The sequence below is a fragment of the Chlorocebus sabaeus genome, chromosome 5, assembly GCF_047675955.1.
Source record: "Chlorocebus sabaeus isolate Y175 chromosome 5, mChlSab1.0.hap1, whole genome shotgun sequence".
NCBI lineage: Eukaryota > Metazoa > Chordata > Mammalia > Primates > Cercopithecidae > Chlorocebus > Chlorocebus sabaeus.
The window spans coordinates 34,932,517-35,073,274 of NC_132908.1; positions in this window are offsets into that span (position 1 = coordinate 34,932,517).

A 140,758-nucleotide genomic window follows, 5' to 3' on the forward strand; every position below is an offset into this window, starting at 1 on the left:
AGAAGCTTTCTGAGAAACTGCTCTGTGTTCTCTTAATTCTTCTCACAGAGTTACATCTTTCCCTTCAAGAAGCCTTTCGCTAAGGCTGTTCTTGTGGAATTGGCAAAGGGATATTTGGAAGCCCATAGAGGGCTATGGTGAAAAAGGAAATATCTTCCGTTCAAAACTGGAAAGAAGCTGAGAAACTGCTCTGTGTTCTGTTAATTCATCACAGAGAGTTACATCTTTCCCTTCAGAAAGCCTTTCGCTAAGGCTATTCTTGTGGAATTGGCAAAGGGATATTTGGAAGCCCATAGAGGGCTATGGTGAAAAAGGAAATATCTTCCTTTCAAAACTGGAAAGAAGCTTTCTGAGAAACTGCTCTGTGTTCTCTTAATTCATCTCACAGAGTTACATCTTTCCCTTCAAGAAGCCTTTCGCTAAGGCTTTTCTTGTGGAATTGGCAAAGGGATATTTGGAAGCCCTTAGAGGGCTATGGTGAAAAAGGAAATATCTTCCCTTCAAAAGTGGAAAGAAGCTGTCGGAGAAACTGCTCTGTGTTCTGTTAATTCATCTCACAGAGTTACATCTTTCCCTTCAAAAAGCCTTTCGCTAAGGCTGTTCTTGTGGAATTGGCAAAGGGATATTTGGAAGCCCATAGAGGCCTATGGTGAAAAAGGAAATATCTTCCGTTCAAAACTGGAAAGAAGCTTTCTGAGAAACTGCTCTGTGTTCTGTTCATTCATCTCACAGAGTTACATCTTTCCCTTCAAGAAGCCTTTCGCTAATACTGTTCTTGTGGAATTGGCAAAGGGATATTTGGAAGCCCATAGAGGGCTATGGTGAAAAAGGAAATATCTTCCGTTCAAAAGTGGAAAGAAGCTTTCTGAGTAACTGCTCTGTGTTCTGTTAATTCATCTCACAGAGTTACATCTTTCACTTCAAGAAGCCTGTCGCTAAGGCTGTTCTTGTGGAATTGGCAAAGGGATATTTGGAAGCCCATAGAGGGCTATGGTGAAAAGGGAAATATCTTCCGTTCAAAACTGGAAAGAAGCTTTCTGAGAAACTGCTCTGTGTTCTGTTAATTCATCTCACAGAGTTACATCTTTCCCTTCAAGAAGCCTTTCGCTAAGGCTGTTCTTGTGGAATTGGCAAAGGGATATTTGTAAGCCCTTAGAGGCCTATGGTGAAAAAGGAAATATCTTCCGTTCAAAACTGGAAAGAAGCTTTCTGAGAAACTGCTCTGTGTTCTATTCATTCATCTCACAGAGTTACATCTTCCCCTTCAAGAAGCCTTTCGCTAAGGCTGTTCTTGTGGAATTGGCAAAGGGATATTTGGAAGCCCATAGAGGGCTATGGTGAAAAAGGAAATATCTTCCGTTCAAAACTGGAAAGAAGCTTTCTGAGAAACAGCTCTGTGTTCTGTTAATTCATCTCACACAGTTACAACTTTCCCTTCAACAAGCCTTTCGCTAAGGCTGTTCTTGTGGAATTGGCAAAGGGATATTTGGAAGCCCTTAGAGGCCTATGATGAAAAAGGAAATATCTTCCGTTCAAAACTGGAAAGAAGTTTTCTGAGAAACTGCTCTGTGTTCTGTTCATTCATCTCACAGAGTTACATCTTCCCCTTCAAGAAGCCTTTCGCTAAGGCTGTTCTTGTGGAATTGGCAAAGGGATATTTGGAAGCCCATAGAGGGCTATGGTGAAAAAGGAAATATCTTCCGTTCAAAACTGGAAAGAAGCTTTCTGAGAAACTGCTCTGTGTTCTGTTAATTCATCTCACACAGTTACAACTTTCCCTTCAACAAGCCTTTCGCTAAGGCTGTTCTTGTGGAATTGGCAAAGGGATATTTGGAAGCCCTTAGAGGCCTATGGTGAAAAAGGAAATATCTTCCGTTCAAAACTGGAAAGAAGCTTTCTGAGAAACTGCTCTGTGTTCTGTTCATTCATCTCACAGAGTTACATCTTCCCCTTCAAGAAGCCTTTCGCTAAGGCTGTTCTTGTGGAATTGGCAAAGGGATATTTGGAAGCCCGTAGAGGGCTATGGTTAAAAAGGAAATATCTTCCGTTCAAAATTGGAAAGAAGCTTTCTGAGAGACTGCTCTGTGTTCTGTTCATTCATCTCACACAGTTACAACTTTCCCTTCAACAAGCCTTTCGCTAAGGCTGTTCTTTTGGAATTGGCAAAGGGATATTTGGAAGCCCTTAGAGGCCTATGGTGAAAAAGGAAATATCTTCCGTTCAAAACTGGAAAGAAGCTTTCTGAGAAACTGCTCTGTGTTCTGTTAATTCATCTCCCAGAGTTACATCTTTCCCTTCAAGAAGCCTTTCGCTAAGGCTGTTCTTGTGGAATTGGCAAAGGGATATTTTGAAGCCCTTAGAGGCCTATGGTGAATAAGGAAATATCTTCCGTTCAAAACTGGAAAGAAGCTTTCTGAGTAACTGCTCTGTGTTCTGTTCATTCATCTCACAGAGTTACATCTTCCCCTTCAAGAAGCCTTTCGCTAAGGCTGTTCTTGTGGAATTGGCAAAGGGATATTTGGAAGCCCATAGAGGGCTATGGTTAAAAAGGAAATATCTTCCGTTCAAAATTGGAAAGAAGCTTTCTGAGAAACTGCTCTGTGTTCTGTTAATTCATCTCACACAGTTACAACTTTGCATTCAACAAGTCTTTCGCTAAGGCTGTTCTTGTGGAATTGGCAAAGGGATATTTGGAAGCCCTTAGAGGCCTATGGTGAAAAAGGAAATATCTTCCGTTCAAAACTGGAAAGAAGCTTTCTGAGAAACTGCTCTGTGTTCTGTTCATTCATCTCACAGAGTTACATCTTCCCCTTCATGAAGCCTTTCGCTAAGGCTGTTCTTGTGGAATTGGCAAAGGGATATTTGGAAGCCCCTAGAGGGCTATGGTGAAAAGGGAAATATCTTCAGTTCAAAACTGGAAAGAAGCTTTCTGAGAAACTGCTCTGTGTTCTGTTAATTCATCTCCCAGAGTTACATCTTTCCCTTTAAGAAGCCTTTCGCTAAGGCTGTTCTTGTGGAATTGGCAAAGGGATATTTGGAAGCCCTTAGAGGCCTATGGTGAAAAAGGAAATATCTTCCGTTCAAAACTGGAAAGAAGCTTTCTGAGAAACTGCTCTGTGTTCTGTTCATTCATCTCACAGAATTACATCTTCCCCTTCAAGAAGCCTTTCGCTAAGGCTGTTCTTGTGGAATTGGCAAAGGGATATTTGGAAGCCCATAGAGGGCTATGGTGAAAAAGGAAATATCTTCCGTTCAAAAGTGGAAAGAAGCTTTCTGAGAAACTGCTCTGTGTTCTGTTAATTCATCTCACACAGTTACAACTTTCCCTTCAACAAGCCTTTCGCTAAGGCTGTTCTTGTGGAATTGGCAAAGGGATATTTGGAAGCCCTTAGAGGCCTATGGTGAAAAAGGAAATATCTTCCGTTCAAAACTGGAAAGAAGCTTTCTGAGAAACTGCTCTGTGTTCTGTTCATTCATCTCACAGAGTTACATCTTCCCCTTCAAGAAGCCTTTCGCTAAGGCTGTTCTTGTGGAATTTGCAAAGGGATATTTGGAAGCCCATAGAGGGCTATGGTGAAAAAGGAAATATCTTCCGTTCAAAACTGGAAAGAAGCTTTCTGAGAAACTGCTCTGTGTTCTGTTAATTCATCTCACACAGTTACAACTTTCCCTTCAACAAGCCTTTCGCTAAGGCTGTTCTTGTGGAATTGGCAAAGGGATATTTGGAAGCCCTTAGAGGCCTATGGTGAAAAAGGAAATATCTTCCGTTCAAAACTGGAAAGAAGCTTTCTGAGAAACTGCTCTGTGTTCTGTTCATTCATCTCACAGAGTTACATCTTCCCCTTCAAGAAGCCTTTCGCTAAGGCTGTTCTTGTGGAATTGGCAAAGGGATATTTGGAAGCCCATAGAGGGCTATGGTGAAAAAGGAAATATCTTCCGTTCAAAACTGGAAAGAAGCTTTCTGAGAAACTGCTCTGTGTTCTGTTAATTCATCTCACAGAGTTACATCTTTCCCTTCAAGAAGCCTTTCGCTAAGGATGTTCTTGTGGAATTGGCAAAGGGATATTTGGAAGCCCATAGAGGGCTTTGGTGAAAAAGGAAATATCTTCCGTTCAAAACTGGAAAGAAGCTTTCTGAGAAACTGCTCTGTGTTCTGTTAATTCATCTCACAGAGTTACATCTTTCTCTTCAAGAAGCCTTTCGCTAAGGCTGTTCTTGTGGAATTGGCAAAGGGATATTTGGAAGCCCATAGAGGGCTATGGTGAAAAAGGAAATATCTTCCGTTCAAAATTGGCAAGAAGCTTTCTGAGAAACTGTTCTGTGTTCCCTTAATTCTTCTCACAGAGTTACATCTTTCCCTTCAAGAAGCCTTTCGCTAAGGCTGTTCTTGTGGAATTGGCAAAGGGATATTTGGAAGCCCATAGAGGGCTATGGTGAAAAAGGAAATATCTTCCGTTCAAAACTGGAAAGAAGCTTTCTGAGAAACTGCTCTGTGTTCTGTTAATTCATCACAGAGAGTTACATCTTTCCCTTCAAAAAGCCTTTCGCTAAGGCTATTCTTGTGGAATTGGCAAAGGGATATTTGGAAGCCCATAGAGGGCTATGGTGAAAAAGGAAATATCTTCCGTTCAAAACTGGAAAGAAGCTTTCTGAGAAACTGCTCTGTGTTCTCTTAATTCATCTCACAGAGTTACATCTTTCCCTTCAAGAAGCCTTTCGCTAAGGCTTTTCTTGTGGAATTGGCAAAGGGATATTTGGAAGCCCTTAGAGGGCTATGGTGAAAAAGGAAATATCTTCCCTTCAAAAGTGGAAAGAAGCTGTCGGAGAAACTGCTCTGTGTTCTGTTAATTCATCTCACAGAGTTACATCTTTCCCTTCAAAAAGCCTTTCGCTAAGGCTGTTCTTGTGGAATTGGCAAAGGGATATTTGGAAGCCCATAGAGGCCTATGGTGAAAAAGGAAATATCTTCCGTTCAAAACTGGAAAGAAGCTTTCTGAGAAACTGCTCTGTGTTCTGTTAATTCATCTCACAGAGTTACATCTTTCCCTTCAAGAAGCCTTTCGCTAATACTGTTCTTGTGGAATTGGCAAAGGGATATTTGGAAGCCCATAGAGAGCTATGGTGAAAAAGGAAATATCTTCCGTTCAAAAGTGGAAAGAAGCTTTCTGAGTAACTGCTCTGTGTTCTGTTAATTCATCTCACAGAGTTACATCTTTCACTTCAAGAAGCCTGTCGCTAAGGCTGTTCTTGTGGAATTGGCAAAGGGATATTTGGAAGCCCATAGAGGGCTATGGTGAAAAGGGAAATATCTTCCGTTCAAAACTGGAAAGAAGCTTTCTGAGAAACTGCTCTGTGTTCTGTTAATTCATCTCACAGAGTTACATCTTTCCCTTCAAGAAGCCTTTCGCTAATACTGTTCTTGTGGAATTGGCAAAGGGATATTTGGAAGCCCATAGAGGGTAATGGTGAAAAAGGAAATAACTAACGTTGAAAACTGGAAAGAAGCTTTCTGAGAAACGGCTCTGTGTTCTGTTAATTCATCTCACAGAGTTACAACTTTCCCTTCAACAAGCCGTTCCCTAAGGTTGTTCTTGTGGAATTGGCAAAGGGATATTTGGAAGCCCTTAGAGGCCTATGGTGAAAAAGGAAATATCTTCCGTTCAAAACTGGAAAGAAGCTTTCTGAGAAACTGCTCTGTGTTCTGTTCATTCATCTCACAGAGTTACATCTTCCCCTTCAAGAAGCCTTTCGCTAAGGCTGTTCTTGTGGAATTGGCAAAGTGATATTTGGAAGCCCATAGAGGGCTTTGGTGAAAAAGGAAATATCTTCCGTTCAAAACTGGAAAGAAGCTTTCTGAGAAACTGCTCTGTGTTCTGTTAATTCATCTCACAGAGTTACATCTTTCACTTCAAGAAGCCTTTCGCTAAGGCTGTTCTTGTGGAATTGGCAAAGGGATATTTGGAAGCCCATAGAGGGCTATGGTGAAAAAGGAAATATCTTCCGTTCAAAACTGGCAAGAAGCTTTCTGAGAAACTGCTCTGTGTTCTCTTAATTCTTCTCACAGAGTTACATCTTTCCCTTCAAGAAGCCTTTCGCTAAGGCTGTTCTTGTGGAATTGGCAAAGGGATATTTGGAAGCCCATAGAGGGCTATGGTGAAAAAGGAAACATCTTCCGTTCAAAACTGGAAAGAAGCTTTCTGAGAAACTGCTCTGTGTTCTGTTAATTCATCACAGAGAGTTACATCTTTCCTTTCAAAAAGCCTTTCGCTAAGGCTATTCTTGTGGAATTGGCAAAGGGATATTTGGAAGCCCTTAGAGGGCTATGGTGAAAAAGGAAATATCTTCCGTTCAAAACTGGAAAGAAGCTTTCTGAGAAACTGCTCTGTGTTCTCTTAATTCATCTCACAGAGTTACATCTTTCCCTTCAAGAAGCCTTTCGCTAAGGCTTTTCTTGTGGAATTGGCAAAGGGATATTTGGAAGCCCATAGAGGGCTATGGTGAAAAAGGAAATATCTTCCGTTCAAAACTGGAAAGAAGCTGTCGGAGAAACTGCTCTGTGTTCTGTTAATTCATCTCACAGAGTTATATCTTTCCCTTCAAGAAGCCTTTCGCTAAGGCTGTTCTTGTGGAATTGGCAAAGGGATACTTGGAAGCCCATAGAGGGCTATGGTGAAAAAGGAAATATCTTCCGTTCAAAAGTGGAAAGAAGCTTTCTGAGTAACTGCTCTGTGTTCTGTTAATTCATCTCACAGAGTTACATCTTTCACTTCAAGAAGCCTGTCGCTAAGGCTGTTCTTGTGGAATTGGCAAAGGGATATTTGGAAGCCCATAGAGGGCTATGGTGAAAAGGGAAATATCTTCAGTTCAAAACTGGAAAGAAGCTTTCTGAGAAACTGCTCTGTGTTCTGTTAATTCATCTCCCAGAGTTACATCGTTCCCTTCAAGAAGCCTTTCGCTAAGGCTGTTCTTGTGGAATTGGCAAAGGGATATTTGGAAGCCCTTAGAGGCCTATGGTGAAAAAGGAAATAACTTCCGTTCAAAACTGGAAAGAAGCTTTCTGAGAAACTGCTCTGTGTTCTCTTAATTCATCTCACAGAGTTACATCTTTCCCTTCAAGAAGCCTTTCGCTAAGGCTTTTCTTGTGGAATTGGCAAAGGGATATTTGGAAGCCCTTAGAGGGCTATGGTGAAAAAGGAAATATCTTCCCTTCAAAAGTGGAAAGAAGCTGTCGGAGAAACTGCTCTGTGTTCTGTTAATTCATCTCACAGAGTTACATCTTTCCCTTCAAAAAGCCTTTCGCTAAGGCTGTTCTTGTGGAATTGGCAAAGGGATATTTGGAAGCCCATAGAGGCCTATGGTGAAAAAGGAAATATCTTCCGTTCAAAACTGGAAAGAAGCTTTCTGAGAAACTGCTCTGTGTTCTGTTAATTCATCTCACAGAGTTACATCTTTCCCTTCAAGAAGCCTTTCGCTAATACTGTTCTTGTGGAATTGGCAAAGGGATATTTGGAAGCCCATAGAGAGCTATGGTGAAAAAGGAAATATCTTCCGTTCAAAAGTGGAAAGAAGCTTTCTGAGTAACTGCTCTGTGTTCTGTTAATTCATCTCACAGAGTTACATCTTTCACTTCAAGAAGCCTGTCGCTAAGGCTGTTCTTGTGGAATTGGCAAAGGGATATTTGGAAGCCCATAGAGGGCTATGGTGAAAAGGGAAATATCTTCCGTTCAAAACTGGAAAGAAGCTTTCTGAGAAACTGCTCTGTGTTCTGTTAATTCATCTCACAGAGTTACATCTTTCCCTTCAAGAAGCCTTTCGCTAATACTGTTCTTGTGGAATTGGCAAAGGGATATTTGGAAGCCCATAGAGGGTAATGGTGAAAAAGGAAATAACTAACGTTGAAAACTGGAAAGAAGCTTTCTGAGAAACGGCTCTGTGTTCTGTTAATTCATCTCACAGAGTTACAACTTTCCCTTCAACAAGCCGTTCCCTAAGGTTGTTCTTGTGGAATTGGCAAAGGGATATTTGGAAGCCCTTAGAGGCCTATGGTGAAAAAGGAAATATCTTCCGTTCAAAACTGGAAAGAAGCTTTCTGAGAAACTGCTCTGTGTTCTGTTCATTCATCTCACAGAGTTACATCTTCCCCTTCAAGAAGCCTTTCGCTAAGGCTGTTCTTGTGGAATTGGCAAAGTGATATTTGGAAGCCCATAGAGGGCTTTGGTGAGAAAGGAAATATCTTCCGTTCAAAACTGGAAAGAAGCTTTCTGAGAAACTGCTCTGTGTTCTGTTAATTCATCTCACAGAGTTACATCTTTCACTTCAAGAATCCTTTCGCTAAGGCTGTTCTTGTGGAATTGGCAAAGGGATATTTGGAAGCCCATAGAGGGCTATGGTGAAAAAGGAAATATCTTCCGTTCAAAACTGGCAAGAAGCTTTCTGAGAAACTGCTCTGTGTTCTCTTAATTCTTCTCACAGAGTTACATCTTTCCCTTCAAGAAGCCTTTCGCTAAGGCTGTTCTTGTGGAATTGGCAAAGGGATATTTGGAAGCCCATAGAGGGCTATGGTGAAAATGGAAATATCTTCCGTTCAAAACTGGAAAGAAGCTTTCTGAGAAACTGCTCTGTGTTCTCTTAATTCATCACAGAGAGTTACATCTTTCCTTTCAAAAAGCCTTTCGCTAAGGCTATTCTTGTGGAATTGGCAAAGGGATATTTGGAAGCCCATAGAGGGCTATGGTGAAAAAGGAAATATCTTCCGTTCAAAACTGGAAAGAAGCTTTCTGAGAAACTGCTCTGTGTTCTCTTAATTCATCTCACAGAGTTACATCTTTCCCTTCAAGAAGCCTTTCGCTAAGGCTTTTCTTGTGGAATTGGCAAAGGGATATTTGGAAGCCCATAGAGGGCTATGGTGAAAAAGGAAATATCTTCCGTTCAAAACTGGAAAGAAGCTGTCGGAGAAACTGCTCTGTGTTCTGTTAATTCATCTCACAGAGTTATATCTTTCCCTTCAAGAAGCCTTTCGCTAAGGCTGTTCTTGTGGAATTGGCAAAGGGATACTTGGAAGCCCATAGAGGGCTATGGTGAAAAAGGAAATATCTTCCGTTCAAAAGTGGAAAGAAGCTTTCTGAGTAACTGCTCTGTGTTCTGTTAATTCATCTCACAGAGTTACATCTTTCACTTCAAGAAGCCTGTCGCTAAGGCTGTTCTTGTGGAATTGGCAAAGGGATATTTGGAAGCCCATAGAGGGCTATGGTGAAAAGGGAAATATCTTCAGTTCAAAACTGGAAAGAAGCTTTCTGAGAAACTGCTCTGTGTTCTGTTAATTCATCTCCCAGAGTTACATCGTTCCCTTCAAGAAGCCTTTCGCTAAGGCTGTTCTTGTGGAATTGGCAAAGGGATATTTGGAAGCCCTTAGAGGCCTATGGTGAAAAAGGAAATATCTTCCGTTCAAAACTGGAAAGAAGCTTTCTGAGAAACTGCTCTGTGTTCTGTTCATTCATCTCACAGAGTTACATCTTCCCCTTCATGAAGCCTTTCGCTAAGGCTGTTCTTGTGGAATTGGCAAAGGGATATTTGGAAGCCCATAGAGGGCTATGGTGAAAAAGGAAATATCTTCCGTTCAAAACTGGAAAGAAGCTTTCTGAGAAACTGCTCTGTGTTCTGTTAATTCATCTCACAGAGTTACAACTTTCCCTTCAACAAGCCTTTCGCTAAGGCTGTTCTTGTGGAATTGGCAAAGGGATATTTGGAAGCCCTCAGAGGCCTATGGTAAAAAAGGAAATATCTTCCGTTCAAAACTGGAAAGAAGCTTTCTGAGAAACTGCTCTGTGTTCTGTTCATTCATCTCACAGTGTTACATCTTCCCCTTCAAGAAGCCTTTCGCTAAGGCTGTTCTTGTGGAATTGGCAAAGGGATATTTGGAAGCCCATAGAGGGCTATGGTGAAAAAGGAAATATCTTCCGTTCAAAACTGGAAAGAAGCTTTCTGAGAAACTGCTCTGTGTTCTGTTCATTCATCTCACAGAGTTACATCTTCCCCTTCAAGAAGCCTTTCGCTAAGGCTGTTCTTGTGGAATTGGCAAAGGGATATTTGGAAGCCCATAGAGGGCTATGGTGAAAAAGGAAATATCTTCCGTTCAAAACTGGAAAGAAGCTTTCTGAGAAACTGCTCTGTGTTCTGTTAATTCATCTCACAGAGTTACATCTTTCCCTTCAAGAAGCCTTTCGCTAAGGCTGTTCTTGTGGAATTGGCTAAGGGATATTTGGAAGCCCATAGAGGGCTTTGGTGAAAAAGGAAATATCTTCCGTTCAAAACTGGAAAGAAGCTTTCTGAGAAACTGCTCTGTGTTCTGTTAATTCATCTCACAGAGTTACATCTTTCACTTCAAGAAGCCTTTCGCTAAGGCTGTTCTTGTGGAATTGGCAAAGGGATATTTGGAAGCCCATAGAGGGCTATGGTGAAAAAGGAAATATCTTCCGTTCAAAACTGGCAAGAAGCTTTCTGAGAAACTGCTCTGTGTTCTCTTAATTCGTCTCACAGAGTTACATCTTTCCCTTCAAGAAGCCTTTCGCTAAGGCTGTTCTTGTGGAATTGGCAAAGGGATATTTGGAAGCCCATAGAGGGCTATGATGAAAAAGGAAATATCTTCCGTTCAAAACTGTAAAGAAGCTTTCTGAGAAACTGCTCTGTGTTCTGTTAATTCATCACAGAGAGTTACATCTTTCCCTTCAAAAAGTCTTTCGCTAAGGCTATTCTTGTGGAATTTGCAAAGGGATATTTGGAAGCCCATAGAGGGCTATGATGAAAAAGGAAATATCTTCCGTTCAAAACTGGAAAGAAGCTTTCTGAGAAACTGCTCTGTGTTCTCTTAATTCATCTCACAGAGTTACATCTTTCCCTTCAAGAAGCCTTTCGCTAAGGCTGTTCTTGTGGAATTGGCAAAGGGATATTTGGAAGCCCTTAGAGGGCTATGGTGAAAAAGGAAATATCTTCCCTTCAAAAGTGGAAAGAAGCTGTCGGAGAAACTGCTCTGTGTTCTGTTAATTCATCTCACAGAGTTACATCTTTCCCTTCAAAAAGCCTTTCGCTAAGGCTGTTCTTGTGGAATTGGCAAAGGGATATTTGGAAGCCCATAGAGGGCTATGGTGAAAAAGGAAATATCTTCCGTTCAAAACTGGAAAGAAGCTTTCTGAGAAACTGCTCTGTGTTCTGTTAATTCATCTCACAGAGTTACATCTTTCCCTTCAAGAAGTCTTTCGCTAATACTGTTCTTGTGGAATTGGCAAAGGGATATTTGGAAGCCCATAGAGGGCTATGGTGAAAAAGGAAATATCTTCCGTTCAAAAGTGGAAAGAAGCTTTCTGAGTAACTGCTCTGTGTTCTGTTAATTCATCTCACAGAGTTACATCTTTCACTTCAAGAAGCCTGTCGCTAAGGCTGTTCTTGTGGAATTGGCAAAGGGATATTTGGAAGCCCATAGAGGGCTATGGTGAAAAGGGAAATATCTTCCGTTCAAAACTGGAAAGAAGCTTTCAGAGAAACTGCTCTGTGTTCTGTTAATTCATCTGACACAGTTACAACTTTCCCTTCAACAAGCCTTTCGCTAAGGCTGTTCTTGTGGAATTGGCAAAGGGATATTTGGAAGCCCTTAGAGGCCTATGGTGAAAAAGGAAATATCTTCCGTTCAAAACTGGAAAGAAGCTTTCTGAGAAACTGCTCTGTGTTCTGTTCATTCATCTCACAGAGTTACATCTTCCCCTTCAAGAAGCCTTTCGCTAAGGCTGTTCTTGTGGAATTGGCAAAGGGATATTTGGAAGCCCATAGAGGGCTATGGTGAAAAAGGAAATATCTTCCGTTCAAAACTGGAAAGAAGCTTTCTGAGAAACTGCTCTGTGTTCTATTAATTCATCTCACAGAGTTACATCTTTCCCTTCAAGAAGCCTTTCGCTAAGGCTGTTCTTGTGGAATTGGCAAAGGGATATTTAGAAGCCCATAGAGGGCTTTGGTGAAAAAGGAAATATCTTCCGTTCAAAACTGGAAAGAAGCTTTCTGAGAAACTGCTCTGTGTTCTGTTAATTCATCTCACAGAGTTACATCTTTCACTTCAAGAAGCCTTTCGCTAAGGCTGTTCTTGTGGAATTGGCAAAGGGATATTTGGAAGCCCATAGAGGGCTATGGTGAAAAAGGAAATATCTTCCGTTCAAAACTGGCAAGAAGCTTTCTGAGAAACTGCTCTGTGTTCTCTTAATTCTTCTCACAGAGTTACATCTTTCCCTTCAAGAAGCCTTTCGCTAAGGCTGTTCTTGTGGAATTGGCAAAGGGATATTTGGAAGCCCATAGAGGGCTATGGTGAAAAAGGAAATATCTTCCGTTCAAAACTGGAAAGAAGCTTTCTGAGAAACTGCTCTGTGTTCTGTTAATTCATCACAGAGAGTTACATCTTTCCCTTCAAAAAGCCTTTCGCTAAGGCTATTCTTGTGGAATTGGCAAAGGGATATTTGGAAGCCCATAGAGGGCTATGGTGAAAAAGGAAATATCTTCCGTTCAAAACTGGCAAGAAGCTTTCTGAGAAACTGCTCTGTGTTCTCTTAATTCATCTCACAGAGTTACATCTTTCCCTTCAAGAAGCCTTTCGCTAAGGCTTTTCTTGTGGAATTGGCAAAGGGATATTTGGAAGCCCTTAGAGGGCTATGGTGAAAAAGGAAATATCTTCCCTTCAAAAGTGGAAAGAAGCTGTCGGAGAAACTGCTCTGTGTTCTGTTAATTCATCTCACAGAGTTACATCTTTCCCTTCAAAAAGCCTTTCGCTAAGGCTGTTCTTGTGGAATTGGCAAAGGGATATTTGGAAGCCCATAGAGGCCTATGGTGAAAAAGGAAATATCTTCCGTTCAAAACTGGAAAGAAGCTTTCTGAGAAACTGCTCTGTGTTCTGTTAATTCATCTCACAGAGTTACATCTTTCCCTTCAAGAAGCCTTTCGCTAATACTGTTCTTGTGGAATTGGCAAAGGGATATTTGGAAGCCCATAGAGGGCTATGGTGAAAAAGGAAATATCTTCCGTTCAAAAGTGGAAAGAAGCTTTCTGAGTAACTGCTCTGTGTTCTGTTAATTCATCTCACAGAGTTACATCTTTCACTTCAAGAAGCCTGTCGCTAAGGCTGTTCTTGTGGAATTGGCAAAGGGATATTTGGAAGCCCATAGAGGGCTATGGTGAAAAGGGAAATATCTTCCGTTCAAAACTGGAAAGAAGCTTTCTGAGAAACGGCTCTGTGTTCTGTTAATTCATCTCACAGAGTTACATCTTTCCCTTCAAGAAGCCTTTCGCTAAGGCTGTTCTTGTGGAATTGGCAAAGGGATATTGTAAGCCCTTAGAGGCCTATGGTGAAAAAGGAAATATCTTCCGTTCAAAACTGGAAAGAAGCTTTCTGAGAAACTGCTCTGTGTTCTATTCATTCATCTCACAGAGTTACATCTTCCCCTTCAAGAAGCCTTTCGCTAAGGCTGTTCTTGTGGAATTGGCAAAGGGATATTTGGAAGCCCATAGAGGGCTATGGTGAAAAAGGAAATATCTTCCGTTCAAAACTGGAAAGAAGCTTTCTGAGAAACAGCTCTGTGTTCTGTTAATTCATCTCACACAGTTACAACTTTCCCTTCAACAAGCCTTTCGCTAAGGCTGTTCTTGTGGAATTGGCAAAGGGATATTTGGAAGCCCTTAGAGGCCTATGATGAAAAAGGAAATATCTTCCGTTCAAAACTGGAAAGAAGCTTTCTGAGAAACTGCTCTGTGTTCTGTTCATTCATCTCACAGAGTTACATCTTCCCCTTCAAGAAGCCTTTCGCTAAGGCTGTTCTTGTGGAATTGGCAAAGGGATATTTGGAAGCCCATAGAGGGCTATGGTGAAAAAGGAAATATCTTCCGTTCAAAACTGGAAAGAAGCTTTCTGAGAAACTGCTCTGTGTTCTGTTAATTCATCTCACACAGTTACAACTTTCCCTTCAACAAGCCTTTCGCTAAGGCTGTTCTTGTGGAATTGGCAAAGGGATATTTGGAAGCCCTTAGAGGCCTATGGTGAAAAAGGAAATATCTTCCGTTCAAAACTGGAAAGAAGCTTTCTTAGAAACTGCTCTGTGTTCTGTTCATTCATCTCACAGAGTTACATCTTCCCCTTCAAGAAGCCTTTCGCTAAGGCTGTTCTTGTGGAATTGGCAAAGGGATATTTGGAAGCCCATAGAGGGCTATGGTGAAAAAGGAAATATCTTCCGTTCAAAACTGGCAAGAAGCTTTCTGAGAAACTGCTCTGTGTTCTCTTAATTCTTCTCACAGAGTTACATCTTTCCCTTCAAGAAGCCTTTCGCTAAGGCTGTTCTTGTGGAATTGGCAAAGGGATATTTGGAAGCCCATAGAGGGCTATGGTGAAAAAGGAAATATCTTCCGTTCAAAACTGGAAAGAAGCTTTCTGAGAAACTGCTCTGTGTTCTGTTAATTCATCACAGAGAGTTACATCTTTCCTTTCAAAAAGCCTTTCGCTAAGGCTATTCTTGTGGAATTGGCAAAGGGATATTTGGAAGCCCATAGAGGGCTATGGTGAAAAAGGAAATATCTTCCGTTCAAAACTGGAAAGAAGCTTTCTGAGAAACTGCTCTGTGTTCTCTTAATTCATCTCACAGAGTTACATCTTTCCCTTCAAGAAGCCTTTCGCTAAGGCTTTTCTTGTGGAATTGGCAAAGGGATATTTGGAAGCCCATAGAGTGCTATGGTGAAAAAGGAAATATCTTCCGTTCAAAAGTGGAAAGAAGCTGTCGGAGAAACTGCTCTGTGTTCTGTTAATTCATCTCACAGACTTATATCTTTCCCTTCAAGAAGCCTTTCGCTAAGGCTGTTCTTGTGGAATTGGCAAAGGGATACTTGGAAGCCCATAGAGGGCTATGGTGAAAAAGGAAATATCTTCCGTTCAAAAGTGGAAAGAAGCTTTCTGAGTAACTGCTCTGTGTTCTGTAAATTCATCTCACAGAGTTACATCTTTCACTTCAAGAAGCCTGTCGCGAAGGCTGTTCTTGTGGATTTGGCAAAGGGATATTTGGAAGCCCATAGAGGGCTATGGTGAAAAGGGAAATATCTTCAGTTCAAAACTGGAAAGAAGCTTTCTGAGAAACTGCTCTGTGTTCTGTTAATTCATCTCCCAGAGTTACATCTTTCCCTTCAAGAAGCCTTTCGCTAAGGCTGTTCTTGTGGAATTGGCAAAGGGATATTTGGAAGCCCTTAGAGGCCTATGGTGAAAAAGGAAATATCTTCCGTTCAAAACTGGAAAGAAGCTTTCTGAGAAACTGCTCTGTGTTCTGTTCATTCATCTCACAGAGTTACATCTTCCCCTTCAAGAAGCCTTTCGCTAAGGCTGTTCTTGTGGAATTGGCAAAGGGATATTTGGAAGCCCATAGAGGGCTATGGTGAAAAAGGAAATATCTTCCGTTCAAAATTGGAAAGAAGCTTTCTGAGAAACTGCTCTGTGTTCTGTTAATTCATCTCACACAGTTACAACTTTCCCTTCAACAAGCCTTTCGCTAAGGCTGTTCTTGTGGAATTGGCAAAGGGATATTTGGAAGCCCTTAGAGGCCTATGGTGAAAAAGGAAATATCTTCCGTTCAAAACTGGAAAGAAGCTTTCTGAGAAACTGCTCTGTGTTCTGTTCATTCATCTCACAGAGTTACATCTTCCCCTTCATGAAGCCTTTCGCTAAGGCTGTTCTTGTGGAATTGGCAAAGGGATATTTGGAAGCCCATAGAGGGCTATGGTGAAAAAGGAAATATCTTCCGTTCAAAACTGGAAAGAAGCTTTCTGAGAAACGGCTCTGTGTTCTGTTAATTCATCTCACAGAGTTACAACTTTCCCTTCAACAAGCCTTTCGCTAAGGCTGTTCTTGTGGAATTGGCAAAGGGATATTTGGAAGCCCTTAGAGGCCTATGGTGAAAAAGGAAATATCTTCCGTTCAAAACTGGAAAGAAGCTTTCTGAGAAACTGCTCTGTGTTCTGTTCATTCATCTCACAGAGTTACATCTTCCCCTTCAAGAAGCCTTTCGCTAAGGCTGTTCTTGTGGAATTGGCAAAGGGATATTTGGAAGCCCATAGAGGGCTATGGTGAAAAAGGAATTATCTTCCGTTCAAAACTGGCAAGAAGCTTTCTGAGAAACTGCTCTGTGTTCTCTTAATTCTTCTCACAGAGTTACATCTTTCCCTTCAAGAAGCCTTTCGCTAAGGCTGTTCTTGTGGAATTGGCAAAGGGATATTTGGAAGCCCATAGAGGGCTATGGTGAAAAAGGAAATATCTTCCGTTCAAAACTGGAAAGAAGCTTTCTGAGAAACTGCTCTGTGTTCTGTTAATTCATCACAGAGAGTTACATCTTTCCCTTCAAAAAGCCTTTCGCTAAGGCTATTCTTGTGGAATTGGCAAAGGGATATTTGGAAGCCCATAGAGGGCTATGGTGAAAAAGGAAATATCTTCCGTTCAAAACTGGAAAGAAGCTTTCTGAGAAACTGCTCTGTGTTCTCTTAATTCATCTCACAGAGTTACATCTTTCCCTTCAAGAAGCCTTTCGCTAATACTGTTCTTGTGGAATTGGTAAAGGGATATTTGGAAGCCCATAGAGGGCTATGGTGAAAAAGGAAATATCTTCCGTTCAAAAGTGGAAAGAAGCTTTCTGAGTAACTGCTCTGTGTTCTGTTAATTCATCTCACAGAGTTACATCTTTCACTTCAAGAAGCCTGTCGCTAAGGCTGTTCTTGTGGAATTGGCAAAGGGATATTTGGAAGCCCATAGAGGGCTATGGTGAAAAGGGAAATATCTTCCGTTCAAAACTGGAAAGAAGCTTTCTGAGAAACTGCTCTGTGTTCTGTTAATTCATCTCACAGAGTTACATCTTTCCCTTCAAGAAGCCTTTCGCTAAGGCTGTTCTTGTGGAATTGGCAAAGGGATATTTGTAAGCCCTTAGAGGCCTATGGTGAAAAAGGAAATATCTTCCGTTCAAAACTGGAAAGAAGCTTTCTGAGAAACTGCTGTGTGTTCTATTCATTCATCTCACAGAGTTACATCTTCCCCTTCAAGAAGCCTTTCGCTAAGGCTGTTCTTGTGGAATTGGCAAAGGGATATTTGGAAGCCCATAGAGGGCTATGGTGAAAAAGGAAATATCTTCCGTTCAAAACTGGAAAGAAGCTTTCTGAGAAACAGCTCTGTGTTCTGTTAATTCATCTCACACAGTTACAACTTTCCCTTCAAGAAGCCTTTCGCTAAGGCTGTTCTTGTGGAATTGGCAAAGGGATATTTGGAAGCCCTTAGAGGCCTATGATGAAAAAGGAAATATCTTCCGTTCAAAACTGGAAAGAAGTTTTCTGAGAAACTGCTCTGTGTTCTGTTCATTCATCTCACAGAGTTACATCTTCCCCTTCAAGAAGCCTTTCACTAAGGCTGTTCTTGTGGAATTGGCAAAGGGATATTTGGAAGCCCATAGAGGGCTATGGTGAAAAAGGAAATATCTTCCGTTCAAAACTGGAAAGAAGCTTTCTGAGAAACTGCTCTGTGTTCTGTTAATTCATCTCACACAGTTACAACTTTCCCTTCAACAAGCCTTTCGCTAAGGCTGTTCTTGTGGAATTGGCAAAGGGATATTTGGAAGCCCTTAGAGGCCTATGGTGAAAAAGGAAATATCTTCCGTTCAAAACTGGAAAGAAGCTTTCTGAGAAACTACTCTGTGTTCTGTTCATTCATCTCACAGAGTTACATCTTCCCCTTCATGAAGCCTTTCGCTAAGGCTGTTCTTGTGGAATTGGCAAAGGGATATTTGGAAGCCCATAGAGGGCTATGGTGAAAAAGGAAATATCTTCCGTTCAAAACTGGAAAGAAGGTTTCTGAGAAACTGCTCTGTGTTCTGTTAATTCCTCTCACAGAGCTACAACTTTCTCTTCAACAAGCCTTTCGCTAAGGCTGTTCTTGTGGAATTGGCAAAGGGATATTTGGAAGCTCTTAGAGGCCTATGGTGAAAAAGGAAATATCTTCCGTTCAAAACTGGAAAGAAGCTTTCTGAGAAACTGCTCTGTGTTCTGTTCATTCATCTCACAGAGTTACATCTTCCCCTTCAAGAAGCCTTTCGCTAAGGCTGTTCTTGTGGAATTGGCAAAGGGATATTTGGAAGCCCATAGAGGGCTATGGTGAAAAAGGAAATATCTTCCGTTCAAAACTGGAAAGAAGCTTTCTGAGAAACTGCTCTGTGTTCTGTTCATTCATCTCACAGAGTTACATCTTTCCCTTCAAGAAGCCTTTCGCTAAGGCTTTTCTTGTGGAATTGGCAAAGGGATATTTGGAAGCCCTTAGAGGGCTATGGTGAAAAAGGAAATATCTTCCCTTCAAAAGTGGAAAGAAGCTGTCGGAGAAACTGCTCTGTGTTCTGTTAATTCATCTCACAGAGTTACATCTTTCCCTTCAAAAAGCCTTCCGCTAAGGCTGTTCTTGTGGAATTGGCAAAGGGATATTTGGAAGCCCATAGAGGCCTATGGTGAAAAAGGAAATATCTTCCGTTCAAAACTGGAAAGAAGCTTTCTGAGAAACTGCTCTGTGTTCTGTTAATTCATCTCACAGAGTTACATCTTTCCCTTCAAGAAGCCTTTCGCTAATACTGTTCTTGTGGAATTGGCAAAGGGATATTTGGAAGCCCATAGAGGGTTATGGTGAAAAAGGAAATAACTTCCGTTGAAAACTGGAAAGAAGCTTTCTGAGAAACGGCTCTGTGTTCTGTTAATTCATCTCACAGAGTTACATCTTTCCCTTCAAGAAGCCTTTCGCTAAGGCTGTTCTTGTGGAATTGGCAAAGGGATATTTGGAAGCCCATAGAGGGCTATGGTGAAAAAGGAAATATCTTCCGTTCAAAAGTGGAAAGAAGCTTTCTGAGTAACTGCTCTGTGTTCTGTTAATTCATCTCACAGAGTTATATCTTTCCCTTCAAGAAGCCTTTCGCTAAGGCTGTTCTTGTGGAATTGGCAAAGGGATACTTGGAAGCCCATAGAGGGCTATGGTGAAAAAGGAAATATCTTCCGTTGAAAACTGGAAAGAAGCTTTCTGAGTAACTGCTCTGTGTTCTGTTAATTCATCTCTCAGAGTTACATCTTTCACTTCAAGAAGCCTGTCGCTAAGGCTGTTCTTGTGGAATTGGCAAAGGGATATTTGGAAGCCCATAGAGGGCTATGGTGAAAAGGGAAATATCTTCAGTTCAAAACTGGAAAGAAGCTTTCTGAGAAACTGCTCTGTGTTCTGTTAATTCATCTCCCAGAGTTACATCTTTCCCTTCAAGAAGCCTTTCGCTAAGGCTGTTCTTGTGGAATTGGCAAAGGGATATTTGGAAGCCCTTAGAGGCCTATGGTGAAAAAGGAAATATCTTCCGTTCAAAACTGGAAAGAAGCTTTCTGAGAAACTGCTCTGTGTTCTGTTCATTCATCTCACAGAGTTACATCTTCCCCTTCAAGAAGCCTTTCGCTAAGGCTGTTCTTGTGGAATTGGCAAAGGGATATTTGGAAGCCCATAGAGGGCTATGGTGAAAAAGGAAATATCTTCCGTTCAAAATTGGAAAACAGCTTTCTGAGAAACTGCTCTGTGTTCTGTTAATTCATCTCACACAGTTACAACTTTCCCTTCAACAAGCCTTTCGCTAAGGCTGTTCTTGTGGAATTGGCAAAGGGATATTTGGAAGCCCTTAGAGGCCTATGGTGAAAAAGGAAATATCTTCCGTTCAAAACTGGAAAGAAGCTTTCTGAGAAACTGCTCTGTGTTCTGTTCATTCATCTCACAGAGTTACATCTTCCCCTTCATGAAGCCTTTCGCTAAGGCTGTTCTTGTGGAATTGGCAAAGGGATATTTGGAAGCCCATAGAGGGCTATGGTGAAAAAGGAAATATCTTCCGTTCAAAACTGGGAAGAAGCTTTCTGAGAAACTGCTCTGTGTTCTGTTAATTCATCTCACACAGTTACAACTTTCCCTTCAACAAGCCTTTCGCTAAGGCTGTTCTTGTGGAATTGGCAAAGGGATATTTGGAAGCCCTTAGAGGCCTATGGTGAAAAAGGAAATATCTTCCGTTCAAAACTGGAAAGAAGCTTTCTGAGAAACTGCTCTGTGTTCTGTTCATTCATCTCACAGAGTTACATCTTCCCCTTCAAGAAGCCTTTCGCTAAGGCTGTTCTTGTGGAATTGGCAAAGGGATATTTGGAAGCCCATAGAGGGCTATGGTGAAAAAGGAAATAACTTCCGTTGAAAACTGGAAAGAAGCTTTCTGAGAAACGGCTCTGTGTTCTGTTAATTCATCTCACAGAGTTACATCTTTCCCTTCAAGAAGCCTTTCGCTAAGGCTGTTCTTGTGGAATTGGCAAAGGGATATTTGGAAGCCCATAGAGGGCTTTGGTGAAAAAGGAAATATCTTCCGTTCAAAACTGGCAAGAAGCTTTCTGAGAAACTGCTCTGTGTTCTGTTAATTCATCTCACAGAGTTACATCTTTCACTTCAAGAAGCCTTTCGCTAAGGCTGTTCTTGTGGAATTGGCAAAGGGATATTTGGAAGCCCATAGAGGGCTATGGTGAAAAAGGAAATATCTTCCGTTCAAAACTGGCAAGAAGCTTTCTGAGAAACTGCTCTGTGTTCTCTTAATTCATCTCACAGAGTTACATCTTTCCCTTCAAGAAGCCTTTCGCTAAGGCTTTTCTTGTGGAATTGGCAAAGGGATATTTGGAAGCCCTTAGAGGGCTATGGTGAAAAAGGAAATATCTTCCCTTCAAAAGTGGAAAGAAGCTGTCGGAGAAACTGCTCTGTGTTCTGTTAATTCATCTCACAGAGTTACATCTTTCCCTTCAAGAAGCCTTTCGCTAAGGCTTTTCTTGTGGAATTGGCAAAGGGATATTCGGAAGCCCATAGAGGGCTATGGTGAAAAAGGAAATATCTTCCGTTCAAAAGTGGAAAGAAGCTTTCGGAGAAACTGCTCTGTGTTCTGTTAATTCATCTCACAGAGTTACATCTTTCGCTTCAAAAAGCCTTTCGCTAAGGCTGTTCTTGTGGAATTGGCAAAGGGATATTTGGAAGCCCAAAGGGTCCTATGGTGAAAAAGGAAATATCTTCCGTTCAAAACTGGAAAGAAGCTTTCTGAGAAACTGCTCTGTGTTCTGTTCATTCATCTCACAGAGTTACATCTTCCCCTTCAAGAAGCCTTTCGCTAAGGCTGTTCTTGTGGAATTGGCAAAGGGATATTTGGAAGCCCTTAGAGGGCTATGGTGAAAAAGGAAATATCTTCCGTTCAAAACTGGAAAGAAGCTTTCTGAGAAACTGCTCTGTGTTCTGTTAATTCATCTCACAGAGTTACATCTTTCCCTTCAAGAAGCCTTTCGCTAAGGCTGTTCTTGTGGAATTGGCAAAGGGATATTTGGAAGCCCATAGAGGGCTTTGGTGAAAAAGGAAATATCTTCCGTTCAAAACTGGAAAGAAGCTTTCTGAGAAACTGCTCTGTGTTCTGTTCATTCATCTCACAGTGTTACATCTTTCACTTCAAGAAGCCTTTCGCTAAGGCTGTTCTTGTGGAATTGGCAAAGGGATATTTGGAAGCCCATAGAGGGATATGGTGAAAAAGGAAATATCTTCCGTTCAAAACTGGCAAGAAGCTTTCTGAGAAACTGCTCTGTGTTCTCTTAATTCTTCTCACAGAGTTACATCTTTCCCTTCAACAAGCCTTTCGCTAAGGCTGTTCTTGTGGAATTGGCAAAGGGATATTTGGAAGCCCATAGAGGGCTATGGTGAAAAAGGAAATATCTTCCGTTCAAAACTGGAAAGAAGCTTTCTGAGAAACTGCTCTGTGTTCTGTTAATTCATCACAGAGAGTTATATCTTTCCCTTCAAAAAGCCTTTCGCTAAGGCTATTCTTGTGGAATTGGCAAAGGGATATTTGGAAGCCCATAGAGGGCTATGGTGAAAAAGGAAATATCTTCCGTTCAAAACTGGAAAGAAGCTTTCTGAGAAACTGCTCTGTGTTCTCTTAATTCATCTCACAGAGTTACATCTTTCCCTTCAAGAAGCCTTTCGCTAAGGCTTTTCTTGTGGAATTGGCAAAGGGATATTTGGAAGCCCTTAGAGGGCTATGGTGAAAAAGGAAATATCTTCCCTTCAAAAGTGGAAAGAAGCTGTCGGAGAAACTGCTCTGTGTTCTGTTAATTCATCTCACAGAGTTACATCTTTCCCTTCAAAAAGCCTTTCGCTAAGGCTGTTCTTGTGGAATTGGCAAAGGGATATTTGGAAGCCCATAGAGGGCTATGGTGAAAAAGGAAATATCTTCCGTTCAAAACTGGAAAGAAGCTTTCTGAGAAACTGCTCTGTGTTCTGTTAATTCATCTCACAGAGTTACATCTTTCCCTTCAAGAAGCCTTTCGCTAATACTGTTCTTGTGGAATTGGCAAAGGGATATTTGGAAGCCCATAGAGGGTTATGGTGAAAAAGGAAATAACTTCCGTTGAAAACTGGAAAGAAGCTTTCTGAGAAACGGCTCTGTGTTCTGTTAATTCATCTCACAGAGTTACATCTTTCCCTTCAAGAAGCCTTTCGCTAAGGCTGTTCTTGTGGAATTGGCAAAGGGATATTTGGAAGCCCATAGAGGGCTATGGTGAAAAGGGAAATATCTTCCGTTCAAAACTGGAAAGAAGCTTTCTGAGAAACTGCTCTGTGTTCTGTTAATTCATCTCACAGAGTTACATCTTTCCCTTCAAGAAGCCTTTCGCTAAGGCTGTTCTTGTGGAATTGGCAAAGGGATATTTGTAAGCCCTTAGAGGCCTATGGTGAAAAAGGAAATATCTTCCGTTCAAAACTGGAAAGAAGCTTTCTGAGAAACTGCTCTGTGTTCTATTCATTCATCTCACAGAGTTACATCTTCCCCTTCAAGAAGCCTTTCGTTAAGGCTGTTCTTGTGGAATTGGCAAAGGGATATTTGGAAGCCCATAGAGGGCTATGTTGAAAAAGGAAATATCTTCCGTTCAAAACTGGCAAGAAGCTTTCTGAGAAACTGCTCCGTGTTCTGTTAATTCATCATAGAGAGTTACATCTTTCCCTTCAAAAAGCCTTTCGCTAAGGCTATTCTTGTGGAATTGGCAAAGGGATATTTGGAAGCCCATAGAGGGCTATGGTGAAAAAGGAAATATCTTCCGTTCAAAGCTGGAAAGAAGCTTTCTGAGAAACTGCTCTGTGTTCTATTCATTCATCTCACAGAGTTACATCTTCCCCTTCAAGAAGCCTTTCGCTAAGGCTGTTCTTGTGGAATTGGCAAAGGGATATTTGGAAGCCCATAGAGGGCTATGGTGAAAAAGGAAATATCTTCCGTTCAAAACTGGAAAGAAGCTTTCTGAGAAACTGCTCTGTGTTCTGTTAATTCATCTCACACAGTTACAACTTTCCCTTCAACAAGCCTTTCGCTAAGGCTGTTCTTGTGGAATTGGCAAAGGGATATTTGGAAGCACTTAGAGGCCTATGATGAAAAAGGAAATATCTTCCGTTCAAAACTGGAAAGAAGCTTTCTGAGAAACTGCTCTGTGTTCTGTTCATTCATCTCACAGAGTTACATCTTCCCCTTCAAGAAGCCTTTCGCTAAGGCTGTTCTTGTGGAATTGGCAAAGGGATATTTGGAAGCCCATAGAGGGCTATGGTGAAATAGGAAATATCTTCCGTTCCAAACTGGAAAGAAGCTTTCTGAGAAACTGCTCTGTGTTCTGTTAATTCATCTCACACAGTTACAACTTTCCCTTCCACAAGCCTTTCGCTAAGGCTGTTCTTGTGGAATTGGCAAAGGGATATTTGGAAGCCCTTGGAGGCCTATGGTGAAAAAGGAAATATCTTCCGTTCAAAACTGAGAAGAAGCTTTCTGAGAAACTGCTCTGTGTTCTGTTAATTCATCTCACAGAGTTACATCTTCCCTTTAAAAAGCCTTTCGCTAAGGCTGTTCTTGTGGAATTGGAAAAGGGATATTTGGAAGCCCATAGAGGGCTATGGTGAAAAAGGAAATATCTTCCGTTCAAAACTGGAAAGAAGCTTTCTGAGAAACTGCTCTGTGTTCTGTTAATTCATCTCAAAGAGTTACAACTTTCCCTTCAACAAGCGTTTCGCTAAGGCTGTTCTTGTGGAATTGGCAAAGGGATATTTGGAAGCCCTTAGAGGCCTATGGTGAAAAAGGAAATATCTTCCGTTCAAAACTGGAAAGAAGCTCTCTGAGAAACTGCTCTGTGTTCTCTTAATTCTTCTCACAGAGTTACATCTTTCCCTTCAAGAAGCCTTTCGCTAAGGCTGTTCTTGTGGAATTGGCAAAGGGATATTTGGAAGCCCATAGAGGGCTATGGTGAAAAAGGAAATATCTTCCGTTCAAAACTGGAAAGAAGCTTTCTGAGAAACTGCTCTGTGTTCTGTTAATTCATCTCACAGAGTTACATCTTTCCCTTCAAGAAGCCTTTCGCTAAGGCTTTTCTTGTGGAATTGGCAAAGGGATATTCGGAAGCCCATAGAGGGCTATGGTGAAAAAGGAAATATCTTCCGTTCAAAAGTGGAAAGAAGCTTTCGGAGAAACTGCTCTGTGTTCTGTTAATTCATCTCACAGAGTTACATCTTTCGCTTCAAAAAGCCTTTCGCTAAGGCTGTTCTTGTGGAATTGGCAAAGGGATATTTGGAAGCCCATAGGGTCCAATGGTGAAAAAGGAAATATCTTCCGTTCAAAACTGGAAAGAAGCTTTCTGAGAAACTGCTCTGTGTTCTGTTCATTCATCTCACAGAGTTACATCTTCCCCTTCAAGAAGCCTTTCGCTAAGGCTGTTCTTGTGGAATTGGCAAAGGGATATTTGGAAGCCCTTAGAGGGCTATGGTGAAAAAGGAAATATCTTCCGTTCAAAACTGGAAAGAAGCTTTCTGAGAAACTGCTCTGTGTTCTGTTAATTCATCTCACAGAGTTACATCTTTCCCTTCAAGAAGCCTTTCGCTAAGGCTGTTCTTGTGGAATTGGCAAAGGGATATTTGGAAGCCCATAGAGGGCTTTGGTGAAAAAGGAAATATCTTCCGTTCAAAACTGGAAAGAAGCTTTCTGAGAAACTGCTCTGTGTTCTGTTCATTCATCTCACAGTGTTACATCTTTCACTTCAAGAAGCCTTTCGCTAAGGCTGTTCTTGTGGAATTGGCAAAGGGATATTTGGAAGCCCATAGAGGGCTATGGTGAAAAAGGAAATATCTTCCGTTCAAAACTGGAAAGAAGCTTTCTGAGAAACTGCTCTGTGTTCTCTTAATTCTTCTCACAGAGTTACATCTTTCCCTTTTAGAAGCCTTTCGCTAAGGCTGTTCTTGTGGAATTGGCAAAGGGATATTTGGAAGCCCATAGAGGGCTATGGTGAAAAAGGAAATATCTTCCGTTCAAAACTGGAAAGAAGCTTTGTGAGAAACTGCTCTGTGTTCTGTTAATTCATCACAGAGAGTTATATCGTTCCCTTCAAAAAGCCTTTCGCTAAGGCTATTCTTGTGGAATTGGCAAAGGGATATTTGGAAGCCCATAGAGGGCTATGGTGAAAAAGGAAACATCTTCCGTTCAAAACTGGAAAGAAGCTTTCTGAGAAACTGCTCTGTGTTCTCTTAATTCATCTCACAGAGTTACATCTTTCCCTTCAAGAAGCCTTTCGCTAAGGCTTTTCTTGTGGAATTGGCAAAGGGATATTTGGAAGCCCTTAGAGGGCTATGGTGAAAAAGGAAATATCTTCCCTTCAAAAGTGGAAAGAAGCTGTCGGAGAAACTGCTCTGTGTTCTGTTAATTCATCTCACAGAGTTACATCTTTCCCTTCAAAAAGCCTTTCGCTAAGGCTGTTCTTGTGGAATTGGCAAAGGGATATTTGGAAGCCCATAGACGCCTATGGTGAAAAAGGAAATATCTTCCGTTCAAAACTGGAAAGAAGCTTTCTGAGAAACTGCTCTGTGTTCTCTTAATTCATCTCACAGAGTTACATCTTTCCCTTCAAGAAGCCTTTCGCTAATACTGTTCTTGTGGAATTGGCAAAGGGATATTTGGAAGCCCATAAGGGTTATGGTGAAAAAGGAAATAACTTCCGTTGAAAACTGGAAAGAAGCTTTCTGAGAAACGGCTCTGTGTTCTGTTAATTCATCTCACAGAGTTACATCTTTCCCTTCAAGAAGCCTTTCGCTAAGGCTGTTCTTGTGGAATTGGCAAAGGGATATTTGGAAGCCCATAGAGGGCTATGGTGAAAAAGGAAATATCTTCCGTTCAAAAGTTGAAAGAAGCTTTCTGAGTAACTGCTCTGTGTTCTGTTAATTCACCTCACAGAGATACATCTTTCACTTCAAGAAGCCTGTCGCTAAGGCTGTTCTTGTGGAATTGGCAAAGGGATATTTGGAAGCCCATAGAGGGCTATGGTGAAAAGGGAAATATCTTCCGTTCAAAACTGGAAAGAAGCTTTCTGAGAAACTGCTCTGTGTTCTGTTAATTCATCTCACAGAGTTACATCTTTCCCTTCAAGAAGCCTTTCGCTAAGGCTGTTCTTGTGGAATTGGCAAAGGGATATTTGTAAGCCCTTAGAGGCCTATGGTGAAAAAGGAAATATCTTCCGTTCAAAACTGGAAAGAAGCTTTCTGAGAAACTGCTCTGTGTTCTATTCATTCATCTCACAGAGTTACATCTTCCCCTTCAAGAAGCCTTTCGCTAAGGCTGTTCTTGTGGAATTGGCAAAGGGATATTTGGAAGCCCATAGAGGGCTATGGTGAAAAAGGAAATATCTTCCGTTCAAAACTGGCAAGAAGCTTTCTGAGAAACTGCTCTGTGTTCTGTTAATTCATCACAGAGAGTTACATCTTTCCCTTCAAAAAGCCTTTCGCTAAGGCTATTCTTGTGGAATTGGCAAAGGGATATTTGGAAGCCCATAGAGGGCTATGGTGAAAAAGGAAATATCTTCCGTTCAAAGCTGGAAAGAAGCTTTCTGAGAAACTGCTCTGTGTTCTATTCATTCATCTCACAGAGTTACATCTTCCCCTTCAAGAAGCCTTTCGCTAAGGCTGTTCTTGTGGAATTGGCAAAGGGATATTTGGAAGCCCATAGAGGGCTATGGTGAAAAAGGAAATATCTTCCGTTCAAAACTGGAAAGAAGCTTTCTGAGAAACTGCTCTGTGTTCTGTTAATTCATCTCACACAGTTACAACTTTCCCTTCAACAAGCCTTTCGCTAAGGCTGTTCTTGTGGAATTGGCAAAGGGATATTTGGAAGCACTTAGAGGCCTATGATGAAAAAGGAAATATCTTCCGTTCAAAACTGGAAAGAAGCTTTCTGAGAAACTGCTCTGTGTTCTGTTCATTCTTCTCACAGAGTTACATCTTCCCCTTCAAGAAGCCTTTCGCTAAGGCTGTTCTTGTGGAATTGGCAAAGGGATATTTGGAAGCCCATAGAGGGCTATGGTGAAAAAGGAAATATCTTCCGTTCAAAACTGGAAAGAAGCTTTCTGAGAAACTGCTCTGTGTTCTGTTAATTCATCTCACACAGTTACAACTTTCCCTTCAACAAGCCTTTCGCTAAGGCTGTTCTTGTGGAATTGGCAAAGGGATATTTGGAAGCCCTTAGAGGCCTATGGTGAAAAAGGAAATATCTTCCGTTCAAAACTGAGAAGAAGCTTTCTGAGAAACTGCTCTGTGTTCTGTTCATTCATCTCACAGAGTTACATCTTCCCTTTAAAAAGCCTTTCGCTAAGGCTGTTCTTGTGGAATTGGAAAAGGGATATTTGGAAGCCCATAGAGGGCTATGGTGAAAAAGGAAATATCTTCCGTTCAAAACTGGAAAGAAGCTTTCTGAGAAACTGCTCTGTGTTCTGTTAATTCATCTCAAAGAGTTACAACTTTCCCTTCAACAAGCCTTTCGCTAAGGCTGTTCTTGTGGAATTGGCAAAGGGATATTTGGAAGCCCTTAGATGCCTATGGTGAAAAAGGAAATATCTTCCGTTCAAAACTGGAAAGAAGCTCTCTGAGAAACTGCTCTGTGTTCTCTTAATTCTTCTCACAGAGTTACATCTTTCCCTTCAAGAAGCCTTTCGCTAAGGCTGTTCTTGTGGAATTGGCAAAGGGATATTTGGAAGCCCATAGAGGGCTATGGTGAAAAAGGAAATATCTTCCGTTCAAAACTGGAAAGAAGCTTTCTGAGAAACTGCTCTGTGTTCTGTTAATTCATCTCACAGAGTTACATCTTTCCCTTCAAGAAGCCTTTCGCTAAGGCTTTTCTTGTGGAATTGGCAAAGGGATATTCGGAAGCCCATAGAGGGCTATGGTGAAAAAGGAAATATCTTCCGTTCAAAAGTGGAAAGAAGCTTTCGGAGAAACTGCTCTGTGTTCTGTTAATTCATCTCACAGAGTTACATCTTTCGCTTCAAAAAGCCTTTCGCTAAGGCTGTTCTTGTGGAATTGGCAAAGGGATATTTGGAAGCCCATAGGGTCCTATGGTGAAAAAGGAAATATCTTCCGTTCAAAACTGGAAAGAAGCTTTCTGAGAAACTGCTCTGTGTTCTGTTCATTCATCTCACAGAGTTACATCTTCCCCTTCAAGAAGCCTTTCGCTAAGGCTGTTCTTGTGGAATTGGCAAAGGGATATTTGGAAGCCCATAGAGGGCTATGGTGAAAAAGGAAATATCTTCCGTTCAAAACTGGAAAGAAGCTTTCTGAGAAACTGCTCTGTGTTCTGTTAATTCATCTCACAGAGTTACATCTTTCCCTTCAAGAAGCCTTTCGCTAAGGCTGTTCTTGTGGAATTGGCAAAGGGATATTTGGAAGCCCATAGAGGGCTTTGGTGAAAAAGGAAATATCTTCCGTTCAAAACTGGAAAGAAGCTTTCTGAGAAACTGCTCTGTGTTCTGTTCATTCATCTCACAGTGTTACATCTTTCACTTCAAGAAGCCTTTCGCTAAGGCTGTTCTTGTGGAATTGGCAAAGGGATATTTGGAAGCCCATAGAGGGCTATGGTGAAAAAGGAAATATCTTCCGTTCAAAACTGGCAAGAAGCTTTCTGAGAAACTGCTCTGTGTTCTCTTAATTCTTCTCACAGAGTTACATCTTTCCCTTCAAGAAGCCTTTCGCTAAGGCTGTTCTTGTGGAATTGGCAAAGGGATATTTGGAAGCCCATAGAGGGCTATGGTGAAAAAGGAAATATCTTCCGTTCAAAACTGGAAAGAAGCTTTCTGAGAAACTGCTCTGTGTTCTGTTAATTCATCACAGAGAGTTATATCTTTCCCTTCAAAAAGCCTTTCGCTAAGGCTATTCTTGTGGAATTGGCAAAGGGATATTTGGAAGCCCATAGAGGGCTATGGTGAAAAAGGAAATATCTTCCGTTCAAAACTGGAAAGAAGCTTTCTGAGAAACTGCTCTGTGTTCTCTTAATTCATCTCACAGAGTTACATCTTTCCCTTCAAGAAGCCTTTCGCTAAGGCTTTTCTTGTGGAATTGGCAAAGGGATATTTGGAAGCCCTTAGAGGGCTATGGTGAAAAAGGAAATATCTTCCCTTCAAAAGTGGAAAGAAGCTGTCGGAGAAACTGCTCTGTGTTCTGTTAATTCATCTCACAGAGTTACATCTTTCCCTTCAAAAAGCCTTTCGCTAAGGCTGTTCTTGTGGAATTGGCAAAGGGATATTTGGAAGCCCATAGACGCCTATGGTGAAAAAGGAAATATCTTCCGTTCAAAACTGGAAAGAAGCTTTCTGAGAAACTGCTCTGTGTTCTGTTAATTCATCTCACAGAGTTACATCTTTCCCTTCAAGAAGCCTTTCGCTAATACTGTTCTTGTGGAATTGGCAAAGGGATATTTGGAAGCCCATAGAGGGTTATGGTGAAAAAGGAAATAACTTCCGTTGAAAACTGGAAAGAAGCTTTCTGAGAAACGGCTCTGTGTTCTGTTAATTCATCTCACAGAGTTACATCTTTCCTTTCAAGAAGCCTTTCGCTAAGGCTGTTCTTGTGGAATTGGCAAAGGGATATTTGGAAGCCCATAGAGGGCTATGGTGAAAAAGGAAATATCTTCCGTTCAAAAGTTGAAAGAAGCTTTCTGAGTAACTGCTCTGTGTTCTGTTAATTCACCTCACAGAGTTACATCTTTCACTTCAAGAAGCCTGTCGCTAAGGCTGTTCTTGTGGAATTGGCAAAGGGATATTTGGAAGCCCATGGAGGGCTATGGTGAAAAGGGAAATATCTTCCGTTCAAAACTGGAAAGAAGCTTTCTGAGAAACTGCTCTGTGTTCTGTTAATTCATCTCACAGAGTTACATCTTTCCCTTCAAGAAGCCTTTCGCTAAGGCTGTTCTTGTGGAATTGGCAAAGGGATATTTGTAAGCCCTTAGAGGCCTATGGTGAAAAAGGAAATATCTTCCGTTCAAAACTGGAAAGAAGCTTTCTGAGAAACTGCTCTGTGTTCTATTCATTCATCTCACAGAGTTACATCTTCCCCTTCAAGAAGCCTTTCGCTAAGGCTGTTCTTGTGGAATTGGCAAAGGGATATTTGGAAGCCCATAGAGGGCTATGGTGAAAAAGGAAATATCTTCCGTTCAAAACTGGAAAGAAGCTTTCTGAGAAACTGCTCTGTGTTCTGTTAATTCATCTCACACAGTTACAACTTTCCCTTCAACAAGCCTTTCGCTAAGGCTGTTCTTGTGGAATTGGCAAAGGGATATTTGGAAGCACTTAGAGGCCTATGATGAAAAAGGAAATATCTTCCGTTCAAAACTGGAAAGAAGCTTTCTGAGAAACTGCTCTGTGTTCTGTTCATTCTTCTCACAGAGTTACATCTTCCCCTTCAAGAAGCCTTTCGCTAAGGCTGTTCTTGTGGAATTGGCAAAGGGATATTTGGAAGCCCATAGAGGGCTATGGTGAAAAAGGAAATATCTTCCGTTCAAAACTGGAAAGAAGCTTTCTGAGAAACTGCTCTGTGTTCTGTTAATTCATCTCACACAGTTACAACTTTCCCTTCAACAAGCCTTTCGCTAAGGCTGTTCTTGTGGAATTGGCAAAGGGATATTTGGAAGCCCTTAGAGGCCTATGGTGAAAAAGGAAATATCTTCCGTTCAAAACTGAGAAGAAGCTTTCTGAGAAACTGCTCTGTGTTCTGTTCATTCATCTCACAGAGTTACATCTTCCCTTTAAAAAGCCTTTCGCTAAGGCTGTTCTTGTGGAATTGGAAAAGGGATATTTGGAAGCCCATAGAGGGCTATGGTGAAAAAGGAAATATCTTCCGTTCAAAACTGGAAAGAAGCTTTCTGAGAAACTGCTCTGTGTTCTGTTAATTCATCTCAAAGAGTTACAACTTTCCCTTCAACAAGCCTTTCGCTAAGGCTGTTCTTGTGGAATTGGCAAAGGGATATTTGGAAGCCCTTAGATGCCTATGGTGAAAAAGGAAATATCTTCCGTTCAAAACTGGAAAGAAGCTCTCTGAGAAACTGCTCTGTGTTCTCTTAATTCTTCTCACAGAGTTACATCTTTCCCTTCAAGAAGCCTTTCGCTAAGGCTGTTCTTGTGGAATTGGCAAAGGGATATTTGGAAGCCCATAGAGGGCTATGGTGAAAAAGGAAATATCTTCCGTTCAAAACTGGAAAGAAGCTTTCTGAGAAACTGCTCTGTGTTCTGTTAATTCATCTCACAGAGTTACATCTTTCCCTTCAAGAAGCCTTTCGCTAAGGCTTTTCTTGTGGAATTGGCAAAGGGATATTCGGAAGCCCATAGAGGGCTATGGTGAAAAAGGAAATATCTTCCGTTCAAAAGTGGAAAGAAGCTTTCGGAGAAACTGCTCTGTGTTCTGTTAATTCATCTCACAGAGTTACATCTTTCGCTTCAAAAAGCCTTTCGCTAAGGCTGTTCTTGTGGAATTGACAAAGGGATATTTGGAAGCCCATAGGGTCCTATGGTGAAAAAGGAAATATCTTCCGTTCAAAACTGGAAAGAAGCTTTCTGAGAAACTGCTCTGTGTTCTGTTCATTCATCTCACAGAGTTACATCTTCCCCTTCAAGAAGCCTTTCGCTAAGGCTGTTCTTGTGGAATTGGCAAAGGGATATTTGGAAGCCCATAGAGGGCTATGGTGAAAAAGGAAATATCTTCCGTTCAAAACTGGAAAGAAGCTTTCTGAGAAACTGCTCTGTGTTCTGTTAATTCATCTCACAGAGTTACATCTTTCCCTTCAAGAAGCCTTTCGCTAAGGCTGTTCTTGTGGAATTGGCAAAGGGATATTTGGAAGCCCATAGAGGGCTTTGGTGAAAAAGGAAATATCTTCCGTTCAAAACTGGAAAGAAGCTTTCTGAGAAACTGCTCTGTGTTCTGTTCATTCATCTCACAGTGTTACATCTTTCACTTCAAGAAGCCTTTCGCTAAGGCTGTTCTTGTGGAATTGGCAAAGGGATATTTGGAAGCCCATAGAGGGCTATGGTGAAAAAGGAAATATCTTCCGTTCAAAACTGGCAAGAAGCTTTCTGAGAAACTGCTCTGTGTTCTCTTAATTCTTCTCACAGAGTTACATCTTTCCCTTCAAGAAGCCTTTCGCTAAGGCTGTTCTTGTGGAATTGGCAAAGGGATATTTGGAAGCCCATAGAGGGCTATGGTGAAAAAGGAAATATCTTCCGTTCAAAACTGGAAAGAAGCTTTCTGAGAAACTGCTCTGTGTTCTGTTAATTCATCACAGAGAGTTATATCTTTCCCTTCAAAAAGCCTTTCGCTAAGGCTATTCTTGTGGAATTGGCAAAGGGATATTTGGAAGCCCATAGAGGGCTATGGTGAAAAAGGAAATATCTTCCGTTCAAAACTGGAAAGAAGCTTTCTGAGAAACTGCTCTGTGTTCTCTTAATTCATCTCACAGAGTTACATCTTTCCCTTCAAGAAGCCTTTCGCTAAGGCTTTTCTTGTGGAATTGGCAAAGGGATATTTGGAAGCCCTTAGAGGGCTATGGTGAAAAAGGAAATATCTTCCCTTCAAAAGTGGAAAGAAGCTGTCGGAGAAACTGCTCTGTGTTCTGTTAATTCATCTCACAGAGTTACATCTTTCCCTTCAAAAAGCCTTTCGCTAAGGCTGTTCTTGTGGAATTGGCAAAGGGATATTTGGAAGCCCATAGACGCCTATGGTGAAAAAGGAAATATCTTCCGTTCAAAACTGGAAAGAAGCTTTCTGAGAAACTGCTCTGTGTTCTGTTAATTCATCTCACAGAGTTACATCTTTCCCTTCAAGAAGCCTTTCGCTAATACTGTTCTTGTGGAATTGGCAAAGGGATATTTGGAAGCCCATAGAGGGTTATGGTGAAAAAGGAAATAACTTCCGTTGAAAACTGGAAAGAAGCTTTCTGAGAAACGGCTCTGTGTTCTGTTAATTCATCTCACAGAGTTACATCTTTCCCTTCAAGAAGCCTTTCGCTAAGGCTGTTCTTGTGGAATTGGCAAAGGGATATTTGGAAGCCCATAGAGGGCTATGGTGAAAAAGGAAATATCTTCCGTTCAAAAGTTGAAAGAAGCTTTCTGAGTAACTGCTCTGTGTTCTGTTAATTCACCTCACAGAGTTACATCTTTCACTTCAAGAAGCCTGTCGCTAAGGCTGTTCTTGTGGAATTGGCAAAGGGATATTTGGAAGCCCATGGAGGGCTATGGTGAAAAGGGAAATATCTTCCGTTCAAAACTGGAAAGAAGCTTTCTGAGAAACTGCTCTGTGTTCTGTTAATTCATCTCACAGAGTTACATCTTTCCCTTCAAGAAGCCTTTCGCTAAGGCTGTTCTTGTGGAATTGGCAAAGGGATATTTGTAAGCCCTTAGAGGCCTATGGTGAAAAAGGAAATATCTTCCGTTCAAAACTGGAAAGAAGCTTTCTGAGAAACTGCTCTGTGTTCTATTCATTCATCTCACAGAGTTACATCTTCCCCTTCAAGAAGCCTTTCGCTAAGGCTGTTCTTGTGGAATTGGCAAAGGGATATTTGGAAGCCCATAGAGAGCTATGGTGAAAAAGGAAATATCTTCCGTTCAAAACTGGCAAGAAGCTTTCTGAGAAACTGCTCTGTGTTCTGTTAATTCATCACAGAGAGTTACATCTTTCCCTTCAAAAAGCCTTTCGCTAAGGCTATTCTTGTGGAATTGGCAAAGGGATATTTGGAAGCCCATAGAGGGCTATGGTGAAAAAGGAAATATCTTCCGTTCAAAGCTGGAAAGAAGCTTTCTGAGAAACTGCTCTGTGTTCTATTCATTCATCTCACAGAGTTACATCTTCCCCTTCAAGAAGCCTTTCGCTAAGGCTGTTCTTGTGGAATTGGCAAAGGGATATTTGGAAGCCCATAGAGGGCTATGGTGAAAAAGGAAATATCTTCCGTTCAAAACTGGAAAGAAGCTTTCTGAGAAACTGCTCTGTGTTCTGTTAATTCATCTCACACAGTTACAACTTTCCCTTCAACAAGCCTTTCGCTAAGGCTGTTCTTGTGGAATTGGCAAAGGGATATTTGGAAGCACTTAGAGGCCTATGATGAAAAAGGAAATATCTTCCGTTCAAAACTGGAAAGAAGCTTTCTGAGAAACTGCTCTGTGTTCTGTTCATTCATCTCACAGAGTTACATCTTCCCCTTCAAGAAGCCTTTCGCTAAGGCTGTTCTTGTGGAATTGGCAAAGGGATATTTGGAAGCCCATAGAGGGCTATGGTGAAAAAGGAAATATCTTCCGTTAAAAACTGGAAAGAAGCTTTCTGAGAAACTGCTCTGTGTTCTGTTAATTCATCTCACACAGTTACAACTTTCCCTTCAACAAGCCTTTCGCTAAGGCTGTTCTTGTGGAATTGGCAAAGGGATATTTGGAAGCCCTTAGAGGCCTATGGTGAAAAAGGAAATATCTTCCGTTCAAAACTGAGAAGAAGCTTTCTGAGAAACTGCTCTGTGTTCTGTTCATTCATCTCACAGAGTTACATCTTCCCTTTAAAAAGCCTTTCGCTAAGGCTGTTCTTGTGGAATTGGAAAAGGGATATTTGGAAGCCCATAGAGGGCTATGGTGAAAAAGGAAATATCTTCCGTTCAAAACTGGAAAGAAGCTTTCTGAGAAACTGCTCTGTGTTCTGTTAATTCATCTCAAAGAGTTACAACTTTCCCTTCAACAAGCCTTTCGCTAAGGCTGTTCTTGTGGAATTGGCAAAGGGATATTTGGAAGCCCTTAGAGGCCTATGGTGAAAAAGGAAATATCTTCCGTTCAAAACTGGAAAGAACCTCTCTGAGAAACTGCTCTGTGTTCTCTTAATTCTTCTCACAGAGTTACATCTTTCCCTTCAAGAAGCCTTTCGCTAAGGCTGTTCTTGTGGAATTGACAAAGGGATATTTGGAAGCCCATAGAGGGCTATGGTGAAAAAGGAAATATCTTCCGTTCAAAACTGGAAAGAAGCTTTCTGAGAAACTGCTCTGTGTTCTGTTAATTCATCTCACAGAGTTACATCTTTCTCTTCAAGAAGCCTTTCGCTAAGGCTTTTCTTGTGGAATTGGCAAAGGGATATTCGGAAGCCCATAGAGGGCTATGGTGAAAAAGGAAATATCTTCCGTTCAAAAGTGGAAAGAAGCTTTCGGAGAAACTGCTCTGTGTTCTGTTAATTCATCTCACAGAGTTACATCTTTCGCTTCAAAAAGCCTTTCGCTAAGGCTGTTCTTGTGGAATTGGCAAAGGGATATTTGGAAGCCCATAGGGTCCTATGGTGAAAAAGGAAATATCTTCCGTTCAAAACTGGAAAGAAGCTTTCTGAGAAACTGCTCTGTGTTCTGTTCATTCATCTCACAGAGTTACATCTTCCCCTTCAAGAAGCCTTTCGCTAAGGCTGTTCTTGTGGAATTGGCAAAGGGATATTTGGAAGCCCATAGAGGTCTATGGTGAAAAAGGAAATATCTTCCGTTCAAAACTGGAAAGAAGCTTTCTGAGAAACTGCTCTGTGTTCTGTTAATTCATCTCACAGAGTTACATCTTTCCCTTCAAGAAGCCTTTCGCTAAGGCTGTTCTTGTGGAATTGGCAAAGGGATATTTGGAAGCCCATAGAGGGCTTTGGTGAAAAAGGAAATATCTTCCGTTCAAAACTGGAAAGAAGCTTTCTGAGAAACTGCTCTGTGTTCTGTTCATTCATCTCACAGTGTTACATCTTTCACTTCAAGAAGCCTTTCGCAAAGGCTGTTATTGTGGAATTGGCAAAGGGATATTTGGAAGCCCATAGACGGCTATGGTGAAAAAGGAAATATCTTCCGTTCAAAACTGGCAAGAAGCTTTCTGAGAAACTGCTCTGTGTTCTCTTAATTCTTCTCACAGAGTTACATCTTTCCCTTCAAGAAGCCTTTCGCTAAGGCTGTTCTTGTGGAATTGGCAAAGGGATATTTGGAAGCCCATAGAGGGCTATGGTGAAAAAGGAAATATCTTCCGTTCAAAACTGGAAAGAAGCTTTCTGAGAAAGTGCTCTGTGTTCTGTTAATTCATCACAGAGAGTTATATCTTTCCCTTCAAAAAGCCTTTCGCTAAGGCTATTCTTGTGGAATTGGCAAAGGGATATTTGGAAGCCCATAGAGGGCTATGGTGAAAAAGGAAATATCTTCCGTTCAAAACTGGAAAGAAGCTTTCTGAGAAACTGCTCTGTGTTCTCTTAATTCATCTCACAGAGTTACATATTTCGCTTCAAAAAGCCTTTCGCTAAGGCTGTTCTTGTGGAATTGGCAAAGGGATATTTGGAAGCCCTTAGATTCCTATTTTGAAAAAGGAAATATCTTCCGTTCAAAACTGGAAAGAAGCTTTCTGAGAAACTGCTCTGTCTTCTGTTAATTCATCTCACAGAGTTACATCTTTCCCTTCAAGAAGCCTTTCGCTAAGGCTGTTCTTGTGGAATTGGCAAAGGGATATTTGGAAGCCCATAGAGGGCTATGGTGAAAAAGAAAATATCTTCCGTTCAAAACTGGAAAGAAGCTTTCTGAGAAACTGCTCTGTGTTCTGTTAATTCATCTCACAGAGTTACATCTTTCCCTTCAAAAAGCCTTTTGCTAAGGCTGTTCTTTTGGAATTGGCAAAGGGATATTTGGAAGCCCATAGAGGGCTTTGGTGAAAAAGGAAATATCTTCCGTTCAAAACTGGAAAGAAGCTTTCTGAGATACTGCTCTGTGTTCTCTTAAATCATGTCACAGAGTTACATCTTTCCCTTCAAGAAGCCTTTCGCTAAGGCTGTTCTTGTGGAATTGGCAAAGGGATATTTGGAAGCCCATAGAGGGCTATGGTGAAAAAGGAAATATCTTTCGTTCAAAATTGGAAAGAAGCTTTCTGAGAAACTGCTCTGTGTTCTGTTAATTCATCTCAACGAGTTACATCTTTCCCTTCAAGAAGCCTTTCGCTACGGCTGTTCTTGTGGAATTGGCAAAGGGATATTTGGAAGCCCATAGAGTGCTATGGTGAAAAAGGAAATATCTTCCGTTCAAAACTGGAAAGAAGCTTTCTGAGAAACTGCTCTGTGTTCTGTTAATTCATCTCACAGACTTACATGTTTCACTTCAAGAAGCCTTTCGCTAAGGCTGTTCTTGTGGAATTGGCAAAGGGATATTTGGAAGCCCATAGAGGGCTATGGTGAAGAAGGAAATATCTTCCGTTCAAAAGTGGAAAGAAGCTTTTTGAGAAACTGCTCTGTGTACTGTTCATTCATCTCACAGAGTTACATCTTTCCCTTCAAGAAGCCTTTCGCTGAGGCTGTTCTTGTGGAATTGGCAAAGGGATATTTGGAAGCCCATAGAGGGCTATGGTGAAAAAGGAAATATCTTCCGTTCAAAAGTGGAAAGAAGCTTTCGGAGAAACTGCTCTGTGTTCTGTTAATTCATCACAGACAGTTACATCTTTCCCTTCAAAAAGCCTTACGCTAAGGCTATTCTTGTGGAATTGGCAAAGGGATATTTGGAAGCCCATAGAGGGCTATGGTGAAAAAGGAAATATCTTCCGTTCAAAAGTGGAAAGAAGCTGTCGGAGAAACTACTCTGTGTTCTGTTAATTCATCTCACAGAGTTACATCTTTCGCTTCAAAAAGCCTTTCGCTAAGGCTGTTCCTGTGGAATTGGCAAAGGGATATTTGGAAGCCCATAGAGGCCTATGGTGAAAAAGGAAATATCTTCCGTTCAAAACTGGAAAGAAGCTTTCTGAGAAACTGCTCTGTGTTCTGTTAATTCATCTCACAGAGTTACATCTTTCCCTTCAAGAAGCCTTTCGCTAAGGCTGTTCTTGTGGAATTGGCAAAGGGATATTTGGAAGCCCATAGAGGGCTTTGGTGAAAAATTAAATATCTTCCGTTCAAACTGGAAAGAAGCTTTCTGAGAAACTGCTCTGTGTTCTGTTAATTCATCTCACAGAGTTACATCTTTCACTTCAAGAAGCCTTTCGCTAAGGCTGTTCTTGTGGAATTGGCAAAGGGATATTTGGAAGCCCATAGAGGGCTATGGTGAAAAAGGAAATATCTTCCGTTCAAAACTGGCAAGAAGCTTTCTGAGAAACTGCTCTGTGTTCTCTTAATTCTTCTCACAGAGTTACATCTTTCCCTTCAAGAAGCCTTTCGCTAAGGCTGTTCTTGTGGAATTGGCAAAGGGATATTTGGAAGCCCATAGAGGGCTATGGTGAAAAAGGAAATATCTTCCGTTCAAAACTGGAAAGAAGCTTTCTGAGAAAGTGCTCTGTGTTCTGTTAATTCATCACAGAGAGTTATATCTTTCCCTTCAAAAAGCCTTTCGCTAAGGCTATTCTTGTGGAATTGGCAAAGGGATATTTGGAAGCCCATAGAGGGCTATGGTGAAAAAGGAAATATCTTCCGTTCAAAACTGGAAAGAAGCTTTCTGAGAAACTGCTCTGTGTTCTCTTAATTCATCTCACAGAGTTACATATTTCGCTTCAAAAAGCCTTTCGCTAAGGCTGTTCTTGTGGAATTGGCAAAGGGATATTTGGAAGCCCTTAGATTCCTATGGTGAAAAAGGAAATATCTTCCGTTCAAAACTGGAAAGAAGCTTTCTGAGAAACTGCTCTGTCTTCTGTTAATTCATCTCACAGAGTTACATCTTTCCCTTCAAGAAGCCTTTCGCTAAGGCTGTTCTTGTGGAATTGGCAAAGGGATATTTGGAAGCCCATAGAGGGCTATGGTGAAAAAGAAAATATCTTCCGTTCAAAACTGGAAAGAAGCTTTCTGAGAAACTGCTCTGTGTTCTGTTAATTCATCTCACAGAGTTACATCTTTCCCTTCAAAAAGCCTTTTGCTAAGGCTGTTCTTTTGGAATTGGCAAAGGGATATTTGGAAGCCCATAGAGGGCTTTGGTGAAAAAGGAAATATCTTCCGTTCAAAACTGGAAAGAAGCTTTCTGAGATACTGCTCTGTGTTCTCTTAAATCATGTCACAGAGTTACATCTTTCCCTTCAAGAAGCCTTTCGCTAAGGCTGTTCTTGTGGAATTGGCAAAGGGATATTTGGAAGCCCATAGAGGGCTATGGTGAAAAAGGAAATATCTTTCGTTCAAAATTGGAAAGAAGCTTTCTGAGAAACTGCTCTGTGTTCTGTTAATTCATCTCAACGAGTTACATCTTTCCCTTCAAGAAGCCTTTCGCTACGGCTGTTCTTGTGGAATTGGCAAAGGGATATTTGGAAGCCCATAGAGTGCTATGGTGAAAAAGGAAATATCTTCCGTTCAAAACTGGAAAGAAGCTTTCTGAGAAACTGCTCTGTGTTCTGTTAATTCATCTCACAGACTTACATGTTTCACTTCAAGAAGCCTTTCGCTAAGGCTGTTCTTGTGGAATTGGCAAAGGGATATTTGGAAGCCCATAGAGGGCTATGGTGAAGAAGGAAATATCTTCCGTTCAAAAGTGGAAAGAAGCTTTTTGAGAAACTGCTCTGTGTACTGTTCATTCATCTCACAGAGTTACATCTTTCCCTTCAAGAAGCCTTTCGCTGAGGCTGTTCTTGTGGAATTGGCAAAGGGATATTTGGAAGCCCATAGAGGGCTATGGTGAAAAAGGAAATATCTTCCGTTCAAAAGTGGAAAGAAGCTTTCGGAGAAACTGCTCTGTGTTCTGTTAATTCATCACAGACAGTTACATCTTTCCCTTCAAAAAGCCTTACGCTAAGGCTATTCTTGTGGAATTGGCAAAGGGATATTTGGAAGCCCATAGAGGGCTATGGTGAAAAATGAAATATCTTCCGTTCAAAAGTGGAAAGAAGCTGTCGGAGAAACTACTCTGTGTTCTGTTAATTCATATCACAGAGTTACATCTTTCGCTTCAAAAAGCCTTTCGCTAAGGCTGTTCCTGTGGAATTGGCAAAGGGATATTTGGAAGCCCATAGAGGCCTATGGTGAAAAAGGAAATATCTTCCGTTCAAAACTGGAAAGAAGCTTTCTGAGAAACTGCTCTGTGTTCTGTTAATTCATCTCACAGAGTTACATCTTTCCCTTCAAGAAGCCTTTCGCTAATACTGTTCTTGTGGAATTGGCAAAGGGATATTTGGAAGCCCATAAAGGGTTATGGTGAAAAAGGAAATAACTTCCGTTGAAAACTGGAAAGAAGCTTTCTGAGAAACGGCTCTGTGTTCTGTTAATTCATCTCACAGAGTTACATGTTTCCCTTCAAGAAGCCTTTCGCTAAGGCTGTTCTTGTGGAATTGGCAAAGGGATATTTGGAAGCCCATAGAGGGCTATGGTGAAAAAGGAAATATCTTCCGTTCAAAAGTGGAAAGAAGCTTTCTGAGTAACTGCTCTGTGTTCTGTTAATTCACCTCACAGAGTTACATCTTTCACTTCAAGAAGCCTGTCGCTAAGGCTGTTCTTGTGGAATTGGCAAAGGGATATTTGGAAGCCCATAGAGGGCTATGGTGAAAAGGGAAATATCTTCCGTTCAAAACTGGAAAGAAGCTTTCTGAGAAACTGCTCTGTGTTCTGTTAATTCATCTCACAGAGTTACATCTTTCCCTTCAAGAAGCCTTTCGCTAAGGCTGTTCTTGTGGAATTGGCAAAGGGATATTTGTAAGCCCTTAGAGGCCTATGGTGAAAAAGGAAATATCTTCCGTTCAAAACTGGAAAGAAGCTTTTTGAGAAACTGCTCTGTGTACTGTTCATTCATCTCACAGAGTTACATCTTTCCCTTCAAGAAGCCTTTCGCTAAGTCTGTTCTTGTGGAATTGGCAAAGGGATATTTGGAAGCCCATAGAGGGCTATGGTGAAAAAGGAAATATCTTCCGTTCAAAACTGGAAAGAAGCTTTCTGAGAAACTGCTCTGTGTTCTGTTAATTCATCACAGAGAGTTACATCTTTCCCTTCAAAAAGCCTTTCGCTAAGGCTATTCTTGTGGAATTGGCAAAGGGATATTTGGAAGCCCATAGAGGGCTATGGTGAAAAAGGAAATATCTTCCGTTCAAAACTGGAAAGAAGCTTTCTGAGAAACTGCTCTGTGTTCTCTTAATTCATCTCACAGAGTTACATCTTTCCCTTCAAGAAGCCTTTCGCTAAGGCTTTTCTTGTGGAATTGGCAAAGGGATATTTGGAAGCCCTTAGAGGGCTATGGTGAAAAAGGAAATATCTTCCCTTCAAAAGTGGAAAGAAGCTTTCTGAGAAACTGCTCTGTGTTCTGTTAATTCATCTCACAGAGTTACATCTTTCCCTTCAAGAAGCCTTTCGCTAAGGCTGTTCTTGTGGAATTGGCAAAGGGATATTTGTAAGCCCTTAGAGGCCTATGGTGAAAAAGGAAATATCTTCCGTTCAAAACTGGAAAGAAGCTTTCTGAGAAACTGCTCTGTGTTCTGTTAATTCATCTCACAGAGTTACATCTTTCCCTTCAAGAAGCCTTTCGCTAATACTGTTCTTGTGGAATTGGCAAAGGGATATTTGGAAGCCCATAGAGGGCTATGGTGAAAAAGGAAATATCTTCCGTTCAAAAGTGGAAAGAAGCTTTCTGAGTAACTGCTCTGTGTTCTGTTAATTCATCTCACAGAGTTACATCTTTCACTTCAAGAAGCCTGTCGCTAAGGCTGTTCTTGTGGAATTGGCAAAGGGATATTTGGAAGCCCATAGAGGGCTATGGTGAAAAGGGAAATATCTTCCGTTCAAAACTGGAAAGAAGCTTTCTGAGAAACTGCTCTGTGTTCTATTCATTCATCTCACAGAGTTACATCTTCCCCTTCAAGAAGCCTTTCGCTAAGGCTGTTCTTGTGGAATTGGCAAAGGGATATTTGGAAGCCCATAGAGGGCTATGGTGAAAAAGGAAATATCTTCCGTTCAAAACTGGAAAGAAGCTTTCTGAGAAACTGCTCTGTGTTCTGTTAATTCATCTCACAGAGTTACATCTTTCCCTTCAAGAAGCCTTTCGCTAATACTGTTCTTGTGGAATTGGCAAAGGGATATTTGGAAGCCCATAGAGGGCTATGGTGAAAAAGGAAATATCTTCCGTTCAAAAGTGGAAAGAAGCTTTCTGAGTAACTGCTCTGTGTTCTGTTAATTCATCTCACAGAGTTACATCTTTCACTTCAAGAAGCCTGTCGCTAAGGCTGTTCTTGTGGAACTGGCAAAGGGATATTTGGAAGCCCTTAGAGGCCTATGATGAAAAAGGAAATATCTTCCGTTCAAAACTGGAAAGAAGCTTTCTGAGAAACTGCTCTGTGTTCTGTTAATTCATCTCACAGAGTTACATCTTCCCCTTCAAGAAGCCTTTCGCTAAGGCTGTTCTTGTGGAATTGGCAAAGGGATATTTGGAAGCCCATAGAGGGCTATGGTGAAAAAGGAAATATCTTCCGTTCAAAACTGGAAAGAAGCTTTCTGAGAAACTGCTCTGTGTTCTGTTCATTCATCTCACAGAGTTACATCTTTCCCTTCAAGAAGCCTTTCGCTAAGGCTGTTCTTGTGGAATTGGCAAAGGGATATTTGGAAGCCCATAGAGGGCTATGGTGAAAAAGGAAATATCTTCCGTTCAAAACTGGAAAGAAGCTTTCTGAGAAACTGCTCTGTGTTCTGTTCATTCATCTCACAGAGTTACATCTTCCCCTTCAAGAAGCCTTTCGCTAAGGCTGTTCTTGTGGAATTGGCAAAGGGATATTTGGAAGCCCATAGAGGGCTATGGTGAAAAAGGAAATATCTTCCGTTCAAAACTGGAAAGAAGCTTTCTGAGAAACTGCTCTGTGTTTTGTTAATTCATCTCACAGAGTTACATCTTTCCCTTCAAGAAGCCTTTCGCTAATACTGTTCTTGTGGAATTGGCAAAGGGATATTTGGAAGCCCATAGAGGGCTATGGTGAAAAAGGAAATATCTTCCGTTCAAAAGTGGAAAGAAGCTTTCTGAGTAACTGCTCTGTGTTCTGTTAATTCATCTCACAGAGTTACATCTTTCACTTCAAGAAGCCTGTCGCTAAGGCTGTTCTTGTGGAATTGGCAAAGGGATATTTGGAAGCCCATAGAGGGCTATGGTGAAAAGGGAAATATCTTCCGTTCAAAACTGGAAAGAAGCTTTCTGAGAAACTGCTCTGTGTTCTGTTAATTCATCTCACAGAGTTACATCTTTCCCTTCAAGAAGCCTTTCGCTAAGGCTGTTCTTGTGGAATTGGCAAAGGGATATTTGTAAGCCCTTAGAGGCCTATGGTGAAAAAGGAAATATCTTCCGTTCAAACCTGGAAAGAAGCTTTCTGAGAAACTGCTCTGTGTTCTATTCATTCATCTCACAGAGTTACATCTTCCCCTTCAAGAAGCCTTTCGCTAAGGCTGTTCTTGTGGAATTGGCAAAGGGATATTTGGAAGCCCATAGAGGGCTATGGTGAAAAAGGAAATATCTTCCGTTCAAAACTGGAAAGAAGCTTTCTGAGAAACAGCTCTGTGTTCTGTTAATTCATCTCACACAGTTACAACTTTCCCTTCAACAAGCCTTTCGCTAAGGCTGTTCTTGTGGAATTGGCAAAGGGATATTTGGAAGCCCTTAGAGGCCTATGATGAAAAAGGAAATATCTTCCGTTCAAAACTGGAAAGAAGCTTTCTGAGAAACTGCTCTGTGTTCTGTTCATTCATCTCACAGAGTTACATCTTCCCCTTCAAGAAGCCTTTCGCTAAGGCTGTTCTTGTGGAATTGGCAAAGGGATATTTGGAAGCCCATAGAGGGCTATGGTGAAAAAGGAAATATCTTCCGTTCAAAACTGGAAAGAAGCTTTCTGAGAAACTGCTCTGTGTTCTGTTCATTCATCTCACAGAGTTACATCTTCCCCTTCAAGAAGCCTTTCGCTAAGGCTGTTCTTGTGGAATTGGCAAAGGGATATTTGGAAGCCCATAGAGGGCTATGGTGAAAAAGGAAATATCTTCCGTTCAAAAGTGGAAAGAAGCTTTCTGAGTAACTGCTCTGTGTTCTGTTAATTCATCTCACAGAGTTACATCTTTCACTTCAAGAAGCCTGTCGCTAAGGCTGTTCTTGTGGAATTGGCAAAGGGATATTTGGAAGCCCATAGAGGGCTATGGTGAAAAGGGAAATATCTTCCGTTCAAAACTGGAAAGAAGCTTTCTGAGAAACTGCTCTGTGTTCTGTTAATTCATCTCACAGAGTTACATCTTTCCCTTCAAGAAGCCTTTCGCTAATACTGTTCTTGTGAAATTGGCAAAGGGATATTTGGAAGCCCATAGAGGGTTATGGTGAAAAAGGAAATAACTTCCGTTGAAAACTGGAAAGAAGCTTTCTGAGAAACGGCTCTGTGTTCTGTTAATTCATCTCACAGAGTTACATCTTTCCCTTCAAGAAGCCTTTCGCTAAGGCTGTTCTTGTGGAATTGGCAAAGGGATATTTGGAAGCCCATAGAGGGCTATGGTGAAAAAGGAAATATCTTCCATTCAAAACTGGAAAGAAGCTTTCTGAGAAACAGCTCTGTGTTCTGTTAATTCATCTCACACAGTTACAACTTTCCCTTCAACAAGCCTTTCGCTAAGGCTGTTCTTGTGGAATTGGCAAAGGGATATTTGGAAGACCTTAGAGGCCTATGGTGAAAAAGGAAATATCTTCCGTTCAAAACTGGAAAGAAGCTTTCTGAGAAACTGCTCTGTGTTCTGTTCATTCATCTCACAGAGTTACATCTTCCCCTTCAAGAAGCCTTTCGCTAAGGCTGTTCTTGTGGAATTGGCAAAGGGATATTTGGAAGCCCATAGAGGGCTATGGTGAAAAAGGAAATATCTTCCGTTCAAAACTGGAAAGAAGCTTTCTGAGAAACTGCTCTGTGTTCTGTTAATTCATCTCACAGAGTTACAACTTTCCCTTCAAAAAGCCGTTCGCTAAGGTTGTTCTTGTGGAATTGGCAAAGGGATATTTGGAAGCCCTTAGAGGCCTATGGTGAAGAAGGAAATATCTTCCGTTCAAAACTGGAAAGAAGCTTTCTGAGAAACTGCTCTGTGTTCCGTTCATTCATCTCACAGAGTTACATCTTCCCCTTCAAGAAGCCTTTCGCTAAGGCTGTTCTTGTGGAATTGGCAAAGTGATATTTGGAAGCCCATAGAGGGCTTTGGTGAAAAAGGAAATATCTTCCGTTCAAAACTGGAAAGAAGCTTTCTGAGAAACTGCTCTGTGTTCTGTTAATTCATCTCACAGAGTTACATCTTTCACTTCAAGAAGCCTTTCGGTAAGGCTGTTCTTGTGGAATTGGCAAAGGGATATTTGGAAGCCCATAGAGGGCTATGGTGAAAAAGGAAATATCTTCCGTTCAAAACTGGCAAGAAGCTTTCTGAGAAACTGCTCTGTGTTCTCTTAATTCTTCTCACAGAGTTACATCTTTCCCTTCAAGAAGCCTTTCGCTAAGGCTGTTCTTGTGGAATTGGCAAAGGGATATTTGGAAGCCCATAGAGGGCTATGGTGAAAAAGGAAATATCTTCCGTTCAAAACTGGAAAGAAGCTTTCTGAGAAACTGCTCTGTGTTCTGTTAATTCATCACAGAGAGTTACATCTTTCCTTTCAAAAAGCCTGTCGCTAAGGCTATTCTTGTGGAATTGGCAAAGGGATATTTGGAAGCCCATAGAGGGCTATGGTGAAAAAGGAAATATCTTCCGTTCAAAACTGGAAAGAAGCTTTCTGAGAAACTGCTCTGTGTTCTCTTAATTCATCTCACAGAGTTACATCTTTCCCTTCAAGAAGCCTTTCGCTAAGGCTTTTCTTGTGGAATTGGCAAATGGATATTTGGAAGCCCATAGAGGGCTATGGTTAAAAAGGAAATATCTTCCGTTCAAAAGTGGAAAGAAGCTGTCGGAGAAACTGCTCTGTGTTCTGTTAATTCATCTCACAGAGTTATATCTTTCCCTTCAAGAAGCCTTTCGCTAAGGCTGTTCTTGTGGAATTGGCAAAGGGATACTTGGAAGCCCATAGAGGGCTATGGTGAAAAAGGAAATATCTTCCGTTCAAAAGTGGAAAGAAGCTTTCTGAGTAACTGCTCTGTGTTCTGTTAATTCATCTCACAGAGTTACATCTTTCACTTCAAGAAGCCTGTCGCTAAGGCTGTTCTTGTGGAATTGGCAAAGGGATATTTGGAAGCCCATAGAGGGCTATGGTGAAAAGGGAAATATCTTCAGTTCAAAACTGGAAAGAAGCTTTCTGAGAAACTGCTCTGTGTTCTGTTAATTCATCTCCCAGATTTACATCTTTCCCTTCAAGAAGCCTTTCGCTAAGGCTGTTCTTGTGGAATTGGCAAAGGGATATTTGGAAGCCCTTAGAGGCCTATGGTGAAAAAGGAAATATCTTCCGTTCAAAACTGGAAAGAAGCTTTCTGAGAAACTGCTCTGTGTTCTGTTCATTCATCTCACAGAGTTACATCTTCCCCTTCAAGAAGCCTTTCGCTAAGGCTGTTCTTGTGGAATTGGCAAAGGGATATTTGGAAGCCCATAGAGGGCTATGGTGAAAAAGGAAATATCTTCCGTTCAAAATTGGAAAGAAGCTTTCTGAGAAACTGCTCTGTGTTCTGTTAATTCATCTCACACAGTTACAACTTTCCCTTCAACAAGCCTTTCGCTAAGGCTGTTCTTGTGGAATTGGCAAAGGGATATTTGGAAGCCCTTAGAGGCCTATGGTGAAAAAGGAAATATCTTCCGTTCAAAACTGGAAAGAAGCTTTCTGAGAAACTGCTCTGTGTTCTGTACATTCATCTCACAGAGTTACATCTTCCCCTTCATGAAGCCTTTCTCTAAGGCTGTTCTTGTGGAATTGGCAAAGGGATATTTGGAAGCCCATAGAGGGCTATGGTTAAAAAGGAAATATCTTCCGTTCAAAACTGGAAAGAAGCTTTCTGAGAAACTGCTCTGTGTTCTGTTCATTCATCTCACAGAGTTACATCTTTCCCTTCAAGAAGCCTTTCGCTAAGGCTGTTCTTGTGGAATTGGCAAAGGGATATTTGGAAGCCCTTAGAGGGCTATGGTGAAAAAGGAAATATCTTCCCTTCAAAAGTGGAAAGAAGCTGTCGGAGAGACTGCTCTGTGTTCTGTTAATTCATCTCACAGAGTTACATCTTTCCCTTCAAAAAGCCTTTCGCTAAGGCTGTTCTTGTGGAATTGGCAAAGGGATATTTGGAAGCCCATAGAGGCCTATGGTGAAAAAGGAAATATCTTCCGTTCAAAACTGGAAAGAAGCTTTCTGAGAAACTGCTCTGTGTTCTGTTCATTCATCTCACAGAGTTACATCTTCCCCTTCAAGAAGCCTTTCGCTAAGGCTGTTCTTGTGGAATTGGCAAAGGGATATTTGGAAGCCCATAGAGGGCTATGGTGAAAAAGGAAATATCTTCCGTTCAAAAGTGGAAAGAAGCTTTCTGAGTAACTGCTCTGTGTTCTGTTAATTCATCTCACAGAGTTACATCTTTCACTTCAAGAAGCCTGTCGCTAAGGCTGTTCTTGTGGAATTGGCAAAGGGATATTTGGAAGCCCATAGAGGGCTATGGTGAAAAGGGAAATATCTTCCGTTCAAAACTGGAAAGAAGCTTTCTGAGAAACTGCTCTGTGTTCTGTTAATTCATCTCACAGAGTTACATCTTTCCCTTCAAGAAGCCTTTCGCTAATACTGTTCTTGTGAAATTGGCAAAGGGATATTTGGAAGCCCATAGAGGGTTATGGTGAAAAAGGAAATAACTTCCGTTGAAAACTGGAAAGAAGCTTTCTGAGAAACGGCTCTGTGTTCTGTTAATTCATCTCACAGAGTTACATCTTTCCCTTCAAGAAGCCTTTCGCTAAGGCTGTTCTTGTGGAATTGGCAAAGGGATATTTGGAAGCCCATAGAGGGCTATGGTGAAAAAGGAAATATCTTCCATTCAAAACTGGAAAGAAGCTTTCTGAGAAACAGCTCTGTGTTCTGTTAATTCATCTCACACAGTTACAACTTTCCCTTCAAGAAGCCTTTCGCTAAGGCTGTTCTTGTGGAATTGGCAAAGGGATATTTGGAAGACCTTAGAGGCCTATGGTGAAAAAGGAAATATCTTCCGTTCAAAACTGGAAAGAAGCTTTCTGAGAAACTGCTCTGTGTTCTGTTCATTCATCTCACAGAGTTACATCTTCCCCTTCAAGAAGCCTTTCGCTAAGGCTGTTCTTGTGGAATTGGCAAAGGGATATTTGGAAGCCCATAGAGGGCTATGGTGAAAAAGGAAATATCTTCCGTTCAAAACTGGAAAGAAGCTTTCTGAGAAACTGCTCTGTGTTCTGTTAATTCATCTCACAGAGTTACAACTTTCCCTTCAAAAAGCCGTTCGCTAAGGTTGTTCTTGTGGAATTGGCAAAGGGATATTTGGAAGCCCTTAGAGGCCTATGGTGAAGAAGGAAATATCTTCCGTTCAAAACTGGAAAGAAGCTTTCTGAGAAACTGCTCTGTGTTCCGTTCATTCATCTCACAGAGTTACATCTTCCCCTTCAAGAAGCCTTTCGCTAAGGCTGTTCTTGTGGAATTGGCAAAGTGATATTTGGAAGCCCATAGAGGGCTTTGGTGAAAAAGGAAATATCTTCCGTTCAAAACTGGAAAGAAGCTTTCTGAGAAACTGCTCTGTGTTCTGTTAATTCATCTCACAGAGTTACATCTTTCACTTCAAGAAGCCTTTCGGTAAGGCTGTTCTTGTGGAATTGGCAAAGGGATATTTGGAAGCCCATAGAGGGCTATGGTGAAAAAGGAAATATCTTCCGTTCAAAACTGGCAAGAAGCTTTCTGAGAAACTGCTCTGTGTTCTCTTAATTCTTCTCACAGAGTTACATCTTTCCCTTCAAGAAGCCTTTCGCTAAGGCTGTTCTTGTGGAATTGGCAAAGGGATATTTGGAAGCCCATAGAGGGCTATGGTGAAAAAGGAAATATCTTCCGTTCAAAACTGGAAAGAAGCTTTCTGAGAAACTGCTCTGTGTTCTGTTAATTCATCACAGAGAGTTACATCTTTCCTTTCAAAAAGCCTGTCGCTAAGGCTATTCTTGTGGAATTGGCAAAGGGATATTTGGAAGCCCATAGAGGGCTATGGTGAAAAAGGAAATATCTTCCGTTCAAAACTGGAAAGAAGCTTTCTGAGAAACTGCTCTGTGTTCTCTTAATTCATCTCACAGAGTTACATCTTTCCCTTCAAGAAGCCTTTCGCTAAGGCTTTTCTTGTGGAATTGGCAAATGGATATTTGGAAGCCCATAGAGGGCTATGGTTAAAAAGGAAATATCTTCCGTTCAAAAGTGGAAAGAAGCTGTCGGAGAAACTGCTCTGTGTTCTGTTAATTCATCTCACAGAGTTATATCTTTCCCTTCAAGAAGCCTTTCGCTAAGGCTGTTCTTGTGGAATTGGCAAAGGGATACTTGGAAGCCCATAGAGGGCTATGGTGAAAAAGGAAATATCTTCCGTTCAAAAGTGGAAAGAAGCTTTCTGAGTAACTGCTCTGTGTTCTGTTAATTCATCTCACAGAGTTACATCTTTCACTTCAAGAAGCCTGTCGCTAAGGCTGTTCTTGTGGAATTGGCAAAGGGATATTTGGAAGCCCATAGAGGGCTATGGTGAAAAGGGAAATATCTTCAGTTCAAAACTGGAAAGAAGCTTTCTGAGAAACTGCTCTGTGTTCTGTTAATTCATCTCCCAGAGTTACATCTTTCCCTTCAAGAAGCCTTTCGCTAAGGCTGTTCTTGTGGAATTGGCAAAGGGATATTTGGAAGCCCTTAGAGGCCTATGGTGAAAAAGGAAATATCTTCCGTTCAAAACTGGAAAGAAGCTTTCTGAGAAACTGCTCTGTGTTCTGTTCATTCATCTCACAGAGTTACATCTTCCCCTTCAAGAAGCCTTTCGCTAAGGCTGTTCTTGTGGAATTGGCAAAGGGATATTTGGAAGCCCATAGAGGGCTATGGTGAAAAAGGAAATATCTTCCGTTCAAAATTGGAAAGAAGCTTTCTGAGAAACTGCTCTGTGTTCTGTTAATTCATCTCACACAGTTACAACTTTCCCTTCAACAAGCCTTTCGCTAAGGCTGTTCTTGTGGAATTGGCAAAGGGATATTTGGAAGCCCTTAGAGGCCTATGGTGAAAAAGGAAATATCTTCCGTTCAAAACTGGAAAGAAGCTTTCTGAGAAACTGCTCTGTGTTCTGTACATTCATCTCACAGAGTTACATCTTCCCCTTCATGAAGCCTTTCTCTAAGGCTGTTCTTGTGGAATTGGCAAAGGGATATTTGGAAGCCCATAGAGGGCTATGGTTAAAAAGGAAATATCTTCCGTTCAAAACTGGAAAGAAGCTTTCTGAGAAACTGCTCTGTGTTCTGTTCATTCATCTCACAGAGTTACATCTTTCCCTTCAAGAAGCCTTTCGCTAAGGCTGTTCTTGTGGAATTGGCAAAGGGATATTTGGAAGCCCTTAGAGGGCTATGGTGAAAAAGGAAATATCTTCCCTTCAAAAGTGGAAAGAAGCTGTCGGAGAGACTGCTCTGTGTTCTGTTAATTCATCTCACAGAGTTACATCTTTCCCTTCAAAAAGCCTTTCGCTAAGGCTGTTCTTGTGGAATTGGCAAAGGGATATTTGGAAGCCCATAGAGGCCTATGGTGAAAAAGGAAATATCTTCCGTTCAAAACTGGAAAGAAGCTTTCTGAGAAACTGCTCTGTGTTCTGTTCATTCATCTCACAGAGTTACATCTTCCCCTTCAAGAAGCCTTTCGCTAAGGCTGTTCTTGTGGAATTGGCAAAGGGATATTTGGAAGCCCATAGAGGGCTTTGGTGAAAAAGGAAATATCTTCCGTTCAAAACTGGAAAGAAGCTTTCTGAGAAACTGCTCTGTGTTCTGTTAATTCATCTCACAGAGTTACATCTTTCACTTCAAGAAGCCTTTCGCTAAGGCTGTTCTTGTGGAATTGGCAAAGGGATATTTGGAAGCCCATAGAGGGCTATGGTGAAAAAGGAAATATCTTCCGTTCAAAACTGGAAAGAAGCTTTCTGAGAAACTGCTCTGTGTTCTCTTAATTCATCTCACAGAGTTACGTCTTTCCCTTCAAGAAGCCTTTCGCTAAGGCTTTTCTTGTGGAATTGGCAAAGGGATATTTGGAAGCCCTTAGAGGGCTATGGTGAAAAAGGAAATATCTTCCCTTCAAAAGTGGAAAGAAGCTGTCGGAGAAACTGCTCTGTGTTCTGTTAATTCATCTCACAGAGTTACATATTTCCCTTCAAAAAGCCTTTCGCTAAGGCTGTTCTTGTGGAATTGGCAAAGGGATATTTGGAAGCCCATAGAGGCCTATGGTGAAAAAGGAAATATCTTCCGTTCAAAACTGGAAAGAAGCTTTCTGAGAAACTGCTCTGTGTTCTGTTAATTCATCTCACAGAGTTACATCTTTCCCTTCAAGAAGCCTTTCGCTAATACTGTTCTTGTGGAATTGGCAAAGGGATATTTGGAAGCCCATAGAGGGCTATGGTGAAAAAGGAAATATCTTCCGTTCAAAAGTGGAAAGAAGCTTTCTGAGTAACTGCTCTGTGTTCTGTTAATTCATCTCACAGAGTTACATCTTTCACTTCAAGAAGCCTGTCGCTAAGGCTGTTCTTGTGGAATTGGCAAAGGATATTTGGAAGCCCATAGAGGGCTATGGTGAAAAGGGAAATATCTTCCGTTCAAAACTGGAAAGAAGCTTTCTGAGAAACTGCTCTGTGTTCTGTTAATTCATCTCACAGAGTTACATCTTTCCCTTCAAGAAGCCTTTCGCTAAGGCTGTTCTTGTGGAATTGGCAAAGGGATATTTGTAAGCCCTTAGAGGCCTATGGTGAAAAAGGAAATATCTTCCGTTCAAAACTGGAAAGAAGCTTTCTGAGAAACTGCTCTGTGTTCTGTTAATTCATCTCACAGAGTTACATCTTTCCCTTCAAGAAGCCTTTCGCTAATACTGTTCTTGTGGAATTGGCAAAGGGATATTTGGAAGCCCATAGAGGGCTATGGTGAAAAAGGAAATATCTTCCGTTCAAAAGTGGAAAGAAGCTTTCTGAGTAACTGCTCTGTGTTCTGTTAATTCATCTCACAGAGTTACATCTTTCACTTCAAGAAGCCTGTCGCTAAGGCTGTTCTTGTGGAATTGGCAAAGGGATATTTGGAAGCCCATAGAGGGCTATGGTGAAAAGGGAAATATCTTCCGTTCAAAACTGGAAAGAAGCTTTCTGAGAAACTGCTCTGTGTTCTGTTAATTCATCTCACAGAGTTACATCTTTCCCTTCAAGAAGCCTTTCGCTAAGGCTGTTCTTGTGGAATTGGCAAAGGGATATTTGTAAGCCCTTAGAGGCCTATGGTGAAAAAGGAAATATCTTCCGTTCAAAACTGGAAAGAAGCTTTCTGAGAAACTGCTCTGTGTTCTATTCATTCATCTCACAGAGTTACATCTTCCCCTTCAAGAAGCCTTTCGCTAAGGCTGTTCTTGTGGAATTGGCAAAGGGATATTTGGAAGCCCATAGAGGGCTATGGTGAAAAAGGAAATATCTTCCGTTCAAAACTGGAAAGAAGCTTTCTGAGAAACAGCTCTGTGTTCTGTTAATTCATCTCACACAGTTACAACTTTCCCTTCAACAATCCTTTCGCTAAGGCTGTTCTTGTGGAATTGGCAAAGGGATATTTGGAAGCCCTTAGAGGCCTATGATGAAAAAGGAAATATCTTCCGTTCAAAACTGGAAAGAAGCTTTCTGAGAAACTGCTCTGTGTTCTGTTCATTCATCTCACAGAGTTACATCTTCCCCTTCAAGAAGCCTTTCGCTAAGGCTGTTCTTGTGGAATTGGCAAAGGGATATTTGGAAGCGCATAGAGGGCTATGGTGAAAAAGGAAATATCTTCCGTTCAAAACTGGAAAGAAGCTTTCTGAGAAACTGCTCTGTGTTCTGTTAATTCATCTCACACAGTTACAACTTTCCCTTCAACAAGCCTTTCACTAAGGCTGTTCTTGTGGAATTGGCAAAGGGATATTTGGAAGCCCTTAGAGGCCTATGGTGAAAAAGGAAATATCTTCCGTTCAAAACTGGAAAGAAGCTTTCTGAGAAACTGCTCTGTGTTCTGTTCATTCATCTCACAGAGTTACATCTTCCCCTTCAAGAAGCCTTTCGCTAAGGCTGTTCTTGTGGAATTGGCAAAGGGATATTTGGAAGCCCATAGACGGCTATGGTGAAAAAGGAAATATCTTCCGTTCAAAACTGGCAAGAAGCTTTCTGAGAAACTGCTCTGTGTTCTCTTAATTCTTCTCACAGAGTTACATCTTTCCCTTCAAGAAGCCTTTCGCTAAGGCTGTTCTTGTGGAATTGGCAAAGGGATATTTGGAAGCCCATAGAGGGCTATGGTGAAAAAGGAAATATCTTCCGTTCAAAACTGGAAAGAAGCTTTCTGAGAAACTGCTCTGTGTTCTGTTAATTCATCTCACACAGTTACAACTTTCCCTTCAACAAGCCTTTCGCTAAGGCTGTTCTTGTGGAATTGGCAAAGGGATATTTGGAAGCCCTTAGAGGCCTATGGTGAAAAAGGAAATATCTTCCGTTCAAAACTGGAAAGAAGCTTTCTGAGAAACTGCTCTGTGTTCTGTTCATTCATCTCACAGAGTTACATCTTCCCCTTCATGAAGCCTTTCGCTAAGGCTGTTCTTGTGGAATTGGCAAAGGGATATTTGGAAGCCCATAGAGGGCTATGGTGAAAAAGGAAATATCTTCCGTTCAAAACTGGAAAGAAGCTTTCTGAGAAACTGCTCTGTGTTCTGTTAATTCATCTCACAGAGTTACAACTTTCCCTTCAACAAGCCTTTCGCTAAGGCTGTTCTTGTGGAATTGGCAAAGGGATATTTGGAAGCCCTTAGAGGCCTATGGTGAAAAAGGAAATATCTTCCGTTCAAAACTGGAAAGAAGCTTTCTGAGAAACTGCTCTGTGTTCTGTTCATTCATCTCTCAGAGTTACATCTTCCCCTTCAAGAAGCCTTTCGCTAAGGCTGTTCTTGTGGAATTGGCAAAGGGATATTTGGAAGCCCATAGAGGGCTATGGTGAAAAAGGAAATATCTTCCGTTCAAAACTGGAAAGAAGCTTTCTGAGAAACTGCTCTGTGTTCTGTTAATTCATCTCACACAGTTACAACTTTCCCTTCAACAAGCCTTTCGCTAAGGCTGTTCTTGTGGAATTGGCAAAGTGATATTTGGAAGCCCTTAGAGGCCTATGGTGAAAAAGGAAATATCTTCCGTTCAAAACTGGAAAGAAGCTTTCTGAGAAACTGCTCTGTGTTCTGTTCATTCATCTCACAGAGTTACATCTTCCCCTTCAAGAAGCCTTTCGCTAAGGCTGTTCTTGTGGAATTGGCAAAGGGATATTTGGAAGCCCATAGAGGGCTATTGTGAAAAAGGAAATATCTTCCGTTCAAAAGTGGAAAGAAGCTTTCTGAGAAACTGCTCTGTGTTCTGTTAATTCATCTCACACAGTTACAACTTTCCCTTCAACAAGCCTTTCGCTAAGGCTGTTCTTGTGGAATTGGCAAAGGGATATTTGGAAGCCCTTAGAGGCCTATGGTGAAAAAGGAAATATCTTCCGTTCAAAACTGGAAAGAAGCTTTCTGAGAAACTGCTCTGTGTTCTGTTCATTCATCTCACAGAGTTACATCTTCCCCTTCAAGAAGCCTTTCGCTAAGGCTGTTCTTGTGGAATTGGCAAAGGGATATTTGGAAGCCCATAGAGGGCTATGGTGAAAAAGGAAATATCTTCCGTTCAAAACTGGAAAGAAGCTTTCTGAGAAACTGCTCTGTGTTCTCTTAATTCATCTCACAGAGTTACGTCTTTCCCTTCAAGAAGCCTTTCGCTAAGGCTTTTCTTGTGGAATTGGCAAAGGGATATTTGGAAGCCCTTAGAGGGCTATGGTGAAAAAGGAAATATCTTCCCTTCAAAAGTGGAAAGAAGCTGTCGGAGAAACTGCTCTGTGTTCTGTTAATTCATCTCACAGAGTTACATCTTTCCCTTCAAAAAGCCTTTCGCTAAGGCTGTTCTTGTGGAATTGGCAAAGGGAGATTTGGAAGCCCATAGAGGCCTATGGTGAAAAAGGAAATATCTTCCGTTCAAAACTGGAAAGAAGCTTTCTGAGAAACTGCTCTGTGTTCTGTTCATTCATCTCACACAGTTACAACTTTCCCTTCAACAAGCCTTTCGCTAAGGCTGTTCTTGTGGAATTGGCAAAGGGATATTTGGAAGCCCTTAGAGGCCTATGGTGAAAAAGGAAATATCTTCCGTTCAAAACTGGAAAGAAGCTTTCTGAGAAACTGCTCTGTGTTCTGTTCATTCATCTCACAGAGTTACATCTTCCCCTTCAAGAAGCCTTTCGCTAAGGCTGTTCTTGTGGAATTGGCAAAGGGATATTTGGAAGCCCATAGAGGGCTATGGTGAAAAAGGAAATATCTTCCGTTCAAAACTGGAAAGAAGCTTGCTGAGAAACTGCTCTGTGTTCTGTTAATTCATCTCACAGAGTTACATCTTTCCCTTCAAGAAGCCTTTCGCTAAGGCTGTTCTTGTGGAATTGGCAACGGGATATTTGGAAGCCCATAGAGGGCTTTGGTGAAAAAGGAAATATCTTCCGTTCAAAACTGGAAAGAAGCTTTCTGAGAAACTGCTCTGTGTTCTGTTAATTCATCTCACAGAGTTACATCTTTCACTTCAAGAAGCCTTTCGCTAAGGCTGTTCTTGTGGAATTGGCAAAGGGATATTTGGAAGCCCATAGAGGGCTATGGTGAAAAAGGAAATATCTTCCGTTCAAAACTGGAAAGAAGCTTTCTGAGAAACTGCTCTGTGTTCTCTTAATTCATCTCACAGAGTTACGTCTTTCCCTTCAAGAAGCCTTTCGCTAAGGCTTTTCTTGTGGAATTGGCAAAGGGATATTTGGAAGCCCTTAGAGGGCTATGGTGAAAAAGGAAATATCTTCCCTTCAAAAGTGGAAAGAAGCTGTCGGAGAAACTGCTCTGTGTTCTGTTAATTCATCTCACAGAGTTACATCTTTCCCTTCAAAAAGCCTTTCGCTAAGGCTGTTCTTGTGGAATTGGCAAAGGGATATTTGGAAGCCCATAGAGGCCTATGGTGAAAAAGGAAATATCTTCCGTTAAAAACTGGAAAGAAGCTTTCTGAGAAACTGCTCTGTGTTCTGTTAATTCATCTCACAGAGTTACATCTTTCCCTTCAAGAAGCCTTTCGCTAATACTGTTCTTGTGGAATTGGCAAAGGGATATTTGGAAGCCCATAGAGGGCTATGGTGAAAAAGGAAATATCTTCCGTTCAAAAGTGGAAAGAAGCTTTCTGAGTAACTGCTCTGTGTTCTGTTAATTCATCTCACAGAGTTACATCTTTCACTTCAAGAAGCCTGTCGCTAAGGCTGTTCTTGTGGAATTGGCAAAGGGATATTTGGAAGCCCATAGAGGGCTATGGTGAAAAGGGAAATATCTTCCGTTCAAAACTGGAAAGAAGCTTTCTGAGAAACTGCTCTGTGTTCTGTTAATTCATCTCACACAGTTACAACTTTCCCTTCAACAAGCCTTTCGCTAAGGCTGTTCTTGTGGAATTGGCAAAGGGATATTTGGAAGCCCTTAGAGGCCTATGGTGAAAAAGGAAATATCTTCCGTTCAAAACTGGAAAGAAGCTTTCTGAGAAACTGCTCTGTGTTCTGTTCATTCATCTCACAGAGTTACATCTTCCCCTTCAAGAAGCCTTTCGCTAAGGCTGTTCTTGTGGAATTGGCAAAGGGATATTTGGAAGCCCATAGAGGGCTATGGTGAAAAAGGAAATATCTTCCGTTCAAAACTGGAAAGAAGCTTTCTGAGAAACTGCTCTGTGTTCTGTTAATTCATCTCACAGAGTTACAACTTTCCCTTCAACAAGCCGTTCGCTAAGGTTGTTCTTGTGGAATTGCAAAGGGATATTTGGAAGCCCTTAGAGGCCTATGGTGAAGAAGGAAATATCTTCCGTTCAAAACTGGAAAGAAGCTTTCTGAGGAACTGCTCTGTGTTCTGTTCATTCATCTCACAGAGTTACATCTTCCCCTTCAAGAAGCCTTTCGCTAAGGCTGTTCTTGTGGAATTGGCAAAGTGATATTTGGAAGCCCATAGAGGGCTTTGGTGAAAAAGGAAATATCTTCCGTTCAAAACTGGAAAGAAGCTTTCTGAGAAACTGCTCTGTGTTCTGTTAATTCATCTCACAGAGTTACATCTTTCACTTCAAGAAGCCTTTCGGTAAGGCTGTTCTTGTGGAATTGGCAAAGGGATATTTGGAAGCCCATAGAGGGCTATGGTGAAAAAGGAAATATCTTCCGTTCAAAACTGGCAAGAAGCTTTCTGAGAAACTGCTCTGTGTTCTCTTAATTCTTCTCACAGAGTTACATCTTTCCCTTCAAGAAGCCTTTCGCTAAGGCTGTTCTTGTGGAATTGGCAAAGGGATATTTGGAAGCCCATAGAGGGCTATGGTGAAAAAGGAAATATCTTCCGTTCAAAACTGGAAAGAAGCTTTCTGAGAAACTGCTCTGTGTTCTGTTAATTCATCACAGAGAGTTACATCTTTCCTTTCAAAAAGCCTTTCGCTAAGGCTATTCTTGTGGAATTGGCAAAGGGATATTTGGAAGCCCATAGAGGGCTATGGTGAAAAAGGAAATATCTTCCGTTCAAAACTGGAAAGAAGCTTTCTGAGAAACTGCTCTGTGTTCTCTTAATTCATCTCACAGAGTTACATCTTTCCCTTCAAGAAGCCTTTCGCTAAGGCTTTTCTTGTGGAATTGGCAAAGGGATATTTGGAAGCCCATAGAGGGCTATGGTGAAAAAGGAAATATCTTCCGTTCAAAAGTGGAAAGAAGCTGTCGGAGAAACTGCTCTGTGTTCTGTTAATTCATCTCACAGAGTTACATCTTTCCCTTCAAAAAGCCTTTCGCTAAGGCTGTTCTTGTGGAATTGGCAAAGGGATATTTGGAAGCCCATAGAGGGCTATGGTGAAAAAGGAAATATCTTCCGTTCAAAACTGGAAAGAAGCTTTCTGAGAAACTGCTCTGTGTTCTGTTCATTCATCTCACACAGTTACAACTTTCCCTTCAACAAGCCTTTCGCTAAGGCTGTTCTTGTGGAATTGGCAAAGGGATATTTGGAAGCCCTTAGAGGCCTATGGTGAAAAAGGAAATATCTTCCGTTCAAAACTGGAAAGAAGCTTTCTGAGAAACTGCTCTGTGTTCTGTTCATTCATCTCACAGAGTTACATCTTCCCCTTCAAGAAGCCTTTCGCTAAGGCTGTTCTTGTGGAATTGGCAAAGGGATATTTGGAAGCCCATAGAGGGTTATGGTGAAAAAGGAAATATCTTCCGTTCAAAACTGGAAAGAAGCTTTCTGAGAAACTGCTCTGTGTTCTGTTAATTCATCTCACAGAGTTACATCTTTCCCTTCAAGAAGCCTTTCGCTAAGGCTGTTCTTGTGGAATTGGCAAAGGGATATTTGGAAGCCCATAGAGGGCTTTGGTGAAAAAGGAAATATCTTCCGTTCAAAACTGGAAAGAAGCTTTCTGAGAAACTGCTCTGTGTTCTGTTAATTCATCTCACAGAGTTACATCTTTCACTTCAAGAAGCCTTTCGCTAAGGCTGTTCTTGTGGAATTGGCAAAGGGATATTTGGAAGCCCATAGAGGGCTATGGTGAAAAAGGAAATATCTTCCGTTCAAAACTGGAAAGAAGCTTTCTGAGAAACTGCTCTGTGTTCTCTTAATTCATCTCACAGAGTTACGTCTTTCCCTTCAAGAAGCCTTTCGCTAAGGCTTTTCTTGTGGAATTGGCAAAGGGATATTTGGAAGCCCTTAGAGGGCTATGGTGAAAAAGGAAATATCTTCCCTTCAAAAGTGGAAAGAAGCTGTCGGAGAAACTGCTCTGTGTTCTGTTAATTCATCTCACAGAGTTACATCTTTCCCTTCAAAAAGCCTTTCGCTAAGGCTGTTCTTGTGGAATTGGCAAAGGGATATTTGGAAGCCCATAGAGGCCTATGGTGAAAAAGGAAATATCTTCCGTTCAAAACTGGAAAGAAGCTTTCTGAGAAACTGCTCTGTGTTCTGTTAATTCATCTCACAGAGTTACATCTTTCCCTTCAAGAAGCTTTTCGCTAATACTGTTCTTGTGGAATTGGCAAAGGGATATTTGGAAGCCCATAGAGGGCTATGGTGAAAAAGGAAATATCTTCCGTTCAAAAGTGGAAAGAAGCTTTCTGAGTAACTGCTCTGTGTTCTGTTAATTCATCTCACAGAGTTACATCTTTCACTTCAAGAAGCCTGTCGCTAAGGCTGTTCTTGTGGAATTGGCAAAGGGATATTTGGAAGCCCATAGAGGGCTATGGTGAAAAGGGAAATATCTTCCGTTCAAAACTGGAAAGAAGCTTTCTGAGAAACTGCTCTGTGTTCTGTTAATTCATCTCACACAGTTACAACTTTCCCTTCAACAAGCCTTTCGCTAAGGCTGTTCTTGTGGAATTGGCAAAGGGATATTTGGAAGCCCTTAGAGGCCTATGGTGAAAAAGGAAATATCTTCCGTTCAAAACTGGAAAGAAGCTTTCTGAGAAACTGCTCTGTGTTCTGTTCATTCATCTCACAGAGTTACATCTTCCCCTTCAAGAAGCCTTTCGCTAAGGCTGTTCTTGTGGAATTGGCAAAGGGATATTTGGAAGCCCATAGAGGGCTATGGTGAAAAAGGAAATATCTTCCGTTCAAAACTGGAAAGAAGCTTTCTGAGAAACTGCTCTGTGTTCTGTTAATTCATCTCACAGAGTTACAACTTTCCCTTCAACAAGCCGTTCGCTAAGGTTGTTCTTGTGGAATTGCAAAGGGATATTTGGAAGCCCTTAGAGGCCTATGGTGAAGAAGGAAATATCTTCCGTTCAAAACTGGAAAGAAGCTTTCTGAGGAACTGCTCTGTGTTCTGTTAATTCATCTCCCAGAGTTACATCTTTCCCTTCAAGAAGCCTTTCGCTAAGGCTGTTCTTGTGGAATTGGCAAAGTGATATTTGGAAGCCCATAGAGGGCTTTGGTGAAAAAGGAAATATCTTCCGTTCAAAACTGGAAAGAAGCTTTCTGAGAAACTGCTCTGTGTTCTGTTAATTCATCTCACAGAGTTACATCTTTCACTTCAAGAAGCCTTTCGGTAAGGCTGTTCTTGTGGAATTGGCAAAGGGATATTTGGAAGCCCATAGAGGGCTATGGTGAAAAAGGAAATATCTTCCGTTCAAAACTGGCAAGAAGCTTTCTGAAAAACTGCTCTGTGTTCTCTTAATTCTTCTCACAGAGTTACATCTTTCCCTTCAAGAAGCCTTTCGCTAAGGCTGTTCTTGTGGAATTGGCAAAGGGATATTTGGAAGCCCATAGAGGGCTATGGTGAAAAAGGAAATATCTTCCGTTCAAAACTGGAAAGAAGCTTTCTGAGAAACTGCTCTGTGTTCTGTTAATTCATCACAGAGAGTTACATCTTTCCTTTCAAAAAGCCTTTCGCTAAGGCTATTCTTGTGGAATTGGCAAAGGGATATTTGGAAGCCCATAGAGGGCTATGGTGAAAAAGGAAATATCTTCCGTTCAAAACTGGAAAGAAGCTTTCTGAGAAACTGCTCTGTGTTCTCTTAATTCATCTCACAGAGTTACATCTTTCCCTTCAAGAAGCCTTTCGCTAAGGCTGTTCTTGTGGAATTGGCAAAGGGATATTTGGAAGCCCATAGAGGGCTATGGTGAAAAAGGAAATATCTTCCGTTCAAAAGTGGAAAGAAGCTGTCGGAGAAACTGCTCTGTGTTCTGTTAATTCATCTCACAGAGTTATATCTTTCCCTTCAAGAAGCCTTTCGCTAAGGCTGTTCTTGTGGAATTGGCAAAGGGATACTTGGAAGCCCATAGAGGGCTATGGTGAAAAAGGAAATATCTTCCGTTCAAAAGTGGAAAGAAGCTTTCTGAGTAACTGCTCTGTGTTCTGTTAATTCATCTCACAGAGTTACATCTTTCACTTCAAGAAGCCTGTCGCTAAGGCTGTTCTTGTGGAATTGGCAAAGGGATATTTGGAAGCCCATAGAGGGCTATGGTGAAAAGGGAAATATCTTCAGTTCAAAACTGGAAAGAAGCTTTCTGAGAAACTGCTCTGTGTTCTGTTAATTCATCTCCCAGAGTTACATCTTTCCCTTCAAGAAGCCTTTCGCTAAGGCTGTTCTTGTGGAATTGGCAAAGGGATATTTGGAAGCCCTTAGAGGCCTATGGTGAAAAAGGAAATATCTTCCGTTCAAAACTGGAAAGAAGCTTTCTGAGAAACTGCTCTGTGTTCTGTTCATTCATCTCACAGAGTTACATCTTCCCCTTCAAGAAGCCTTTCGCTAAGGCTGTTCTTGTGGAATTGGCAAAGGGATATTTGGAAGCCCATAGAGGGCTATGGTGAAAAAGGAAATATCTTCCGTTCAAAATTGGAAAGAAGCTTTCTGAGAAACTGCTCTGTGTTCTGTTAATTCATCTCACACAGTTACAACTTTCCCTTCAACAAGCCTTTCGCTAAGGCTGTTCTTGTGGAATTGGCAAAGGGATATTTGGAAGCCCTTAGAGGCCTATGGTGAAAAAGGAAATATCTTCCGTTCAAAACTGGAAAGAAGCTTTCTGAGAAACTGCTCTGTGTTCTGTTCATTCATCTCACAGAGTTACATCTTCCCCTTCAAGAAGCCTTTCGCTAAGGCTGTTCTTGTGGAATTGGCAAAGGGATATTTGGAAGCCCATAGAGGGCTATGGTGAAAAAGGAAATATCTTCCGTTCAAAACTGGAAAGAAGCTTTCTGAGAAACTGCTCTGTGTTCTGTTAATTCATCTCACAGAGTTACAACTTTCCCTTCAACAAGCCGTTCGCTAAGGTTGTTCTTGTGGAATTGCAAAGGGATATTTGGAAGCCCTTAGAGGCCTATGGTGAAGAAGGAAATATCTTCCGTTCAAAACTGGAAAGAAGCTTTCTGAGGAACTGCTCTGTGTTCTGTTCATTCATCTCACAGAGTTACATCTTCCCCTTCAAGAAGCCTTTCGCTAAGGCTGTTCTTGTGGAATTGGCAAAGTGATATTTGGAAGCCCATAGAGGGCTTTGGTGAAAAAGGAAATATCTTCCGTTCAAAACTGGAAAGAAGCTTTCTGAGAAACTGCTCTGTGTTCTGTTAATTCATCTCACAGAGTTACATCTTTCACTTCAAGAAGCCTTTCGGTAAGGCTGTTCTTGTGGAATTGGCAAAGGGATATTTGGAAGCCCATAGAGGGCTATGGTGAAAAAGGAAATATCTTCCGTTCAAAACTGGCAAGAAGCTTTCTGAGAAACTGCTCTGTGTTCTCTTAATTCTTCTCACAGAGTTACATCTTTCCCTTCAAGAAGCCTTTCGCTAAGGCTGTTCTTGTGGAATTGGCAAAGGGATATTTGGAAGCCCATAGAGGGCTATGGTGAAAAAGGAAATATCTTCCGTTCAAAACTGGAAAGAAGCTTTCTGAGAAACTGCTCTGTGTTCTGTTAATTCATCACAGAGAGTTACATCTTTCCTTTCAAAAAGCCTTTCGCTAAGGCTATTCTTGTGGAATTGGCAAAGGGATATTTGGAAGCCCATAGAGGGCTATGGTGAAAAAGGAAATATCTTCCGTTCAAAACTGGAAAGAAGCTTTCTGAGAAACTGCTCTGTGTTCTCTTAATTCATCTCACAGAGTTACATCTTTCCCTTCAAGAAGCCTTTCGCTAAGGCTGTTCTTGTGGAATTGGCAAAGGGATATTTGGAAGCCCATAGAGGGCTATGGTGAAAAAGGAAATATCTTCCGTTCAAAAGTGGAAAGAAGCTGTCGGAGAAACTGCTCTGTGTTCTGTTAATTCATCTCACAGAGTTATATCTTTCCCTTCAAGAAGCCTTTCGCTAAGGCTGTTCTTGTGGAATTGGCAAAGGGATACTTGGAAGCCCATAGAGGGCTATGGTGAAAAAGGAAATATCTTCCGTTCAAAAGTGGAAAGAAGCTTTCTGAGTAACTGCTCTGTGTTCTGTTAATTCATCTCACAGAGTTACATCTTTCACTTCAAGAAGCCTGTCGCTAAGGCTGTTCTTGTGGAATTGGCAAAGGGATATTTGGAAGCCCATAGAGGGCTATGGTGAAAAGGGAAATATCTTCAGTTCAAAACTGGAAAGAAGCTTTCTGAGAAACTGCTCTGTGTTCTGTTAATTCATCTCCCAGAGTTACATCTTTCCCTTCAAGAAGCCTTTCGCTAAGGCTGTTCTTGTGGAATTGGCAAAGGGATATTTGGAAGCCCTTAGAGGCCTATGGTGAAAAAGGAAATATCTTCCGTTCAAAACTGGAAAGAAGCTTTCTGAGAAACTGCTCTGTGTTCTGTTCATTCATCTCACAGAGTTACATCTTCCCCTTCAAGAAGCCTTTCGCTAAGGCTGTTCTTGTGGAATTGGCAAAGGGATATTTGGAAGCCCATAGAGGGCTATGGTGAAAAAGGAAATATCTTCCGTTCAAAATTGGAAAGAAGCTTTCTGAGAAACTGCTCTGTGTTCTGTTAATTCATCTCACACAGTTACAACTTTCCCTTCAACAAGCCTTTCGCTAAGGCTGTTCTTGTGGAATTGGCAAAGGGATATTTGGAAGCCCTTAGAGGCCTATGGTGAAAAAGGAAATATCTTCCGTTCAAAACTGGAAAGAAGCTTTCTGAGAAACTGCTCTGTGTTCTGTTCATTCATCTCACAGAGTTACATCTTTCCCTTCAAGAAGCCTTTCGCTAATACTGTTCTTGTGGAATTGGCAAAGGGATATTTGGAAGCCCATAGAGGGCTATGGTGAAAAAGGAAATATCTTCCGTTCAAAAGTGGAAAGAAGCTTTCTGAGTAACTGCTCTGTGTTCTGTTAATTCATCTCACAGAGTTACATCTTTCACTTCAAGAAGCCTGTCGCTAAGGCTGTTCTTGTGGAATTGGCAAAGGGATATTTGGAAGCCCATAGAGGGCTATGGTGAAAAGGGAAATATCTTCCGTTCAAAACTGGAAAGAAGCTTTCTGAGAAACTGCTCTGTGTTCTGTTAATTCATCTCACACAGTTACAACTTTCCCTTCAACAAGCCTTTCGCTAAGGCTGTTCTTGTGGAATTGGCAAAGGGATATTTGGAAGCCCTTAGAGGCCTATGGTGAAAAAGGAAATATCTTCCGTTCAAAACTGGAAAGAAGCTTTCTGAGAAACTGCTCTGTGTTCTGTTCATTCATCTCACAGAGTTACATCTTCCCCTTCAAGAAGCCTTTCGCTAAGGCTGTTCTTGTGGAATTGGCAAAGGGATATTTGGAAGCCCATAGAGGGCTATGGTGAAAAAGGAAATATCTTCCGTTCAAAACTGGAAAGAAGCTTTCTGAGAAACTGCTCTGTGTTCTGTTAATTCATCTCACAGAGTTACAACTTTCCCTTCAACAAGCCGTTCGCTAAGGTTGTTCTTGTGGAATTGCAAAGGGATATTTGGAAGCCCTTAGAGGCCTATGGTGAAGAAGGAAATATCTTCCGTTCAAAACTGGAAAGAAGCTTTCTGAGGAACTGCTCTGTGTTCTGTTCATTCATCTCACAGAGTTACATCTTCCCCTTCAAGAAGCCTTTCGCTAAGGCTGTTCTTGTGGAATTGGCAAAGTGATATTTGGAAGCCCATAGAGGGCTTTGGTGAAAAAGGAAATATCTTCCGTTCAAAACTGGAAAGAAGCTTTCTGAGAAACTGCTCTGTGTTCTGTTAATTCATCTCACAGAGTTACATCTTTCACTTCAAGAAGCCTTTCGGTAAGGCTGTTCTTGTGGAATTGGCAAAGGGATATTTGGAAGCCCATAGAGGGCTATGGTGAAAAAGGAAATATCTTCCGTTCAAAACTGGCAAGAAGCTTTCTGAGAAACTGCTCTGTGTTCTCTTAATTCTTCTCACAGAGTTACATCTTTCCCTTCAAGAAGCCTTTCGCTAAGGCTGTTCTTGTGGAATTGGCAAAGGGATATTTGGAAGCCCATAGAGGGCTATGGTGAAAAAGGAAATATCTTCCGTTCAAAACTGGAAAGAAGCTTTCTGAGAAACTGCTCTGTGTTCTGTTAATTCATCACAGAGAGTTACATCTTTCCTTTCAAAAAGCCTTTCGCTAAGGCTATTCTTGTGGAATTGGCAAAGGGATATTTGGAAGCCCATAGAGGGCTATGGTGAAAAAGGAAATATCTTCCGTTCAAAACTGGAAAGAAGCTTTCTGAGAAACTGCTCTGTGTTCTCTTAATTCATCTCACAGAGTTACATCTTTCCCTTCAAGAAGCCTTTCGCTAAGGCTTTTCTTGTGGAATTGGCAAAGGGATATTTGGAAGCCCATAGAGGGCTATGGTGAAAAAGGAAATATCTTCCGTTCAAAAGTGGAAAGAAGCTGTCGGAGAAACTGCTCTGTGTTCTGTTAATTCATCTCACAGAGTTACATCTTTCCCTTCAAAAAGCCTTTCGCTAAGGCTGTTCTTGTGGAATTGGCAAAGGGATATTTGGAAGCCCATAGAGGGCTATGGTGAAAAAGGAAATATCTTCCGTTCAAAACTGGAAAGAAGCTTTCTGAGAAACTGCTCTGTGTTCTGTTCATTCATCTCACACAGTTACAACTTTCCCTTCAACAAGCCTTTCGCTAAGGCTGTTCTTGTGGAATTGGCAAAGGGATATTTGGAAGCCCTTAGAGGCCTATGGTGAAAAAGGAAATATCTTCCGTTCAAAACTGGAAAGAAGCTTTCTGAGAAACTGCTCTGTGTTCTGTTCATTCATCTCACAGAGTTACATCTTCCCCTTCAAGAAGCCTTTCGCTAAGGCTGTTCTTGTGGAATTGGCAAAGGGATATTTGGAAGCCCATAGAGGGTTATGGTGAAAAAGGAAATATCTTCCGTTCAAAACTGGAAAGAAGCTTTCTGAGAAACTGCTCTGTGTTCTGTTAATTCATCTCACAGAGTTACATCTTTCCCTTCAAGAAGCCTTTCGCTAAGGCTGTTCTTGTGGAATTGGCAAAGGGATATTTGGAAGCCCATAGAGGGCTTTGGTGAAAAAGGAAATATCTTCCGTTCAAAACTGGAAAGAAGCTTTCTGAGAAACTGCTCTGTGTTCTGTTAATTCATCTCACAGAGTTACATCTTTCACTTCAAGAAGCCTTTCGCTAAGGCTGTTCTTGTGGAATTGGCAAAGGGATATTTGGAAGCCCATAGAGGGCTATGGTGAAAAAGGAAATATCTTCCGTTCAAAACTGGAAAGAAGCTTTCTGAGAAACTGCTCTGTGTTCTCTTAATTCATCTCACAGAGTTACGTCTTTCCCTTCAAGAAGCCTTTCGCTAAGGCTTTTCTTGTGGAATTGGCAAAGGGATATTTGGAAGCCCTTAGAGGGCTATGGTGAAAAAGGAAATATCTTCCCTTCAAAAGTGGAAAGAAGCTGTCGGAGAAACTGCTCTGTGTTCTGTTAATTCATCTCACAGAGTTACATCTTTCCCTTCAAAAAGCCTTTCGCTAAGGCTGTTCTTGTGGAATTGGCAAAGGGATATTTGGAAGCCCATAGAGGCCTATGGTGAAAAAGGAAATATCTTCCGTTCAAAACTGGAAAGAAGCTTTCTGAGAAACTGCTCTGTGTTCTGTTAATTCATCTCACAGAGTTACATCTTTCCCTTCAAGAAGCTTTTCGCTAATACTGTTCTTGTGGAATTGGCAAAGGGATATTTGGAAGCCCATAGAGGGCTATGGTGAAAAAGGAAATATCTTCCGTTCAAAAGTGGAAAGAAGCTTTCTGAGTAACTGCTCTGTGTTCTGTTAATTCATCTCACAGAGTTACATCTTTCACTTCGAGAAGCCTGTCGCTAAGGCTGTTCTTGTGGAATTGGCAAAGGGATATTTGGAAGCCCATAGAGGGCTATGGTGAAAAGGGAAATATCTTCCGTTCAAAACTGGAAAGAAGCTTTCTGAGAAACTGCTCTGTGTTCTGTTAATTCATCTCACACAGTTACAACTTTCCCTTCAACAAGCCTTTCGCTAAGGCTGTTCTTGTGGAATTGGCAAAGGGATATTTGGAAGCCCTTAGAGGCCTATGGTGAAAAAGGAAATATCTTCCGTTCAAAACTGGAAAGAAGCTTTCTGAGAAACTGCTCTGTGTTCTGTTCATTCATCTCACAGAGTTACATCTTCCCCTTCAAGAAGCCTTTCGCTAAGGCTGTTCTTGTGGAATTGGCAAAGGGATATTTGGAAGCCCATAGAGGGCTATGGTGAAAAAGGAAATATCTTCCGTTCAAAACTGGAAAGAAGCTTTCTGAGAAACTGCTCTGTGTTCTGTTAATTCATCTCACAGAGTTACAACTTTCCCTTCAACAAGCCGTTCGCTAAGGTTGTTCTTGTGGAATTGCAAAGGGATATTTGGAAGCCCTTAGAGGCCTATGGTGAAGAAGGAAATATCTTCCGTTCAAAACTGGAAAGAAGCTTTCTGAGGAACTGCTCTGTGTTCTGTTAATTCATCTCCCAGAGTTACATCTTTCCCTTCAAGAAGCCTTTCGCTAAGGCTGTTCTTGTGGAATTGGCAAAGTGATATTTGGAAGCCCATAGAGGGCTTTGGTGAAAAAGGAAATATCTTCCGTTCAAAACTGGAAAGAAGCTTTCTGAGAAACTGCTCTGTGTTCTGTTAATTCATCTCACAGAGTTACATCTTTCACTTCAAGAAGCCTTTCGGTAAGGCTGTTCTTGTGGAATTGGCAAAGGGATATTTGGAAGCCCATAGAGGGCTATGGTGAAAAAGGAAATATCTTCCGTTCAAAACTGGCAAGAAGCTTTCTGAAAAACTGCTCTGTGTTCTCTTAATTCTTCTCACAGAGTTACATCTTTCCCTTCAAGAAGCCTTTCGCTAAGGCTGTTCTTGTGGAATTGGCAAAGGGATATTTGGAAGCCCATAGAGGGCTATGGTGAAAAAGGAAATATCTTCCGTTCAAAACTGGAAAGAAGCTTTCTGAGAAACTGCTCTGTGTTCTGTTAATTCATCACAGAGAGTTACATCTTTCCTTTCAAAAAGCCTTTCGCTAAGGCTATTCTTGTGGAATTGGCAAAGGGATATTTGGAAGCCCATAGAGGGCTATGGTGAAAAAGGAAATATCTTCCGTTCAAAACTGGAAAGAAGCTTTCTGAGAAACTGCTCTGTGTTCTCTTAATTCATCTCACAGAGTTACATCTTTCCCTTCAAGAAGCCTTTCGCTAAGGCTGTTCTTGTGGAATTGGCAAAGGGATATTTGGAAGCCCATAGAGGGCTATGGTGAAAAAGGAAATATCTTCCGTTCAAAAGTGGAAAGAAGCTGTCGGAGAAACTGCTCTGTGTTCTGTTAATTCATCTCACAGAGTTATATCTTTCCCTTCAAGAAGCCTTTCGCTAAGGCTGTTCTTGTGGAATTGGCAAAGGGATACTTGGAAGCCCATAGAGGGCTATGGTGAAAAAGGAAATATCTTCCGTTCAAAAGTGGAAAGAAGCTTTCTGAGTAACTGCTCTGTGTTCTGTTAATTCATCTCACAGAGTTACATCTTTCACTTCAAGAAGCCTGTCGCTAAGGCTGTTCTTGTGGAATTGGCAAAGGGATATTTGGAAGCCCATAGAGGGCTATGGTGAAAAGGGAAATATCTTCAGTTCAAAACTGGAAAGAAGCTTTCTGAGAAACTGCTCTGTGTTCTGTTAATTCATCTCCCAGAGTTACATCTTTCCCTTCAAGAAGCCTTTCGCTAAGGCTGTTCTTGTGGAATTGGCAAAGGGATATTTGGAAGCCCTTAGAGGCCTATGGTGAAAAAGGAAATATCTTCCGTTCAAAACTGGAAAGAAGCTTTCTGAGAAACTGCTCTGTGTTCTGTTCATTCATCTCACAGAGTTACATCTTCCCCTTCAAGAAGCCTTTCGCTAAGGCTGTTCTTGTGGAATTGGCAAAGGGATATTTGGAAGCCCATAGAGGGCTATGGTGAAAAAGGAAATATCTTCCGTTCAAAATTGGAAAGAAGCTTTCTGAGAAACTGCTCTGTGTTCTGTTAATTCATCTCACACAGTTACAACTTTCCCTTCAACAAGCCTTTCGCTAAGGCTGTTCTTGTGGAATTGGCAAAGGGATATTTGGAAGCCCTTAGAGGCCTATGGTGAAAAAGGAAATATCTTCCGTTCAAAACTGGAAAGAAGCTTTCTGAGAAACTGCTCTGTGTTCTGTTCATTCATCTCACAGAGTTACATCTTCCCCTTCAAGAAGCCTTTCGCTAAGGCTGTTCTTGTGGAATTGGCAAAGGGATATTTGGAAGCCCATAGAGGGCTATGGTGAAAAAGGAAATATCTTCCGTTCAAAACTGGAAAGAAGCTTTCTGAGAAACTGCTCTGTGTTCTGTTAATTCATCTCACAGAGTTACAACTTTCCCTTCAACAAGCCGTTCGCTAAGGTTGTTCTTGTGGAATTGCAAAGGGATATTTGGAAGCCCTTAGAGGCCTATGGTGAAGAAGGAAATATCTTCCGTTCAAAACTGGAAAGAAGCTTTCTGAGGAACTGCTCTGTGTTCTGTTCATTCATCTCACAGAGTTACATCTTCCCCTTCAAGAAGCCTTTCGCTAAGGCTGTTCTTGTGGAATTGGCAAAGTGATATTTGGAAGCCCATAGAGGGCTTTGGTGAAAAAGGAAATATCTTCCGTTCAAAACTGGAAAGAAGCTTTCTGAGAAACTGCTCTGTGTTCTGTTAATTCATCTCACAGAGTTACATCTTTCACTTCAAGAAGCCTTTCGGTAAGGCTGTTCTTGTGGAATTGGCAAAGGGATATTTGGAAGCCCATAGAGGGCTATGGTGAAAAAGGAAATATCTTCCGTTCAAAACTGGCAAGAAGCTTTCTGAGAAACTGCTCTGTGTTCTCTTAATTCTTCTCACAGAGTTACATCTTTCCCTTCAAGAAGCCTTTCGCTAAGGCTGTTCTTGTGGAATTGGCAAAGGGATATTTGGAAGCCCATAGAGGGCTATGGTGAAAAAGGAAATATCTTCCGTTCAAAACTGGAAAGAAGCTTTCTGAGAAACTGCTCTGTGTTCTGTTAATTCATCACAGAGAGTTACATCTTTCCTTTCAAAAAGCCTTTCGCTAAGGCTATTCTTGTGGAATTGGCAAAGGGATATTTGGAAGCCCATAGAGGGCTATGGTGAAAAAGGAAATATCTTCCGTTCAAAACTGGAAAGAAGCTTTCTGAGAAACTGCTCTGTGTTCTCTTAATTCATCTCACAGAGTTACATCTTTCCCTTCAAGAAGCCTTTCGCTAAGGCTGTTCTTGTGGAATTGGCAAAGGGATATTTGGAAGCCCATAGAGGGCTATGGTGAAAAAGGAAATATCTTCCGTTCAAAAGTGGAAAGAAGCTGTCGGAGAAACTGCTCTGTGTTCTGTTAATTCATCTCACAGAGTTATATCTTTCCCTTCAAGAAGCCTTTCGCTAAGGCTGTTCTTGTGGAATTGGCAAAGGGATACTTGGAAGCCCATAGAGGGCTATGGTGAAAAAGGAAATATCTTCCGTTCAAAAGTGGAAAGAAGCTTTCTGAGTAACTGCTCTGTGTTCTGTTAATTCATCTCACAGAGTTACATCTTTCACTTCAAGAAGCCTGTCGCTAAGGCTGTTCTTGTGGAATTGGCAAAGGGATATTTGGAAGCCCATAGAGGGCTATGGTGAAAAGGGAAATATCTTCAGTTCAAAACTGGAAAGAAGCTTTCTGAGAAACTGCTCTGTGTTCTGTTAATTCATCTCCCAGAGTTACATCTTTCCCTTCAAGAAGCCTTTCGCTAAGGCTGTTCTTGTGGAATTGGCAAAGGGATATTTGGAAGCCCTTAGAGGCCTATGGTGAAAAAGGAAATATCTTCCGTTCAAAACTGGAAAGAAGCTTTCTGAGAAACTGCTCTGTGTTCTGTTCATTCATCTCACAGAGTTACATCTTCCCCTTCAAGAAGCCTTTCGCTAAGGCTGTTCTTGTGGAATTGGCAAAGGGATATTTGGAAGCCCATAGAGGGCTATGGTGAAAAAGGAAATATCTTCCGTTCAAAATTGGAAAGAAGCTTTCTGAGAAACTGCTCTGTGTTCTGTTAATTCATCTCACACAGTTACAACTTTCCCTTCAACAAGCCTTTCGCTAAGGCTGTTCTTGTGGAATTGGCAAAGGGATATTTGGAAGCCCTTAGAGGCCTATGGTGAAAAAGGAAATATCTTCCGTTCAAAACTGGAAAGAAGCTTTCTGAGAAACTGCTCTGTGTTCTGTTCATTCATCTCACAGAGTTACATCTTCCCCTTCATGAAGCCTTTCTCTAAGGCTGTTCTTGTGGAATTGGCAAAGGGATATTTGGAAGCCCATAGAGGGCTATGGTGAAAAAGGAAATATCTTCCGTTCAAAACTGGAAAGAAGCTTTCTGAGAAACTGCTCTGTGTTCTGTTAATTCATCTCACAGAGTTACAACTTTCCCTTCAACAAGCCTTTCGCTAAGGCTGTTCTTGTGGAATTGGCAAAGGGATATTTGGAAGCCCTTAGAGGCCTATGGTGAAAAAGGAAATATCTTCCGTTCAAAACTGGAAAGAAGCTTTCTGAGAAACTGCTCTGTGTTCTGTTCATTCATCTCACAGAGTTACATCTTCCCCTTCAAGAAGCCTTTCGCTAAGGCTGTTCTTGTGGAATTGGCAAAGGGATATTTGGAAGCCCATAGAGGGCTATGGTGAAAAAGGAAATATCTTCCGTTCAAAACTGGAAAGAAGCTTTCTGAGAAACTGCTCTGTGTTCTGTTAATTCATCTCACAGAGTTACATCTTTCCCTTCAAGAAGCCTTTCGCTAAGGCTGTTCTTGTGGAATTGGCAAAGGGATATTTGGAAGCCCATAGAGGGCTTTGGTGAAAAAGGAAATATCTTCCGTTCAAAACTGGAAAGAAGCTTTCTGAGAAACTGCTCTGTGTTCTGTTAATTCATCTCACAGAGTTACATCTTTCACTTCAAGAAGCCTTTCGCTAAGGCTGTTCTTGTGGAATTGGCAAAGGGATATTTGGAAGCCCATAGAGGGCTATGGTGAAAAAGGAAATATCTTCCGTTCAAAACTGGAAAGAAGCTTTCTGAGAAACTGCTCTGTGTTCTCTTAATTCATCTCACAGAGTTACGTCTTTCCCTTCAAGAAGCCTTTCGCTAAGGCTTTTCTTGTGGAATTGGCAAAGGGATATTTGGAAGCCCTTAGAGGGCTATGGTGAAAAAGGAAATATCTTCCCTTCAAAAGTGGAAAGAAGCTGTCGGAGAAACTGCTCTGTGTTCTGTTAATTCATCTCACAGAGTTACATCTTTCCCTTCAAAAAGCCTTTCGCTAAGGCTGTTCTTGTGGAATTGGCAAAGGGATATTTGGAAGCCCATAGAGGCCTATGGTGAAAAAGGAAATATCTTCCGTTCAAAACTGGAAAGAAGCTTTCTGAGAAACTGCTCTGTGTTCTGTTAATTCATCTCACAGAGTTACATCTTTCCCTTCAAGAAGCCTTTCGCTAATACTGTTCTTGTGGAATTGGCAAAGGGATATTTGGAAGCCCTTAGAGGGCTATGGTGAAAAAGGAAATATCTTCCGTTCAAAAGTGGAAAGAAGCTTTCTGAGTAACTGCTCTGTGTTCTGTTAATTCATCTCACAGAGTTACATCTTTCACTTCAAGAAGCCTGTCGCTAAGGCTGTTCTTGTGGAATTGGCAAAGGGATATTTGGAAGCCCATAGAGGGCTATGGTGAAAAGGGAAATATCTTCCGTTCAAAACTGGAAAGAAGCTTTCTGAGAAACTGCTCTGTGTTCTGTTAATTCATCTCACAGAGTTACATCTTTCCCTTCAAGAAGCCTTTCGCTAAGGCTGTTCTTGTGGAATTGGCAAAGGGATATTTGTAAGCCCTTAGAGGCCTATGGTGAAAAAGGAAATATCTTCCGTTCAAAACTGGAAAGAAGCTTTCTGAGAAACTGCTCTGTGTTCTATTCATTCATCTCACAGAGTTACATCTTCCCCTTCAAGAAGCCTTTCGCTAAGGCTGTTCTTGTGGAATTGGCAAAGGGATATTTGGAAGCCCATAGAGGGCTATGGTGAAAAAGGAAATATCTACCGTTCAAAACTGGAAAGAAGCTTTCTGAGAAACAGCTCTGTGTTCTGTTAATTCATCTCACACAGTTACAACTTTCCCTTCAACAAGCCTTTCGCTAAGGCTGTTCTTGTGGAATTGGCAAAGGGATATTTGGAAGCCCTTAGAGGCCTATGATGAAAAAGGAAATATCTTCCGTTCAAAACTGGAAAGAAGCTTTCTGAGAAACTGCTCTGTGTTCTGTTCATTCATCTCACAGAGTTACATCTTCCCCTTCAAGAAGCCTTTCGCTAAGGCTGTTCTTGTGGAATTGGCAAAGGGATATTTGGAAGCGCATAGAGGGCTATGGTGAAAAAGGAAATATCTTCCGTTCAAAACTGGAAAGAAGCTTTCTGAGAAACTGCTCTGTGTTCTGTTAATTCATCTCACACAGTTACAACTTTCCCTTCAACAAGCCTTTCGCTAAGGCTGTTCTTGTGGAATTGGCAAAGGGATATTTGGAAGCCCTTAGAGGCCTATGGTGAAAAAGGAAATATCTTCCGTTCAAAACTGGAAAGAAGCTTTCTGAGAAACTGCTCTGTGTTCTGTTCATTCATCTCACAGAGTTACATCTTCCCCTTCAAGAAGCCTTTCGCTAAGGCTGTTCTTGTGGAATTGGCAAAGGGATATTTGGAAGCCCATAGACGGCTATGGTGAAAAAGGAAATATCTTCCGTTCAAAACTGGCTAGAAGCTTTCTGAGAAACTGCTCTGTGTTCTCTTAATTCTTCTCACAGAGTTACATCTTTCCCTTCAAGAAGCCTTTCGCTAAGGCTGTTCTTGTGGAATTGGCAAAGGGATATTTGGAAGCCCATAGAGGGCTATGGTGAAAAAGGAAATATCTTCCGTTCAAAACTGGAAAGAAGCTTTCTGAGAAACTGCTCTGTGTTCTGTTAATTCATCTCACACAGTTACAACTTTCCCTTCAACAAGCCTTTCGCTAAGGCTGTTCTTGTGGAATTGGCAAAGGGATATTTGGAAGCCCTTAGAGGCCTATGGTGAAAAAGGAAATATCTTCCGTTCAAAACTGGAAAGAAGCTTTCTGAGAAACTGCTCTGTGTTCTGTTCATTCATCTCACAGAGTTACATCTTCCCCTTCATGAAGCCTTTCGCTAAGGCTGTTCTTGTGGAATTGGCAAAGGGATATTTGGAAGCCCATAGAGGGCTATGGTGAAAAAGGAAATATCTTCCGTTCAAAACTGGAAAGAAGCTTTCTGAGAAACTGCTCTGTGTTCTGTTAATTCATCTCACAGAGTTACAACTTTCCCTTCAACAAGCCTTTCGCTAAGGCTGTTCTTGTGGAATTGGCAAAGGGATATTTGGAAGCCCTTAGAGGCCTATGGTGAAAAAGGAAATATCTTCCGTTCAAAACTGGAAAGAAGCTTTCTGAGAAACTGCTCTGTGTTCTGTTCATTCATCTCACAGAGTTACATCTTCCCCTTCAAGAAGCCTTTCGCTAAGGCTGTTCTTGTGGAATTGGCAAAGGGATATTTGGAAGCCCATAGAGGGCTATGGTGAAAAAGGAAATATCTTCCGTTCAAAACTGGAAAGAAGCTTTCTGAGAAACTGCTCTGTGTTCTGTTAATTCATCTCACACAGTTACAACTTTCCCTTCAACAAGCCTTTCGCTAAGGCTGTTCTTGTGGAATTGGCAAAGGGATATTTGGAAGCCCTTAGAGGCCTATGGTGAAAAAGGAAATATCTTCCGTTCAAAACTGGGAAGAAGCTTTCTGAGAAACTGCTCTGTGTTCTGTTCATTCATCTCACAGAGTTACATCTTCCCCTTCAAGAAGCCTTTCGCTAAGGCTGTTCTTGTGGAATTGGCAAAGGGATATTTGGAAGCCCATAGAGGGCTATGGTGAAAAAGGAAATATCTTCCGTTCAAAACTGGAAAGAAGCTTTCTGAGAAACTGCTCTGTGTTCTGTTAATTCATCTCATAGAGTTACATCTTTCCCTTCAAGAAGCCTTTCGCTAAGGCTGTTCTTGTGGAATTGGCAAAGGGATATTTGGAAGCCCATAGAGGGCTTTGGTGAAAAAGGAAATATCTTCCGTTCAAAACTGGAAAGAAGCTTTCTGAGAAACTGCTCTGTGTTCTGTTAATTCATCTCACAGAGTTACATCTTTCACTTCAAGAAGCCTTTCGCTAAGGTTGTTCTTGTGGAATTGGCAAAGGGATATTTGGAAGCCCATAGAGGGCTATGGTGAAAAAGGAATTATCTTCCGTTCAAAACTGGCAAGAAGCTTTCTGAGAAACTGCTCTGTGTTCTCTTAATTCTTCTCACAGAGTTACATCTTTCCCTTCAAGAAGCCTTTCGCTAAGGCTGTTCTTGTGGAATTGGCAAAGGGATATTTGGAAGCCCATAGAGGGCTATGGTGAAAAAGGAAATATCTTCCGTTCAAAACTGGAAAGAAGCTTTCTGAGAAACTGCTCTGTGTTCTGTTAATTCATCACAGAGAGTTACATCTTTCCCTTCAAAAAGCCTTTCGCTAAGGCTATTCTTGTGGAATTGGCAAAGGGATATTTGGAAGCCCATAGAGGGCTATGGTGAAAAAGGAAATATCTTCCGTTCAAAACTGGAAAGAAGCTTTCTGAGAAACTGCTCTGTGTTCTCTTAATTCATCTCACAGAGTTACATCTTTCCCTTCAAGAAGCCTTTCGCTAAGGCTTTTCTTGTGGAATTGGCAAAGGGATATTTGGAAGCCCATAGAGGGCTATGGTGAAAAAGGAAATATCTTCCGTTCAAAAGTGGAAAGAAGCTGTCGGAGAAACTGCTCTGTGTTCTGTTAATTAATCTCACAGAGTTATATCTTTCCCTTCAAGAAGCCTTTCGCTAAGGCTGTTCTTGTGGAATTGGCAAAGGGATACTTGGAAGCCCATAGAGGGCTATGGTGAAAAAGGAAATATCTTCCGTTCAAAAGTGGAAAGAAGCTTTCTGAGTAACTGCTCTGTGTTCTGTTAATTCATCTCACAGAGTTACATCTTTCACTTCAAGAAGCCTGTCGCTAAGGCTGTTCTTGTGGAATTGGCAAAGGGATATTTGGAAGCCCATAGAGGGCTATGGTGAAAAGGGAAATATCTTCAGTTCAAAACTGGAAAGAAGCTTTCTGAGAAACTGCTCTGTATTCTGTTAATTCATCTCCCAGAGTTACATCTTTCCCTTCAAGAAGCCTTTCGCTAAGGCTGTTCTTGTGGAATTGGCAAAGGGATATTTGGAAGCCCTTAGAGGCCTATGGTGAAAAAGGAAATATCTTCCGTTCAAAACTGGAAAGAAGCTTTCTGAGAAACTGCTCTGTGTTCTGTTCATTCATCTCACAGAGTTACATCTTCCCCTTCAAGAAGCCTTTCGCTAAGGCTGTTCTTGTGGAATTGGCAAAGGGATATTTGGAAGCCCATAGAGGGCTATGGTAAAAAAGGAAATATCTTCCGTTCAAAATTGGAAAGAAGCTTTCTGAGAAACTGCTCTGTGTTCTGTTAATTCATCTCACACAGTTACAACTTTCCCTTCAACAAGCCTTTCGCTAAGGCTGTTCTTGTGGAATTGGCAAAGGGATATTTGGAAGCCCTTAGAGGCCTATGGTGAAAAAGGAAATATCTTCCGTTCAAAACTGGAAAGAAGCTTTCTGAGAAACTGCTCTGTGTTCTGTTCATTCATCTCACAGAGTTACATCTTCCCCTTCATGAAGCCTTTCGCTAAGGCTGTTCTTGTGGAATTGGCAAAGGGATATTTGGAAGCCCTTAGAGGGCTATGGTGAAAAAGGAAATATCTTCCGTTCAAAACTGGAAAGAAGCTTTCTGAGAAACTTCTCTGTGTTCTGTTAATTCATCTCACAGAGTTACAACTTTCCCTTCAACAAGCCTTTCGCTAAGGCTGTTCTTGTGGAATTGGCAAAGGGATATTTGGAAGCCCTTAGAGGCCTATGGTGAAAAAGGAAATATCTTCCGTTCAAAATTGGAAAGAAGCTTTCTGAGAAACTGCTCTGTGTTCTGTTCATTCATCTCACAGAGTTACATCTTCCCCTTCAAGAAGCCTTTCGCTAAGGCTGTTCTTGTGGAATTGGCAAAGGGATATTTGGAAGCCCATAGAGGGCTATGGTGAAAAAGGAAATATCTTCCGTTCAAAACTGGAAAGAAGCTTTCTGAGAAACTGCTCTGTGTTCTGTTAATTCATCTCACACAGTTACAACTTTCCCTTCAACAAGCCTTTCGCTAAGGCTGTTCTTGTGGAATTGGCAAAGGGATATTTGGAAGCCCTTAGAGGCCTATGGTGAAAAAGGAAATATCTTCCGTTCAAAACTGGAAAGAAGCTTTCTGAGGAACTGCTCTGTGTTCTGTTCATTCATCTCACAGAGTTACATCTTCCCCTTCAAGAAGCCTTTCGCTAAGGCTGTTCTTGTGGAATTGGCAAAGGGATATTTGGAAGCCCATAGAGGGCTATGGTGAAAAAGGAAATATCTTCCGTTCAAAACTGGAAAGAAGCTTTCTGAGAAACTGCTCTGTGTTCTGTTAATTCATCTCATAGAGTTACATCTTTCCCTTCAAGAAGCCTTTCGCTAAGGCTGTTCTTGTGGAATTGGCAAAGGGATATTTGGAAGCCCATAGAGGTCTTTGGTGAAAAGGGAAATATCTTCCGTTCAAAACTGGAAAGAAGCTTTCTGAGAAACTGCTCTGTGTTCTGTTAATTCATCTCACAGAGTTACATCTTTCACTTCAAGAAGCCTTTCGCTAAGGTTGTTCTTGTGGAATTGGCAAAGGGATATTTGGAAGCCCATAGAGGGCTATGGTGAAAAAGGAATTATCTTCCGTTCAAAACTGGCAAGAAGCTTTCTGAGAAACTGCTCTGTGTTCTCTTAATTCTTCTCACAGAGTTACATCTTTCCCTTCAAGAAGCCTTTCGCTAAGGCTGTTCTTGTGGAATTGGCAAAGGGATATTTGGAAGCCCATAGAGGGCTATGGTGAAAAAGGAAATATCTTCCGTTCAAAACTGGAAAGAAGCTTTCTGAGAAACTGCTCTGTGTTCTGTTAATTCTTCACAGAGAGTTACATCTTTCCCTTCAAAAAGCCTTTCGCTAAGGCTATTCTTGTGGAATTGGCAAAGGGATATTTGGAAGCCCATAGAGGGCTATGGTGAAAAAGGAAATATCTTCCGTTCAAAACTGGAAAGAAGCTTTCTGAGAAACTGCTCTGTGTTCTGTTAATTCATCTCACAGAGTTAAATCTTTCCCTTCAAGAAGCCTTTCGCTAATACTGTTCTTGTGGAATTGGCAAAGGGATATTTGGAAGCCCATAGAGGGCTATGGTGAAAAAGGAAATATCTTCCGTTCAAAAGTGGAAAGAAGCTTTCTGAGTAACTGCTCTGTGTTCTGTTAATTCATCTCACAGAGTTACATCTTTCACTTCAAGAAGCCTGTCGCTAAGGCTGTTCTTGTGGAATTGGCAAAGGGATATTTGGAAGCCCATAGAGGGCTATGGTGAAAAGGGAAATATCTTCCGTTCAAAACTGGAAAGAAGCTTTCTGAGTAACTGCTCTGTGTTCTGTTAATTCATCTCACAGAGTTACATCTTTCCCTTCAAGAAGCCTTTCGCTAAGGCTGTTCTTGTGGAATTGGCAAATGGATATTTGTAAGCCCTTAGAGGCCTATGGTGAAAAAGGAAATATCTTCCGTTGAAAAGTGGAAAGAAGCTTTCTGAGAAACTGCTCTGTGTTCTATTCATTCATCTCACAGAGTTACATCTTCCCCTTCAAGAAGCCTTTCGCTAAGGCTGTTCTTGTGGAATTGGCAAAGGGATATTTGGAAGCCCATAGAGGGCTATGGTGAAAAAGGAAATATCTTCCGTTCAAAACTGGAAAGAAGCTTTCTGAGAAACAGCTCTGTGTTCTGTTAATTCAACTCACACAGTTACAACTTTCCCTTCAACAAGCCTTTCGCTAAGGCTGTTCTTGTGGAATTGGCAAAGGGATATTTGGAAGCCCTTAGAGGCCTATGATGAAAAAGGAAATATCTTCCGTTCAAAACTGGAAAGAAGCATTCTGAGAAACTGCTCTGTGTTCTGTTCATTCATCTCACAGAGTTACATCTTCCCCTTCAAGAAGCCTTTCGCTAAGGCTGTTCTTGTGGAATTGGCAAAGGGATATTTGGAAGCGCATAGAGGGCTATGGTGAAAAAGGAAATATCTTCCGTTCAAAACTGGAAAGAAGCTTTCTGAGAAACTGCTCTGTGTTCTGTTAATTCATCTCACAGAGTTACATCTTTCCCTTCAAGAAGCCTTTCGCTAATACTGTTCTTGTGGAATTGGCAAAGGGATATTTGGAAGCCCATAGAGGGCTATGGTGAAAAAGGAAATATCTTCCGTTCAAAAGTGGAAAGAAGCTTTCTGAGTAACTGCTCTGTGTTCTGTTAATTCATCTCACAGAGTTACATCTTTCACTTCAAGAAGCCTGTCGCTAAGGCTGTTCTTGTGGAATTGGCAAAGGGATATTTGGAAGCCCTTAGAGGCCTATGATGAAAAAGGAAATATCTTCCGTTCAAAACTGGAAAGAAGCTTTCTGAGAAACTGCTCTGTGTTCTGTTCATTCATCTCACAGAGTTACATCTTCCCCTTCAAGAAGCCTTTCGCTAAGGCTGTTCTTGTGGAATTGGCAAAGGGATATTTGGAAGCCCTTAGAGGCCTAGGGTGAAAAAGGAAATATCTTCCGTTCAAAACTGGAAAGAAGCTTTCTGAGAAACTGCTCTGTGTTCTGTTCATTCATCTCACAGAGTTACATCTTCCCCTTCAAGAAGCCTTTCGCTAAGGCTGTTCTTGTGGAATTGGCAAAGGGATATTTGGAAGCCCATAGAGGGCTATGGTGAAAAAGGAAATATCTTCCGTTCAAAACTGGAAAGAAGCTTTCTGAGAAACTGCTCTGTGTTCTGTTAATTCATCTCACACAGTTACAACTTTCCCTTCAACAAGCCTTTCGCTAAGGCTGTTCTTGTGGAATTGGCAAAGGGATATTTGGAAGCCCTTAGAGGCCTATGGTGAAAAAGGAAATATCTTCCGTTCAAAACTGGAAAGAAGCTTTCTGAGAAACTGCTCTGTGTTCTGTTCATTCATCTCACAGAGTTACATCTTCCCCTTCAAGAAGCCTTTCGCTAAGGCTGTTCTTGTGGAATTGGCAAAGGGATATTTGGAAGCCCATAGAGGGCTATGGTGAAAAAGGAAATATCTTCCGTTCAAAACTGGAAAGAAGCTTTCTGAGAAACTGCTCTGTGTTCTGTTAATTCATCTCATAGAGTTACATCTTTCCCTTCAAGAAGCCTTTCGCTAAGGCTGTTCTTGTGGAATTGGCAAAGGGATATTTGGAAGCCCATAGAGGGCTTTGGTGAAAAAGGAAATATCTTCCGTTCAAAACTGGAAAGAAGCTTTCTGAGAAACTGCTCTGTGTTCTGTTAATTCATCTCACAGAGTTACATCTTTCACTTCAAGAAGCCTTTCGCTAAGGTTGTTCTTGTGGAATTGGCAAAGGGATATTTGGAAGCCCATAGAGGGCTATGGTGAAAAAGGAATTATCTTCCGTTCAAAACTGGCAAGAAGCTTTCTGAGAAACTGCTCTGTGTTCTCTTAATTCTTCTCACAGAGTTACATCTTTCCCTTCAAGAAGCCTTTCGCTAAGGCTGTTCTTGTGGAATTGGCAAAGGGATATTTGGAAGCCCATAGAGGGCTATGGTGAAAAAGGAAATATCTTCCGTTCAAAACTGGAAAGAAGCTTTCTGAGAAACTGCTCTGTGTTCTGTTAATTCATCACAGAGAGTTACATCTTTCCCTTCAAAAAGCCTTTCGCTAAGGCTATTCTTGTGGAATTGGCAAAGGGATATTTGGAAGCCCATAGAGGGCTATGGTGAAAAAGGAAATATCTTCCGTTCGAAACTGGAAAGAAGCTTTCTGAGAAACTGCTCTGTGTTCTCTTAATTCATCTCACAGAGTTACATCTTTCCCTTCAAGAAGCCTTTCGCTAAGGCTTTTCTTGTGGAATTGGCAAAGGGATATTTGGAAGCCCATAGAGGGCTATGGTGAAAAAGGAAATATCTTCCGTTCAAAAGTGGAAAGAAGCTGTCGGAGAAACTGCTCTGTGTTCTGTTAATTAATCTCACAGAGTTATATCTTTCCCTTCAAGAAGCCTTTCGCTAAGGCTGTTCTTGTGGAATTGGCAAAGGGATACTTGGAAGCCCATAGAGGGCTATGGTGAAAAAGGAAATACCTTCCGTTCAAAAGTGGAAAGAAGCTTTCTGAGTAACTGCTCTGTGTTCTGTTAATTCATCTCACAGAGTTACATCTTTCACTTCAAGAAGCCTGTCGCTAAGGCTGTTCTTGTGGAATTGGCAAAGGGATATTTGGAAGCCCATAGAGGGCTATGGTGAAAAGGGAAATATCTTCAGTTCAAAACTGGAAAGAAGCTTTCTGAGAAACTGCTCTGTGTTCTGTTAATTCATCTCCCAGAGTTACATCTTTCCCTTCAAGAAGCCTTTCGCTAAGGCTGTTCTTGTGGAATTGGCAAAGGGATATTTGGAAGAACTTAGAGGCCTATGGTGAAAAAGGAAATATCTTCCGTTCAAAACTGGAAAGAAGCTTTCTGAGAAACTGCTCTGTGTTCTGTTCATTCATCTCACAGAGTTACATCTTCCCCTTCAAGAAGCCTTTCGCTAAGGCTGTTCTTGTGGAATTGGCAAAGGGATATTTGGAAGCCCATAGAGGGCTATGGTAAAAAAGGAAATATCTTCCGTTCAAAATTGGAAAGAAGCTTTCTGAGAAACTGCTCTGTGTTCTGTTAATTCATCTCACACAGTTACAACTTTCCCTTCAACAAGCCTTTCGCTAAGGCTGTTCTTGTGGAATTGGCAAAGGGATATTTGGAAGCCCTTAGAGGCCTATGGTGAAAAAGGAAATATCTTCCGTTCAAAACTGGAAAGAAGCTTTCTGAGAAACTGCTCTGTGTTCTGTTCATTCATCTCACAGAGTTACATCTTCCCCTTCATGAAGCCTTTCGCTAAGGCTGTTCTTGTGGAATTGGCAAAGGGATATTTGGAAGCCCTTAGAGGGCTATGGTGAAAAAGGAAATATCTTCCGTTCAAAACTGGAAAGAAGCTTTCTGAGAAACTTCTCTGTGTTCTGTTAATTCATCTCACAGAGTTACAACTTTCCCTTCAACAAGCCTTTCGCTAAGGCTGTTCTTGTGGAATTGGCAAAGGGATATTTGGAAGCCCTTAGAGGCCTATGGTGAAAAAGGAAATATCTTCCGTTCAAAATTGGAAAGAAGCTTTCTGAGAAACTGCTCTGTGTTCTGTTCATTCATCTCACAGAGTTACATCTTCCCCTTCAAGAAGCCTTTCGCTAAGGCTGTTCTTGTGGAATTGGCAAAGGGATATTTGGAAGCCCATAGAGGGCTATGGTGAAAAAGGAAATATCTTCCGTTCAAAACTGGAAAGAAGCTTTCTGAGAAACTGCTCTGTGTTCTGTTAATTCATCTCACACAGTTACAACTTTCCCTTCAACAAGCCTTTCGCTAAGGCTGTTCTTGTGGAATTGGCAAAGGGATATTTGGAAGCCCTTAGAGGCCTATGGTGAAAAAGGAAATATCTTCCGTTCAAAACTGGAAAGAAGCTTTCTGAGGAACTGCTCTGTGTTCTGTTCATTCATCTCACAGAGTTACATCTTCCCCTTCAAGAAGCCTTTCGCTAAGGCTGTTCTTGTGGAATTGGCAAAGGGATATTTGGAAGCCCATAGAGGGCTATGGTGAAAAAGGAAATATCTTCCGTTCAAAACTGGAAAGAAGCTTTCTGAGAAACTGCTCTGTGTTCTGTTAATTCATCTCATAGAGTTACATCTTTCCCTTCAAGAAGCCTTTCGCTAAGGCTGTTCTTGTGGAATTGGCAAAGGGATATTTGGAAGCCCATAGAGGGCTTTGGTGAAAAGGGAAATATCTTCCGTTCAAAACTGGAAAGAAGCTTTCTGAGAAACTGCTCTGTGTTCTCTTAATTCATCTCACAGAGTTTCATCTTTCACTTCAAGAAGCCTTTCGCTAAGGTTGTTCTTGTGGAATTGGCAAAGGGATATTTGGAAGCCCATAGAGGGCTATGGTGAAAAAGGAATTATCTTCCGTTCAAAACTGGCAAGAAGCTTTCTGAGAAACTGCTCTGTGTTCTCTTAATTCTTCTCACAGAGTTACATCTTTCCCTTCAAGAAGCCTTTCGCTAAGGCTGTTCTTGTGGAATTGGCAAAGGGATATTTGGAAGCCCATAGAGGGCTATGGTGAAAAAGGAAATATCTTCCGTTCAAAACTGGAAAGAAGCTTTCTGAGAAACTGCTCTGTGTTCTGTTAATTCTTCACAGAGAGTTACATCTTTCCCTTCAAAAAGCCTTTCGCTAAGGCTATTCTTGTGGAATTGGCAAAGGGATATTTGGAAGCCCATAGAGGGCTATGGTGAAAAAGGAAATATCTTCCGTTCAAAAGTGGAAAGAAGCTTTCTGAGTAACTGCTCTGTGTTCTGTTAATTCATCTCACAGAGTTACATCTTTCACTTCAAGAAGCCTGTCGCTAAGGCTGTTCTTGTGGAATTGGCAAAGGGATATTTGGAAGCCCTTAGAGGCCTATGATGAAAAAGGAAATATCTTCCGTTCAAAACTGGAAAGAAGCTTTCTGAGAAACTGCTCTGTGTTCTGTTCATTCATCTCACAGAGTTACATCTTCCCCTTCAAGAAGCCTTTCGCTAAGGCTGTTCTTGTGGAATTGGCAAAGGGATATTTGGAAGCCCATAGAGGGCTATGGTGAAAAAGGAAATATCTTCCGTTCAAAACTGGAAAGAAGCTTTCTGAGAAACTGCTCTGTGTTCTGTTAATTCATCACAGAGAGTTACATCTTTCCTTTCAAAAAGCCTTTCGCTAAGGCTATTCTTGTGGAATTGGCAAAGGGATATTTGGAAGCCCATAGAGGGCTATGGTGAAAAAGGAAATATCTTCCGTTCAAAACTGGAAAGAAGCTTTCTGAGAAACTGCTCTGTGTTCTCTTAATTCATCTCACAGAGTTACATCTTTCCCTTCAAGAAGCCTTTCGCTAAGGCTTTTCTTGTGGAATTGGCAAAGGGATATTTGGAAGCCCTTAGAGGGCTATGGTGAAAAAGGAAATATCTTCCGTTCAAAAGTGGAAAGAAGCTGTCGGAGAAACTGCTCTGTGTTCTGTTAATTCATCTCACAGAGTTATATCTTTCCCTTCAAGAAGCCTTTCGCTAAGGCTGTTCTTCTGGAATTGGCAAAGGGATACTTGGAAGCCCATAGAGGGCTATGGTGAAAAAGGAAATATCTTCCGTTCAAAAGTGGAAAGAAGCTTTCTGAGTAACTGCTCTGTGTTCTGTTAATTCATCTCACAGAGTTACATCTTTCACTTCAAGAAGCCTGTCGCTAAGGCTGTTCTTGTGGAATTGGCAAAGGGATATTTGGAAGCCCATAGAGGGCTATGGTGAAAAGGGAAATATCTTCAGTTCAAAACTGGAAAGAAGCTTTCTGAGAAACTGCTCTGTGTTCTGTTAATTCATCTCCCAGAGTTACATCTTTCCCTTCAAGAAGCCTTTCGCTAAGGCTGTTCTTGTGGAATTGGCAAAGGGATATTTGGAAGCCCTTAGAGGCCTATGGTGAAAAAGGAAATATCTTCCGTTCAAAACTGGAAAGAAGCTTTCTGAGAAACTGCTCTGTGTTCTGTACATTCATCTCACAGAGTTACATCTTCCCCTTCATGAAGCCTTTCTCTAAGGCTGTTCTTGTGGAATTGGCAAAGGGATATTTGGAAGCCCATAGAGGGCTATGGTGAAAAAGGAAATATCTTCCGTTCAAAACTGGAAAGAAGCTTTCTGAGAAACTGCTCTGTGTTCTGTTAATTCATCTCACAGAGTTACAACTTTCCCTTCAACAAGCCTTTCGCTAAGGCTGTTCTTGTGGAATTGGCAAAGGGATATTTGGAAGCCCATAGAGGGCTTTGGTGAAAAAGGAAATATCTTCCGTTCAAAACTGGAAAGAAGCTTTCTGAGAAACTGCTCTGTGTTCTGTTCATTCATCTCACAGAGTTACATCTTTCACTTCAAGAAGCCTTTCGCTAAGGCTGTTCTTGTGGAATTGGCAAAGGGATATTTGGAAGCCCATAGAGGGCTATGGTGAAAAAGGAAATATCTTCCGTTCAAAACTGGAAAGAAGCTTTCTGAGAAACTGCTCTGTGTTCTCTTAATTCATCTCACAGAGTTACGTCTTTCCCTTCAAGAAGCCTTTCGCTAAGGCTTTTCTTGTGGAATTGGCAAAGGGATATTTGGAAGCCCTTAGAGGGCTATGGTGAAAAAGGAAATATCTTCCCTTCAAAAGTGGAAAGAAGCTGTCGGAGAAACTGCTCTGTGTTCTGTTAATTCATCTCACAGAGTTACATCTTTCCCTTCAAAAAGCCTTTCGCTAAGGCTGTTCTTGTGGAATTGGCAAAGGGATATTTGGAAGCCCATAGAGGCCTATGGTGAAAAAGGAAATATCTTCCGTTCAAAACTGGAAAGAAGCTTTCTGAGAAACTGCTCTGTGTTCTGTTCATTCATCTAACAGAGTTACATCTTTCCCTTCAAGAAGCCTTTCGCTAATACTGTTCTTGTGGAATTGGCAAAGGGATATTTGGAAGCACATAGAGGGCTATGGTGAAAAAGGAAATATCTTCCGTTCAAAAGTGGAAAGAAGCTTTCTGAGTAACTGCTCTGTGTTCTGTTAATTCATCTCACAGAGTTACATCTTTCACTTCAAGAAGCCTGTCGCTAAGGCTGTTCTTGTGGAATTGGCAAAGGGATATTTGGAAGCCCATAGAGGGCTATGGTGAAAAGGGAAATATCTTCCGTTCAAAACTGGAAAGAAGCTTTCTGAGAAACTGCTCTGTGTTCTGTTAATTCATCTCACAGAGTTACATCTTTCCCTTCAAGAAGCCTTTCGCTAAGGCTGTTCTTGTGGAATTGGCAAAGGGATATTTGTAAGCCCTTAGAGGCCTATGGTGAAAAAGGAAATATCTTCCGTTCAAAACTGGAAAGAAGCTTTCTGAGAAACTGCTCTGTGTTCTATTCATTCATCTCACAGAGTTACATCTTCCCCTTCAAGAAGCCTTTCGCTAAGGCTGTTCTTGTGGAATTGGCAAAGGGATATTTGGAAGCCCATAGAGGGCTATGGTGAAAAAGGAAATATCTTCCGTTCAAAACTGGAAAGAAGCTTTCTGAGAAACAGCTCTGTGTTCTGTTAATTCATCTCACACGGTTACAACTTTCCCTTCAACAAGCCTTTCGCTAAGGCTGTTCTTGTTGAATTGGCAAAGGGATATTTGGAAGCCCTTAGAGGCCTATGATGAAAAAGGAAATATCTTCCGTTCAAAACTGGAAAGAAGCTTTCTGAGAAACTGCTCTGTGTTCTGTTCATTCATCTCACAGAGTTACATCTTCCCCTTCAAGAAGCCTTTCGCTAAGGCTGTTCTTGTGGAATTGGCAAAGGGATATTTGGAAGCGCATAGAGGGCTATGGTGAAAAAGGAAATATCTTCCGTTCAAAACTGGAAAGAAGCTTTATGAGAAACTGCTCTGTGTTCTGTTAATTCATCTCACACAGTTACAACTTTCCCTTCAACAAGCCTTTCGCTAAGGCTGTTCTTGTGGAATTGGCAAAGGGATATTTGGAAGCCCTTAGAGGCCTATGGTGAAAAAGGAAATATCTTCCGTTCAAAACTGGAAAGAAGCTTTCTGAGAAACTGCTCTGTGTTCTGTTCATTCATCTCACAGAGTTACATCTTCCCCTTCAAGAAGCCTTTCGCTAAGGCTGTTCTTGTGGAATTGGCAAAGGGATATTTGGAAGCCCATAGACGGCTATGGTGAAAAAGGAAATATCTTCCGTTCAAAACTGGCAAGAAGCTTTCTGAGAAACTGCTCTGTGTTCTCTTAATTCTTCTCACAGAGTTACATCTTTCCCTTCAAGAAGCCTTTCGCTAAGGCTGTTCTTGTGGAATTGGCAAAGGGATATTTGGAAGCCCATAGAGGGCTATGGTGAAAAAGGAAATATCTTCCGTTCAAAACTGGAAAGAAGCTTTCTGAGAAACTGCTCTGTGTTCTGTTAATTCATCACAGAGAGTTACATCTTTCCTTTCAAAAAGCCTTTCGCTAAGGCTATTCTTGTGGAATTGGCAAAGGGATATTTGGAAGCCCATAGAGGGCTATGGTGAAAAAGGAAATATCTTCCGTTCAAAACTGGAAAGAAGCTTTCTGAGAAACTGCTCTGTGTTCTCTTAATTCATCTCACAGAGTTACATCTTTCCCTTCAAGAAGCCTTTCGCTAAGGCTTTTCTTGTGGAATTGGCAAAGGGATATTTGGAAGCCCATAGAGGCCTATGGTGAAAAAGGAAATATCTTCCGTTCAAAAGTGGAAAGAAGCTGTCGGAGAAACTGCTCTGTGTTCTGTTAATTCATCTCACAGAGTTATATCTTTCCCTTCAAGAAGCCTTTCGCTAAGTCTGTTCTTGTGGAATTGGCAAGGGGATACTTGGAAGCCCATAGAGGGCTATGGTGAAAAAGGAAATATCTTCCGTTCAAAAGTGGAAAGAAGCTTTCTGAGTAACTGCTCTGTGTTCTGTTAATTCATCTCACAGAGTTACATCTTTCACTTCAAGAAGCCTGTCGCTAAGGCTGTTCTTGTGGAATTGGCAAAGGGATATTTGGAAGCCCATAGAGGGCTATGGTGAAAAGGGAAATATCTTCAGTTCAAAACTGGAAAGAAGCTTTCTGAGAAACTGCTCTGTGTTCTGTTCATTCATCTCCCAGAGTTACATCTTTCCCTTCAAGAAGCCTTTCGCTAAGGCTGTTCTTGTGGAATTGGCAAAGGGATATTTGGAAGCCCTTAGAGGCCTATGGTGAAAAAGGAAATATCTTCCGTTCAAAACTGGAAAGAAGCTTTCTGAGAAACTGCTCTGTGTTCTGTTCATTCATCTCAAAGAGTTACATCTTCCCCTTCAAGAAGCCTTTCGCTAAGGCTGTTCTTGTGGAATTGGCAAAGGGATATTTGGAAGCCCATAGAGGGCTATGGTAAAAAAGGAAATATCTTCCGTTCAAAATTGGAAAGAAGCTTTCTGAGAAACTGCTCTGTGTTCTGTTAATTCATCTCACACAGTTACAACTTTCCCTTCAACAAGCCTTTCGCTAAGGCTGTTCTTGTGGAATTGGCAAAGGGATATTTGGAAGCCCTTAGAGGCCTATGGTGAAAAAGGAAATATCTTCCGTTCAAAACTGGAAAGAAGCTTTCTGAGAAACTGCTCTGTGTTCTGTTCATTCATCTCACAGAGTTACATCTTCCCCTTCATGAAGCCTTTCGCTAAGGCTGTTCTTGTGGAATTGGCAAAGGGATATTTGGAAGCCCATAGAGGGCTATGGTGAAAAAGGAAATATCTTCCGTTCAAAACTGGAAAGAAGCTTTCTGAGAAACTGCTCTGTGTTCTGTTAATTCATCTCACACAGTTACAACTTTCCCTTCAACAAGCCTTTCGCTAAGGCTGTTCTTGTGGAATTGGCAAAGGGATATTTGGAAGCCCTTAGAGGCCTATGGTGAAAAAGGAAATATCTTCCGTTCAAAACTGGAAAGAAGCTTTCTGAGAAACTGCTCTGTGTTCTGTTCATTCATCTCACAGAGTTACATCTTCCCCTTCAAGAAGCCTTTCGCTAAGGCTGTTCTTGTGGAATTGGCAAAGGGATATTTGGAAGCCCATAGAGGGCTATGGTGAAAAAGGAAATATCTTCCGTTCAAAACTGGAAAGAAGCTTTCTGAGAAACTGCTCTGTGTTCTGTTAATTCATCTCACACAGTTACAACTTTCCCTTCAACAAGCCTTTCGCTAAGGCTGTTCTTGTGGAATTGGCAAAGGGATATTTGGAAGCCCTTAGAGGCCTATGGTGAAAAAGGAAATATCTTCCGTTCAAAACTGGAAAGAAGCTTTCTGAGAAACTGCTCTGTGTTCTGTTCATTCATCTCACAGAGTTACATCTTCCCCTTCAAGAAGCCTTTCGCTAAGGCTGTTCTTGTGGAATTGGCAAAGGGATATTTGGAAGCCCATAGAGAGCTATGGTGAAAAAGGAAATATCTTCCGTTCAAAACTGGAAAGAAGCTTTCTGAGAAACTGCTCTGTGTTCTGTTAATTCATCTCATAGAGTTACATCTTTCCCTTCAAAAAGCCTTTCGCTAAGGCTGTTCTTGTGGAATTGGCAAAGGGATATTTGGAAGCCCATAGAGGGCTTTGGTGAAAAAGGAAATATCTTCCGTTCAAAACTGGAAAGAAGGTTTCTGAGAAACTGCTCTGTGTTCTGTTAATTCATCTCACAGAGTTACATCTTTCACTTCAAGAAGCCTTTCGCTAAGGTTGTTCTTGTGGAATTGGCAAAGGGATATTTGGAAGCCCATAGAGGGCTATGGTGAAAAAGGAAATATCTTCCGTTCAAAACTGGAAAGAAGCTTTCTGAGAAACTGCTCTGTGTTCTGTTAATTCATCACAGAGAGTTACATCTTTCCCTTCAAAAAGCCTTTCGCTAAGGCTATTCTTGTGGAATTGGCAAAGGGATATTTGGAAGCCCATAGAGGTCTATGGTGAAAAAGGAAATATCTTCCGTTCAAAACTGGAAAGAAGCTTTCTGAGAAACTGCTCTGTGTTCTCTTAATTCATCTCACAGAGTTACATCTTTCCCTTCAAGAAGCCTTTCGCTAAGGCTTTTCTTGTGGAATTGGCAAAGGGATATTTGGAAGCCCTTAGAGGGCTATGGTGAAAAAGGAAATATCTTCCCTTCAAAAGTGGAAAGAAGCTGTCGGAGAAACTGCTCTGTGTTCTGTTAATTCATCTCACAGAGTTACATCTTTCCCTTCAAAAAGCCTTTCGCTAAGGCTGTTCTTGTGGAATTGGCAAAGGGATATTTGGAAACCCATAGAGGCCTATGGTGAAAAAGGAAATATCTTCCGTTCAAAACTGGAAAGAAGCTTTCTGAGAAACTGCTCTGTGTTCTGTTAATTCATCTCACAGAGTTACATCTTTCCCTTCAAGAAGCCTTTCGCTAATACTATTCTTGTGGAATTGGCAAAGGGATATTTGGAAGCCCATAGAGGGCTATGGTGAAAAAGGAAATATCTTCCGTTCAAAAGTGGAAAGAAGCTTTCTGAGTAACTGCTCTGTGTTCTGTTAATTCATCTCACAGAGTTACATCTTTCACTTCAAGAAGCCTGTCGCTAAGGCTGTTCTTGTGGAATTGGCAAAGGGATATTTGGAAGCCCATAGAGGGCTATGGTGAAAAGGGAAATATCTTCCGTTCAAAACTGGAAAGAAGCTTTCTGAGAAACTGCTCTGTGTTCTGTTAATTCATCTCACAGAGTTACATCTTTCCCTTCAAGAAGCCTTTCGCTAAGGCTGTTCTTGTGGAATTGGCAAAGGGATATTTGGAAGCCCATAGAGGGCTTTGGTGAAAAAGGAAATATCTTCCGTTCAAAACTGGAAAGAAGCTTTCTGAGAAACTGCTCTGTGTTCTATTCATTCATCTCACAGAGTTACATCTTCCCCTTCAAGAAGCCTTTCGCTAAGGCTGTTCTTGTGGAATTGGCAAAGGGATATTTGGAAGCCCATAGAGGGCTATGGTGAAAAAGGAAATATCTTCCGTTCAAAACTGGAAAGAAGCTTTCTGAGAAACAGCTCTGTGTTCTGTTAATTCATCTCACACAGTTACAACTTTCCCTTCAAGAAGCCTTTCGCTAAGGCTGTTCTTGTGGAATTGGCAAAGGGATATTTGGAAGCCCTTAGAGGCCTATGGTGAAAAAGGAAATATCTTCCGTTCAAAAGTGGAAAGAAGCTTTCTGAGAAACTGCTCTGTGTTCTGTTCATTCATCTCACAGAGTTACATCTTCCCCTTCAAGAAGCCTTTCGCTAAGGCTGTTCTTGTGGAATTGGCAAAGGGATATTTGGAAGCCTATAGAGGGCTATGGTTAAAAAGGAAATATTTTCCGTTCAAAATTGGAAAGAAGCTTTCTGAGAAACTGCTCTGTGTTCTGTTCATTCATCTCACACAGTTACAACTTTCCCTTCAACAAGCCTTTCGCTAAGGCTGTTCTTGTGGAATTGGCAAAGGGATATTTGGAAGCCCTTAGAGGCCTATGGTGAAAAAGGAAATATCTTCCGTTCAAAACTGGAAAGAAGCTTTCTGAGAAACTGCTCTGTGTTCTGTTAATTCATCTCCCAGAGTTACATCTTTCCCTTCAAGAAGCCTTTCGCTAAGGCTGTTCTTGTGGAATTGGCAAAGGGATATTTGGAAGCCCTTAGAGGCCTCTGGTGAAAAAGGAAATATCTTCCGTTCAAAACTGGAAAGAAGCTTTCTGAGAAACTGCTCTGTGTTCTGTTCATTCATCTCACGGAGTTACATCTTCCCCTTCAAGAAGCCTTTCGCTAAGTCTGTTCTTGTGGAATTGGCAAAGGGATATTTGGAAGCCCATAGAGGGCTATGGTTAAAAAGGAAATATCTTCCGTTCAAAATTGGAAAGAAGCTTTCTGAGAAACTGCTCTGTGTTCTGTTAATTCATCTCACACAGTTACAACTTTGCATTCAACAAGCGTTTCGCTAAGGCTGTTCTTGTGGAATTGGCAAAGGGATATTTGGAAGCCCTTAGAGGCCTATGGTGAAAAAAGAAATATCTTCCGTTCAAAACTGGAAAGAAGCTTTCTGAGAAACTGCTCTGTGTTCTGTTCATTCATCTCACAGAGTTACATCTTCCCCTTCATGAAGCCTTTCGCTAAGGCTGTTCTTGTGGAATTGGCAAAGGGATATTTGGAAGCCCATAGAGGCCTATGGTGAAAAAGGAAATATCTTCCGTTCAAAACTGGAAAGAAGCTTTCTGAGAAACTGCTCTGTGTTCTGTTAATTCATCTCACAGAGTTACAACTTTCCCTTCAACAAGCCTTTCGCTAAGGCTGTTCTTGTGGAATTGGCAAAGGGATATTTGGAAGCCCTTAGAGGCCTATGGTGAAAAAGGAAATATCTTCCGTTCAAAACTGGAAAGAAGCTTTCTGAGAAACTGCTCTGTGTTCTGTTCATTCATCTCACAGAGTTACATCTTCCCCTTCAAGAAGCCTTTCGCTAACGCTGTTCTTTTGGAATTGGCAAAGGGATATTTGGAAGCCCATAGAGGGCAATGGTGAAAAAGGAAATATCTTCCGTTCAAAACTGGAAAGAAGCTTTCTGAGAAACTGCTCTGTGTTCTGTTAATTCATCTCACACAGTTACAACTTTCCCTTCAACAAGCCTTTCGCTAAGGCTGTTCTTGTGGAATTGGCAAAGGGATATTTGGAAGCCCTTAGAGGCCTATGGTGAAAAAGGAAATATCTTCCGTTCAAAACTGGAAAGAAGCTTTCTGAGAAACTGCTCTGTGTTCTGTTAATTCATCTCACAGCGTTACATCTTTCCCTTCAAGAAGCCTTTCGCTAAGGCTGTTCTTGTGGAATTGGCAAAGGGATATTTGGAAGCCCATAGAGGGCTTTGGTGAAAAAGGAAATATCTTCCGTTCAAAACTGGAAAGAAGCTTTCTGAGAAACTCCTCTGTGTTCTGTTAATTCATCTCACAGAGTTACATCTTTCACTTCAAGAAGCCTTTCGCTAAGGCTGTTCTTGTGGAATTGGCAAAGGGATATTTGGAAGCCCATAGAGGGCTATGGTGAAAAAGGAAATATCTTCCGTTCAAAACTGGCAAGAAGCTTTCTGAGAAACTGCTCTGTGTTCTCTTAATTCTTCTCACAGAGTTACATCTTTCCCTTCAAGAAGCCTTTCGCTAAGGCTGTTCTTGTGGAATTGGCAAAGGGATATTTGGAAGCCCATAGAGGGCTATGGTGAAAAAGGAAATATCTTCCGTTCAAAACTGGAAAGAAGCTTTCTGAGAAACTGCTCGGTGTTCTGTTAATTCATCACAGAGAGTTACATCTTTCCCTTCAAGAAGCCTTTCGCTAAGGCTATTCTTGTGGAACTGGCAAAGGGATATTTGGAAGCCCATAGAGGGCTATGGTGAAAAAGGAAATATCTTCCTTTCAAAAGTGGAAAGAAGCTTTCTGAGAAACTGCTCTGTGTTCTCTTAATTCATCTCACAGAGTTACATCTTTCCCTTCAAGAAGCCTTTCGCTAAGGCTTTTCTTGTGGAATTCGCAAAGGGATAGTTGGAAGCCCTTAGAGGGCTATGGTGAAAAAGGAAATATCTTCCCTTCAAAAGTGGAAAGAAGCTGTCGGAGAAACTGCTCTGTGTTCTGTTCATTCATCTCACAGAGTTACATCTTTCCCTTCAAAAAGCCTTTCGCTAAGGCTGTTCTTGTGGAATTGGCAAAGGGATATTTGGAAGCCCATAGAGGCCTATGGTGAAAAAGGAAATATCTTCCGTTCAAAACTGGAAAGAAGCTTTCTGAGAAACTGCTCTGTGTTCTGTTAATTCATCTCACAGAGTTACATCTTTCCCTTCAAGAAGCCTTTCGCTAATACTGTTCTTGTGGAATTGGCAAAGGGATATTTGGAAGCCCATAGAGGGTTATGGTGAAAAAGGAAATAACTTCCGTTGAAAACTGGAAAGAAGCTTTCTGAGAAACGGCTCTGTGTTCTGTTAATTCATCTCACAGAGTTACATCTTTCCCTTCAAGAAGCCTTTCGCTAAGGCTGTTCTTGTGGAATTGGCAAAGGGATATTTGGAAGCCCATAGAGGGCTATGGTGAAAAAGGAAATATCTTCCGTTCAAAACTGGAAAGAAGCTTTCTGAGAAACTGCTCTGTGTTCTGTTAATTCCTCTCACAGAGCTACAACTTTCCCTTCAAGAAGCCTTTCGCTAAGGCTGTTCTTGTGGAATTGGCAAAGGGATATTTGGAAGCCCTTAGAGGCCAATGGTGAAAAAGGAAATATCTTCCGTTCAAAACTGGAAAGAAGCTTTCTGAGAAACTGCTCTGTGTTCTGTTCATTCATCTCCCAGAGTTACATCTTTCCCTTCAAGAAGCCTTTCGCTAAGGCTGTTCTTGTGGAATTGGCAAAGGGATATTTGGAAGCCCTTAGAGGCCTATGGTGAAAAAGGAAATATCTTCCGTTCAAAACTGGAAAGAAGCTTTCTGAGAAACTGCTCTGTGTTCTGTTCATTCATCTCACAGAGTTACATCTTCCCCTTCAAGAAGCCTTTCGCTAAGGCTGTTCTTGTGGAATTGGCAAAGGGATATTTGGAAGCCTATAGAGGGCTATGGTTAAAAAGGAAATATTTTCCGTTCAAAATTGGAAAGAAGCTTTCTGAGAAACTGCTCTGTGTTCTGTTCATTCATCTCACACAGTTACAACTTTCCCTTCAACAAGCCTTTCGCTAAGGCTGTTCTTGTGGAATTGGCAAAGGGATATTTGGAAGCCCTTAGAGGCCTATGGTGAAAAAGGAAATATCTTCCGTTCAAAACTGGAAAGAAGCTTTCTGAGAAACTGCTCTGTGTTCTGTTCATTCATCTCACAGAGTTACATCTTCCCCTTCAAGAAGCCTTTCGCTAAGGCTGTTCTTGTGGAATTGGCAAAGGGATATTTGGAAGCCCATAGAGGGCTATGGTTAAAAAGGAAATATCTTCCGTTCAAAATTGGAAAGAAGCTTTCTGAGAAACTGCTCTGTGTTCTGTTAATTCATCTCACACAGTTACAACTTTGCATTCAACAAGCGTTTCGCTAAGGCTGTTCTTGTGGAATTGGCAAAGGGATATTTGGAAGCCCTTAGAGGCCTATAGTGAAAAAGGAAATATCTTCCGTTCAAAACTGGAAAGAAGCTTTCTGAGAAACTGCTCTGTGTTCTCTTAATTCTTCTCACAGAGTTACATCTTTCCCTTCAAGAAGCCTTTCGCTAAGGCTGTTCTTGTGGAATTGGCAAAGGGATATTTGGAAGCCCATAGAGGGCTATGGTGAAAAAGGAAATATCTTCCGTTCAAAACTGGAAAGAAGCTTTCTGAGAAACTGCTCTGTGTTCTGTTAATTCATCACAGAGAGTTACATCATTCCCTTCAAAAAGCCTTTCGCTAAGGCTATTCTTGTGTAACTGGCAAAGGGATATTTGGAAGCCCATAGAGGGCTATGGTGAAAAAGGAAATATCTTCCTTTCAAAAGTGGAAAGAAGCTTTCTGAGAAACTGCTCTGTGTTCTCTTAATTCATCTCACAGAGTTACATCTTTCCCTTCAAGAAGCCTTTCGCTAAGGCTTTTCTTGTGGAATTCGCAAAGGGATAGTTGGAAGCCCTTAGAGGGCTATGGTGAAAAAGGAAATATCTTCCCTTCAAAAGTGGAAAGAAGCTGTCGGAGAAACTGCTCTGTGTTCTGTTCATTCATCTCACAGAGTTACATCTTTCCCTTCAAAAAGCCTTTCGCTAAGGCTGTTCTTGTGGAATTGGCAAAGGGATATTTGGAAGCCCATAGAGGCCTATGGTGAAAAAGGAAATATCTTCCGTTCAAAACTGGAAAGAAGCTTTCTGAGAAACTGCTCTGTGTTCTGTTAATTCATCTCACAGAGTTACATCTTTCCCTTCAAGAAGCCTTTCGCTAATACTGTTCTTGTGGAATTGGCAAAGGGATATTTGGAAGCCCATAGAGGGTTATGGTGAAAAAGGAAATAACTTCCGTTGAAAACTGGAAAGAAGCTTTCTGAGAAACGGCTCTGTGTTCTGTTAATTCATCTCACAGAGTTACATCTTTCCCTTCAAGAAGCCTTTCGCTAAGGCTGTTCTTGTGGAATTGGCAAAGGGATATTTGGAAGCCCATAGAGGGCTTTGGTGAAAAAGGAAATATCTTCCGTTCAAAACTGGAAAGAAGCTTTCTGAGAAACTGCTCTGTGTTCTGTTAATTCATCTCACACAGTTACAACTTTCCCTTCAACAAGCCTTTCGCTAAGGCTGTTCTTGTGGAATTGGCAAAGGAATATTTGGAAGCCCTTAGAGGCCTATGGTGAAAAAGGAAATATCTTCCGTTCAAAACTGGAAAGATGCTTTCTGAGAAACTGCTCTGTGTTCTGTTCATTCATCTCACAGAGTTACATCTTTCACTTCAAGAAGCCTTTCGCTAAGGCTGTTCTTGTGGAATTGGCAAAGGGATATTTGGAAGCCCATAGAGGGCTTTGGTGAAAAAGGAAATATCTTCCGTTCAAAACTGGAAAGAAGCTTTCTGAGAAACTCCTCTGTGTTCTGTTAATTCATCTCACAGAGTTACATCTTTCACTTCAAGAAGCCTTTCGCTAAGGCTGTTCTTGTGGAATTGGCAAAGGGATATTTGGAAGCCCATAGAGGGCTATGGTGAAAAGGGAAATATCTTCCGTTCAAAACTGGCAAGAAGCTTTCTGAGAAACTGCTCTGTGTTCTCTTAATTCTTCTCACAGAGTTACATCTTTCCCTTCAAGAAGCCTTTCGCTAAGGCTGTTCTTGTGGAATTGGCAAAGGGATATTTGGAAGCCCTTAGAGGGCTATGGTGAAAAAGGAAATATCTTCCGTTCAAAACTGGAAAGAAGCTTTCTGAGAAACTGCTCTGTGTTCTGTTAATTCATCACAGAGAGTTACATCTTTCCCTTCAAAAAGCCTTTCGCTAAGGCTATTCTTGTGGAACTGGCAAAGGGATATTTGGAAGCCCATAGAGGGCTATGGTGAAAAAGGAAATATCTTCCTTTCAAAAGTGGAAAGAAGCTTTCTGAGAAACTGCTCTGTGTTCTCTTAATTCATCTCACAGAGTTACATCTTTCCCTTCAAGAAGCCTTTCGCTAAGGCTTTTTTTGTGGAATTCGCAAAGGGATAGTTGGAAGCCCTTAGAGGGCTATGGTGAAAAAGGAAATATCTTCCCTTCAAAAGTGGAAAGAAGCTGTCGGAGAAACTGCTCTGTGTTCTGTTCATTCATCTCACAGAGTTACATCTTTCCCTTCAAAAAGCCTTTCGCTAAGGCTGTTCTTGTGGAATTGGCAAAGGGATATTTGGAAGCCCATAGAGGCCTATGGTGAAAAAGGAAATATCTTCCGTTCAAAACTGGAAAGAAGCTTTCTGAGAAACTGCTCTGTGTTCTGTTAATTCATCTCACAGAGTTACATCTTTCCCTTCAAGAAGCCTTTCGCTAATACTGTTCTTGTGGAATTGGCAAAGGGATATTTGGAAGCCCATAGAGGGTTATGGTGAAAAAGGAAATAACTTCCGTTGAAAACTGGAAAGAAGCTTTCTGAGAAACGGCTCTGTGTTCTGTTAATTCATCTCACAGAGTTACATCTTTCCCTTCAAGAAGCCTTTCGCTAAGGCTGTTCTTGTGGAATTGGCAAAGGGATATTTGGAAGCCCATAGAGGGCTATGGTGAAAAAGGAAATATCTTCCGTTCAAAACTGGAAAGAAGCTTTCTGAGAAACTGCTCTGTGTTCTGTTAATTCATCTCACACAGTTACAACTTTCCCTTCAACAAGCCTTTCGCTAAGGCTGTTCTTGTGGAATTGGCAAAGGGATATTTGGAAGCCCTTAGAGGCCTATGGTGAAAAAGGAAATATCTTCCGTTCAAAACTGGAAAGATGCTTTCTGAGAAACTGCTCTGTGTTCTGTTCATTCATCTCACAGAGTTACATCTTCCCCTTCAAGAAGCCTTTCGCTAAGGCTGTTCTTGTGGAATTGGCAAAGGGATATTTGGAAGCCCTTAGAGGCCTATGGTGAAAAAGGAAATATCTTCCGTTCAAAACTGGAAAGAAGCTTTCTGAGAAACTGCTCTGTGTTCTGTTCATTCATCTCACAGAGTTACATCTTCCCCTTCAAGAAGCCTTTCGCTGAGGCTGTTCTTGTGGAATTGGCAAAGGGATATTTGGAAGCCCATAGAGGGCTATGGTGAAAAAGGAAATATCTTCCGTTCAAAATTGGAAAGAAGCTTTCTGAGAAACTGCTCTGTGTTCTGTTAATTCATCTCACACAGTTACAACTTTCCCTTCAACAAGCCTTTCGCTAAGGCTGTTCTTGTGGAATTGGCAAAGGGATATTTGGAAGCCCTTAGAGGCCTATGGTGAAAAAGGAAATATCTTCCGTTCAAAACTGGAAAGAAGCTTTCTGAGAAACTGCTCTGTGTTCTGTTCATTCATCTCACAGAGTTACATCTTCCCCTTCATGAAGCCTTTCGCTAAGGCTGTTCTTGTGGAATTGGCAAAGGGATATTTGGAAGCCCATAGAGGGCTATGGTGAAAAAGGAAATATCTTCCGTTCAAAACTGGAAAGAAGCTTTCTGAGAAACTGCTCTGTGTTCTGTTAATTCATCTCACAGAGTTACAATTTCCCTTCAACAAGCCTTTCGCTAAGGCTGTTCTTGTGGAATTGGCAAAGGGATATTTGGAAGCCCTTAGAGGCCTATGGTGAAAAAGGAAATATCTTCCGTTCAAAACTGGAAAGAAGCTTTCTGAGAAACTGCTCTGTGTTCTGTTCATTCATCTCACAGAGTTACATCTTCCCCTTCAAGAAGCCTTTCGCTAAGGCTGTTCTTGTGGAATTGGCAAAGGGATATTTGGAAGCCCATAGAGGGCTATGGTGAAAAAGGAAATATCTTCCGTTCAAAACTGGAAAGAAGCTTTCTGAGAAACTGCTCTGTGTTCTGTTAATTCATCTCACAGAGTTACATCTTTCCCTTCAAGAAGCCTTTCGCTAAGGCTGTTCTTGTGGAATTGGCAAAGGGATATTTGGAAGCCCATAGAGGGCTTTGGTGAAAAAGGAAATATCTTCCGTTCAAAACTGGAAAGAAGCTTTCTGAGAAACTGCTCTGTGTTCTGTTAATTCATCTCAAAGAGTTACATCTTTCACTTCAAGAAGCCTTTCGCTAAGGCTGTTCTTGTGGAATTGGCAAAGGGATATTTGGAAGCCCATAGAGGGCTATGGTGAAAAAGGAAATATCTTCCGTTCAAAATTGGCAAGAAGCTTTCTGAGAAACTGTTCTGTGTTCCCTTAATTCTTCTCACAGAGTTACATCTTTCCCTTCAAGAAGCCTTTCGCTAAGGCTGTTCTTGTGGAATTGGCAAAGGGATATTTGGAAGCCCATAGAGGGCTATGGTGAAAAAGGAAATATCTTCCGTTCAAAACTGGAAAGAAGCTTTCTGAGAAACTGCTCTGTGTTCTGTTAATTCATCACAGAGAGTTACATCTTTCCCTTCAAAAAGCCTTTCGCTAAGGCTATTCTTGTGGAATTGGCAAAGGGATATTTGGAAGCCCTTAGAGGGCTATGGTGAAAAAGGAAATATCTTCCGTTCAAAACTGGAAAGAAGCTTTCTGAGAAACTGCTCTGTGTTCTCTTAATTCATCTCACAGAGTTACATCTTTCCCTTCAAGAAGCCTTTCGCTAAGGCTGTTCTTGTGGAATTGGCAAAGGGATATTTTGAAGCCCATAGAGGGCTATGGTGAAAAAGGAAATATCTTCCGTTCAAAACTGGCAAGAAGCTTTCTGAGAAACTGCTCTGTGTTCTCTTAATTCTTCTCACAGAGTTACATCTTTCCCTTCAAGAAGCCTTTCGCTAAGGCTGTTCTTGTGGAATTGGCAAAGGGATATTTGGAAGCCCATAGAGGGCTATGGTGAAAAAGGAAATATCTTCCGTTCAAAACTGGAAAGAAGCTTTCTGAGAAACTGCTCTGTGTTCTGTTAATTCATCACAGAGAGTTACATCTTTCCTTTCAAAAAGCCTTTCGCTAAGGCTATTCTTGTGGAATTGGCAAAGGGATATTTGGAAGCCCATAGAGGGCTATGGTGAAAAAGGAAATATCTTCCGTTCAAAACTGGAAAGAAGCTTTCTGAGAAACTGCTCTGTGTTCTCTTAATTCATCTCACAGAGTTACATCTTTCCCTTCAAGAAGCCTTTCGCTAAGGCTTTTCTTGTGGAATTGGCAAAGGGATATTTGGAAGCCCATAGAGGGCTATGGTGAAAAAGGAAATATCTTCCGTTCAAAACTGGAAAGAAGCTGTCGGAGAAACTGCTCTGTGTTCTGTTAATTCATCTCACAGAGTTATATCTTTCCCTTCAAGAAGCCTTTCGCTAAGGCTGTTCTTGTGGAATTGGCAAAGGGATACTTGGAAGCCCATAGAGGGCTATGGTGAAAAAGGAAATATCTTCCGTTCAAAAGTGGAAAGAAGCTTTCTGAGTAACTGCTCTGTGTTCTGTTAATTCATCTCACAGAGTTACATCTTTCACTTCAAGAAGCCTGTCGCTAAGGCTGTTCTTGTGGAATTGGCAAAGGGATATTTGGAAGCCCATAGAGGGCTATGGTGAAAAGGGAAATATCTTCAGTTCAAAACTGGAAAGAAGCTTTCTGAGAAACTGCTCTGTGTTCTGTTAATTCATCTCCCAGAGTTACATCTTTCCCTTCAAGAAGCCTTTCGCTAAGGCTGTTCTTGTGGAATTGGCAAAGGGATATTTGGAAGCCCTTAGAGGCCTATGGTGAAAAAGGAAATATCTTCCGTTCAAAACTGGAAAGCAGCTTTCTGAGAAACTGCTCTGTGTTCTGTTCATTCATCTCAAAGAGTTACATCTTCCCCTTCATGAAGCCTTTCGCTAAGGCTGTTCTTGTGGAATTGGCAAAGGGATATTTGGAAGCCCATAGAGGGCTATGGTGAAAAAGGAAATATCTTCCGTTCAAAACTGGAAAGAAGCTTTCTGAGAAACTGCTCTGTGTTCTGTTAATTCATCTCACAGAGTTACAACTTTCCCTTCAACACGCCTTTCGCTAAGGCTGTTCTTGTGGAATTGGCAAAGGGATATTTGGAAGCCCTTAGAGGCCTATGGTGAAAAAGGAAATATCTTCCGTTCAAAACTGGAAAGAAGCTTTCTGAGAAACGGCTCTGTGTTCTGTTCATTCATCTCACAGAGTTACATCTTCCCCTTCAAGAAGCCTTTCGCTAAGGCTGTTCTTGTGGAATTGGCAAAGGGATATTTGGAAGCCCATAGAGGGCTATGGTGAAAAAGGAAATATCTTCCGTTCAAAACTGGAAAGAAGCTTTCTGAGAAACTGCTCTGTGTTCTGTTAATTCATCTCACAGAGTTACAACTTTCCCTTCAACAAGCCTTTCGCTAAGGCTGTTCTTGTGGAATTGGCAAAGGGATATTTGCAAGCCCTTAGAGGCCTATGGTGAAAAAGGAAATATCTTCCGTTCAAAACTGGAAAGAAGCTTTCTGAGAAACTGCTCTGTGTTCTGTTCATTCATCTCACAGAGTTACATCTTCCCCTTCAAGAAGCCTTTCGCTAAGGCTGTTCTTGTGGAATTGGCAAAGGGATATTTGGAAGCCCATAGAGGGCTATGGTGAAAAAGGAAATATCTTCCGTTCAAAACTGGAAAGAAGCTTTCTGAGAAACTGCTCTGTGTTCTGTTAATTCATCTCACACAGTTACAACTTTCCCTTCAACAAGCCTTTTGCTAAGGCTGTTCTTGTGGAATTGGCAAAGGGATATTTGGAAGCCCTTAGAGGCCTATGGTGAAAAAGGAAATATCTTCCGTTCAAAACTGGAAAGAAGCTTTCTGAGAAACTGCTCTGTGTTCTGTTCATTCATCTCCCAGAGTTACATCTTCCCCTTCAAGAAGCCTTTCGCTAAGGCTGTTCTTGTGGAATTGGCAAAGGGATATTTGGAAGCCCATAGAGGGCTATGGTGAAAAAGGAAATATCTTCCGTTCAAAACTGGAAAGAAGCTTTCTGAGAAACTGCTCTGTGTTCTGTTAATTCATCTCACAGAGTTACATCTTTCCCTTCAAGAAGCCTTTCGCTAAGGCTGTTCTTGTGGAATTGGCAAAGGGATATTTTGAAGCCCATAGAGGGCTATGGTGAAAAAGGAAATATCTTCCGTTCAAAACTGGCAAGAAGCTTTCTGAGAAACTGCTCTGTGTTCTCTTAATTCTTCTCACAGAGTTACATCTTTCCCTTCAAGAAGCCTTTCGCTAAGGCTGTTCTTGTGGAATTGGCAAAGGGATATTTGGAAGCCCATAGAGGGCTATGGTGAAAAAGAAATATCTTCCGTTCAAAACTGGAAAGAAGCTTTCTGAGAAACTGCTCTGTGTTCTGTTAATTCATCACAGAGAGTTACAACTTTCCCTTCAACAAGCCTTTCGCTAAGGCTGTTCTTGTGGAATTGGCAAAGGGATATTTGGAAGCCCTTAGAGGCCTATGGTGAAAAAGGAAATATCTTCCGTTCAAAACTGGAAAGAAGCTTTCTGAGAAACTGCTCTGTGTTCTGTTCATTCATCTCCCAGAGTTACATCTTTCCCTTCAAGAAGCCTTTCGCTAAGGCTGTTCTTGTGGAATTGGCAAAGGGATATTTGGAAGCCCTTAGAGGCCTATGGTGAAAAAGGAAATATCTTCCGTTCAAAACTGGAAAGAAGCTTTCTGAGAAACTGCTCTGTGTTCTGTTCATTCATCTCACAGAGTTACATCTTCCCCTTCAAGAAGCCTTTCGCTAAGGCTGTTCTTGTGGAATTGGCAAAGGGATATTTGGAAGCCTATAGAGAGCTATGGTTAAAAAGGAAATATTTTCCGTTCAAAATTGGAAAGAAGCTTTCTGAGAAACTGCTCTGTGTTCTGTTCATTCATCTCACACAGTTACAACTTTCCCTTCAACAAGCCTTTCGCTAAGGCTGTTCTTGTGGAATTGGCAAAGGGATATTTGGAAGCCCTTAGAGGCCTATGGTGAAAAAGGAAATATCTTCCGTTCAAAACTGGAAAGAAGCTTTCTGAGAAACTGCTCTGTGTTCTGTTAATTCATCTCCCAGAGTTACATCTTTCCCTTCAAGAAGCCTTTCGCTAAGGCTGTTCTTGTGGAATTGGCAAAGGGATATTTGGAAGCCCTTTGAGGCCTATGGTGAAAAAGGAAATATCTTCCGTTCAAAACTGGAAAGAAGCTTTCTGAGAAACTGCTCTGTGTTCTGTTCATTCATCTCACAGAGTTACATCTTCCCCTTCAAGAAGCCTTTCGCTAAGGCTGTTCTTGTGGAATTGGCAAAGGGATATTTGGAAGCCCATAGAGGGCTATGGTTAAAAAGGAAATATCTTCCGTTCAAAATTGGAAAGAAGCTTTCTGAGAAACTGCTCTGTGTTCTGTTAATTCATCTCACACAGTTACAACTTTGCATTCAACAAGCGTTTCGCTAAGGCTGTTCTTGTGGAATTGGCAAAGGGATATTTGGAAGCCCTTAGAGGCCTATGGTGAAAAAGGAAATATCTTCCGTTCAAAACTGGAAAGAAGCTTTCTGAGAAACTGCTCTGTGTTCTGTTCATTCATCTCACAGAGTTACATCTTCCCCTTCATGAAGCCTTTCGCTAAGGCTGTTCTTGTGGAATTGGCAAAGGGATATTTGGAAGCCCATAGAGGCCTATGGTGAAAAAGGAAATATCTTCCGTTCAAAACTGGAAAGAAGCTTTCTGAGAAACTGCTCTGTATTCTGTTAATTCATCTCACAGAGTTACAACTTTCCCTTCAACAAGCCTTTCGCTAAGGCTGTTCTTGTGGAATTGGCAAAGGGATATTTGGAAGCCCTTAGAGGCCTATGGTGAAAAAGGAAATATCTTCCGTTCAAAACTGGAAAGAAGCTTTCTGAGAAACTGCTCTGTGTTCTGTTCATTCATCTCACAGAGTTACATCTTCCCCTTCAAGAAGCCTTTCGCTAAGGCTGTTCTTTTGGAATTGGCAAAGGGATATTTGGAAGCCCATAGAGGGCAATGGTGAAAAAGGAAATATCTTCCGTTCAAAACTGGAAAGAAGCTTTCTGAGAAACTCCTCTGTGTTCTGTTAATTCATCTCACAGAGTTACATCTTTCACTTCAAGAAGCCTTTCGCTAAGGCTGTTCTTGTGGAATTGGCAAAGGGATATTTGGAAGCCCATAGAGGGCTATGGTGAAAAAGGAAATATCTTCCGTTCAAAACTGGCAAGAAGCTTTCTGAGAAACTGCTCTGTGTTCTCTTAATTCTTCTCACAGAGTTACATCTTTCCCTTCAAGAAGCCTTTCGCTAAGGCTGTTCTTGTGGAATTGGCAAAGGGATATTTGGAAGCCCTTAGAGGGCTATGGTGAAAAAGGAAATATCTTCCGTTCAAAACTGGAAAGAAGCTTTCTGAGAAACTGCTCTGTGTTCTGTTAATTCATCACAGAGAGTTACATCTTTCCCTTCAAAAAGCCTTTCGCTAAGGCTATTCTTGTGGAACTGGCAAAGGGATATTTGGAAGCCCATAGAGGGCTATGGTGAAAAAGGAAATATCTTCCTTTCAAAAGTGGAAAGAAGCTTTCTGAGAAACTGCTCTGTGTTCTCTTAATTCATCTCACAGAGTTACATCTTTCCCTTCAAGAAGCCTTTCGCTAAGGCTTTTCTTGTGGAATTCGCAAAGGGATAGTTGGAAGCCCTTAGAGGGCTATGGTGAAAAAGGAAATATCTTCCCTTCAAAAGTGGAAGGAAGCTGTCGGAGAAACTGCTCTGTGTTCTGTTCATTCATTTCACAGAGTTACATCTTTCCCTTCAAAAAGCCTTTCGCTAAGGCTGTTCTTGTGGAATTGGCAAAGGGATATTTGGAAGCCCATAGAGGCCTATGGTGAAAAAGGAAATATCTTCCGTTCAAAACTGGAAAGAAGCTTTCTGAGAAACTGCTCTGTGTTCTGTTAATTCATCTCACAGAGTTACATCTTTCCCTTCAAGAAGCCTTTCGCTAATACTGTTCTTGTGGAATTGGCAAAGGGATATTTGGAAGCCCATAGAGGGTTATGGTGAAAAAGGAAATAACTTCCGTTGAAAACTGGAAAGAAGCTTTCTGAGAAACGGCTCTGTGTTCTGTTAATTCATCTCACAGAGTTACATCTTTCCCTTCAAGAAGCCTTTCGCTAAGGCTGTTCTTGTGGAATTGGCAAAGGGATATTTGGAAGCCCATAGAGGGCTATGGTGAAAAAGGAAATATCTTCCGTTCAAAACTGGAAAGAAGCTTTCTGAGAAACTGCTCTGTGTTCTGTTAATTCATCTCACACAGTTACAACTTTCCCTTCAACAAGCCTTTCGCTAAGGCTGTTCTTGTGGAATTGGCAAAGGGATATTTGGAAGCCCTTAGAGGCCTATGGTGTAAAAGGAAATATCTTCCGTTCAAAACTGGAAAGATGCTTTCTGAGAAACTGCTCTGTGTTCTGTTCATTCATCTCACAGAGTTACATCTTTCACTTCAAGAAGCCTTTCGCTAAGGCTGTTCTTGTGGAATTGGCAAAGGGATATTTGGAAGCCCATAGAGGGCTTTGGTGAAAAAGGAAATATCTTCCGTTCAAAACTGGAAAGAAGCTTTCTGAGAAACTCCTCTGTGTTCTGTTAATTCATCTCACAGAGTTACATCTTTCACTTCAAGAAGCCTTTCGCTAAGGCTGTTCTTGTGGAATTGGCAAAGGGATATTTGGAAGCCCATAGAGGGCTATGGTGAAAAAGGAAATATCTTCCGTTCAAAACTGGCAAGAAGCTTTCTGAGAAACTGCTCTGTGTTCTCTTAATTCTTCTCACAGAGTTACATCTTTCCCTTCAAGAAGCCTTTCGCTAAGGCTGTTCTTGTGGAATTGGCAAAGGGATATTTGGAAGCCCTTAGAGGGCTATGGTGAAAAAGGAAATATCTTCCGTTCAAAACTGGAAAGAAGCTTTCTGAGAAACTGCTCTGTGTTCTGTTAATTCATCACAGAGAGTTACATCTTTCCCTTCAAAAAGCCTTTCGCTAAGGCTATTCTTGTGGAACTGGCAAAGGGATATTTGGAAGCCCATAGAGGGCTATGGTGAAAAAGGAAATATCTTCCTTTCAAAAGTGGAAAGAAGCTTTCTGAGAAACTGCTCTGTGTTCTCTTAATTCATCTCACAGAGTTACATCTTTCCCTTCAAGAAGCCTTTCGCTAAGGCTTTTCTTGTGGAATTCGCAAAGGGATAGTTGGAAGCCCTTAGAGGGCTATGGTGAAAAAGGAAATATCTTCCCTTCAAAAGTGGAAGGAAGCTGTCGGAGAAACTGCTCTGTGTTCTGTTCATTCATCTCACAGAGTTACATCTTTCCCTTCAAAAAGCCTTTCGCTAAGGCTGTTCTTGTGGAATTGGCAAAGGGATATTTGGAAGCCCATAGAGGCCTATGGTGAAAAAGGAAATATCTTCCGTTCAAAACTGGAAAGAAGCTTTCTGAGAAACTGCTCTGTGTTCTGTTAATTCATCTCACAGAGTTACATCTTTCCCTTCAAGAAGCCTTTCGCTAATACTGTTCTTGTGGAATTGGCAAAGGGATATTTGGAAGCCCATAGAGGGTTATGGTGAAAAAGGAAATAACTTCCGTTGAAAACTGGAAAGAAGCTTTCTGAGAAACGGCTCTGTGTTCTGTTAATTCATCTCACAGAGTTACATCTTTCCCTTCAAGAAGCCTTTCGCTAAGGCTGTTCTTGTGGAATTGGCAAAGGGATATTTGGAAGCCCATAGAGGGCTATGGTGAAAAAGGAAATATCTTCCGTTCAAAACTGGAAAGAAGCTTTCTGAGAAACTGCTCTGTGTTCTGTTAATTCATCTCACACAGTTACAACTTTCCCTTCAACAAGCCTTTCGCTAAGGCTGTTCTTGTGGAATTGGCAAAGGGATATTTGGAAGCCCTTAGAGGCCTATGGTGAAAAAGGAAATATCTTCCGTTCAAAACTGGAAAGATGCTTTCTGAGAAACTGCTCTGTGTTCTGTTCATTCATCTCACAGAGTTACATCTTCCCCTTCATTAAGCCTTTCGCTAAGGCTGTTCTTGTGGAATTGGCAAAGGGATATTTGGAAGCCCATAGAGGGCTATGGTGAAAAAGGAAATATCTTCCGTTCAAAACTGGAAAGAAGCTTTCTGAGAAACTGCTCTGTGTTCTGTTAATTCATCTCACAGAGTTACAACTTTCCCTTCAACAAGCCGTTCGCTAAGGTTGTTCTTGTGGAATTGGCAAAGGGATATTTGGAAGCCCTTAGAGGCCTATGGTGAACAAGGAAATATCTTCCGTTCAAAACTGGAAAGAAGCTTTCTGAGAAACTGCTCTGTGTTCTGTTCATTCATCTCACAGAGTTACATCTTCCCCTTAAGAAGCCTTTCGCTAATTCTGTTCTTGTGGAATTGGCAAAGTGATATTTGGAAGCCCATAGAGGGCTTTGGTGAAAAAGGAAATATCTTCCGTTCAAAATTGGAAAGATGCTTTCTGAGAAACTGCTCTGTGTCCTGTTAATTCATCTCACAGAGTTACATCTTTCCCTTCAAGAAGCCTTTCGCTAAGGCTGTTCTTGTGGAATTGGCAAAGGGATATTTGGAAGCCCATAGAGGGCTATGGTGAAAAAGGAAATATCTTCCGTTCAAAACTGGCAAGAAGCTTTCTGAGAAACTGCTCTGTGTTCTCTTAATTCTTCTCACAGAGTTACATCTTTCCATTCAAGAAGCCTTTCGCTAAGGCTGTTCTTGTGGAATTGGCAAAGGGATATTTGGAAGCCCATAGAGGGCTATGGTGAAAAAGGAAATATCTTCCGTTCAAAACTGGAAAGAAGCTTTCTGAGAAACTGCTCTGTGTTCTGTTAATTCATCACAGAGAGTTACATCTTTCCTTTCAAAAAGCCTTTCGCTAAGGCTATTCTTGTGGTATTGGCAAAGGGATATTTGGAAGCCCATAGAGGGCTATGGTGAAAAAGGAAATATCTTCCGTTCAAAACTGGAAAGAAGCTTTCTGAGAAACTGCTCTGTGTTCTCTTCATTCATCTCACAGAGTTACATCTTTCCCTTCAAGAAGCCTTTCGCTAAGGCTTTTCTTGTGGAATTGGCAAAGGGATATTTGGAAGCCCATAGAGGGCTATGGTGAAAAAGGAAATATCTTCCGTTCAAAACTGGAAAGAAGCTGTCGGAGAAACTGCTCTGTGTTCTGTTCATTCATCTCACAGAGTTATATCTTTCCCTTCAAGAAGCCTTTCCCTAAGGCTGTTCTTGTGGAATTGGCAAAGGGATACTTGGAAGCCTATAGAGGGCTATGGTGAAAAAGGAAATATCTTCCGTTCAAAAGTGGAAAGAAGCTTTCTGAGTAACTGCTCTGTGTTCTGTTAATTCATCTCACAGAGTTACATCTTTCACTTCAAGAAGCCTGTGGCTAAGGCTGTTCTTGTGGAATTGGCAAAGGGATATTTGGAAGCCCATAGAGGGCTATGGTGAAAAGGGAAATATCTTCAGTTCAAAACTGGAAAGAAGCTTTCTGAGAAACTGCTCTGTGTTCTGTTAATTCATCTCCCAGAGTTACATCTTTCCCTTCAAGAAGCCTTTCGCTAAGGCTGTTCTTGTGGAATTGGCAAAGGGATATTTGGAAGCCCTTAGAGGCCTATGGTGAAAAAGGAAATATCTTCCGTTCAAAACTGGAAAGAAGCTTTCTGAGAAACTGCTCTGTGTTCTGTTCATTCATCTCACAGAGTTACATCTTCCCCTTCAAGAAGCCTTTCGCTAAGGCTGTTCTTGTGGAATTGGCAAAGGGATATTTGGAAGCCCATAGAGGGCTATGGTGAAAAAGGAAATATCTTCCGTTCAAAATTGGAAAGAAGCTTTCTGAGAAACTGCTCTGTGTTCTGTTAATTCATCTCACACAGTTACAACTTTCCCTTCAACAAGCCTTTCGCTAAGGCTGTTCTTGTGGAATTGGCAAAGGGATATTTGGAAGCCCTTAGAGGCCTATGGTGAAAAAGGAAATATCTTCCGTTCAAAACTGGAAAGAAGCTTTCTGAGAAACTGCTCTGTGTTCTGTTCATTCATCTCACAGAGTTACATCTTCCCCTTCATGAAGCCTTTCGCTAAGGCTGTTCTTGTGGAATTGGCAAAGGGATATTTGGAAGCCCATAGAGGGCTATGGTGAAAAAGGAAATATCTTCCGTTCAAAACTGGAAAGAAGCTTTCTGAGAAACTGCTCTGTGTTCTGTTAATTCATCTCACAGAGTTACAACTTTCCCTTCAACAAGCCTTTCGCTAAGGCTGTTCTTGTGGAATTGGCAAAGGGATATTTGGAAGCCCTTAGAGGCCTATGGTGAAAAAGGAAATATCTTCCGTTCAAAACTGGAAAGAAGCTTTCTGAGAAACTGCTCTGTGTTCTGTTCATTCATCTCACAGAGTTACATCTTCCCCTTCAAGAAGCCTTTCGCTAAGGCTGTTCTTGTGGAATTGGCAAAGGGATATTTGGAAGCCCATAGAGGGCTATGGTGAAAAAGGAAATATCTTCCGTTCAAAACTGGAAAGAAGCTTTCTGAGAAACTGCTCTGTGTTCTGTTAATTCATCTCACACAGTTACAACTTTCCCTTCAACAAGCCTTTCGCTAAGGCTGTTCTTGTGGAATTGGCAAAGGGATATTTGGAAGCCCTTAGAGGCCTATGGTGAAAAAGGAAATATCTTCCGTTCAAAACTGGAAAGATGCTTTCTGAGAAACTGCTCTGTGTTCTGTTCATTCATCTCACAGAGTTACATCTTCCCCTTCAAGAAGCCTTTCGCTAAGGCTGTTCTTGTGGAATTGGCAAAGGGATATTTGGAAGCCCATAGAGGGCTATGGTGAAAAAGGAAATATCTTCCGTTCAAAACTGGAAAGAAGCTTTCTGAGAAACTGCTCTGTGTTCTGTTAATTCATCTCACAGAGTTACAACTTTCCCTTCAACAAGCCGTTCGCTAAGGTTGTTCTTGTGGAATTGGCAAAGGGATATTTGGAAGCCCTTAGAGGCCTATGGTGAAAAAGGAAATATCTTCCGTTCAAAACTGGAAAGAAGCTTTCTGAGAAACTGCTCTGTGTTCTGTTCATTCATCTCACAGAGTTACATCTTCCCCTTAAGAAGCCTTTCGCTAAGGCTGTTCTTGTGGAATTGGCAAAGTGATATTTGGAAGCCCATAGAGGGCTTTGGTGAAAAAGGAAATATCTTCCGTTCAAAATTGGAAAGATGCTTTCTGAGAAACTGCTCTGTGTTCTGTTAATTCATCTCACAGAGTTACATCTTTCCCTTCAAGAAGCCTTTCGCTAAGGCTGTTCTTGTGGAATTGGCAAAGGGATATTTGGAAGCCCATAGAGGGCTATGGTGAAAAAGGAAATATCTTCCGTTCAAAACTGGCAAGAAGCTTTCTGAGAAACTGCTCTGTGTTCTCTTAATTCTTCTCACAGAGTTACATCTTTCCATTCAAGAAGCCTTTCGCTAAGGCTGTTCTTGTGGAATTGGCAAAGGGATATTTGGAAGCCCATAGAGGGCTATGGTGAAAAAGGAAATATCTTCCGTTCAAAACTGGAAAGAAGCTTTCTGAGAAACTGCTCTGTGTTCTGTTAATTCATCACAGAGAGTTACATCTTTCCTTTCAAAAAGCCTTTCGCTAAGGCTATTCTTGTGGTATTGGCAAAGGGATATTTGGAAGCCCATAGAGGGCTATGGTGAAAAAGGAAATATCTTCCGTTCAAAACTGGAAAGAAGCTTTCTGAGAAACTGCTCTGTGTTCTCTTCATTCATCTCACAGAGTTACATCTTTCCCTTCAAGAAGCCTTTCGCTAAGGCTTTTCTTGTGGAATTGGCAAAGGGATATTTGGAAGCCCATAGAGGGCTATGGTGAACAAGGAAATATCTTCCGTTCAAAACTGGAAAGAAGCTGTCGGAGAAACTGCTCTGTGTTCTGTTAATTCATCTCACAGAGTTATATCTTTCCCTTCAAGAAGCCTTTCCCTAAGGCTGTTCTTGTGGAATTGGCAAAGGGATACTTGGAAGCCTATAGAGGGCTATGGTGAAAAAGGAAATATCTTCCGTTCAAAAGTGGAAAGAAGCTTTCTGAGTAACTGCTCTGTGTTCTGTTAATTCATCTCACAGAGTTACATCTTTCACTTCAAGAAGCCTGTGGCTAAGGCTGTTCTTGTGGAATTGGCAAAGGGATATTTGGAAGCCCATAGAGGGCTATGGTGAAAAGGGAAATATCTTCAGTTCAAAACTGGAAAGAAGCTTTCTGAGAAACTGCTCTGTGTTCTGTTAATTCATCTCCCAGAGTTACATCTTTCCCTTCAACAAGCCTTTCGCTAAGGCTGTTCTTGTGGAATTGGCAAAGGGATATTTGGAAGCCCTTAGAGGCCTATGGTGAAAAAGGAAATATCTTCCGTTCAAAACTGGAAAGAAGCTTTCTGAGAAACTGCTCTGTGTTCTGTTCATTCATCTCACAGAGTTACATCTTCCCCTTCAAGAAGCCTTTCGCTAAGGCTGTTCTTGTGGAATTGGCAAAGGGATATTTGGAAGCCCATAGAGGGCTATGGTGAAAAAGGAAATATCTTCCGTTCAAAATTGGAAAGAAGCTTTCTGAGAAACTGCTCTGTGTTCTGTTAATTCATCTCACACAGTTACAACTTTCCCTTCAACAAGCCTTTCGCTAAGGCTGTTCTTGTGGAATTGGCAAAGGGATATTTGGAAGCCCTTAGAGGCCTATGGTGAAAAAGGAAATATCTTCCGTTCAAAACTGGAAAGAAGCTTTCTGAGAAACTGCTCTGTGTTCTGTTCATTCATCTCACAGAGTTACATCTTCCCCTTCAAGAAGCCTTTCGCTAAGGCTGTTCTTGTGGAATTGGCAAAGGGATATTTGGAAGCCCATAGAGGGCTATGGTGAAAAAGGAAATATCTTCCGTTCAAAACTGGAAAGAAGCTTTCTGAGAAACTGCTCTGTGTTCTGTTAATTCATCTCACACAGTTACAACTTTCCCTTCAACAAGCCTTTCGCTAAGGCTGTTCTTGTGGAATTGGCAAAGGGATATTTGGAAGCCCTTAGAGGCCTATGGTGAAAAAGGAAATATCTTCCGTTCAAAACTGGAAAGAAGCTTTCTGAGAAACTGCTCTGTGTTCTGTTAATTCATCTCACACAGTTACAACTTTGCATTCAACAAGCGTTTCGCTAAGGCTGTTCTTGTGGAATTGGCAAAGGGATATTTGGAAGCCCATAGAGGGCTATGGTTAAAAAGGAAATATCTTCCGTTCAAAATTGGAAAGAAGCTTTCTGAGAAACTGCTCTGTGTTCTGTTAATTCATCTCACACAGTTACAACTTTGCATTCAACAAGCGTTTCGCTAAGGCTGTTCTTGTGGAATTGGCAAAGGGATATTTGGAAGCCCTTAGAGGCCTAGGGTGAAAAAGGAAATATCTTCCGTTCAAAACTGGAAAGAAGCTTTCTGAGAAACTGCTCTGTGTTCTGTTCATTCATCTCACAGAGTTACATCTTCCCCTTCATGAAGCCTTTCGCTAAGGCTGTTCTTGTGGAATTGGCAAAGGGATATTTGGAAGCCCATAGAGGCCTATGGTGAAAAAGGAAATATCTTCCGTTCAAAACTGGAAAGAAGCTTTCTGAGAAACTGCTCTGTATTCTGTTAATTCATCTCACAGAGTTACAACTTTCCCTTCAACAAGCGTTTCGCTAAGGCTGTTCTTGTGGAATTGGCAAAGGGATATTTGGAAGCCCTTAGAGGCCTATGGTGAAAAAGGAAATATCTTCCGTTCAAAACTGGAAAGAAGCTTTCTGAGAAACTGCTCTGTGTTCTGTTCATTCATCTCACAGAGTTACATCTTCCCCTTCAAGAAGCCTTTCGCTAAGGCTGTTCTTTTGGAATTGGCAAAGGGATATTTGGAAGCCCATAGAGGGCAATGGTGAAAAAGGAAATATCTTCCGTTCAAAACTGGAAAGAAGCTTTCTGAGAAACTCCTCTGTGTTCTGTTAATTCATCTCACAGAGTTACATCTTTCACTTCAAGAAGCCTTTCGCTAAGGCTGTTCTTGTGGAATTGGCAAAGGGATATTTGGAAGCCCATAGAGGGCTATGGTGAAAAAGGAAATATCTTCCGTTCAAAACTGGCAAGAAGCTTTCTGAGAAACTGCTCTGTGTTCTCTTAATTCTTCTCACAGAGTTACATCTTTCCCTTCAAGAAGCCTTTCGCTAAGGCTGTTCTTGTGGAATTGGCAAAGGGATATTTGGAAGCCCTTAGAGGGCTATGGTGAAAAAGGAAATATCTTCCGTTCAAAACTGGAAAGAAGCTTTCTGAGAAACTGCTCTGTGTTCTGTTAATTCATCACAGAGAGTTACATCTTTCCCTTCAAAAAGCCTTTCGCTAAGGCTATTCTTGTGGAACTGGCAAAGGGATATTTGGAAGCCCATAGAGGGCTATGGTGAAAAAGGAAATATCTTCCTTTCAAAAGTGGAAAGAAGCTTTCTGAGAAACTGCTCTGTGTTCTCTTAATTCATCTCACAGAGTTACATCTTTCCCTTCAAGAAGCCTTTCGCTAAGGCTTTTCTTGTGGAATTCGCAAAGGGATAGTTGGAAGCCCTTAGAGGGCTATGGTGAAAAAGGAAATATCTTCCCTTCAAAAGTGGAAGGATGCTGTCGGAGAAACTGCTCTGTGTTCTGTTCATTCATTTCACAGAGTTACATCTTTCCCTTCAAAAAGCCTTTCGCTAAGGCTGTTCTTGTGGAATTGGCAAAGGGATATTTGGAAGCCCATAGAGGCCTATGGTGAAAAAGGAAATATCTTCCGTTCAAAACTGGAAAGAAGCTTTCTGAGAAACTGCTCTGTGTTCTGTTAATTCATCTCACAGAGTTACATCTTTCCCTTCAAGAAGCCTTTCGCTAATACTGTTCTTGTGGAATTGGCAAAGGGATATTTGGAAGCCCATAGAGGGTTATGGTGAAAAAGGAAATAACTTCCGTTGAAAACTGGAAAGAAGCTTTCTGAGAAACGGCTCTGTGTTCTGTTAATTCATCTCACAGAGTTACATCTTTCCCTTCAAGAAGCCTTTCGCTAAGGCTGTTCTTGTGGAATTGGCAAAGGGATATTTGGAAGCCCATAGAGGGCTATGGTGAAAAAGGAAATATCTTCCGTTCAAAACTGGAAAGAAGCTTTCTGAGAAACTGCTCTGTGTTCTGTTAATTCATCTCACACAGTTACAACTTTCCCTTCAACAAGCCTTTCGCTAAGGCTGTTCTTGTGGAATTGGCAAAGGGATATTTGGAAGCCCTTAGAGGCCTATGGTGTAAAAGGAAATATCTTCCGTTCAAAACTGGAAAGATGCTTTCTGAGAAACTGCTCTGTGTTCTGTTCATTCATCTCACAGAGTTACATCTTTCACTTCAAGAAGCCTTTCGCTAAGGCTGTTCTTGTGGAATTGGCAAAGGGATATTTGGAAGCCCATAGAGGGCTTTGGTGAAAAAGGAAATATCTTCCGTTCAAAACTGGAAAGAAGCTTTCTGAGAAACTCCTCTGTGTTCCGTTAATTCATCTCACAGAGTTACATCTTTCACTTCAAGAAGCCTTTCGCTAAGGCTGTTCTTGTGGAATTGGCAAAGGGATATTTGGAAGCCCATAGAGGGCTATGGTGAAAAAGGAAATATCTTCCGTTCAAAACTGGCAAGAAGCTTTCTGAGAAACTGCTCTGTGTTCTCTTAATTCTTCTCACAGAGTTACATCTTTCCCTTCAAGAAGCCTTTCGCTAAGGCTGTTCTTGTGGAATTGGCAAAGGGATATTTGGAAGCCCTTAGAGGGCTATGGTGAAAAAGGAAATATCTTCCGTTCAAAACTGGAAAGAAGCTTTCTGAGAAACTGCTCTGTGTTCTGTTAATTCATCACAGAGAGTTACATCTTTCCCTTCAAAAAGCCTTTCGCTAAGGCTATTCTTGTGGAACTGGCAAAGGGATATTTGGAAGCCCATAGAGGGCTATGGTGAAAAAGGAAATATCTTCCTTTCAAAAGTGGAAAGAAGCTTTCTGAGAAACTGCTCTGTGTTCTCTTAATTCATCTCACAGAGTTACATCTTTCCCTTCAAGAAGCCTTTCGCTAAGGCTTTTCTTGTGGAATTCGCAAAGGGATAGTTGGAAGCCCTTAGAGGGCTATGGTGAAAAAGGAAATATCTTCCCTTCAAAAGTGGAAGGAAGCTGTCGGAGAAACTGCTCTGTGTTCTGTTCATTCATCTCACAGAGTTACATCTTTCCCTTCAAAAAGCCTTTCGCTAAGGCTGTTCTTGTGGAATTGGCAAAGGGATATTTGGAAGCCCATAGAGGCCTATGGTGAAAAAGGAAATATCTTCCGTTCAAAACTGGAAAGAAGCTTTCTGAGAAACTGCTCTGTGTTCTGTTAATTCATCTCACAGAGTTACATCTTTCCCTTCAAGAAGCCTTTCGCTAATACTGTTCTTGTGGAATTGGCAAAGGGATATTTGGAAGCCCATAGAGGTTTATGGTGAAAAAGGAAATAACTTCCGTTGAAAACTGGAAAGAAGCTTTCTGAGAAACGGCTCTGTGTTCTGTTAATTCATCTCACAGAGTTACATCTTTCCCTTCAAGAAGCCTTTCGCTAAGGCTGTTCTTGTGGAATTGGCAAAGGGATATTTGGAAGCCCATAGAGGGCTATGGTGAAAAAGGAAATATCTTCCGTTCAAAACTGGAAAGAAGCTTTCTGAGAAACTGCTCTGTGTTCTGTTAATTCATCTCACACAGTTACAACTTTCCCTTCAACAAGCCTTTCGCTAAGGCTGTTCTTGTGGAATTGGCAAAGGGATATTTGGAAGCCCTTAGAGGCCTATGGTGAAAAAGGAAATATCTTCCGTTCAAAACTGGAAAGATGCTTTCTGAGAAACTGCTCTGTGTTCTGTTCATTCATCTCACAGAGTTACATCTTCCCCTTCAAGAAGCCTTTCGCTAAGGCTGTTCTTGTGGAATTGGCAAAGGGATATTTGGAAGCCCATAGAGGGCTATGGTGAAAAAGGAAATATCTTCCGTTCAAAACTGGAAAGAAGCTTTCTGAGAAACTGCTCTGTGTTCTGTTAATTCATCTCACAGAGTTACAACTTTCCCTTCAACAAGCCGTTCGCTAAGGTTGTTCTTGTGGAATTGGCAAAGGGATATTTGGAAGCCCTTAGAGGCCTATGGTGAACAAGGAAATATCTTCCGTTCAAAACTGGAAAGAAGCTTTCTGAGAAACTGCTCTGTGTTCTGTTCATTCATCTCACAGAGTTACATCTTCCCCTTAAGAAGCCTTTCGCTAATTCTGTTCTTGTGGAATTGGCAAAGTGATATTTGGAAGCCCATAGAGGGCTTTGGTGAAAAAGGAAATATCTTCCGTTCAAAATTGGAAAGATGCTTTCTGAGAAACTGCTCTGTGTCCTGTTAATTCATCTCACAGAGTTACATCTTTCCCTTCAAGAAGCCTTTCGCTAAGGCTGTTCTTGTGGAATTGGCAAAGGGATATTTGGAAGCCCATAGAGGGCTATGGTGAAAAAGGAAATATCTTCCGTTCAAAACTGGCAAGAAGCTTTCTGAGAAACTGCTCTGTGTTCTCTTAATTCTTCTCACAGAGTTACATCTTTCCATTCAAGAAGCCTTTCGCTAAGGCTGTTCTTGTGGAATTGGCAAAGGGATATTTGGAAGCCCATAGAGGGCTATGGTGAAAAAGGAAATATCTTCCGTTCAAAACTGGAAAGAAGCTTTCTGAGAAACTGCTCTGTGTTCTCTTCATTCATCTCACAGAGTTACATCTTTCCCTTCAAGAAGCCTTTCGCTAAGGCTTTTCTTGTGGAATTGGCAAAGGGATATTTGGAAGCCCATAGAGGGCTATGGTGAAAAAGGAAATATCTTCCGTTCAAAACTGGAAAGAAGCTGTCGGAGAAACTGCTCTGTGTTCTGTTAATTCATCTCACAGAGTTATATCTTTCCCTTCAAGAAGCCTTTCCCTAAGGCTGTTCTTGTGGAATTGGCAAAGGGATACTTGGAAGCCTATAGAGGGCTATGGTGAAAAAGGAAATATCTTCCGTTCAAAAGTGGAAAGAAGCTTTCTGAGTAACTGCTCTGTGTTCTGTTAATTCATCTCACAGAGTTACATCTTTCACTTCAAGAAGCCTGTGGCTAAGGCTGTTCTTGTGGAATTGGCAAAGGGATATTTGGAAGCCCATAGAGGGCTATGGTGAAAAGGGAAATATCTTCAGTTCAAAACTGGAAAGAAGCTTTCTGAGAAACTGCTCTGTGTTCTGTTAATTCATCTCCCAGAGTTACATCTTTCCCTTCAACAAGCCTTTCGCTAAGGCTGTTCTTGTGGAATTGGCAAAGGGATATTTGGAAGCCCTTAGAGGCCTATGGTGAAAAAGGAAATATCTTCCGTTCAAAACTGGAAAGAAGCTTTCTGAGAAACTGCTCTGTGTTCTGTTCATTCATCTCACAGAGTTACATCTTCCCCTTCAAGAAGCCTTTCGCTAAGGCTGTTCTTGTGGAATTGGCAAAGGGATATTTGGAAGCCCATAGAGGGCTATGGTGAAAAAGGAAATATCTTCCGTTCAAAATTGGAAAGAAGCTTTCTGAGAAACTGCTCTGTGTTCTGTTAATTCATCTCACACAGTTACAACTTTCCCTTCAACAAGCCTTTCGCTAAGGCTGTTCTTGTGGAATTGGCAAAGGGATATTTGGAAGCCCTTAGAGGCCTATGGTGAAAAAGGAAATATCTTCCGTTCAAAACTGGAAAGAAGCTTTCTGAGAAACTGCTCTGTGTTCTGTTCATTCATCTCACAGAGTTACATCTTCCCCTTCATGAAGCCTTTCGCTAAGGCTGTTCTTGTGGAATTGGCAAAGGGATATTTGGAAGCCCATAGAGGGCTATGGTGAAAAAGGAAATATCTTCCGTTCAAAACTGGAAAGAAGCTTTCTGAGAAACTGCTCTGTGTTCTGTTAATTCATCTCACAGAGTTACAACTTTCCCTTCAACAAGCCTTTCGCTAAGGCTGTTCTTGTGGAATTGGAAAAGGGATATTTGGAAGCCCTTAGAGGCCTATGGTGAAAAAGGAAATATCTTCCGTTCAAAACTGGAAAGAAGCTTTCTGAGAAACTGCTCTGTGTTCTGTTCATTCATCTCACAGAGTTACATCTTCCCCTTCAAGAAGCCTTTCGCTAAGGCTGTTCTTGTGGAATTGGCAAAGGGATATTTGGAAGCCCATAGAGGGCTATGGTGAAAAAGGAAATATCTTCCGTTCAAAACTGGAAAGAAGCTTTCTGAGAAACTGCTCTGTGTTCTGTTAATTCATCTCACACAGTTACAACTTTCCCTTCAACAAGCCTTTCGCTAAGGCTGTTCTTGTGGAATTGGCAAAGGGATATTTGGAAGCCCTTAGAGGCCTATGGTGAAAAAGGAAATATCTTCCGTTCAAAACTGGAAAGATGCTTTCTGAGAAACTGCTCTGTGTTCTGTTCATTCATCTCACAGAGTTACATCTTCCCCTTCAAGAAGCCTTTCGCTAAGGCTGTTCTTGTGGAATTGGCAAAGGGATATTTGGAAGCCCATAGAGGGCTATGGTGAAAAAGGAAATATCTTCCGTTCAAAACTGGAAAGAAGCTTTCTGAGAAACTGCTCTGTGTTCTGTTAATTCATCTCACAGAGTTACAACTTTCCCTTCAACAAGCCGTTCGCTAAGGTTGTTCTTGTGGAATTGGCAAAGGGATATTTGGAAGCCCTTAGAGGCCTATGGTGAAAAAGGAAATATCTTCCGTTCAAAACTGGAAAGAAGCTTTCTGAGAAACTGCTCTGTGTTCTGTTCATTCATCTCACAGAGTTACATCTTCCCCTTAAGAAGCCTTTCGCTAAGGCTGTTCTTGTGGAATTGGCAAAGTGATATTTGGAAGCCCATAGAGGGCTTTGGTGAAAAAGGAAATATCTTCCGTTCAAAATTGGAAAGATGCTTTCTGAGAAACTGCTCTGTGTTCTGTTAATTCATCTCACAGAGTTACATCTTTCCCTTCAAGAAGCCTTTCGCTAAGGCTGTTCTTGTGGAATTGGCAAAGGGATATTTGGAAGCCCATAGAGGGCTATGGTGAAAAAGGAAATATCTTCCGTTCAAAACTGGCAAGAAGCTTTCTGAGAAACTGCTCTGTGTTCTCTTAATTCTTCTCACAGAGTTACATCTTTCCATTCAAGAAGCCTTTCGCTAAGGCTGTTCTTGTGGAATTGGCAAAGGGATATTTGGAAGCCCATAGAGGGCTATGGTGAAAAAGGAAATATCTTCCGTTCAAAACTGGAAAGAAGCTTTCTGAGAAACTGCTCTGTGTTCTGTTAATTCATCACAGAGAGTTACATCTTTCCTTTCAAAAAGCCTTTCGCTAAGGCTATTCTTGTGGTATTGGCAAAGGGATATTTGGAAGCCCATAGAGGGCTATGGTGAAAAAGGAAATATCTTCCGTTCAAAACTGGAAAGAAGCTTTCTGAGAAACTGCTCTGTGTTCTCTTCATTCATCTCACAGAGTTACATCTTTCCCTTCAAGAAGCCTTTCGCTAAGGCTTTTCTTGTGGAATTGGCAAAGGGATATTTGGAAGCCCATAGAGGGCTATGGTGAAAAAGGAAATATCTTCCGTTCAAAACTGGAAAGAAGCTGTCGGAGAAACTGCTCTGTGTTCTGTTAATTCATCTCACAGAGTTATATCTTTCCCTTCAAGAAGCCTTTCCCTAAGGCTGTTCTTGTGGAATTGGCAAAGGGATACTTGGAAGCCTATAGAGGGCTATGGTGAAAAAGGAAATATCTTCCGTTCAAAAGTGGAAAGAAGCTTTCTGAGTAACTGCTCTGTGTTCTGTTAATTCATCTCACAGAGTTACATCTTTCACTTCAAGAAGCCTGTGGCTAAGGCTGTTCTTGTGGAATTGGCAAAGGGATATTTGGAAGCCCATAGAGGGCTATGGTGAAAAGGGAAATATCTTCAGTTCAAAACTGGAAAGAAGCTTTCTGAGAAACTGCTCTGTGTTCTGTTAATTCATCTCCCAGAGTTACATCTTTCCCTTCAACAAGCCTTTCGCTAAGGCTGTTCTTGTGGAATTGGCAAAGGGATATTTGGAAGCCCTTAGAGGCCTATGGTGAAAAAGGAAATATCTTCCGTTCAAAACTGGAAAGAAGCTTTCTGAGAAACTGCTCTGTGTTCTGTTCATTCATCTCACAGAGTTACATCTTCCCCTTCAAGAAGCCTTTCGCTAAGGCTGTTCTTGTGGAATTGGCAAAGGGATATTTGGAAGCCCATAGAGGGCTATGGTGAAAAAGGAAATATCTTCCGTTCAAAATTGGAAAGAAGCTTTCTGAGAAACTGCTCTGTGTTCTATTAATTCATCTCACACAGTTACAACTTTCCCTTCAACAAGCCTTTCGCTAAGGCTGTTCTTGTGGAATTGGCAAAGGGATATTTGGAAGCCCTTAGAGGCCTATGGTGAAAAAGGAAATATCTTCCGTTCAAAACTGGAAAGAAGCTTTCTGAGAAACTGCTCTGTGTTCTGTTCATTCATCTCACAGAGTTACATCTTCCCCTTCAAGAAGCCTTTCGCTAAGGCTGTTCTTGTGGAATTGGCAAAGGGATATTTGGAAGCCCATAGAGGGCTATGGTGAAAAAGGAAATATCTTCCGTTCAAAACTGGAAAGAAGCTTTCTGAGAAACTGCTCTGTGTTCTGTTAATTCATCTCACACAGTTACAACTTTCCCTTCAACAAGCCTTTCGCTAAGGCTGTTCTTGTGGAATTGGCAAAGGGATATTTGGAAGCCCTTAGAGGCCTATGGTGAAAAAGGAAATATCTTCCGTTCAAAACTGGAAAGAAGCTTTCTGAGAAACTGCTCTGTGTTCTGTTCATTCATCTCACAGAGTTACATCTTCCCCTTCAAGAAGCCTTTCGCTAAGGCTGTTCTTGTGGAATTGGCAAAGGGATATTTGGAAGCCCATAGAGGGCTATGGTGAAAAAGGAAATATCTTCCGTTCAAAACTGGAAAGAAGCTTTCTGAGAAACTGCTCTGTGTTCTGTTAATTCATCTCACAGAGTTACATCTTTCCCTTCAAGAAGCCTTTCGCTAAGGCTGTTCTTGTGGAATTGGCAAAGGGATATTTGGAAGCCCATAGAGGGCTTTGGTGAAAAAGGAAATATCTTCCGTTCAAAACTGGAAAGAAGCTTTCTGAGAAACTGCTCTGTGTTCTGTTAATTCATCTCACAGAGTTACATCTTTCACTTCAAGAAGCCTTTCGCTAAGGCTGTTCTTGTGGAATTGGCAAAGGGATATTTGGAAGCCCATAGAGGGCTATGGTGAAAAAGGAAATATCTTCCGTTCAAAATTGGCAAGAAGCTTTCTGAGAAACTGTTCTGTGTTCCCTTAATTCTTCTCACAGAGTTACATCTTTCCCTTCAAGAAGCCTTTCGCTAAGGCTGTTCTTGTGGAATTGGCAAAGGGATATTTGGAAGCCCATAGAGGGCTATGGTGAAAAAGGAAATATCTTCCGTTCAAAACTGGAAAGAAGCTTTCTGAGAAACTGCTCTGTGTTCTGTTAATTCATCACAGAGAGTTACATCTTTCCCTTCAAAAAGCCTTTCGCTAAGGCTATTCTTGTGGAATTGGCAAAGGGATATTTGGAAGCCCATAGAGGGCTATGGTGAAAAAGGAAATATCTTCCGTTCAAAACTGGAAAGAAGCTTTCTGAGAAACTGCTCTGTGTTCTCTTAATTCATCTCACAGAGTTACATCTTTCCCTTCAAGAAGCCTTTCGCTAAGGCTTTTCTTGTGGAATTGGCAAAGGGATATTTGGAAGCCCTTAGAGGGCTATGGTGAAAAAGGAAATATCTTCCCTTCAAAAGTGGAAAGAAGCTGTCGGAGAAACTGCTCTGTGTTCTGTTAATTCATCTCACAGAGTTACATCTTTCCCTTCAAAAAGCCTTTCGCTAAGGCTGTTCTTGTGGAATTGGCAAAGGGATATTTGGAAGCCCATAGAGGCCTATGGTGAAAAAGGAAATATCTTCCGTTCAAAACTGGAAAGAAGCTTTCTGAGAAACTGCTCTGTGTTCTGTTAATTCATCTCACAGAGTTACATCTTTCCCTTCAAGAAGCCTTTCGCTAATACTGTTCTTGTGGAATTGGCAAAGGGATATTTGGAAGCCCATAGAGGGCTATGGTGAAAAAGGAAATATCTTCCGTTCAAAAGTGGAAAGAAGCTTTCTGAGTAACTGCTCTGTGTTCTGTTAATTCATCTCACAGAGTTACATCTTTCACTTCAAGAAGCCTTTCGCTAAGGCTGTTCTTGTGGAATTGGCAAAGGGATATTTTGAAGCCCATAGAGGGCTATGGTGAAAAAGGAAATATCTTCCGTTCAAAACTGGCAAGAAGCTTTCTGAGAAACTGCTCTGTGTTCTCTTAATTCTTCTCACAGAGTTACATCTTTCCCTTCAAGAAGCCTTTCGCTAAGGCTGTTCTTGTGGAATTGGCAAAGGGATATTTGGAAGCCCATAGAGGGCTATGGTGAAAAAGGAAATATCTTCCGTTCAAAACTGGAAAGAAGCTTTCTGAGAAACTGCTCTGTGTTCTGTTAATTCATCACAGAGAGTTACATCTTTCCTTTCAAAAAGCCTTTCGCTAAGGCTATTCTTGTGGAATTGGCAAAGGGATATTTGGAAGCCCGTAGAGGGCTATGGTGAAAAAGGAAATATCTTCCGTTCAAAACTGGAAAGAAGCTTTCTGAGAAACTGCTCTGTGTTCTCTTAATTCATCTCACAGAGTTACATCTTTCCCTTCAAGAAGCCTTTCGCTAAGGCTTTTCTTGTGGAATTGGCAAAGGGATATTTGGAAGCCCATAGAGGGCTATGGTGAAAAAGGAAATATCTTCCGTTCAAAACTGGAAAGAAGCTGTCGGAGAAACTGCTCTGTGTTCTGTTAATTCATCTCACAGAGTTATATCTTTCCCTTCAAGAAGCCTTTCGCTAAGGCTGTTCTTGTGGAATTGGCAAAGGGATACTTGGAAGCCCATAGAGGGCTATGGTGAAAAAGGAAATATCTTCCGTTCAAAAGTGGAAAGAAGCTTTCTGAGTAACTGCTCTGTGTTCTGTTAATTCATCTCACAGAGTTACATCTTTCACTTCAAGAAGCCTGTCGCTAAGGCTGTTCTTGTGGAATTGGCAAAGGGATATTTGGAAGCCCATAGAGGGCTATGGTGAAAAGGGAAATATCTTCAGTTCAAAACTGGAAAGAAGCTTTCTGAGAAACTGCTCTGTGTTCTGTTAATTCATCTCCCAGAGTTACATCTTTCCCTTCAAGAAGCCTTTCGCTAAGGCTGTTCTTGTGGAATTGGCAAAGGGATATTTGGAAGCCCTTAGAGGCCTATGGTGAAAAAGGAAATATCTTCCGTTCAAACTGGAAAGAAGCTTTCTGAGAAACTGCTCTGTGTTCTGTTCATTCATCTCACAGAGTTACATCTTCCCCTTCATGAAGCCTTTCGCTAAGGCTGTTCTTGTGGAATTGGCAAAGGGATATTTGGAAGCCCATAGAGGGCTATGGTGAAAAAGGAAATATCTTCCGTTCAAAACTGGAAAGAAGCTTTCTGAGAAACTGCTCTGTGTTCTGTTAATTCATCTCACACAGTTACAACTTTCCCTTCAACACGCCTTTCGCTAAGGCTGTTCTTGTGGAATTGGCAAAGGGATATTTGGAAGCCCTTAGAGGCCTATGGTGAAAAAGGAAATATCTTCCGTTCAAAACTGGAAAGAAGCTTTCTGAGAAACTGCTCTGTGTTCTGTTCATTCATCTCACAGAGTTACATCTTCCCCTTCAAGAAGCCTTTCGCTAAGGCTGTTCTTGTGGAATTGGCAAAGGGATATTTGGAAGCCCATAGAGGGCTATGGTGAAAAAGGAAATATCTTCCGTTCAAAACTGGAAAGAAGCTTTCTGAGAAACTGCTCTGTGTTCTGTTAATTCATCTCACAGAGTTACAACTTTCCCTTCAACAAGCCTTTCGCTAAGGCTGTTCTTGTGGAATTGGCAAAGGGATATTTGGAAGCCCTTAGAGGCCTATGGTGAAAAAGGAAATATCTTCCGTTCAAAACTGGAAAGAAGCTTTCTGAGAAACTGCTCTGTGTTCTGTTCATTCATCTCACAGAGTTACATCTTCCCCTTCAAGAAGCCTTTCGCTAAGGCTGTTCTTGTGGAATTGGCAAAGGGATATTTGGAAGCCCATAGAGGGCTATGGTGAAAAAGGAAATATCTTCCGTTCAAAACTGGAAAGAAGCTTTCTGAGAAACTGCTCTGTGTTCTGTTAATTCATCTCACACAGTTACAACTTTCCCTTCAACAAGCCTTTCGCTAAGGCTGTTCTTGTGGAATTGGCAAAGGGATATTTGGAAGCCCTTAGAGGCCTATGGTGAAAAAGGAAATATCTTCCGTTCAAAACTGGAAAGAAGCTTTCTGAGAAACTGCTCTGTGTTCTGTTCATTCATCTCACAGAGTTACATCTTCCCCTTCAAGAAGCCTTTCGCTAAGGCTGTTCTTGTGGAATTGGCAAAGGGATATTTGGAAGCCCATAGAGGGCTATGGTGAAAAAGGAAATATCTTCCGTTCAAAACTGGAAAGAAGCTTTCTGAGAAACTGCTCTGTGTTCTGTTAATTCATCACAGAGAGTTACATCTTTCCTTTCAAAAAGCCTTTCGCTAAGGCTATTCTTGTGGAATTGGCAAAGGGATATTTGGAAGCCCATAGAGGGCTATGGTGAAAAAGGAAATATCTTCCGTTCACAACTGGAAAAAAGCTTTCTGAGAAACTGCTCTGTGTTCTCTTAATTCATCTCACAGAGTTACATCGTTCCCTTCAAGAGGCCTTTCGCTAAGGCTTTTCTTGTGGAATTGGCAAAGGGATATTTGGAAGCCCATAGAGGGCTATGGTGAAAAAGGAAATATCTTCCGTTCAAAAGTGGAAAGAAGCTGTCGGAGAAACTGCTCTGTGTTCTGTTAATTCATCTCACAGAGTTATATCTTTCCCTTCAAGAAGCCTTTCGCTAAGGCTGTTCTTGTGGAATTGGCAAAGGGATACTTGGAAGCCCATAGAGGGCTATGGTGAAAAAGGAAATATCTTCCGTTCAAAAGTGGAAAGAAGCTTTCTGAGTAACTGCTCTGTGTTCTGTTAATTCATCTCACAGAGTTACATCTTTCACTTCAAGAAGCCTGTCGCTAAGGCTTTTCTTGTGGAATTGGCAAAGGGATATTTGGAAGCCCATAGAGGGCTATGGTGAAAAGGGAAATATCTTCCGTTCAAAACTGGAAAGAAGCTTTCTGAGAAACTGCTCTGTGTTCTGTTAATTCATCTCCCAGAGTTACATCTTTCCCTTCAAGAAGCCTTTCGCTAAGGCTGTTCTTGTGGAATTGGCAAAGGGATATTTGGAAGCCCTTAGAGGCCTATGGTGAAAAAGGAAATATCTTCCGTTCAAAACTGGAAAGAAGCTTTCTGAGAAACTGCTCTGTGTTCTGTTCATTCATCTCACAGAGTTACATCTTCCCCTTCAAGAAGCCTTTCGCTAAGGCTGTTCTTGTGGAATTGGCAAAGGGATATTTGGAAGCCCATAGAGGGCTATGGTGAAAAAGGAAATATCTTCCGTTCAAAATTGGAAAGAAGCTTTCTGAGAAACTGCTCTGTGTTCTGTTAATTCATCTCACACAGTTACAACTTTCCCTTCAACAAGCCTTTCGCTAAGGCTGTTCTTGTGGAATTGGCAAAGGGATATTTGGAAGCCCTTAGAGGCCTATGGTGAAAAAGGAAATATCTTCCGTTCAAAACTGGAAAGAAGCTTTCTGAGAAACTGCTCTGTGTTCTGTTCATTCATCTCACAGAGTTACATCTTCCCCTTCATGAAGCCTTTCGCTAAGGCTATTCTTGTTTAATTGGCAAAGGGATATTTGGAAGCCCATAGAGGGCTATGGTGAAAAAGGAAATATCTTCCGTTCAAAACTGGAAAGAAGCTTTCTGAGAAACTGCTCTGTGTTCTGTTAATTCATCTCACAGAGTTACAACTTTCCCTTCAACAAGCCTTTCGCTAAGGCTGTTCTTGTGGAATTGGCAAAGGGATATTTGGAAGCCCTTAGAGGCCTATGGTGAAAAAGGAAATATCTTCCGTTCAAAACTGGAAAGAAGCTTTCTGAGAAACTGCTCTGTGTTCTGTTCATTCATCTCACAGAGTTACATCTTCCCCTTCAAGAAGCCTTTCGCTAAGGCTGTTCTTGTGGAATTGGCAAAGGGATATTTGGAAGCCCATAGAGGGCTATGGTGAAAAAGGAAATATCTTCCGTTCAAAACTGGAAAGAAGCTTTCTGAGAAACTGCTCTGTGTTCTGTTAATTCATCTCACACAGTTACAACTTTCCCTTCAACAAGCCTTTCGCTAAGGCTGTTCTTGTGGAATTGGCAAAGGGATATTTGGAAGCCCTTAGAGGCCTATGGTGAAAAAGGAAATATCTTCCGTTCAAAACTGGAAAGAAGCTTTCTGAGAAACTGCTCTGTGTTCTGTTCATTCATCTCACAGAGTTACATCTTCCCCTTCAAGAAGCCTTTCGCTAAGGCTGTTCTTGTGGAATTGGCAAAGGGATATTTGGAAGCCCATAGAGGGCTATGGTGAAAAAGGAAATATCTTCCGTTCAAAACTGGCAAGAAGCTTTCTGAGAAACTGCTCTGTGTTCTCTTAATTCTTCTCACAGAGTTACATCTTTCCCTTCAAGAAGCCTTTCGCTAAGGCTGTTCTTGTGGAATTGGCAAAGGGATATTTGGAAGCCCATAGAGGGCTATGGTGAAAAAGGAAATATCTTCCGTTCAAAACTGGAAAGAAGCTTTCTGAGAAACTGCTCTGTGTTCTGTTAATTCATCACAGAGAGTTACATCTTTCCTTTCAAAAAGCCTTTCGCTAAGGCTATTCTTGTGGAATTGGCAAAGGGATATTTGGAAGCCCATAGAGGGCTATGGTGAAAAAGGAAATATCTTCCGTTCAAAACTGGAAAGAAGCTTTCTGAGAAACTGCTCTGTGTTCTCTTAATTCATCTCACAGAGTTACATCTCTCCCTTCAAGAAGCCTTTCGCTAAGGCTATTCTTGTGGAATTGGCAAAGGGATATTTGGAAGCCCATAGAGGGCTATGGTGAAAAAGGAAATATCTTCCGTTCAAAAGTTGAAAGAAGCTGTCGGAGAAACTGCTCTGTGTTCTGTTAATTCATCTCACAGAGTTATATCTTTCCCTTCAAGAAGCCTTTCGCTAAGGCTGTTCTTGTGGAATTGGCAAAGGGATACTTGGAAGCCCATAGAGGGCTATGGTGAAAAAGGAAATATCTTCCGTTCAAAAGTGGAAAGAAGCTTTCTGAGTAACTGCTCTGTGTTCTGTTAATTCATCTCACAGAGTTACATCTTTCACTTCAAGAAGCCTGTCGCTAAGGCTGTTCTTGTGGAATTGGCAAAGGGATATTTGGAAGCCCATAGAGGGCTATGGTGAAAAGGGAAATATCTTCAGTTCAAAACTGGAAAGAAGCTTTCTGAGAAACTGCTCTGTGTTCTGTTAATTCATCTCCCAGAGTTACATCTTTCCCTTCAAGAAGCCTTTCGCTAAGGCTGTTCTTGTGGAATTGGCAAAGGGATATTTGGAAGCCCTTAGAGGCCTATGGTGAAAAAGGAAATATCTTCCGTTCAAAACTGGAAAGAAGCTTTCTGAGAAACTGCTCTGTGTTCTGTTCATTCATCTCACAGAGTTACATCTTCCCCTTCAAGAAGCCTTTCGCTAAGGCTGTTCTTGTGGAATTGGCAAAGGGATATTTGGAAGCCCATAGAGGGCTATGGTGAAAAAGGAAATATCTTCCGTTCAAAATTGGAAAGAAGCTTTCTGAGAAACTGCTCTGTGTTCTGTTAATTCATCTCACACAGTTACAACTTTCCCTTCAACAAGCCTTTCGCTAAGGCTGTTCTTGTGGAATTGGCAAAGGGATATTTGGTAGCCCTTAGAGGCCTATGGTGAAAAAGGGAATATCTTCCGTTCAAAACTGGAAAGAAGCTTTCTGAGAAACTGCTCTGTGTTCTGTTCATTCATCTCACAAAGTTACATCTTCCCCTTCATTAAGCCTTTCGCTAAGGCTGTTCTTGTGGAATTGGCAAAGGGATATTTGGAAGCCCATAGAGGGCTATGGTGAAAAAGGAAATATCTTCCGTTCAAAACTGGAAAGAAGCTTTCTGAGAAACTGCTCTGTGTTCTGTTAATTCATCTCACAGAGTTACAACTTTCCCTTCAACAAGCCTTTCGCTAAGGCTGTTCTTGTGGAATTGGCAAAGGGATATTTGGAAGCCCTTAGGGGCCTAGGGTGAAAAAGGAAATATCTTCCGTTCAAAACTGGAAAGAAGCTTTCTGAGAAACTGCTCTGTGTTCTGTTCATTCATCTCACAGAGTTACATCTTCCCCTTCAAGAAGCCTTTCGCTAAGGCTGTTCTTGTGGAATTGGCAAAGGGATATTTGGAAGCCCATAGAGGGCTATGGTGAAAAAGGAAATATCTTCCGTTCAAAACTGGAAAGAAGCTTTCTGAGAAACTGCTCTGTGTTCTGTTAATTCATCTCACACAGTTACAACTTTCCCTTCAACAAGCCTTTCGCTAAGGCTGTTGTTGTGGAATTGGCAAAGGGATATTTGGAAGCCCTTAGAGGCCTATGGTGAAAAAGGAAATATCTTCCGTTCAAAACTGGAAAGAAGCTTTCTGAGAAACTGCTCTGTGTTCTGTTCATTCATCTCACAGAGTTACATCTTCCCCTTCAAGAAGCCTTTCGCTAAGGCTGTTCTTGTGGAATTGGCAAAGGGATATTTGGAAGCCCATAGAGGGCTATGGTGAAAAAGGAAATATCTTCCGTTCAAAACTGGAAAGAAGCTTTCTGAGAAACTGTTCTGTGTTCTGTTAATTCATCTCACAGAGTTACATCTTTCCCTTCAAGAAGCCTTTCGCTAAGGCTGTTCTTGTGGAATTGGCAAAGGGATATTTGGAAGCCCATAGAGGGCTTTGGTGAAAAAGGAAATATCTTCCGTTCAAAACTGGAAAGAAGCTTTCTGAGAAACTGCTCTGTGTTCTGTTAATTCATCTCACAGAGTTACATCTTTCCCTTCAAGAAGCCTTTCGGTAAGGCTGTTCTTGTGGAATTGGCAAAGGGATATTTGGAAGCCCATAGAGGGCTATGGTGAAAAAGGAAATATCTTCCGTTCAAAACTGGGAAGAAGCTTTCTGAGAAACTGCTCTGTGTTCTCTTAATTCTTCTCACAGAGTTACATCTTTCCCTTCAAGAAGCCTTTCGCTAAGGCTGTTCTTGTGGAATTGGCAAAGGGATATTTGGAAGCCCATAGAGGGCTATGGTGAAAAAGGAAATATCTTCCGTTCAAAACTGGAAAGAAGCTTTCTGAGAAACTGCTCTGTGTTCTGTTAATTCATCACAGAGAGTTACATCTTTCCTTTCAAAAAGCCTTTCGCTAAGGCTATTCTTGTGGAATTGGCAAAGGGATATTTGGAAGCCCATAGAGGGCTATGGTGAAAAAGGAAATATCTTCCGTTCAAAACTGGAAAAAAGCTTTCTGAGAAACTGCTCTGTGTTCTCTTAATTCATCTCACAGAGTTACATCGTTCCCTTCAAGAGGCCTTTCGCTAAGGCTTTTCTTGTGGAATTGGCAAAGGGATATTTGGAAGCCCATAGAGGTCTATGGTGAAAAAGGAAATATCTTCCTTTCAAAAGTGGAAAGAAGCTGTCGGAGAAACTGCTCTGTGTTCTGTTAATTCATCTCACAGAGTTATATCTTTCCCTTCAAGAAGCCTTTCGCTAAGGCTGTTCTTGTGGAATTGGCAAAGGGATATTTGGAAGCCCTTAGAGGCCTATGGTGAAAAAGGAAATATCTTCCGTTCAAAACTGGAAAGAAGCTTTCTGAGAAACTGCTCTGTGTTCTGTTCATTCATCTCACAGAGTTACATCTTCCCCTTCAAGAAGCCTTTCGCTAAGGCTGTTCTTGTGGAATTGGCAAAGGGATATTTGGAAGCCCATAGAGGGCTATGGTGAAAAAGGAAATATCTTCCGTTCAAAATTGGAAAGAAGCTTTCTGAGAAACTGCTCTGTGTTCTGTTAATTCATCTCACACAGTTACAACTTTCCCTTCAACAAGCCTTTCGCTAAGGCTGTTCTTGTGGAATTGGCAAAGGGATATTTGGAAGCCCTTAGAGGCCTATGGTGAAAAAGGAAATATCTTCCGTTCAAAACTGGAAAGAAGCTTTCTGAGAAACTGCTCTGTGTTCTGTTCATTCATCTCACAGAGTTACATCTTCCCCTTCATGAAGCCTTTCGCTAAGGCTATTCTTGTTTAATTGGCAAAGGGATATTTGGAAGCCCATAGAGGGCTATGGTGAAAAAGGAAATATCTTCCGTTCAAAACTGGAAAGAAGCTTTCTGAGAAACTGCTCTGTGTTCTGTTAATTCATCTCACAGAGTTACAACTTTCCCTTCAACAAGCCTTTCGCTAAGGCTGTTCTTGTGGAATTGGCAAAGGGATATTTGGAAGCCCTTAGAGGCCTATGGTGAAAAAGGAAATATCTTCCGTTCAAAACTGGAAAGAAGCTTTCTGAGAAACTGCTCTGTGTTCTGTTCATTCATCTCACAGAGTTACATCTTCCCCTTCAAGAAGCCTTTCGCTAAGGCTGTTCTTGTGGAATTGGCAAAGGGATATTTGGAAGCCCATAGAGGGCTATGGTGAAAAAGGAAATATCTTCCGTTCAAAACTGGAAAGAAGCTTTCTGAGAAACTGCTCTGTGTTCTGTTAATTCATCTCACACAGTTACAACTTTCCCTTCAACAAGCCTTTCGCTAAGGCTGTTCTTGTGGAATTGGCAAAGGGATATTTGGAAGCCCTTAGAGGCCTATGGTGAAAAAGGAAATATCTTCGGTTCAGAACTGGAAAGAAGCTTTCTGAGAAACTGCTCTGTGTTCTGTTCATTCATCTCACAGAGTTACATCTTCCCCTTCAAGAAGCCTTTCGCTAAGGCTGTTCTTGTGGAATTGGCAAAGGGATATTTGGAAGCCCATAGAGGGCTATGGTGAAAAAGGAAATATCTTCCGTTCAAAACTGGCAAGAAGCTTTCTGAGAAACTGCTCTGTGTTCTCTTAATTCTTCTCACAGAGTTACATCTTTCCCTTCAAGAAGCCTTTCGCTAAGGCTGTTCTTGTGGAATTGGCAAAGGGATATTTGGAAGCCCATAGAGGGCTATGGTGAAAAAGGAAATATCTTCCGTTCAAAACTGGAAAGAAGCTTTCTGAGAAACTGCTCTGTGTTCTGTTAATTCATCACAGAGAGTTACATCTTTCCTTTCAAAAAGCCTTTCGCTAAGGCTATTCTTGTGGAATTGGCAAAGGGATATTTGGAAGCCCATAGAGGGCTATGGTGAAAAAGGAAATATCTTCCGTTCAAAACTGGAAAGAAGCTTTCTGAGAAACTGCTCTGTGTTCTCTTAATTCATCTCACAGAGTTACATCTTTCCCTTCAAGAAGCCTTTCGCTAAGGCTTTTCTTGTGGAATTGGCAAAGGGATATTTGGAAGCCCATAGAGGGCTATGGTGAAAAAGGAAATATCTTCCGTCCAAAGGGGAAAGAAGCTGTCGGAGAAACTGCTCTGTGTTCTGTTAATTAATCTCACAGAGTTATATCTTTCCCTTCAAGAAGCCTTTCGCTAAGGCTGTTCTTGTGGAATTGGCAAAGGGATACTTGGAAGCCCATAGAGGGCTATGGTGAAAAAGGAAATATCTTCCGTTCAAAAGTGGAAAGAAGCTTTCTGAGTAACTGCTCTGTGTTCTGTTAATTCATCTCACAGAGTTACATCTTTCACTTCAAGAAGCCTGTCGCTAAGGCTGTTCTTGTGGAATTGGCAAAGGGATATTTGGAAGCCCATAGAGGGCTATGGTGAAAAGGGAAATATCTTCAGTTCAAAACTGGAAAGAAGCTTTCTGAGAAACTGCTCTGTGTTCTGTTAATTCATCTCCCAGAGTTACATCTTTCCCTTCAAGAAGCCTTTCGCTAAGGCTGTTCTTGTGGAATTGGCAAAGGGATATTTGGAAGCCCTTAGAGGCCTATGGTGAAAAAGGAAATATCTTCCGTTCAAAACTGGAAAGAAGCTTTCTGAGAAACTGCTCTGTGTTCTGTTCATTCATCTCACAGAGTTACATCTTCCCCTTCAAGAAGCCTTTCGCTAAGGCTGTTCTTGTGGAATTGGCAAAGGGATATTTGGAAGCCCATAGAGGGCTATGCTGAAAAAGGAAATATCTTCCGTTCAAAATTGGAAAGAAGCTTTCTGAGAAACTGCTCTGTGTTCTGTTAATTCATCTCACACAGTTACAACTTTCCCTTCAACAAGCCTTTCGCTAAGGCTGTTCTTGTGGAATTGGCAAAGGGATATTTGGAAGCCCTTAGAGGCCTATGGTGAAAAAGGGAATATCTTCCGTTCAAAACTGGAAAGAAGCTTTCTGAGAAACTGCTCTGTGTTCTGTTCATTCATCTCACAGAGTTACATCTTCCCCTTCATGAAGCCTTTCGCTAAGGCTGTTCTTGTGGAATTGGCAAAGGGATATTTGGAAGCCCATAGAGGGCTATGGTGAAAAAGGAAATATCTTCCGTTCAAAACTGGAAAGAAGCTTTCTGAGAAACTGCTCTGTGTTCTGTTAATTCATCTCACAGAGTTACAACTTTCCCTTCAACAAGCCTTTCGTAAGGCTGTTCTTGTGGAATTGGCAAAGGGATATTTGGAAGCCCTTAGAGGCCTAGGGTGAAAAAGGAAATATCTTCCGTTCAAAACTGGAAAGAAGCTTTCTGAGAAACTGCTCTGTGTTCTGTTCATTCATCTCACAGAGTTACATCTTCCCCTTCAAGAAGCCTTTCGCTAAGGCTGTTCTTGTGGAATTGGCAAAGGGATATTTGGAAGCCCATAGAGGGCTATGGTGAAAAAGGAAATATCTTCCGTTCAAAACTGGAAAGAAGCTTTCTGAGAAACTGCTCTGTGTTCTGTTAATTCATCTCACACAGTTACAACTTTCCCTTCAACAAGCCTTTCGCTAAGGCTGTTCTTGTGGAATTGGCAAAGGGATATTTGGAAGCCCTTAGAGGCCTATGGTGAAAAAGGAAATATCTTCCGTTCAAAACTGGAAAGAAGCTTTCTGAGAAACTGCTCTGTGTTCTGTTCATTCATCTCACAGAGTTACATCTTCCCCTTCAAGAAGCCTTTCGCTAAGGCTGTTCTTGTGGAATTGGCAAAGGGATATTTGGAAGCCCATAGAGGGCTATGGTGAAAAAGGAAATATCTTCCGTTCAAAACTGGAAAGAAGCTTTCTGAGAAACTGCTCTGTGTTCTGTTAATTCATCTCACAGAGTTACATCTTTCCCTTCAAGAAGCCTTTCGCTAAGGCTGTTCTTGTGGAATTGGCAAAGGGATATTTGGAAGCCCATAGAGGGCTTTGGTGAAAAAGGAAATATCTTCCGTTCAAAACTGGAAAGAAGCTTTCTGAGAAACTGCTCTGTGTTCTGTTAATTCATCTCACAGAGTTACATCTTTCACTTCAAGAAGCCTTTCGCTAAGGCTGTTCTTGTGGAATTGGCAAAGGGATATTTGGAAGCCCATAGAGGGCTATGGTGAAAAAGGAAATATCTTCCGTTCAAAACTGGCAAGAAGCTTTCTGAGAAACTGCTCTGTGTTCTGTTAATTCATCTCCCAGAGTTACATCTTTCCCTTCAAGAAGCCTTTCGCTAAGGCTGTTCTTGTGGAATTGGCAAAGGGATATTTGGAAGCCCATAGAGGGCTATGGTGAAAAAGGAAATATCTTCCGTTCAAAACTGGAAAGAAGCTTTCTGAGAAACTGCTCTGTGTTCTGTTAATTCATCTCCCAGAGTTACATCTTTCCCTTCAAGAAGCCTTTCGCTAATACTGTTCTTGTGGAATTGGCAAAGGGATATTTGGAAGCCCATAGAGGGCTATGGTGAAAAAGGAAATATCTTCCGTTCAAAAGTGGAAAGAAGCTTTCTGAGTAACTGCTCTGTGTTCTGTTAATTCATCTCACAGAGTTACATCTTTCACTTCAAGAAGCCTGTCGCTAAGGCTGTTCTTGTGGAATTGGCAAAGAGATATTTGGAAGCCCATAGAGGGCTATGGTGAAAAGGGAAATATCTTCCGTTCAAAACTGGAAAGAAGCTTTCTGAGAAACTGCTCTGTGTTCTGTTAATTCATCTCACAGAATTACATCTTTCCCTTCAAGAAGCCTTTCGCTAAGGCTGTTCTTGTGGAATTGGCAAAGGGATATTTGTAAGCCCTTAGAGGCCTATGGTGAAAAAGGAAATATCTTCCGTTCAAACCTGGAAAGAAGCTTTCTGAGAAACTGCTCTGTGTTCTATTCATTCATCTCACAGAGTTACATCTTCCCCTTCAAGAAGCCTTTCGCTAAGGCTGTTCTTGTGGAATTGGCAAAGGGATATTTGGAAGCCCATAGAGGGCTATGGTGAAAAAGGAAATATCTTCCGTTCAAAACTGGAAAGAAGCTTTCTGAGAAACAGCTCTGTGTTCTGTTAATTCATCTCACACAGTTACAACTTTCCCTTCAACAAGCCTTTCGCTAAGGCTGTTCTTGTGGAATTGGCAAAGGGATATTTGGAAGCCCTTAGAGGCCTATGATGAAAAAGGAAATATCTTCCGTTCAAAACTGGTAAGAAGCTTTCTGAGAAACTGCTCTGTGTTCTGTTCATTCATCTCACAGAGTTACATCTTCCCCTTCAAGAAGCCTTTCGCTAAGGCTGTTCTTGTGGAATTGGCAAAGGGATATTTGGAAGCCCATAGACGGCTATGGTGAAAAAGGAAATATCTTCCGTTCAAAACTGGCAAGAAGCTTTCTGAGAAACTGCTCTGTGTTCTCTTAATTCTTCTCACAGAGTTACATCTTTCCCTTCAAGAAGCCTTTCGCTAAGGCTGTTCTTGTGGAATTGGCAAAGGGATATTTGGAAGCCCATAGAGGGCTATGGCGAAAAAGGAAATATCTTCCGTTCAAAACTGGAAAGAAGCTTTCTGAGAAACTGCTCTGTGTTCTGTTAATTCATCACAGAGAGTTACATCTTTCCTTTCAAAAAGCCTTTCGCTAAGGCTATTCTTGTGGAATTGGCAAAGGGATATTTGGAAGCCCATAGAGGGCTATGGTGAAAAAGGAAATATCTTCCGTTCAAAATTGGAAAGAAGCTTTCTGAGAAACTGCTCTGTGTTCTCTTAATTCATCTCACAGAGTTACATCTTTCCCTTCAAGAAGCCTTTCGCTAAGGCTTTTCTTGTGGAATTGGCAAAGGGATATTTGGAAGCCCATAGAGGGCTATGGTGAAAAAGGAAATATCTTCCGTTCAAAAGTGGAAAGAAGCTGTCGGAGAAACTGCTCTGTGTTCTGTTAATTCATCTCACAGAGTTATATCTTTCCCTTCAAGAAGCCTTTCGCTAAGGCTGTTCTTGTGGAATTGGCAAAGGGATACTTGGAAGCCCATAGAGGGCTATGGTGAAAAAGGAAATATCTTCCGTTCAAAAGTGGAAAGAAGCTTTCTGAGTAACTGCTCTGTGTTCTGTTAATTCATCTCACAGAGTTACATCTTTCACTTCAAGAAGCCTGTCACTAAGGCTGTTCTTGTGGAATTGGCAAAGGGATATTTGGAAGCCCATAGAGGGCTATGGTGAAAAGGGAAATATCTTCAGTTCAAAACTGGAAAGAAGCTTTCTGAGAAACTGCTCTGTGTTCTGTTAATTCATCTCCCAGAGTTACATCTTTCCCTTCAAGAAGCCTTTCGCTAAGGCTGTTCTTGTGGAATTGGCAAAGGGATATTTGGAAGCCCTTAGAGGCCTATGGTGAAAAAGGAAATATCTTCGGTTCAAAACTGGAAAGAAGCTTTCTGAGAAACTGCTCTGTGTTCTGTTCATTCATCTCACAGAGTTACATCTTCCCCTTCAAGAAGCCTTTCGCTAAGGCTGTTCTTGTGGAATTGGCAAAGGGATATTTGGAAGCCCATAGAGGGCTATGGTGAAAAAGGAAATATCTTCCGTTCAAAACTGGAAAGAAGCTTTCTGAGAAACTGCTCTGTGTTCTGTTAATTCATCACAGAGAGTTACATCTTTCCTTTCAAAAAGCCTTTCGCTAAGGCTATTCTTGTGGAATTGGCAAAGGGATATTTGGAAGCCCATAGAGGGCTATGGTGAAAAAGGAAATATCTTCCGTTCAAAACTGGAAAAAAGCTTTCTGAGAAACGGCTCTGTGTTCTCTTAATTCATCTCACAGAGTTACATCGTTCCCTTCAAGAGGCATTTCGCTAAGGCTTTTCTTGTGGAATTGGCAAAGGGATATTTGGAAGCCCATAGAGGGCTATGGTGAAAAAGGAAATATCTTCCGTTCAAAAGTGGAAAGAAGCTGTCGGAGAAACTGCTCTGTGTTCTGTTAATTCATCTCACAGAGTTATATCTTTCCCTTCAAGAAGCCTTTCGCTAAGGCTGTTCTTGTGGAATTGGCAAAGGGATACTTGGAAGCCCATAGAGGGCTATGGTGAAAAAGGAAATATCTTCCGTTCAAAAGTGGAAAGAAGCTTTCTGAGTAACTGCTCTGTGTTCTGTTAATTCATCTCACAGAGTTACATCTTTCACTTCAAGAAGCCTGTCGCTAAGGCTTTTCTTGTGGAATTGGCAAAGGGATATTTGGAAGCCCATAGAGGGCTATGGTGAAAAGGGAAATATCTTCCGTTCAAAACTGGAAAGAAGCTTTCTGAGAAACTGCTCTGTGTTCTGTTAATTCATCTCCCAGAGTTACATCTTTCCCTTCAAGAAGCCTTTCGCTAAGGCTGTTCTTGTGGAATTGGCAAAGGGATATTTGGAAGCCCTTAGAGGCCTATGGTGAAAAAGGAAATATCTTCCGTTCAAAACTGGAAAGAAGCTTTCTGAGAAACTGCTCTGTGTTCTGTTCATTCATCTCACAGAGTTACATCTTCCCCTTCAAGAAGCCTTTCGCTAAGGCTGTTCTTGTGGAATTGGCAAAGGGATATTTGGAAGCCCATAGAGGGCTATGGTGAAAAAGGAAATATCTTCCGTTCAAAATTGGAAAGAAGCTTTCTGAGAAACTGCTCTGTGTTCTGTTAATTCATCTCACACAGTTACAACTTTCCCTTCAACAAGCCTTTCGCTAAGGCTGTTCTTGTGGAATTGGCAAAGGGATATTTGGAAGCCCTTAGAGGCCTATGGTGAAAAAGGAAATATCTTCCGTTCAAAACTGGAAAGAAGCTTTCTGAGAAACTGCTCTGTGTTCTGTTCATTCATCTCACAGAGTTACATCTTCCCCTTCATGAAGCCTTTCGCTAAGGCTATTCTTGTTTAATTGGCAAAGGGATATTTGGAAGCCCATAGAGGGCTATGGTGAAAAAGGAAATATCTTCCGTTCAAAACTGGAAAGAAGCTTTCTGAGAAACTGCTCTGTGTTCTGTTAATTCATCTCACAGAGTTACAACTTTCCCTTCAACAAGCCTTTCGCTAAGGCTGTTCTTGTGGAATTGGCAAAGGGATATTTGGAAGCCCTTAGTGGCCTATGGTGAAAAAGGAAATATCTTCCGTTCAAAACTGGAAAGAAGCTTTCTGAGAAACTGCTCTGTGTTCTGTTCATTCATCTCACAGAGTTACATCTTCCCCTTCAAGAAGCCTTTCGCTAAGGCTGTTCTTGTGGAATTGGCAAAGGGATATTTGGAAGCCCATAGAGGGCTATGGTGAAAAAGGAAATATCTTCCGTTCAAAACTGGAAAGAAGCTTTCTGAGAAACTGCTCTGTGTTCTGTTAATTCATCTCACACAGTTACAACTTTCCTTCAACAAGCCTTTCGCTAAGGCTGTTCTTGTGGAATTGGCAAAGGGATATTTGGAAGCCCTTAGAGGCCTATGGTGAAAAAGGAAATATCTTCCGTTCAAAACTGGAAAGAAGCTTTCTGAGAAACTGCTCTGTGTTCTGTTCATTCATCTCACAGAGTTACATCTTCCCCTTCAAGAAGCCTTTCGCTAAGGCTGTTCTTGTGGAATTGGCAAAGGGATATTTGGAAGCCCATAGAGGGCTATGGTGAAAAAGGAAATATCTTCCGTTCAAAACTGGCAAGAAGCTTTCTGAGAAACTGCTCTGTGTTCTCTTAATTCTTCTCACAGAGTTACATCTTTCCCTTCAAGAAGCCTTTCGCTAAGGCTGTTCTTGTGGAATTGGCAAAGGGATATTTGGAAGCCCATAGAGGGCTATGGTGAAAAAGGAAATATCTTCCGTTCAAAACTGGAAAGAAGCTTTCTGAGAAACTGCTCTGTGTTCTGTTAATTCATCACAGAGAGTTACATCTTTCCTTTCAAAAAGCCTTTCGCTAAGGCTATTCTTGTGGAATTGGCAAAGGGATATTTGGAAGCCCATAGAGGGCTATGGTGAAAAAGGAAATATCTTCCGTTCAAAACTGGAAAGAAGCTTTCTGAGAAACTGCTCTGTGTTCTCTTAATTCATCTCACAGAGTTACATCTCTCCCTTCAAGAAGCCTTTCGCTAAGGCTTTTCTTGTGGAATTGGCAAAGGGATATTTGGAAGCCCATAGAGGGCTATGGTGAAAAAGGAAATATCTTCCGTTCAAAAGTGGAAAGAAGCTGTCGGAGAAACTGCTCTGTGTTCTGTTAATTCATCTCACAGAGTTATATCTTTCCCTTCAAGAAGCCTTTCGCTAAGGCTGTTCTTGTGGAATTGGCAAAGGGATACTTGGAAGCCCATAGAGGGCTATGGTGAAAAAGGAAATATCTTCCGTTCAAAAGTGGAAAGAAGCTTTCTGAGTAACTGCTCTGTGTTCTGTTAATTCATCTCACAGAGTTACATCTTTCACTTCAAGAAGCCTGTCGCTAAGGCTGTTCTTGTGGAATTGGCAAAGGGATATTTGGAAGCCCATAGAGGGCTATGGTGAAAAGGGAAATATCTTCAGTTCAAAACTGGAAAGAAGCTTTCTGAGAAACTGCTCTGTGTTCTGTTAATTCATCTCCCAGAGTTACATCTTTCCCTTCAAGAAGCCTTTCGCTAAGGCTGTTCTTGTGGAATTGGCAAAGGGATATTTGGAAGCCCTTAGAGGCCTATGGTGAAAAAGGAAATATCTTCCGTTCAAAACTGGAAAGAAGCTTTCTGAGAAACTGCTCTGTGTTCTGTTCATTCATCTCACAGAGTTACATCTTCCCCTTCAAGAAGCCTTTCGCTAAGGCTGTTCTTGTGGAATTGGCAAAGGGATATTTGGAAGCCCATAGAGGGCTATGCTGAAAAAGGAAATATCTTCCGTTCAAAATTGGAAAGAAGCTTTCTGAGAAACTGCTCTGTGTTCTGTTAATTCATCTCACACAGTTACAACTTTCCCTTCAACAAGCCTTTCGCTAAGGCTGTTCTTGTGGAATTGGCAAAGGGATATTTGGAAGCCCTTAGAGGCCTATGGTGAAAAAGGGAATATCTTCCGTTCAAAACTGGAAAGAAGCTTTCTGAGAAACTGCTCTGTGTTCTGTTCATTCATCTCACAGAGTTACATCTTCCCCTTCATGAAGCCTTTCGCTAAGGCTGTTCTTGTGGAATTGGCAAAGGGATATTTGGAAGCCCATAGAGGGCTATGGTGAAAAAGGAAATATCTTCCGTTCAAAACTGGAAAGAAGCTTTCTGAGAAACTGCTCTGTGTTCTGTTAATTCATCTCACAGAGTTACAACTTTCCCTTCAACAAGCCTTTCGCTAAGGCTGTTCTTGTGGAATTGGCAAAGGGATATTTGGAAGCCCTTAGAGGCCTATGGTGAAAAAGGAAATATCTTCCGTTCAAAACTGGAAAGAAGCTTTCTGAGAAACTGCTCTGTGTTCTGTTCATTCATCTCACAGAGTTACATCTTCCCCTTCAAGAAGCCTTTCGCTAAGGCTGTTCTTGTGGAATTGGCAAAGGGATATTTGGAAGCCCATAGAGGGCTATGGTGAAAAAGGAAATATCTTCCGTTCAAAACTGGAAAGAAGCTTTCTGAGAAACTGCTCTGTGTTCTGTTAATTCATCTCACAGAGTTACATCTTTCACTTCAAGAAGCCTGTCACTAAGGCTGTTCTTGTGGAATTGGCAAAGGGATATTTGGAAGCCCATAGAGGGCTATGGTGAAAAGGGAAATATCTTCAGTTCAAAACTGGAAAGAAGCTTTCTGAGAAACTGCTCTGTGTTCTGTTAATTCATCTCCCAGAGTTACATCTTTCCCTTCAAGAAGCCTTTCGCTAAGGCTGTT